Source organism: Lagenorhynchus albirostris, chromosome 13, assembly GCF_949774975.1.
Source record: "Lagenorhynchus albirostris chromosome 13, mLagAlb1.1, whole genome shotgun sequence".
Classification (NCBI taxonomy): domain Eukaryota; kingdom Metazoa; phylum Chordata; class Mammalia; order Artiodactyla; family Delphinidae; genus Lagenorhynchus; species Lagenorhynchus albirostris.
The window spans coordinates 64,752,400-64,860,629 of record NC_083107.1 but is presented as its reverse complement, the minus strand read 5'-3'; the positions used below and the strand labels follow the sequence as shown (position 1 = coordinate 64,860,629).

The 108,230-nt window shown below is 48.8% G+C and overlaps 2 protein-coding genes across 2 annotated transcripts; one reads left to right on the top strand and one right to left on the bottom strand.

Annotated features, from left to right (window-relative positions):
* Positions 1-22,716: 22,716 nt before the first annotated feature.
* CAPN14 (calpain 14) lies at positions 22,717-48,325 on the bottom strand. Its single transcript, XM_060168964.1, is given in 17 exon segments — positions 22,717-23,074; positions 24,615-24,670; positions 25,021-25,137; positions 25,781-25,859; positions 26,520-26,588; positions 28,237-28,301; positions 30,837-30,894; positions 32,433-32,464; positions 32,467-32,488; positions 32,990-33,026; positions 34,552-34,755; positions 34,989-34,995; positions 37,195-37,344; positions 38,395-38,558; positions 39,600-39,674; positions 43,096-43,181; positions 48,287-48,325. Coding segments are annotated over 17 exon segments (1,287 nt in total). The 3' UTR covers positions 22,717-23,047.
* A 6,743-nt stretch (positions 48,326-55,068) lies between these two features.
* EHD3 (EH domain containing 3) lies at positions 55,069-84,967 on the top strand. Its single transcript, XM_060169418.1, has 6 exons — positions 55,069-55,798; positions 65,719-65,895; positions 69,892-69,989; positions 78,318-78,730; positions 79,326-79,490; positions 83,975-84,967. Exons 1-6 carry the CDS (start codon positions 55,572-55,574, stop codon positions 84,500-84,502), a joined length of 1,608 nt encoding a protein of 535 aa, XP_060025401.1. The 5' UTR covers positions 55,069-55,571; the 3' UTR covers positions 84,503-84,967.
* Positions 84,968-108,230: the final 23,263 nt, after the last annotated feature.

The window sequence follows — 108,230 nt, the reverse complement described above, 5'->3', positions numbered from 1 at the left end:
CTAAACAGAAAGGATAGGTTCAACTAGAGACCACCCCTGTTTCATTAACAAGTGACCCCATCTTCCCTACCCTTCCCTGTATAACGAAGGCTCCAGTTGCCTTAAACCCCTGCCCGGTTCACCCACATCCCCCAGAACTGTTCCACGCAGACCTATGGTCTGACAGGTAAGGACCAGAACTATTTAAAATTCGTCACTTGGAGGAGACTTTAATTTTAATATGGATTGTGTGAATTTTTTACAACCAGACATATTCATGCATTGCTTATGTAATTAAAAATAAATAATTAAAATCTTTGACAGCTGATGGGTTTTTCTCTTTGGTCTCTCAAAGACAAAGCAATCCCCAGGGTGCAGCAAAAGGCTCTGAGGTTTTCACGGGTGTGAGTGTGTGTGTGTGTGCGTGTGTGTGTGTGTGAGAGTTGAAGTGGGATGAGATGGTATGGGCTCATATTTACAGGAACTGAATAGAAATGGTCCGGTGGTGCTCAGACAACAACAGTGATAATGTCTAAGCACTTACATACAGAGCATGGGCACATTAAAGAACAAGATGAAAGCTAAGGCTGCGTAACCGTGGCGAAAGCTGGACCAGTGGTGGGAGGCGGGAGAGAAAGATGTAAAGAACCAGTTCCTCTAATTCTGTCTCTTTCCCTCAGCCTCTCATGACCTCTCTCGGAGTATCCTCTGCTCTTTACCCTCAGTGCTGCCAGACCCGTCCAGTTGGGAGGCGTGTCCTCATAATGTCACTCACATCATCCCCCACCAAGGGTCTGCGCATGCTCCTCCTTCAAAAGTCCGTTTTCCTCATTAGGGAGTTAATCACCACCAGCAGCCCGTCCCAGGGCCCCTCACCTCTGAAGACGCCCTGTCCGCCATGGGAGTCTGATCTGGTGCTACCCCGTCTCAAGCATTCTGTCCACCAACCCTGGATATTGAATTGCCATTTGTTTGCTATGACTTCAATATTTAAGCTTCACCATTTGTGTGTACATGTTAACAGTTTGCTTTAATGCAGCAATTCTTTGCTTTTAAAAAAGCAGCTGGTCCTTGTCCTTTAGGGAAGGAACTCATCCCAGCAGTCAGGCTGACTGCCCTGAAGTCATAGAAGCCATCAGCCTCACAGAGGAGAGTTAAAATCAAGAGCTTCTCTCAAGAAGGAGTCACACACTCTAGGAATGAGCCCTCCTCGTGGAAAGTCAGACAGGGAAGTGACCTGCACGCTCAGCTGGCCGATGCCCTGGTCCTCAGAGGGTCTCTGGGTGATCTGGTTTTAGTGACACAACCCTACCTCCTGGAATCACCTGAGGTGGACAGCATCCCTCAAAACCATGGGACTAGAAAGGACAAGTTTTAAAACCTCAAGACTGGATAAAAGGCATTCAGAACAATGAAGGCAAAGAGGGTCAGGTCAGCCTACACCTGGTGTGACGTGAGCACAGCTGCTGTCAAGCCAGCTTGGCTCAGCAGCTAAGCACACAGACACTGCAGTCAGAGGCCGCGGTTCTAAGCCTACCTTTGCCATCAGCTGCAGACTTTTGTCAAGCCACTGAATCCCTCTGTCCCCCAATGGTCGCCAGCTTGGAGTTGGTCACACAGACCTCTGGTTGTAGTCTGGGATCTGCTGCTTCTTAATTGTGTCATGTGGGCACGTTATATAGCCTTTCTGAGCACCAGTGTTACCATCTGGAAAAAAGTGACATTACGAATATCTCCTTGCAGGGTTGTTGTCAGGATTTAGAAACAACAGATACAAAGCGCCTGGTACAGAAGGTAATCAATATACTAGTCATCCATCACTGCCACCCATGATCATGTGATGATGGCTCGATAAGCTATCACCTTGAGGGCAAGGACTGTGTCTTTTGACCTTGGCGCCCCTCCTCCACCACTTTGTGACATGATGAAAATACTCAACACTGTATTTGTTTGATGAATTTTTTTAAAGCAAGCATCTCCTTCCATTTGATGGACAGAAAGAAGGACTGTGAAGTAGTGGGCTCTGGAAAGAGACGCCAACCCCAGCCCTCACTGGTCATGTCATATTGGCAACTCTGGAGGGCATGTGACGGTGTTTGGCTGCCCCCATCTGAACCCCTTTCCATTGGGGGGGAATTCCCTCCCTGATAAGGGGTGGAAGCAGCCTTTCAGAGGAGTTGAAAGGAGCACTTCCTTTCCTAGCCTCCCTTGCCGCTGCAGCCCACATTTATGCTCTCCTGGTCAGACCACTTGGCCAAATTTTTACATGGAAGCTGACGAGACAAGAAAGAAGGGACAGAGGGCAGTGGGAGTCATGACAGCTGAAAAGCTGAATTTCTGGCACAAAAGAGGAATGGGGCTTGCAAAAATAGCAGAAGCAGTCTAGCCGAGTACCTGCACAAAAATGGCAGTGGTGCGTGTCCTGGCATCTAGTCCTCTGGAAGAGTGGCCGTGGTCTGCTCATCAGACCAGTTCTGCAGTGCAACTGTAGGCATACCTCTGGAAGCTTGGCCCTGGTTCTCTGTGAGCTTCCCCAAATCCTTTTAGTATCCTGTTTCTGCTTTACCAGCCAGAGCAATTTTCTGGAGTTTGCAACCCAGAATCTGACTGATCCAGCAAGGTGCTTACTCTCTGCAGTTGTTTCCCCATCTTTACAACAGGGTTAATTCCTTAGGGATAGAAGAAGATACTATACGTTCAGTGTCTGGCATCAGAGTACTCAGCAAATACTATTTCCTTAAACACAAGTCCAAGAGCAGTCAGAGCCTCAAGCTACAGTGTTACTTATATTCCTTTTTTTTTTTTTTTTTGCGTTACACGGGCCTCTCACTGTTGTGGCCTCTCCCGCTGCGGAGCACAGGCTCCGGACGCGCAGGCTCAGCGGCCATGGCTCACGGGCCCAGCCGCTCCGCGGCATGTGGGATCTTCCCGGACCGGGACACGATCCCGCGTCCCCTGCATTGGCAGGCGGACTCTCAACCACTGCGCCACCAGGGAAGCCCCTATATTCCTTTTTGACATTTGATTACATGTGCATCTTGGGGATCCACACAGTTCTAGAGGGATCCCAGCTTACTGGTTGGTTCTCCAGCTAGAGTGAAAGCAAAAGGCCAGGAATAAACTGTGCCCCAGGTTCACATGCAGAATCATTCAGAGCCATCGAGAGTGATCTGTGTGACCTGTGACTCCAAGATGGGACCAGCTCTTGCCCTCAGTTCAAAGAAATCACAACTAATATCTCCAAGTTTCCCGGAATCCTACAAATGAAATGGGATCATCTTGACATGAATAAATACGCTTTTAATGTTTTCAAGAATATAATTTCTTCCATTTTTAAAATTTGCTAAAACTGGGGATAAGAAACAGTTACATTTATTATCTCTTGTCATCCATTGTGCTCACAGACTGGTTTTCGCTCCTTTGTTAAGGCTCCTGCACCTTCAGAATATTGGCACCAGGTGGAGATAAAGCGCCACGTGCTCTGACTAGGGAGCCTTGACAGAAATTCTAGGTAGCTTGTAACTGCTTTAGACTCACCTTGTGGATTTGCAGATGATTTTGAAATCTGTTAACTACAAGAAAACGAAAGGCACTCAAACTGGCTTAAGCAAAAAGGGGTAATTCATTAGATGTATAGCAGGGTATCTCACAGAACCCAAGGACAGTAAGGACAGCCAGATCTCTAAAGAATCCTTCTCTGCATTTCTCTATGACCACATGAAGCCTTGTCCCTAATCCTCTCAGCCACCCCCCTCATTCTTTCCTCCTAGATAGCTACAGGGATTGTTCGCTTGTTTCACCTTCCCTGTCCCTCTTATCTAAAGCAGCAGCCTCTCAACCCCATCAATCTCTATGGCCCCAGTGGCTTTCTTTTCCTTCATAGCACTTATTACTGCCTGAGCGCATAGCGTGTGTTTAATTATTTTACGTCTCTCCTTTGCCTCACTAGAAAATAGACTCTATGAGGAAAGGGGCTGTGTTTTAGTCACTGTTGTATCACTTGTGTCCAGAAGAGGGTATGGTGCATGGCAGGTGCTCAGTGAATACCTTTGAATGAGGAAAGAAAGAGAGAAGGAAGGAAGGAAGGAAGGAAGGAAGGAAAGAAAGAAAGAAAGAAAGAAAGAAAGAAAGAAAGAAAGAAAGAAAGAAAGAAAGAAAGAAAGAAAGAAAGAAAGAAAGAAAGAAGGAAGGAAGGAAGGAAGGAAGGAAGGAAGGAAGAAAGAGAAAGAGAAAGAAAGAAAGGATGGAAGAAAGAAAGAAAAGCAAGAAAGAAAGAAAGAAAGAAAGAAGGAAAGAAAGAAAGAAGGAAGGAAGGAAGGAAGAGAAAGAGATAGAGAAAGAAAGAAAGGATGGAAGAAAGAAAGAAAAGCAAGAAAGAAATCAAGAAAGAAAGAAAGAAAGAAGGAAAGAAAGAGAGAGAAAGAAAGAAAGAGAAAGGAAGGAAGGAAGAAAGAAAAGCAAGAAAGCAAGAGAAAGAAAGAAAGAAGGAAGGAAGGAAGGAAGAAAGAAAGAGAAAGAGATAGAGAAAGAAAGAAAGGATGGAAGAAAGAAAGAAAAGCAAGAAAGAAATCAAGAAAGAAAGAAAGAGAAAGAAAGGAAGGAAGGAAGGAAGAAAAGCAAGAAAGCGAAAGAAAGAAAGAAAGAATCCTCCTTGCCCCCACCAGTGTTGTTCTCTGCATCTGAGTGCTCATGGAAGACATGGCTACCTAGCACAGATCTCTGTGACCACGCCCTCCTCACTTAAGCTCCTAGTTATCAACTAATTTAGTTTCTTAGTGAGATTCTTGAAGATAAAAAGAATCTAATTGGCTCTGTCCAACCTACAAATGAGTTCCTTTGGAGTCCACCCTAATTCCAAAGACCTTTGCTTGCAGAATGGGGTTCAAAGCACCGAAAGGCAGCCAGGACTGTGGCCAGGAAGGATTTGCATCCCTATGTCAAAAACCATCATGGGCAGAGCCTTGGACAACCAGTCATTGGTTTTCATGATTACATATACGCACGCAAAATTAAATAAAACTCACATGGATGTGTCCTTCTTCATGAATTCCCAACTGTTTCTGCAAAAGCCCTCCTAAGTGAATCTTCTCAGGTGCCCTGATCGGAAGGCTAAACTTTACATGAAACCTGAACCCCAACTCAGCAAGTAAGCTTCTCCCTTGATAAATCTTTCATGCTGTGGTTTCCATCTCTCCTAAGAAACCTTTCAACCATTTTTCTGCTGGTCATCCACGTGGTTATGGGCTGAGCTCTTTTCATCCATAACTCTCCCCCATACCAGTTCTCTCCCCATCTTGTCCCAGTTAGCTTTAAAATGGGACAAAACCTGTACTGTGAAACTCCTTGTTTCTTTCTCACCTACCCCTCACAGAGAAGAAAAGCATCTCAACCAGCTTCCTCTTCACTTTATCTAGAGTGGAGTACGATCACTGCAGTATCGATTAATTAACAGATTCCTGGTCTGGTTGCCCTGGCAATGCTCGCCAAAGCGTCAGAACCCTTCCGGAGCAGCACGTCCAGCAGGAAATTAACTATTTTCTTCACACACGTAAGTCAAGTGCACAGAGCACCTGGTGCAGAGATGGGCACCGAGGGGACACACTGTAAGCACTTGCTGACTAGCTGACAGCACCTCGGCCAACGAAGACGGTGCTGGGTCTGCTGCCTTGAACATCTGAAGGTGTTTAGAGCTGGTGGCTGAGACACCATCTAAGGGGAGTAGCAGCCAGTGTGATTGTACAAGAGCATCAGCGTGGTGCTAACACCTTAGAAATAATCTAGAAGAGCACAGAAAAGGCTATCAGCCCTTTGCCAGGCTAGGCTGCCACTGGACCGGAAGCAGGGGGGGCTAGATTGATTTCTTCTGTACCTGTCGTTTTCACTACCGTCTCTCGAGGCAGCAGAGAAGACTTTCCACGTTGAACCTCAGTCTTGGCAGTTCCCCCAGAGCAGGCCATGAGCCCAACTCATGCTAGGTCAGATGTCCAATCAGGAAAGTCTCCCTCACCCAAGTGTGAGTAACAGAGAACGCTAACTGTATAAATAAACACAAGTACCAGCTTTCAGCTTAGTTATAGACAAGCCTGATACCCCCAGTTTGTTTCTTCTGAAGCTATGTTTATGGCTCCAGTCTTTAGGAAAGGTGAGTCCGCCGAGGTTCATCTCAAATTCAGGTTTAAACTGTTTGCTCCATTACATGCCCAATCACTGACTGCTTCTCACATTTCTTTTGAAGATAAAGAACAGAGAGCTTGAGGTTCACTCAAGCTAGCCTACCTGAAGGAGAGTTTATCGAAAAGATACAGAACTCACAGTCACCTGACCCAGTCAAAGAAGAAGCTAATGTCATAAATACAAGCAAGATGATGGAGCTGGGACTGGGCCAGCTGTGGCCCAAATGGCAGTAGGAGACGGATTTGAGAGACATTATGGGGAAAACCACCAAGAGCATGTAATTTGCTGAGAGAGCCAATGCACATACTTAACCTGTATGAGTTAATCTATTTTACATGACAGAGAGAAACTGGTTGAAGAGGAAGGTAATGTTAACTCTAACCAGGAAAGACGTCATAGGGAATGTGGCTCTGAACTGGGGCTTATTGAAAGATGGGTACATTTGGACATGCAGGAATGGAGGAGAATGGGGACTCCAGATGTCCCCTAGGAATATGTTTCAGGGTTCAGAGGATGGGTCGTCACACTAGTGTACTTTATACATAGCCTTCTAATTACCCAGTGAGGAGTAAAGCCGGAAAAAATAAATCAGGTAATATGGAAAGTGCACAGAGGTATTCATTTAACATTGGCCAATGTGTATCGGGTGTCTCCTCTGTGACAGGCACTGTGATTATACACAAATTGACGTCACACAGGCGCTGCCCTGAAGATGCTTTTGGCCCAAGCTCACCATATTCACAGCCCATGGAACAGTCTCTAAAAGCAGAGTCTGAAGATCACCCGTATCAATGTCACCTGGGCAGCTTGCGCCAAGTGCACATTCCCAGACTTCTCCCAAGACTGACTGAATCTGACTTTCTGAACTAAGACCCCAGAATCTTCCTTTAAAGCAGATTCACCAGGGAGTGTGTATGCATCTCAAGCATGAGAATGGAGTCGGGGGCAGAGGACAGAATAAGTATTTTCCAAGTGACCGTGCCCCATATGTGACAAGCATTTTACATAGTAGTTCATTTAATCCTCCCAACAACACTACCGTGTTTATATTATTATCTCCATTTTACAAAGAAACCAAAACGCAGAGAAGTTAAAGGTTTTACCTAATGATACAACTCATATGTTTTAAAAAATAGAGGTTCCACGGGTGAAATCTCCTCTTTCACAATAGAAATTTTTTTAAGTTCACTATAACAGTCAAAAAATTGAGGCAGACCACCACCTTTCAGCTCACCAACAGAATGACATTAGTCCATTTGATGAAAATGTCCAATGAAGATCTACTGTGATTCTCCCAACAGAGACAAGCAGGTATCGTTCCCATGGGCATCTCCAGGACAGGGGGAGCAGTCAGGGAGAGAAGGAACAGAAGGAATGGGGGGAATCAGAAAAGAAGAAAATAGACTTACAAATTGAAAAACTGAGTCAGGTGGGACCGAAAATCACCAGAAGGGCCACTTGAGGACTCCCATGCTATCACTTGGCAAAGTCATTGATTTGCAGATAAAACTGCTTCCCCTTAGCACTGAGATTCAGTGGGAACTCAGTGGTCCAGAAGTATAGACCGTGCAGAGCCACTTCGAACAGGGAGAAACAGCAAGCAAAAATATCAACACTCTTTCTTCCCCCTCTACCGCCATTTCAGTATAACCTCCTGGGTCAGGCACTCCCTGATCCTTCCCAGATTGCAGACCATACTCAGCAAAGTAGACACAAACCCAGAGAACCAAATCTACAATGACACCACTGGGAGTTAAGAGGAGAGAACTGCCAGCTAGAATAAGTAGGACTGAGCCTGCAGCAGACAACAATGGACGTTTAATTTCATCATGCAGGAGAAGATTGGCAAGCATGTCCCAACTGGAGCGGATTATTGCAGTGGAGGTGAAATATTTCATAGGATATTTTCAGAGGGAGATGCATGCAGAGGAAACTGTTCCAAATATATATAGTTTAAAATATCTTTGCAGTAACAAGCTAGGTAGGAGCATGTGGGTAATTGATACATACGCATGAGAGCATAATTAAGAACTATAAGACCTGGAAGATTTTCAAGCTCTATGGCAATTATAAATGATGAAAAAGTACGCTTTCTTGGGGTGTAGGGCTATTATTCAAGCATCTCGCCTCATTATAAGAGCTGGAACTTACATAGCACTGCACAGAAATGGAATAAACAAGGGGTGACTTGTCATAAACTAATAATGACTCCCGGCTTTGTGTTTCTCCAAGAGTCATCCCACACAAGATCTTATTGGATCCCTACATGTATTAGTTTTCTATGGATGCTGTAACAAAATTACTACACGTTTAGAGGCTTAAAATGACATTTTTTTCTCTTACAGCTCTGAAAGTCAGAAGTTCAAAATGAGTCTTGCCGGGCTAAATCAAGGTGTCAGTGTGGGGAGGGGGGTGTCCCTTGTGAAGGCTCAGGGAAGAATCTGTTTCTTCCCTCTTCCAGCTTGCAGTCCTTGGTCTGTGGCCCCTTCCTGCACCTTCAAGGTCAACCACATAACATCTTCAGGTCTCTCTCTGCTTTTATTACCACATCGCCTTCTGTCCCTCTGATCTCCTGCCTCCCTCTTATAAGGACCCCTGTAATTACATCAGATCCATCTGGATAATCCAAGATAATCTCCCCATCTCAAGATCCTTAATTTGATCACATCTGCAAAGTCCCTTTTGCCGTATAAGGTCACATAGTCACAGGTGCCAAGGATTAGGATGTGAAAATCTCTGGGGGACATTGCTCAGGTAATCACACTCCAAAAATCCTGTGAAGCAGGCACAAAAATCCCATTTTTCAGAGGAAGAAACTGAGATCCAGAGGCTGCTTGACTTGCCTTTGTTGGGTAGTTTCATTCGTGTGTCCCACCAGTATTTACTGAGTGTCTTCTGTGTGGCAGACACTACTGTATCCACAGTGAAGGAAAAGGAGCTTACATGGAACGATAAACAGTTATTTAAAGATCCACATAGATACAAATATGTTTGTGTTGTAAAGGAATGGGGCGGTAGGAAAGGAAAATAACAGAGGAATCATCAGAAAAATAACAGAGGAATCATCATGTAGATTTGTGGGGAGTGAGGTCAGGGGAAGCCTCCCTGAGAAAGTGGTATTTATGCCAAGACCTGAAGATGTATGGGGGGAGATAGTCAAAAGGAGACGGAACAACATTCAATCCTGAGGGAGCAGAGCGTGAAACTACTTGGAGTGGGGAGGAATCTGCAACTGCAGGAAAGACCAGCATGGCTGGAGCATAGTGGGAAGATGTCACCTCTGCCTGGAAGCTTTTCCTGATCCTGGACTATGGACCCACCTTGGACTTACGTGAACCCTTACACTTACCCCTCATTAGAACACCATGCTGAATTTAATCCTCCTTAACTAGACTGGGAATTATGGATAACTAGACTGGGTCTATTCATCTCTGAATACCCAGCCTTGCACAGTTTTTGGCATGATGTAGGTGCTCAATAAACACTCATGGAATAAATGTACAAATGAGTAACATACGGTATTTGGATCCTTTTCTGTCCCAGGACCTGCCAACTCAGACCACAGGCCCATAAAGACAGAGTCCTCCAGCCCTTCCAGACACGAGGGCTCCTGCAGCAGTTGGAGGCCTCTCTCAAATGGAGAAGGTGGTAAGAAAGCTGATTTGCCCATAAGTAAAGAGCTGTTGTAATTATGGAACATTCTTCTCAACAGACCAGCAGACGGAAGACAATTTGCATAACAGACGTGCTTATTCATGGAAATGTTTGTGATTTATCTACCAAAGCAGATGAAGACCCTAAAATTAAAATGTGGATGCCAGCACCAGGAAGCCAAATGCTCGCTTCATCCTCTTCTCAGCAAGGTACACACTCTGCCAACAGGTCAGATTCAGCATCTTCAGATCCCTTTACGTGGGGAGCTCTGGAGAAAGTGCAGATCTGAGAGAGCGGCACAGAAGGAAGGATGAAGAAATGTACAAACAGCCCAGCATTTTCCTCTATGCCGAGAGGTCGGTGCTGCCAATGCTGGTGGGTACCTGGCATGAGTCGGGTATGAACTGGAAGCCTATCTCCAGAGCCCGTCTTGGAGAGGCATGGAACAAATGAAACCTGGCAAAGCGAAGTTAGTAGGTTCTGAAACACATCAGATCTTTGCATATGTCAGAATCATTTCAGTGATTTTTTTCTGAAAATGCGGGTTTTGTGAAAACCTGGATTTTCATGTCTTGGCCGCAGAATTTCAGATTTAAGTGGTGAATGAAGGTGCCGCCCTGCACACCCAGAGAAGCCGCCACTCTACAGTTCAACCAACAGAAAATCATCTGTGAGCTGGGAGAACGTGTCATGCCCTGAAAGTGCCGTATGTTCAGATGAAGAGGGTGACCTATGGGCCCCTGGAAGCTGTGTGATTAAAACTCTCCAGGAGATCTGACGTGAGGTCCCACTGGTAAGACACACTGAGGAGGTTAACCAGGTCCTCTACAGCATGTCAATTACCCAAACCCCAGAGTACACTCTTTTAAACCAAGTAAACAATCAAGAAACTCAGTTTTGAAGCAAAACTGAACTCCTTTAAAGACAACTTCCCTTATGAATGGGCTTTAATAGTGAGAGCTCTTACAAACCATTTGGAGACCGAGTTGTGGGGAACAGATACTCCCCAAATGAAACTTCATAAATGTGGGGTTCTGAGGGAGAAATTCACACTTGAAGTTAAAGACATGGGGTTTATCTTTAAGGTGTTGTTTCTTCTAAAAAATTAACTTCGAAATGCATATTAACAACATCTAATTGTTTACTTGCCTTTAAATAAAAAAAACTCTTTGTGAGGGGTGGAAAAGCTTTCCATTTCAAAATCCCAAACTCTTAACTCAAAGGTTGGTCTTGCTTAAGGCCCCTGCACACTTTCTATTGTTTTTGGCTTAAAGGATATTAATCTAAGCTCCCGCAGGCTGCCAGCAACATTAAAGGCAGCATCTATTAGTGAAATAAACCAACACAGGTGGCTCTTTAAGGGCAGGGCAACTCACAGAGGATCTCTTTGATCAGACCTAATGGGAATCCACACTCCTGATGCAGATCAAGTGTCGAAAAGGAAATCTTCCCCGGAGTAAATCGGGCTGTGGGAGCAACTGGGAGGGCGCACACTGGTGAATTACTGGCCCTCTTCGGACACCCAGAGAAGCAGCCACTCAAAAACGCAATCAACAGAAAATGATCTGTAAACTTAGCTCGGCCTGCTACAAACGCTAAATGTGTTCAGATGAAGATGATGTCACACAAGCTCAAGCAGATGGATGGAAGTAACTGACAGCTGATCAGGGCGCAGCCGGAAGGCAGAGCTGTCCGCCATTGCGGAGCGCCGACTAGGGGGAAAACGGGAGCGCGCATCTGGCAGCGCAAATATTGAATCACTAGAAAGGCCTGTGCTGCAGCGGCCCAGACTCATCTCACTTGCTGGGCTTTAAGTCTATTTAGCCATCTAATGATTTGTTTGCTTTTCCAGGTTCCCAGATGTAGTGCCTCTTGGAGGATGGACACAAGCATCTGGTCACCCTAAAGGGGCCTCCTTCAGATGGATGAGTTCCCAGGATACATTACAAGCACATGAGAATGGTGGTGGGGACCCAGTTGCCCAGATCACTTCCGGGTGCCCTGACCCGGGTTATCTGACCAGCTGCGTCTTGAACTGCGAAAGTCCCACCACCATACAGACCCTCAGAGGCCCAGCCAGAAGCTGGTCTCTTCTCTTCCTCAACCTCACTGCCTCTTAATAAGGGGACTTCCAACATGCTTTATTTGTCTGAAAGAGCATCTGATTACGTTTGATCTAGGATACAGAAAGTTACAAAGGCATTAAGGAGGGGTGCTGAACATATCTGAGAAATGACAAGAAACCTTGAGAATTGGCTACTCAGAGACTGCCTTTGGCTGGTAGGATACAGACATGGGGTGGAGGGAAAACTTCTCGAATGTGGAATGTGAGGGTCGGAAGCATCTGAAACTCCTGTTCTAAGGCTGGGTTTCTTCCCTGTCTTATGAAGGCCGAAGACTCCTCTGTCTTAGGAGTAACTGACCATGTTCAGCTCAGCCCTGCCCTCTACCTCCCCCGGGGCGAGGGGCTGCAGACCACCTGTGCTCGGCTCTGTCTCTCTGGGCAATGCTCCCCACGCCTTACACACACACACACACACACACACACACACACACACACACACACACACACACACACACACACACACACACACACACACACACACACACACACACACACACACACACACACACACACACACACACGGTCTATTTCCAGGCCAGTGCTGTGTGGCTGATTGGGTTTGGTATTATCAAGCCCACTTGGTTGACGGACCTGATGCTACAGCCTTCAACCTGGTCTCTATTGGTAATAAAAGATGACATTTGGACCCTAGTTTTATTTTATTTTTCCACTTATTAAGAATCTGGACAAAGAAGAGGTGGGCTGTTTACTGGGAACCCCGGCAGTTTTGGTGGAAATGGCACAGGGTTTGAGGCCAGGAGCCCAATATTTAAATTCTACCCCTATGTCCTAGTCTAGGGGCTTGGCCAAGCCAGCAACTCAGCAGTTCTCCAAGGGTAGTCGGTGGACCCCCGTGGTTTCAGGGTCCTTTCAGGGGCCCTGCAGGGCCAAAACTATTTGAATAATAGTACGAACCTGTTCTTGTCCTTTCCTGTGCTGGCATTCACAGCGGTGATGCAGAAGCAGTGGCAGGTAAACAGCTGACGCCTTAGGTTCAGCCCGCTCCTCCCCAACCGTACCTGCCATCGTGTTCTACACCACCACACATTTGCAGGAGAACAGGGGGTAACAGCCAATTTCATTTAAGAATGTCTCTGATAAAGCAGTAAAAATGATTAATTTGATTAAATCTCGGTCCTTGATCTCATACCTTTTCAGTATTTTGCGTGAGGGAAGTACACATGAAAAGTGCCCCTGGTGAGACACCGTCCCATGAACAGCTTTCCTTAGCACGCTGGAGGGCAGATTTCCAGCAGGTTCTGGAGGGCGAACTTGAGCACGTTCCAGAGCTGAGCTCTGCAGCAAGTCTGCCACTTTGCCTGCACCCCAGTGGCTTCTCGGCCGTGCAGGGACACAGCGTGCCCTCCCCACCAAGGCCTGGATCAGCTCTGGGTGGGGGAAGGGAGTTACTTCTTATCTCAGGCCTAGGGGTAGCAGATGCCCTTCTATCTGCTTTTGTGGCATTATTTAGCCCTCTCGTTACTTTTCACTACCCCGTCTCTCGTTACTCCAATCCCCCGTTATAGTTAAAAAGTCTTTATGTAAAAGACCCCTGTTCACCTTACTGTGTGGTTTCTCCCTCCTGATATGACCCAGATTGATACCCGTACAATAAGATGGTTTCCTCCACATCCCCTAGAAAGGAAGTCCCCGGTCCAACAGCCCCCTGAATGTTCAGTAAGTTTCCATGGTAATAAAAAGGGGTTTTTAAAACCACTGCCCAGAGGGCTCGTCTTGCATAGTGTGAGTCAGAGGGGTGGGAGTTAGGAGGGGACCTTGCCTTGTTCAGTGATGCCCCGTCTGCTTCTGAAACAAAATGCCTTCTCGTGGAGAGGGCTGAGGCAACACTGAGGAGTGAGCAGCAGCTCTGAAGTCACCCGTGAAGCCTCCTCTTCCTTCCCTCTCTTCCTTTACCTCCTGCAGGACCCTCCCAAGGAAGGGCGGCTGGGGCAGCCTGAGGCTCTGGGGAAGCTGCCTCTACACACCTGCCTGTCCCCGTCACACGCTCAGCCTGGCCTTTGTCTGGGTCTCTGATGACGTGAGGTTGCACGGGGCAGCCTCCTCCCTCCCCTCCCCTCCAGAGTGGCTTGATCTGCAGCCACCAGGGTGTGGGTTGACAGCAACTTGGAGGAAGAGGCACCTATCAGGCCCTTCCGGGATTCTAAGAAACCTGAGCGGGAGGTCCGGAAAGAGTTGAGTCATGAGGACCTACCACTTCCTGTGGACCTCGGGTAGGTCATTTACAATCTCTGAACTCCTTCCCATTTCTACTGCTGCCAATCTGTCCACTGCTAAGCTGTTGGAACAATCTCTCTCCAAATCACCCTCCATCCTGCTGCAACCACTTGTCATTATAGCACTCACCCGTCTCCTGATGAATCCACGTTTCAATACTCTGTCCTTTCCCACGCCCTTCCTTCTACCGAGCTCACCCTTCTGTCCCTGGATCCGTCTCTGAGCATTCAAACTAAGTAGCACGTCCTCCAGGAACTCTTCCGAGACTCCCCAAGTCAGTCTGAGCTCCCCAGGTGTGCTTTTGCTCCCTACACTGGGCTACTTTCTTGTATTTTCCTCCAAGCAGACTGCAACCTCCTGAAGAACTGGAGCTGAATTTTCATCTCCATGTGTTAGGATCTAGGCCAGCACCTATATGTCTATTTAAAAAAAAAATCTAAATAATAAAATAAAACCAAATAGAGTAAGTAAAGTAAAATAAAATAAAGAACTACCTAATAAAATAAAACCAAATAGAGTAAGTAAAGTAAAATAAAATAAAGAACTACCTGCCTTCTCTGTGCTTGGGGTTACTGAACAGACATCAGCTGTTACAAGTGCCTGGTCAGGCATCATTTTACAAATGAAGAAACCGAGACCCAGAGTTTAGGTGACTCGATTACATGCCACAGCTAGTACGTGACAGAGGCGGGACTCTGACCCAGGTTTCTTTGCGCTCAGACACGTAGTGTCTCGTGGATGACTTTCAGAAGAGGCTATGGGAAGGTGATGGTGAGAAAGTTGGAACACCGGTCAGGCCAGTGAGGAGAGCATGAGATTCTGTCAGGTGGTTGCTGAAATCACTTGACTTTCTGTCCTTTTAGGACAAGGGGAGAGAGCGGCAGGGTCGCTGGGAACCTCTCCACAATGTGTGGTCTTAGGCATTGCTCAGCCCTCTGCATGGGAGCTGACCCACCTGACGAGGGCTGCTGGGGAGGGGTGTACTGAGGGGCCCGCTCCACCCACCATGCGTGTAGACACGGCACCCGTACCTCAGCAGCCAAGCTACAGAGCTGGAAGCATGCAGTCGTCCTGCCCCCAGCCCCAAGCTCCCCGTTCTGGTCCCAGGTGTCATGGGGGAAATTACCTTGCTGCACGGGTGTCTTCCGACTCCTCTACCAGCAAGTCACCGAACAGAAGGGCTTGCGGACCAAAAAGCAGGAGCCTCAGCTCACATGGTTGATTGGATCGATTGAAAACAGGGAAAAGCAAGGCAGGGAGAGACGGGGTCGTGAACACACTTAGGATATTATGGAAGGTCCACACCACTGCATCCTGGGCTACAGAATGCTCGGGTGTCCTGTCCCTCTGCCACATCAGCCCTTCCTGCTGACGGTGTGCTCACTAGCACCAGAGTTGAGGCTTTGAGCAAAAGACTGAAGGCTCTGGGCCCAACCACACAGGTGCTCTATCAGTGAGCCTCCGGCAGGGACGGCAGGGTACAGCTGCAGCCCGCCAGTTAGCCGAAAGCCATGGTGCTTATCTGCATTTCTAGGGGTTAGAATGGGACCAGGTGGGCGTCACTAATGGGCGGCTGATTGACGATTGAGTGCCTCGTGGGTCTCGTGTATGTTCCACGTATCCTGAATATTTGATGCTTCAGGTGCCTCATGTATATTTAGTGCAAAGCATGAATATTCAGAGCCTGCTCAGCTCCTCCAGCCCTTCCTAAATGCACGCGGTGATCCGCTCTCTTTATCTATGTCTGACTTGCCTCTCAAGCCATGGGCTTCTACACTTAGTTTTATCTATCCTCCTTATTTGTTGGTTTCTCGTATTTTCTAGAGCAGAATCAAATATTCTCAAATAATCTGGCAAATGCATACGACTCCAGGTCTATCCACTAGAATAGTAACCCCCAACTATGAACCCTCCTTTACGATTTGCAAAGCTCTCTCGTGCTCACAATCTTATTTAATCTTTGCCACCAGCCTGGGAGGCAGGAGTCACCATCCCAAATCGGAACATGACTACACTGATACTCAGAGAGGTTAAGTGAAATTCCTAAGGCCACACAGCCTCACATCCAGTTGGTGGAAGAGGGGACGTAAGCTCATGTCATCTGGCTCCTGGTCGAATGTGTTGCCCATTTCACCAGCCCACCCCTGGATCATTCTCACTCCGTTAAGGACCCCAACTTTCACAGTATGACTTGCAGAATTCAGACCTCTCCTCTCAGCTCCTGAGCCTCCTGGCATAGCCTGGCATAGCCGGATCTGAAGATACCATCAGTTCTGGGAGCCTGGGTGTCGGACACACATGCACTCGGGCAGCAATGAGCAGCCCTGAGCAGCAATCTCCCAGGCCCCTTTCCAGGCAGTGCCTGCAAACCGTACTGCACCTTCACAGCCACCAGAGTCCCCAGGAGACCTCCCAGCAGCTCCCCCCCTCCAGAAGCTCCTCCCCCACCCAGAGGCAGGGGCAGTTTTAGGGGAAGAGTGCCTGCCTCCTGAGAACTCCACAGCCCTTCCATCATTAAACCATGGCCAAGGCACTCTAATAATCTCAGATTCCTCCCTTCTCAAGGAAGCCAAAGACCAGGAAAAGAATGTTCTGTGTGAGTCAGCCATCCGACCTGCACCCAGGGAACCCCAGACCGAGCAAAATGGGAGAGAGGGTGAGCACACAGCCCAGCCTGAACTGGCCTCCTTCTCTAAGTGTGTGCAATACCGAGGGTGAGAGAGCAGAGGCGCCAGCCTGGGGCCCCGCAACCTGTCCACCGGCTCTGTCTGAGTAAGGCCCCTGCTGCCGCTGTGCAGCCTTAGCTGGGCTGCGTCTGTCATTACTGCTGATGAGCAAATCAGGCCACCAGCTGGGTGAGTGGAATGTCAAGCTCGGTGACATTCCCTCTTGGGGGAGACTTGATGTGAGGCCAATGGAAAGTCAAAACAAAGACAAAGATCATTTTGATCCTTTCATTCGGCCAAAAGGAAAATGAACCTGGCAAGCAAACCCTCTGTACGAAAGCCCCGAAATTGATGTTTTCCAAGCAGAACTGAAGCTTGGGTTTCAGGCATCAGAGCCTTATGGCCTCTGGTTTGCCCTGGTTCGGAAACCACTTAGCTTCTCCCCTGGGGGGGCCACTGTAGAGTGGAGTCAGCCCCTCCTGTGGGTCCACAGTAAACCGTAGCAGAGGCCTGGCTCAGTGCTAAGCAGCTTACCTACGTGATCACACGTGATCCCCACCATCCTCTGGACCACAGACACATTGGCAACTGGCCACAGGTAACTTACACTAGTAAAGGGTGGAGCTGGACTCCAGCAGGCGTCTCTTTTCAAGCCCAGCCTGTACTCTCGGCAAATTTATCTCCAGCCAGAGGCAGATTTAGAAGTTATACAGTCCAACCTCCTCCAAGTGCACACATAGCTTTTGTAAACAGTTGAATTGAGAAGTTAGAGAACTCATCTAAGGCCCCATGGATTGCTCTTCAGGAGAACAGAAAACACCCAGACTCCCTGCTGAGGTGAGGCCTGCTCCTTTCACCACCCCACCCTGCCTGTTCTGGCCTCATTTCCTTCTGCAAGCCGGAGAAGCTGTCGAGGCTTAGGATGGAGATGAGGACTTAACAACCGGCCGCCTCCCACTACTCACAGAGCTGCCACTGCCACCCTGAAAGCAAAAGTCTCTGGAACTTTCCTCCACTGGTTAATCCCTCTGGAAGGACGAATTCTGAATGTGTGAGAGAAAATGATGCCCAAGTCCCCGGAATGTCAAGATATGAAGAATGTCTTCAGAGAAAGCCTGATGAGCTTCTCAAAGGTGGTTTGAAAAGCCACAGTGCTCAGCATCAGTGTGAAACTATACCTTATGCAACATCAGAGGGACCCTTTTAGAGGAAAGTCGTTTGTCCCCAAGCAAACATTATGTACGAAATATTTTCCCCTAGAAACTCAATTAGATGCTGACTTTTTAAATGACAAGATTCACCTATTACTTCAAAAAGCATTCATTCATTCAATTAATACCAGACGTGGGTTCGGCACTAAGCCAGGCGCTGGGTTCTAAGGGTGAGTGGACTGAGTGCATCATCAAAGAGATGCATTTGAAACAAGGGCTTAAAAGCATAGTTTGCTCTTTTTCAGAAATGAATGAGCTGTGTAAAATGAAGTACAGTACATCAATTAAAACCTGAGCAGAAAAAGGAGGCAAGAAAAGGGGAGTGAGTCCATGTGGGGCTGAAGGGGGCCTTTTGCTCTGAGTCAGGCTGTCAGGACTCTAAATCAGCTGGGGTTTCCCAGGTCGGGGGCTGAAGTTGTCATCTGCAGTCCAGCACCCAGGAAGGAGCCCTTGAGTGGGGACAGGGCGCCATCTAGTGTCTGCTCATCCGCAGCACATGCCACAGATGTGGGAAGGAAGGTGCTCCGCCCCCAACCTGAAAGATCAGGCTGAGCTCACACTTTCTGAAGTGCGTTGCCCAATGCCAGACACGCTCACATCTTGTCTCATGAAACTCACCCTGTGAGGTTAGCATGTTTCTCGCCGTCTTATCGACGAGGCTGTAGAGATTCAAAAAGGCGAAGTTCCGAAGTAACCCGTGAGCTAAGCAGTGATTTGAACTCAGTTCTTAGCACTCTGAGGTCCTTGCCTGCACCCTGCTGACAGTGGTGGAGAGGAAGGGCTTGAACGTCTCATGACCAAGCTTGAAGGCCATGGCTGCTGCCTCAGTCCCTCAGGAGAGGGTCCCGATGCCATGACAGAACTTGCTGGGCCCCTGCCTGCCTGTGAGAACTCGCTCACCGGCTCCCTCACGACAGAGCTAAGCCCCGCCCCTCGGAACCATGGCTGTTTCCCAAACACACCGTTCCCTTCCCTGCTTCTGTGTACTTTTCCTCCACGCGCAGGACCGTCTATCTGGAACCTCACCGTTCTCCCTTTACTGTCTTATCTAGTGCCTCTATCCTATAAGACGGCCACGCATCACCCCCCAGGAAGCTTCCCGCCGACTCTCTCAGGTTGGCCTGGGCACCTGTCTTCTGTGTTTCCCCAGCGCTCTGTGCATCCCCAACACAGCGCGCCTCAGACCATCTGTCCGTCAGCTGTCACTCCAGTAAACTATGACTCTGTGTCCCCAGTGCCTAGCACGGTGCCCAACCCATTATAGGAGGTTGACACATGTCTTCTGATGGATGGGTGAATGTTTGAACGGCTGGCTGGCTGGACAGGTGGAGGGGATGCAGTCCCACTGCCCAGCTGGCCTCACCATGCCAGGGCCTCATCAGCACCACGTGCAAACCAGCTGAGCCAATCAGCACGGAGCACCACTGTGAGGACATGGGTCTCACAGAGAGTAACCGCTTCCTTGCCATGGCTGTGCACTGGTCAGGCCTTCTCACTCCTAGCGTCAGGTCAGCTCTAGGTCACATCTAAATTATCCAACAGAGCTTCTGGAAGAACTGCTGGTCAGTATGGTCTCCAGAGTTGCTTGGTCTGTGGTCCAGAAAAGCCGTCACTGACAACCTGGGCCTCTGACGAGTAAACCTTCTCCTGCTTCTGAAGTTCAAGGTGAGTGGAGGGCAGAGCCTGTGTCTGTGTGACGTGAGAGGAGCTTTAATAACAAGATGGCCCCTTTTGCAGGTGCCTGGCATTGGAGACGAGGGGTGCCCTCCAGAGGCCACACTTCAAGGAAGCAGTGATAGGTTCAGAGAGGGGAAGTAGAGGAAGAAGAGGAAAGTAGAAATGGGGTATGAAACCTTGGGCGTTTCAGAGGAGTGGTCGTTGTGAGTGACTGTGTTTTAAAAACAAAACTAAATAATAATGGTTGTAAAGAAAGACTTGTCCTGCCTAAGGAAAACAAGAGCAGCTGCATTTACTGAGTGCCTACAGCATACCAGCATTATTTAATCTTCATAATGACCCAGTAACGTAGACATTTTGGGCTCTATTTTACAAATGAGTAACCTGAGGTCCAATGTCATACAGCTAGAATGTTCCTGCCCAACCTCTCCTCACTTTCATTCCTGTTGGATTTTGTACGCCTTCAGTCTTCGGGACTCTGGGAGAGCGTTGGTAACTCGGGTCCTGGGGCCAGTGACCCCAGAGGGCTGTCTTTGCAGAGCTCCCCAAGAGCTGGACACACAGCTTACTCCTCCACAAAGCCAGGCAGAGCTGGCCCCCTTTTACCTACCTAGGGCCCACAAAACTAATTTTTTCCTTTTTGTCCATTATAAATATTTTAAAACATATATTTCATTGGGAAAACATCAGCTTGGAAATCCTGGAGGCTAAAATCATTTCTCTAACCCGGCGGGACAACAGAAGGAAAGCAGTGCTCTGTACAGTAAGCTGCTGACTGCCCTGCCCTGGGCCTTAACTGGTATCTAGAAGGTTCTCTCTGGTGACTAAGTTTTTGTACAAAACATGAGAGAAAGGAAAAAAGAAAAGCAAGGATAAATAAAGGGCAGGTATTTTAGTCCCCTCTTGCACTGTCCTTTTAGCAATTAGAGTCCTTTTTTTCTGAGAGTTGAAGGCTTAGGACGGGACCCCCAGGCGTGCTCTGCCTGCTTGGGCTGGACTTCTAGACAGCCCTAGCTTCTGGACTCCCTGACTCACCTGTCTTGGCACCTGAGGACTGACTGCTTGCTCCTCCGTTGCTGGGCTTCTGGAATGCAGACTTTCCACCTGTCTTGGTCATGATAATCACCTGGCTTTTAACTTCTGGAAATCACTGGTGTCCACCACTCACACCTTCAGCATAACTTCATCCGGACCCTTGAACGGTCTACCCTGTCCTAGAGCCTTACTTGCCCCCCATGCCCTGGGGTGACAGAAGATGGGGAGGGGATATGTGGGTGGGGACATGGCTTTGCCCCTCATCTCCAGTACTCAGCTTTGGGGGGGCGCAGAGGGAATCTGTGGGGGTGAAGGTTGGCAAGGCACAGGGTATCTGTGAGTTGCCACAGTGATACCTAAACTCGGGGGGTGAGGGTAACACACGAGGGACAGGAGGGCAGCTCAGACCACCACCAAGAAGCCAAACGGGGCGCTTTATCAGAATTAAGTGATCTGAATGCAGATCTCATCTGCACCAAGCAAAACCATCACACAAGTGTGATGAATGGAATAATGTGCAAGTGTCATGAACGGAATAATGGTACGACCTTCCCATCACCCCAAAACTCTGCAAGATGGCCTTCATGGTGCAAAGCAATAATAATTTAACTAAACCAAATATTTAAAATGGCAGGGTCTAAAGGTAGAAATAATGATAAGTAAATAGACATAAAAATCTTTAAAAGACTATATATGATGACTGTTTACAAAATCAGTAACGCCTCATGTATTAGAGCACATGGCACTTATGGTAAACCACTTCACATTTTATCATTTGGAATAAATAAAGGTTTTTATGCTTTGAAAGTGCCCCTTTCAAGCGCTCCTTCCTCCCGCACTGCCCCTCTACCAGGCTGTCAAACTTCCTTTAGTTCTGCCAATGGACACCCTTTTATCCCCTATTCAACCTCCTCCTTTAGTCTCCTATGGACCTGGAAACCAGGTAGTCATGTTTGTTAGAACAGTTTGTAAATTAATAATAAATAGAATTTTAGGGTTTCCCTGGTGGCGCAGTAGTTAAGAATCCACCTGCCAATGCTGGCAGCACGGGTTCGAGCCCTGGTCCGGGAAGATCCCACATGCCGCGGAGCAGCTAAGCCTGTTCGCCACAACTACTGAGCCTGCGCTCTAGAGCCCGCGAGCCACAAATACTGAGCCTGTGTGCCACAACTACCGAAGCCCGCGCACATAGAGCCCGTGCTCCACAACGAGAGAAGCCACCGCAATGAGAAGCCCACGCAGCGCAACGAAGAGTAGCCCCCGCTCGCTGCAACTAGAGAAAGCCCGGGCAGAGCAACGAAGACCCAATGCAGCCAAAAATAAATAAATAAATAAAAATAATAACAATAATAAATAGAATTTTAATGAATGGCTCTGGGTCGCTAACTTATGAGTAAAATGCATGGACCTTGGGAAATGGCCACTGTTCTGATTTTCTGCCTGGGTTCTGGGTTGGTAGGGACGCCAGGAAAGTGAGGGATCACTGTAGCACAAAACATCGTATATACCGACCGTCCGCTGATTAACTCTACAATGCAGCATGGATTTGTTGTTCTTCTTTGAAGTAGATCTGATAGCCCATAGGTCAGGTAAACAGACTGACACCCATCACATGCAGAAGCCCTTTAAGAAGTTTAAGGTGTTTTAAATTCACTGGCACCCCCCAAATCCAACCATCGGGAGATACTGTCAGCAGAAGATCACGCAGTGACCTCAGATACCAGATCCAGCCCATCCCACCTGGACCCTGACAGCTCTGTTATGTTCTGTGCTCTTAAAAGTTCAATGTACCCCCGCCCCACCCCCAGACAGTTAAAAGTTAGCCGATCCCTCTACCAGTTTATAGATGCCGGTACAGATGCCTACAAACATATCATTCCCTCTTCAGGTCTTGAAACCTAGACTATTACCCCAAATGTGAGAATGCGGCATGTCTAAGGTCATTTAAGTTGGACACCTGTGGAGTCAGTATCGTATAAAGGAAAGAACACCAAGCCTGGAATCAGATTGCTTAGATGACGTTTCTGCTTGTGACAAGGTCGTGGTCACAGGGAAAGAGCTGGTCTTGACAAGTCCAAGGCAATCTTTCTGCCTCGCTGCTTCCCTCTTTGTATGCTGCCCGTCCAAAGGGGAGATCTGCAGAAAAGAAATCTTACCAGACGAGAAGGTGATGGCTGGAGACACAGTCCTGAAGAGCTGTGGGTGGGTTGAGCATGGGTTGGTCTCAGCCAAAGGCCACCCTTGGGCCATATGCAGAGTCCTCGGTGAGGGCCAACGAGCGTCCAGGCTTCTCAGGAGCACAGAGTCATCATCGGCCACTGGAATGATGAGGAAGAAAATTATGATCTATTCAGACCCATCTCTGACATTCAGTTGAGGATGCTTCATTTCTCAGTCACCAGGTCCTAGAGCCTGAGGCAGGACTTGGGGCCTCCTCCCCCATCACTCCTGGGAAGCCATACAGGACATTAATGGAGAGCTTAGCCAGAAGGACCACACCATCCCATAGTAAGTATAAATCAACCTGAAATACAATCAACCTTGACTTCCCTTGGCGCCTGTGAATGATGATAGCCAAGATGCAGGCTGATTCTATATTCAATTCTCAATGCAAGTTTCCCCCATGAATTCATTTTGGCGTGCTTGTGACAGCAGTGTGCAGGTGTGCGGGCCGACTGGGTAGCAGAGATCCAACAGAGCACAGTCTACATGTTTACATTTATGGGCCCATTGTCTGACAGCTTTATGTGGGTGTGATGAACGGTCCCTCTAACTCACATAGGGGGGAACCTCTGGGGAAACCACTCCCCAGGCCAGTTACATAAAAATGGTGATGCTGGTGATGATGAAGATGAGAATGGTGAAGTTACCAGTGGGGTCAGAGAAAAGCCCAGAGTGAAATTCCAGCAAGTTGGCTGCCACTCCCTGTAGGCCTCCTCGATGGCCTTGAGGATCTCCTCAAGGAACCAGAGGTGGTCAGAGCTGGAGAGAACGTTAGACATCATCCAGCCAGCTCATCTCGCACACAAGGAAGCTGAGGCCCAGAGATGCAACGCGATGTGCTGACAGTCCCACAGGTGGTTACGAGGGGTGCTGTGGCTTCACCTTGGGTCTCAGTCCAGCTCTCTTGCCATGATAGCACGTTGCTTTCTAGGAGCCTCTGCTCGAGCTGTGAGCTGCCCTGCGTCAGGAGCCACTCTGATGGCTGTCCTGCTCTCTCAGTGCGGAGTATGTCGCTATGGAAGGATCGCTAGGGATCACGTGTCCTTGGGGATCTGTGATTGGGTACGGGCTCAGAAGTTCTAACCATTGCCCCTCCACCTGCATCCCACCTTCACACTCAAATATGGGAGTGATTGAGGGTAGATACACATTGAGGGTCCCTATATCTTAGAAGCTTATTCCATAAACTGAACATCCGAGGTCAAGGAAGAAACCCCAGCTTTTACGAGTCTCTTTCTAAGCAGCCCAAACGGAGGATGTGTTTTCGACAGAAAGGGCAGATGATTCAACTCCAGACTCCAGTGTCTCCACATCTGGCCCATGGCAGGTGCTCAGTAAATCTGTGCAGCTTGAACGGAAGGGGAAGAGAGCCAGTGTCAGACACAGAGCTGTTTTCTCCTCAGCGTATCACCGCATTCATTCAACAAACACTTGTACCTTCACATATGCCTGGCACACAGTGGGTGCCCAGTCATATTTGATGCACAAATGAATAAGCGCAATGAATACAGTGCTCCATCGTGCACTCAGCAGAACGAAGGGCACTCAGAACCCTTCTCCTTCACAAGCCCCTGAACCGGCAACGGCCACTGCTCCCTAAGATGACATGAATCGACCCCGTGGAGAAGGTCTTACTTCTGGCTTCTGGAGGTATATCCCTTTGCCATCTTGGGTCAAGTTTTGGAAGACGTCTGTGAAAATGCAGTAGAAAAGAACACAGCTAATGCGTGTGTATGTGTTGGAAACAAGAGGGACTAGCTCCTCCCATACGTCCCCTCACCCAGGAAGCCAGTTTCGGCCTCTGTGCAATCACACGCGCCACACTTGTTCTAAGCGAGCCGCTTCACACCTTGGCCCTGGAGCAGACAGGGCATAAGTTAGTTCGGGTAGACGCAGCTGGGTTTCACAGGCACAGAGCCAGCGTTCCCCAGAGCTCCCTGCACTGGCAGCAGTCCTCTCTCGTGCTTGAACTGGGGACAGGTGGGCAATCCACGAGGAGAGCAGAGGAAGCCCGGGCCCTCCCTCCTTCCCCCCAGCTCACCCTGCATGTTCTCCACATGCAGCATCAAGCGGACAGAGCTGACGAAGGCCATCTGGAGGTCAGGGCTACCGTAGCGGATGAGCATCAGCTGGCAGACGTCATCACTGAGCGCGATTCCTGCATTGAGCAAGGGTTCCCACCGTGGGTGCCGGAAACCTCATACCCAGCTCCCCTCCCACCTGAGGCCCCTTAAATTGTCCCTCCACTTCCGGGACCTGAGTCCTAATAGCCTAAGATCTTCTTTTACGCGGCTCTTTGTGAATTTTTCAATTATTTAGCCTATTAATTTTATTGTCTCTCCATTCTCCATCCCTGTCCCCTAGGCAACCAGCATGAGGATCTTTTTATCACGTGGGTTACTGGCCTTGAAGGCAGGAGGCAGTCTGCTTAGTGGTCAAGAGCATCTATCTGCCTTGGAGTCTGGGAGTCCTGGATTTAAGCCCCAGGCAAGTTAACTTCTCTGAGCTTCAATTTCTTCCTCTGTGAAGTGGGGATTAGAACAGGGTGTTGGCAAAGATTAAATGCGAGTATACATGTGCCAACCCTCAGTAAATGTTAGCTGTGATCATAGTGATAATAATCAATGGTTTAGTTATTCACAGATCCTGGTCTTTGGGCCTCTGAACTCGGGGAGTAACCCTACTCATTAGAAGATTGCAGGACGCCACACACCCTGCCCAGCACCACTCTCCCCCGCCGCCCCACCCCCTGCCTGGTGTGCGCCCTGCAGCATCACCTCCCCACCCGCCTCCAGGCCTACCTGTGTCCCTCATGGCAGCCCGCAGCTGGGCCCAGTTTAGGCATCCTGAGCAGTTAGCGTCTTGCTTGTGGAAAACCTCCTGCGAAGAGCCCACACCAAAGGCTAAGGAAGCCAGGCGTTTCCAAGCCCCACGTGAGAGCCCTCACACCCCAGTGTCAAGGCTGCAGGACAGCTGAGTGTGAGGCTCCACCAGTAGGCCCGGCTGCCTAGACAAGAATAGGGCAGGGGGTCCCTGTCAGGATCCCACCTCCTCTCCCAGTTCTCCTTAAGGCGTGTGAGAGTGGGCGGTCTTTCTGTTACGGGGGATGGAGAATCTTGGTATAGGTAAACGTGCCTAATCTGAGCACGCCATCCAAATTTTGAAGGGCTTCCAACCTTATGACTCAGGAGACGGGAGGAGAGTTGTGAGTAATGATTGGAAAAGTAGGAGGGAGCCAATTTATGAAGGACTCTAAATGCCATGCTAAGGAGTGTGAACTCGACTGACGGCCATGGGGAGTCTCAAAAAATTTTTAGTAAGGAAGCGATGTGATCAGATGTCGCTTTAAAAATTCAGAAGACTATTGCAACAGGCTCTCTGAGTTTGGGAGAGAAAGGAGGAAACACTAAAAGGATATTAGGGAAGATTAGGTGAGTGGTTGGGTAGAAAGGGCTGAAAGGGAGAGGGGTACCTTATAGTTTTGCAGAATTGCCATTTCTGCACTGTCCCGTGGGAGGCGTGGTGAACACTTGTTCTTACCTGATAGAGCATCAGCTGCTTCCACGGGTCCCTGAATTCCTGGATACTCACGGTGCTGGACGCATTAAGCTGATAGCAGGGTTAAGGTCAAAGCCGCCAGGGGAGTTTTGTCCACACCTCTGGAGGCAGTAATGGGCCCTCCACACAGCAATGGGCAATTTGGGACACCCCATTCAATGTTAGCTCTCCCTAGCTGGCCTCCCTTGACTGCTCAGTGCAGCCCAGGGCTCCCTGGCCCTTACTAGGAAAGGACAGAATGAGCTGGAACACAGCAGCACTGAGAGGAGAGGATGGTCTGATGATGGTGATGATGACAGTTACCACTTAGTGAAGCAGGGTATTTTGACATGGCCAATCTGATGCGATTTAAATAAAAAATAGTAACTCTTTTTTTCACTGTTGTCAAAACCAACTCATGGAAGGAGTCAGGCACAGGGTGGCTAAGGATGTCTCTTATATTTAGTCATTTTAGGAACGGTTAAACGCTGACGCTTAGCCCTGTAGACCACGTCCAAGTACCCCCGCATCAGAGAGACTGGCTCAAAAACACCATGACACACCACCTCTCTTTGAGCCCTGATGGAGGACCTAGCACTGAGCTATACACTTGACCTATGGAACTTCATTTTCACCTAGTAGGTGGGGTAGGTACTAACTCCTCCCTCTTATGGATGAGGAAATGAGGGCTCAGAGAGCATGATCTTGTCCAAGTTCACACAGCTGCTGACAAGGCTGGGACCTGCCCCAGTGCCTGCATACCTGACCACCATCCCACACTGCCCGCAGCCTCTGCAAAGTTTCTGCCAACATTCTTTATATTTGCAACCCCTCTCACAGTATCCATTCTATGTGCCTCTCTGTGGCGTGGGTAATTAAACTCCGAACAACTTAAGGCAAAGGGTTTGCTAGAAAAATGACAGTGTTGAGAACGAGGAAAGCTGATTTCGTGGCATGTCATGGAACTCCCCAAGCTCTGGTTTCCTGATCTGTAAACGGGGACAGCTGCTGCCCCATCACCAAATGGAAAACTCAGGACCCTGAGGCTCTTGTAAAAGCTTCTTGTAACCTGGAGAATTGTTACTAACCGCCACCCTGCAGCTGCCTCATCCTCGCTGTCAGGAAGTAAGCTTATTGTTATTAATAACAATATTGATCACTTTTCAATGACAGTCCTGTCCTAAGCACTGTACGTGGGTTATCTCATTTGTATTCATATACAAATCTTACAGAATAGGTTTCATTTTGGGTTTTTTTTTTGTATTTTGGCTGCTATTTTTTGGGTCTTCGTTGCTGCTCATGGGCTTTCTCTAGTTGCAGTGAGCGGGGGCTACTCTTCATTGCAGTGCACGGGCTTCTCATTGCAGTGGCTTCTCTTGCTGCGGAGCACGGGCTTTAGGTGCACGGGCTTCAGTAGTTGTGGCGCATGGGCTTAGTTGCTCCGTGGCATGCGGGATCTTCCCAGACCAGGGATCGAACCTGTGTCCCCTGCATTGGCAGGCGGATTCTTAACCACTGTGCCACCAGGGAAGCCCCAGAATAAGTTTTAATACCATCTCTGTGCTGCACATGAGGACCTGGGGCACAGTGAGGCTAAGTGACTAGTCGGAGATCACAGACCTAGTAAGTGCTAGGATTGGGATTCAACCCCAGGCCGCCTGGCTCCAGGGCAAAGCTCTCTAACAGCAGAATGCATCCTCCCACAAACCCAAAAAGATACATCCAGTAGGGCCAGGATCCCCTGGCAGGCCTCGAGGCTGAAGAGAGGCTGTTCGCTCCTTAGACCTGTGAAGGAACAGAAAGAGTCTGCATGGGCGTGGCCCCAGGACTGCATGGCCCTTTTCTGAACAGGAAGGGGCAGTGCTGCCTAGGCCGGCCATAGGACCCAACGACCACCATTTACGTTGGGGCAGGAAGAATGAGAACAGTGGAGACAGAGAGAGAAGGCTTAGAGGGGATTCCTACATCCCAGTAACACAGTAAAACCCTGCAGAGAACATTCTGGTTTTGCTTCACAGTAGGTCAGATGAACATGGCCCTGTGTATCAGAGGGCTGGGATGGGGGCAGACAGGATGATAGAGTCACAGGCTCCCCAGTCTGAAAGGGCACCTTTTTCAAGCTCCCACCCAAACTGGGAGACAATCTCAGATGTCCTGACAGATGGCCTATCGGTCCTGGGAGCTCACTTTTTCACATGAATCCATAGCTCCAAGTCAGGAGAAATTTCTCCTGTTAATTCCAAAGGAAGCTCCTGTAAAGCTCACTCACCAGTCCTAGTTCTACCTCCAGAAAAGCATAAACAGGTATTTGTCCCCTCTTCGACTCCTCCCCTCCATTCGAAACATCTAAACATTTCTCCATCGGTTCCCCAGATGATATGGTTTCTAAATCCTCACCTCCCTCTTCTACGCACTTTGCTTTGCGAGCATCTCCCTAAAATGTGGTACCAAGACTGGAACGCACTCCTGCAGATGCAGGTGGATTAAGCGGAGTACAGTGGGTCTATCACTTCCAAAATTTTCAGTCCACATTTCCCAAATGAGGTTCCCAGGGAGACGTTTTGCAGAGAAAGGGTTTTGAGTTCAAATCCATTTGAAATATTCTGTATCTATGACCCTTGTCTGCATCACCACGTACCTTAGCACGTGATCCGTGTACAGGAGCCAATGTTGAAATTTTGTGTAATGCAGAATTTCCTAAGCACAGTTGACCGTAGAATCGAACCCATTTTACTTCATGGAACACTTACTAAAACCTCTCGGTTTCTAACCTTTCTCGGAACACAATTTCAAAAACACACACTAAATGCTTCCATTAAATACCGCCTGAATTTGGGTTCGCTTATTTAGCAGCAACTTGAAACTATTAGCACATGTTAAGCTCAAGGTCAACTAAATTAACCAGATAGCTTTCAAATTAACTGCCACAAAGGTGAGGTCTCTTCTCTTAGGAACTTGTGCAACTGATTTTTTAAATATTATAAAATGGCAGATTTTAATTATCACCCTGACTACATTTCATCTTTTGGGCTTGGGCACAGCTTGTGGTGAACATTCTGAATTTTAATTCTGTTGGCTATTATATTAATTATTCCTCCCAGTTCTGTGCCCTCTGCAGATCTGATAAGCCTGCATGCCATGTCTTCTTCCAAGCCATTGATAAAAGTTGAGGAAGTGTAAGGGGACCAAGGGCAGAATACAGAGACTCTCAACTAAATACTTAAAACGTATAGGCTCTGACCCATAACATAGAATTATCTCTCTGGGTTCATATTTATATAACTCTTGGGATGATGATAAAACTTGTGAATCATATTGCAACTTTCCAACCCACAGTTCATCATTTATTATGGGAGACTTTACCAACTATTTTGCCAAAAGCTATAGCAGCTCTCTGATCTATCAACCAGAAACCCTCTCACAGGAATAAATGAAAGCAATGTGTCCATCCATTCTTTCCAAAGTCATTTTGCATACTTGTGATTAATGCCTTAAAAATTTAAATGTGCAGAAGCCATCTCTTTTACATTTTTTTTTTTTTTGTTTTTTGAGGAGGTGTAGGGAGGGGCTGCATCTCACATTGTATAATTTCTAGAGTCTCCCTTTCTGGCTCTTTTATGATACCCGAGTTTGGCTTTGAGAAACCATCTGGAAATTATACAGTTTCTGAGTGTGTTTGGGTTTGAAATCTTGGCTTCATGTAAAGGAGAGGCAATCACATATTTCAGGTAGCAAATACCCTTTAATTGTTTGGTTTACTTTTTTTCAAAATCATGTTTTTCTCACTCAAAATACTTTTATATGGGCTTTAAGCTTTCCTGATGATTTATCCCAAGCTTCATACAAAGGCATCCACACCGCCCATCTGCAGTTCTCCTTTGTGATGTGCTCCTATCAGGTTTCTGTGGGTTAATCAATTTAACTATGAGCTCATCAGAGAGCTCTCTGGTAAGCTAGTCGATACTTAATATTTATTTGCCGGGTTGAGAAAATGAATGCCATTCTTCCACATGGACTTTATATGCCAAGAAAGAAATATTCAGCTATTCTTCTCAAATTAGCAAACTAGCAGAAATCTTCATTTTCACTGCCATCTATCTTTACACACTCAACTAAGCCAAAAAAAAAAAAGAACAATTTTCTAAGCTGCATAAATTCCTCTACCTCTTTGTCAGACCACACGACCCACCCTGGTATAAGACACAGCTCCGGGGGGGACCAGTGGGCATTCACATGTCCCACCAGGAGAAAGAGAAATAGACCCAGAGTTCAGAAAGGTTGTGACCCCTGAGTCCTACAGGATGACTCTGAAATACTCACCTGCCCAGGGCATGTGGTTCAGGATCTTCTGCAGTTGGACTGCATTTATTTCTGGATGCTGGAGCAGAAGCAGAGTGGTAGAAGAGAATCATCACTGCTGAAGGCTCGTTAGATGCAGAGGGCCCACAGCTAAAGGGGGTTGGGAAAGGCCTCTCCCACATCTGCTCAGGGTGGCACATATGCCATTTCTGGGCAGAATAACTGATGCCATTTTCCTGCACATAAGGAACATGACTAGACGTATAATTAAATCTGGAATTTCATAAGAACTTCTACAACAGTTTAACTGGGTGCCAAGTTCAGAGCACCCCAGCAGGGCAGGACTCTTTTTTTTTTTTTTTTTTTGCGTTACGCGGGCCTCTCACTGTTGTGGCCTCTCCCGTTGCAGAGCACAGGCTCCGGACGCACAGGCCCAGCGGCCATGGCTCACGGGCCCAGCCGCTCCGCGGCATGTGGGATCTTCCCAGACCGGGGCACGAACCCACGTCCCTTGCATCGGCAGGCGGACTCTCAACCACAGCGCCACCAGGGAAGCCCGGGCAGGACTCTTAAGAGGTAGACTAATAGCGGTGATTCTCAAACTGGGTTCTATAGAGATGCTTTGAAAGTTCAGCAGTTGGGTTTCAGTTTTATTACTAATAAACTATCCTTAGCCAAGAGTCCAGATTTCCATTTTAGAGTTCAGAAAAGCAACGCTTTACATGAACATTTAACTTTAGGACATATTAATGCAATATAAGTACCATAAATTTGAGCTTATATAATGGCTGTAAGTTATCTGTTCATATTTATCTGTTTTATATATGTTAGGTTTCTCTGTGAGATTCCATTTGATAAAGAGGACTGACGCAGAAGATGTTTGGAAACCCCTGGTATGGAGGAAAACTTTTATAAACAACACACATAAGATTCTGATGTATCCTCTTTGATGACATTAAGCAAAATGCCAGTGGTGAAGATGAGAGAAGACGGGAGGGCTGTTACTAACACAGGCAGTTCATGTTCTTCCAGTTGTAATGACATCACTCAGATGTCAGGCCCAGATTTCTTGCCCTGTTTCTAAATGTATTTCGCATCCTTCAGGTTAGGGACGGGGTGGCCTCTTGCTGGTGCTCAAACCTGGGTCAGCCCAAGGAAAGAACTGGAAGGGACCAGGAGGGTAGGCTTCCTCCTCCCCAATGCCTCTTACCGGTTCCACCCCCACCAACCCACCCACGGGGTCTTCTCCCTGGGCGTCCCTCCCCCAGACCCCCCAGGGCTCATCATTGCCAGGCTCCACCCACACCTCCCAACACTGAGTCTCACCTCTGCCATATTCCATTGTCACAGGGATTAAAAATTAAAGTTGTTTTTCCTACAACGAATCAAGGTAGCTTCCAAGAACGGATATGCATTTTACAGGAGCCTTCTGGAAACAACAGCTCTACTCATTTGTCTAAAACCTTGAGGGCTTTCATAGAAAGTGGCAGTTTGGGGACTAGGAAGCCTTAAATCACAATTTACACACAGGGTCAGGCAGATGCAAACCCACCCGCCATGGGATTATAGGCTCCACAGCGTGCCCTGCTCCTTGCTACCCCCCTTGGTTCAACTTACCTTTTCAAAGAGTTGGGTGAAGAATTCATCCTGCCCTCCATTTGGTCTACAGTCTCCTATAGGAACAGACACACAGAAGGACTTGGTCATTCCCCTGGACGAATGGACTCTCGTGCACACACTAATGTGCTCACGGCTCCCAGGCCTCTGAAATCTGTGAGTCTGACCCTGAGTGCTGGTTTAAATGTTTTACCATAGCACTCACCCACATCCCTGTTTCTCCAGTCGTCACTGGCTTTGGGGAAGTAGCAAACCGTGAAAGGGGCAGAAGAAACACCGGGTAGAGAGAAACAGAAGGATATGGAGGTGTGACTCCTGCATCTGGGGCTCCGGGCCTTCAACGCCAAGGACCTGACCAGAGGGCAGTTATTTTGGTGCAAAAACAGCAGAACCTGCATACTTCTAGGGCACAATAGATAACATACTATGTGCGCCATAGAGTAGGGCCTGCAGGATCTGCAGACCTCTTCCCCGGACCCCTGAATGTGAGGGGAGAAGCCCCCCTTCCCAGCTCTGTAAACAGTCCCCATCATGTGGAATTCCACCTGACAACTCACCTTAGGGAAGATGACACTTGAATTGCGGCCAATTTCACTGAGGGGGGAGAAAAGACCGAATTACTTCTTGGGGATCATTTTGGGAACGTTTTGACCCATATTCTCCCACCCCTGGGAACTCACCTTCCCAGTTCCTTAGCTGACGCCCCACTTGCCCTTGAAGTGTGCAGTCTGGCACAGGGCTTGGCACACGGCTGTACCTCCCCACGTGCCCTGTGTTCTCACCCCACGGCCTTTGCTCAAGCAGAACCCTCCTCCCGTGTGCCCTTTCCTTCCCCCGCCCTCATCTAACTACTCCCACTCATACGTTCAGACTCAGTGGTCTCACAAGGCAGTGAGGCCTGGGACCAAGATAAACTATCTATGCCCGAAATATGATGGAAAAAGAACTGGGTTCTAAGCACTGAAGGGCTGTCATGTCAGAACAATCATAGGCAAAATACAGGCTTACCTCATTTCACTGTGCTCCGCGTTAGTGCATTTTTTTACAGATTGAAGGTTTCTGGCAACCCTGCATAGAGCAAGTCTATGGGCGCCATTTTTCCAACAGCACTGGCTCACTGCCTGTCTCTCTGTCACATTTTGGTAATTCTCACAATATTTCAAGCGTTTTCATTATTATATTTGTTACTGTGATCTTTGATCAGTGATGTTACTATGGCAAAAAGATTCTAACTCACTGAAGGCTCAGACAATGGTTAGCATTTTTTAGCAGTCAAGTTTGTTTTTTTTTTTTTTGGCCGCACAACTCGGCATGCAGGATCTTAGTTCCCTGACCAGGGATCCAACCTGTGCCCCCTGCAGTGGAAGCGCAGAGTCCTAACCACTGGACAGCCAGGGAATTCCCGAGTATTTTTTAATTAAGGTATGAGCATTGTTTTTTTAAGACATAATGCTATTGCACACTTAACAGACTACAGTACAGTGTAAACATAATTTTTATATGCCCTGGAAAACCAAAAATATCCTGTGACTCTCTTTAACACAGTATTTGCTTTATTGCAGTGGTCTGGAACTAAACCTGCCATATCGCCGAGATAGGCCTGTAATAAGTTTGGCTGGGATGAGTGTATATTGATTCGTCTGAGCCTGATGGTTGATGACAGCCCCCCTCAACTGAACAAACCCTGTGCATCTCTTAGGAATCACCACGTCCTTAAGGCCACCCCTGCTTCCCCCAGGACCATGGAAGGGTGGCTCAGATGCTTCTCCTTGGTGCTCTCCAAACACCCTGGACAGATAAACGCTTACCCCAGACACAGCATAACATAAATAACTGTTCATACGTCCATGTCCTTTCCAGCCTTTGAGCCCCTGGAGGGCAGGGGCCAGACCTGTTCTAGCTTTTTCTTTCTACGTCCAGCAGAGTGTTCATTTGTTAGAAGGAGAGTGGGGAGGAAGAAGTGAGAGATGTCTCTGCGCAGACAGCTGCCCTGCTCTCCTGCTCACCCTGTCCCCTGTGCTGGTCACAGAGACCCCCGTCCTCCGCCATTTTCGTCTCACCCTGCCCCCCTCCCCTGGCCCGAGTGGACCCCAACCTCCGGGAGAGGCCTAGACCTTACTAAAAGACGCGCTTCCTGGAGAAGACTCTGAGGACAAACTCAGACTCCTGGCGGGACTCAGATGTGCAGGGCACAATGACGTATGTCCCAGGCTCCAGCCACAGCTCCCAACTCACTTCCTTCTCTCTGAGAAACATCTCAGGCCAATTCAGGGGAGAATTTTCCCAGAAGAACTTGGGAGGCAGTCTCCTCTGGTCATCATAGCTCTGTGGGTAGAGGACGGGCACCTTTGCTGGAACCCTACATGAGGTTGAATAAATATGTCGACTGATTTGACTTTGTGTTAAAAACAATATCATATACAAGATGAGGTGAGGAATGTCACTGTGTCTGCACTTTCCACTTTACATTTGAGGGTCTGAAGTTCAGACAAGTTAGGTCATCTGCACAAAGTCACCTAGCGGGTAAGAGTCTCAGCCAGGATTGGAATTCAGGACAGCTGAGCTCCAATGTCCACATTCTTGATACTTCCTGAAGCTGCCTCCATGTATGTGCTACCATTTCAAGGTTGATCATGACATGATTATGCTCATAGGTACAGACGGACCACCAGCCATCTCCCATACAGATCAACTGGATACTCCGTGTCATCTCAGTGAAAGCAGCCTCTGAAAGAGGAAAGAGTACTGGCCAAAGCTCAGAAGACCCAGATCAGAGGTCTGGTTTGTGTTTTGTTTTATCTCTTATTTTTATTCTCTCTTTTTCTCTCCCTCTCTCTTTTATATCCCCCTTTGGCCCTATTTTTCTCTCTTGCTTCCTCTTCCCTTGGCTCTCATGCGGGGCTATGGAGGGAGGGGAGATCCATAGGGGGGATGCACACAGTTGCTGCTGAAGACACTATCCACCACATAAAGACATTTCCCAGATTCCACTTAGGGCTGGGGAAACAAAATGTATCTCTTGGTGACACATGCTTTCTTTATTGAGACAATGAGAACTAGAAAATCAGCCCTTTGCTGTCTTTGCCCTGGCTGCCAGGAATCTCAGAACTAAATTTTATAATCAGCTGCAGTAGCTGTTCTAGGTTTAGTGCTCCTGGTAGAATTAACTGCTTCCCTATCTCTCATCTATTTATAACTTTTTTCTTCCCTTTTGAATTCTGTAACTGGTTCATAGTTTTGTTCTGTTTATACTTTTTATTGTAGGTTGACCCAATTCTATTTAGGAATAGGCTTGATATAAATAGCTTTTTTTATATGAAATAGTAGAATTTAATAGGAATTCATGGCCTTTTAGATTTGTCTAGATTTACCAATGTCTATTTTGAGATCTGGCATCATTTATACTATTTCCTAGACTTTTTTTTTTGAATTTTATTTTATTTTTTTATAGAGCGGCTTCTTATTAGTTATCTATTTTATACATGTTAGTGTATATGTGTCAATCCCAATCTCCCAATTCATCCCACCACCACTCCTCGACGAAATAACTTTTTCTTTTAAAATTAATCGGCACCTTTGGGAGCGCTCAGTATTCCCTCGGGAGGAAAACAAAAAACCCAAACAAAGCCAAGACACCTAACGCAAAACGGTTTCTTTACAAAAACCCTTTCACTCGATTCAGTCCAATCTGAGAAAATTAAGTCTTTCACTCCTGTTTTCTTTGGGAAACAAAGAATATCCGCCACCCTTCAGAGGCTGGGATAGCTCAGGCCTTCTTAACTGATCCCTCTAGGCTGCCACCGCAGCTGAAACACGGAGCTGTTGCTGTCCTCTGCCTGTGTTTCTGTTTTGTTTTCCCAGCCTTTGTCCCTCGTCCCCTAGTAGGTGGGCTGCATGGGCTCCTGATGTCCCATCTGTTATAGATCTATTTTATTATGGGCTTCATAACTCAGGCGAGATTGTGATTTTTCCTTCTTCCTACGTTGTGACAGTCTTCAATATTAGCCCTAAGTATTTATGTAGGGATTTAATCGATTCTAAAATGTATTGGTTCTACATCAGGCTCAGACCTGTCTATGGAGGTATAAGGACTTTGGGGGGCCCTTGGATAAAAAAGAACAGCAGATGCTCTTTACTTGCACACACAGAGGCAGTTGGCATTATTGCCAGACCTTCCCGTGGCTCCTTACATAAGGCTGCTGCAGTCTCAGTGAACCCGGGACATCACTCCCTACCAGGGCCAGCCTGGCAAGTGTGCAACTCACCTTGCTCTTCTGAAAAACAAAAAAGAGAGGCCTCATTAGGCAGTGAATCCATCTCTTTCACAAGCATGAATTCTAATGGAGGCTGGTATACAAGAAGACTCTACCCAGAGGCCACTTCCCCTCCCATAAGACTTGCTGTTCCAGTCAGTGACATTTTAATCCATCATCAGAAATCCTGGATAAAGGTGAGGCAAGGTAAGCTTGGCTTTTGGGGAGGGGCAAAGGGAACTAGAATTAATTGTACCAACTGTGTGCCAGGCACAATGATAAGCACTGCTACACGATCTTCTTTTACTCCACCTTTTGCATAAATATCATTGTCTCCATTTTACAGATGTAGAAACTGATGTTCAAATGCAAGAAGGTGGCTTGTTCTAGATCACATATTCCCAAGGATTTGCACCCATGGTAGACAGAGAAGGATGTAGGTAGACAGAGATGGATGGTAAAGAGGACAGGAAACAGGAAGAAAGGATAGGACTCCACGAGAGGCCCACCTACCCTGAAGAGGTAGAAGCCAATGGCAAGGTGAGGCTTCTTGTTGTGGTGCCTGTGCCTGGGCTTCCGGAGCAGGGACACCAGCACACTACAAGGCATCTGGAACCTCCAGACCGACAGCAGGAACTTAGGGTTCTTCCAAAATGTGTCTGGGGCAGAACATAGCCAAGGTGAGACAGGCTCCCCTAGCATCCTGCTTGCCAAACCACAGAGAGGAGCACAGACCCAGGGTGCTGCCCCGGGATTCCCACCCAAGGTCCACCCGGACAGAGCTGGGGTCCACCCGGACAGAGCTGCACATAAACTAAGCCTTGGTCCCCGTTAAAATGCTGCTCCCCTGGGACCACAGGCACATCCTCTTCAGTTAGTTAACAGTCACTGACCCAGGCAGTGAACATCTCCAGGACACAAAGTCTGTGCCAGGCAGTGTGCTGGGCAAAAGCTACAGTGGAGAGTAACTCTCAGGTCTGTGTGTCCGTAGAAGAACCCGAGGTGGAGGAGGTGGGAGGGAAGGGGACAGAGCTGTGGGGACCAAGCCTTAGCTTATGTGCACATTCAGCCTTCGGGGGGACACTGTGGGGGAGATGAAGGCAGAGCCAGGGCCACCCGGGCCCCGCTGATATCTTACCCCCTTCACATCTTTCCTACCCAAGAGACGGCCCATTGTGGAGAAAGGGACACAGTCCCCAAACCTCTCCACTTGGAGAACGTATACACTTTCATCTCCTATACCTGATGACCTGGGAATCCTTGATTTTGTTTCTCTACCAAACTCTAGGTAAGGAGGGCCTGATACATACGATATAAATACTATTTCAATCCTGCCTGTTATGGGGTGGTTACTTCAGCATATCAGTGACGTTATCCTAAAACCACAGAAAGATGTGACCCAACCTTCTACTATGCCTGTGCGCCTGTGGCCGCCTGGTGCCGATTAGGAAAGGGAACCCTCTGGAAAGATACACCCCCAAGAGGTAGGCAGCCTGACTGAGAATTCTACGCCCTGGTGCAAATTAGGACAAAGGTGCCCCATCTTCCTCGTTCACATAGCCCGGGGCCAGCGCACGCAGCTTGGCCAGCAAAGCCCCCTCACCTTCAGCCAGGGGCCCTGGGCAGCGGCTCTGTCTGCAGCCCCACCTTTGCCTGGAGAAGCTGCCCCTTTAGACCCAAGAGCCCCTGTCTCCTGTGCACAGGCTCACCTCGGGGTGACTTTGTCGGGCCACCAGCCGTGGTCCCTTTCTCCCATCTCCCCTCCAGCATGGTGTACGACCACTTCTGGACCACCTCCTGACTCAGCAGGCCTGGGCTCAGTTTACAGATGACCAGAAGCATGAAATGTGCTTTAAAGTCCTGCAGTGTCATCCTGTGTAGAGGACGAAGGAGATGACATCCAGTCATGAGGACCAGAAGGGAGGCTGCAACTAAGTAACGGGCATCCCAGACCTCTGCTGGACCCAGGGCCCCAGCCTCCACACCCCCATGCAGAGCTGAGCTGGCTTTGGACCCATGAGACTGGGGCTGGATGGACCAGTGTGATGGTCCATCTCGGGCAGGTGGTGCTACCAAGAAACCCCACCCTGTGGCTGGAAGAAGCCTCCAACAATGGCTACCTGAGGGCGATGTTCTTGGGCCACTAATGGTGGTGATAAAGTGGAATTGGGGCATTCACAGCTAGTCAATTGATTTATACATGTTCAATAAGAATTGCACAAATCAGTTCCTCATCATCAATTGATAAAAATCTTCGCCCCAATTGGCTAACGTTGTGCCCCAAGGCGTGTTGTCTGAACCAGCTCAGTTTACTCTCTGTAAACAGAAATAATAGTATTTGCAGGACTCTTGAGTTCAATGACCACTTACTTCAAGAGCGAAAGGGGCACAGCAGTCTGAAAAGGATGGGTACAGGGAGAGGAGGGACAGCGTGGGAGTTAATAGTAAGGGTGAAAAGTGGAAGGAACGGGGAACAGGTGGGTCTCATGTCAGACACCCAGAAGCAGCATCAGCTCAGGGTGTCTGGTGGCCTTTCATAAAAAGGGGTGAGAGGCTTCGGGGTGGGTGGGGGTAGTATTGCTTTGCTCTGGAGGGCACAGGTGCGGTGGTTTATAGTTGGCAAGAAACAGAAGTCGGAGAGGAGGCAGTGGCCACACCCACCCTCTGCTTTGAGCACCCGCTGAGTTCCATGCCAGGGGTCTCTGCTCTCATCACAGAGACTGTGCCTGTTTGATTGCCCTGCTAGGCCATGAGCCCCTAAAGGGTCTTCTTGATCTCTGTATAAGAGATCTTGTCTCTTGATCTCTCTTGATCTCATGTATGCCTGGCATACATGAGGCACCCTGTAAACGTTTGCTGGATGGATGTCCTCATGTAAGCCAGGGCATGTGCCCCAAGTCTCTGAGTCAAATACCAGAATTCCCCATCATCATCTTTCCTCAGCAGCAGAATCTTCTCCTTGAGGCTCAGTAGCTCCCACATACTTGAGCTGAAAACAGAAAAGAAATGTTTTCATGGGGAAGGAAAGGATGGAGAGGGACATGCAAGAAATTCTTCAGTAAATGCTCTATAGTGTTGCTATTTATTCTCATCTTCATACTGCTTGCAGACAATTACATCTCACATCCTCTATTATGAAAGCAACGTGTGACATTCATTCATCACTTACTCTGAGCCAAGTTCTGGGCTAGGCTCTTGACATATTTTATTTCATTTAAGGCTAACAGCAACTTTACAAAGTAGGGATTTTTATTGCCATTTCAAAGATTAGGAAACTGAGGTTAAAAGAGATTAGGTCACTTGCTTGAAGTCACAAAGTTATTAAATGTCAGAACTAGCATTGGAACCTATGTTACTATTGGGTTTTTTTCCACAGCACATCATTTTGGACTTCTGTTTCTGGCTACAAAGGAGTAAGGCTTTCATGTAACACTTCCCCACTATAAACAACTAAAAATGGGACAAAATACAAGAAACAACTGTTCTTGGACATTAGACAGCAGGCAGCACAGAATTATGACCCCAAGAGGAGGGAGACAAATAAAGTGAGCCTAACATTGCCTAGACTCCTGCCTGAAACTACTTCCCTGGACAGTGACGCAGGGAAGTGGACCCACAAAGAGCCCAGCAGTCTTGCTGAGTGGAAGAGACAGAGTCTGAAGTTCAGGGAGACAAGACAGCTAGAATTTGCTGGGGAAAGTGCCCAAGAGGAGGGGGCTACTTAAACAAGGACCTCCAGAGAACTTAACAGGTGTTCCCTTGAGTCTTTGGCTAAAATAAAATCTGTCCATACATAAAATGAAATCCCACAAGACTGGACTATACACAGAACAATTTCCAGAGCTGACACCAGGCTGGAAATCATTTGAATTCCTACCAGCCAGAGTCAAAAGACCTTACAGTATACATGGGGTCTTTAGTAGAGAACCCAAAGGGTCTACACCTTAGTAGTGGGGTCAAGTGAGGCCCCAACTAAAAGTTTTCCTAGAACTGTCCTAAAAGAAAACTTCAAAGTATCAAAATAATCCCTAAGCAACTAAATCTACAATGTCCAGTATCGAATAAAAAATCACTATGTATATGGGCTTCCCTGGTGGCGCAGTGGTTGAGAGTCTGCCTGCTGATGCAGGGGACACGGGTTCGTGACCCGGTCCGGGAAGATCCCACATGCTGCGGAGCAGCTGGGCCCGTGAGCCATGGCCGCTGGGCCTGCGCGTCCGGAGCCTGTGCTCCGCAATGGGAGAGGCCACAACAGTGAGAGGCCTGTGTACCACAAAAAAAAAAAAAAAAAAAAAAAAAAAAAATCGCTATGTATATGAAGAAGCAGAAAATGTGATCCACTATCAAATCAATATCAAAAAAACAAACAACCCAATCCAAAAATGGGCAGAAGACCTAAACAGACATTTCTCCAAAGAAGATATACAGATTACCAACAAACACATGAAAGGATGTTCAGCATCACTAATCATTAGAGAAATGCAAATCAAAACTACAATGAGGTATCACCTCACACCAGTCAGAATGGCCATCATCAAAAAATCTACAAATAAGAAATGCTGGAGAGGGTGTGGAGGAAGAAAGCGAACCCTCCTGCACTGTTGGTAGGAATGTAAATTGATACAGCCACTATGGAGAACAGTATGGAGGTTCCTTAAAAAAGTAAAAATAGAACTACCATATGACCCAGCAATCCCACTACTGGGCATATACCCTGAGAAAACCATAAATCAATAAGAGTCATGTACCACAACGTTCATTGCAGCACTATTTACAATTGCCAGGACATGGAAGCAACCTAAGTGTCCATCAACAGATGAGTGGATAAAGAAGATGTGGCCCATATATACAATGGAATATTACTCAGCCATAAAAAGAAACGAAATTGAGTTATTTGTAGTTCGGTGGATGGACCTAGAGTCTGTCATACAGAGTGAAGTAAGTCAGAAAGAGAAAAACAAATACCGTATGCTAACACATATATATGGAATCTAAAAAAAAAAAAATGGTTCTGAAGAACTTAGGGGCAGGACAGGAATAAAGACACAGATGTAGAGAATGGACTTGAGGTTATGGGGAGGGGGAAGGGTAAGCTGGGACAAAGTGAGAGAGTGGCATTGACATATATACACTACCAAACGTAAGGTAGATAGCTAGTGGGAAGCAGCCCCATAGCACAGGGAGATCAGCTTGGTGCTTTGTGACCACCTAGAGAGGTGGGATAGCGAGGGTGGGAGGGAGATGCAAGAGGGAGGAGATATGGGGATATATGTATAGGTATAGCTGATTCACTTTGTTATAAAGTAGAAACTAACACACCATTGTAAAGCAATTATACTCCAACAAAGATGTTTAAAAAAAAAAAAGAAAGAAAATGCGATCTATGACCACACATAAAAACAGACCTAGAAATAAGAGAGATATGATGGAATTAGCAGATAAGGACATTAAAACACCCATTATAAATGCGCTTCATGTTCTCAAGGATGTAAAGGGAACTATGGACATGATGAAGAGAAAAGTGAAAGATATTCTCAAATGGTATCTCTAGTATTAAAAAATACAATATGTAAAATGAAAACTACTCTGGATGAGACTAACAGCAGGTTAGACACTATGGAATAAAGCCCATCATTTTATTTAATCCTCATCACACATCTGGCTCAAAGAAATTAAAAAGTTTGCCTAAGATCACACAGCTACCAAAATTAATTTAACCCGTCATTTTTCTCAAAGACAAGCACTTGTTTTCCTAAACAAACCACTACCAACAACGTTATGATGCTATATTTCTACAACACTTTAAAATTTATATAAATCAGGCTTCCCTGGTGGCGCAGTGGTTAAGAATCCGCCTGCCAATGCAGGGGACGCGGGTTCGAGCCCTGGTCCGGGAAGATCCCACATGCCCAATTAAGCCAGTGCGCCACTGAGTCTGCACTCTAGAGCCCACATGCCACAACTACGGAAGCCTGCACGCCTAGAGCCTGTGCTTCGCAACAAGAGAATCCACCGCAACGAGAAGCCCAAGCACTGCAACGGAGAGTAGCCTCCACTCGCTGCAACTAGAGAAAGCCCAAGCGCAGCAACGAAGACCCAACGTAGCCAAAAAAAAAAAAAAAAAAAAAAATTTATATAAATCTTTGGATGCCATTTTTCCACATAGACCCAGTCCCTCCGACAATTCTCTTTATTAATGTATAATAAATACAGTGTAGTACATTCTATCAGGAGTAATATTCCACTTATTTTTCTGAGCCTTCATTTTTTCATCTGTAAAAATGATTAAGTGATAATGCGTATGTGAAAATGTCAAAAGCACGCATTTGAATTTGTGTGCCAAAGGCAGCCTCCTTTGCAGCCTTTACCTACCCCGTCCTCACCCCTCCCAGCCAGTCTCAGAAGTTCACCTGTCACTCCAGTCTCCTTTCCATTCCACTCTTCCCCAGGGGTTCCGCAGCTTGACTAGGTACGCAGGTCCATGTTTGGAGGTCACCTGTATAAAATGAGAACCAGTCCAGGTGGCTGGGCTGAGTGCCAATAGCAAATGTTGCAGATATCTGGGTGAGATTCATGCCTGCAGATGAGACCTTGAAATGAACGATCTAAGGCCCTGGGAGTTGGTAAGAGGAGAAAATGGCTCTGCTGCTCACTAGCTGTGAGACCTAAGGGAAGTTACTTAACCTCTCTGTGTCCTTTTCCTGATCTGTAAAATGAAGCCAATAGTCACATCTACTGCAATGAGTTGAATGGGTACCCTCCTCCAAAGATACGTTTACCTAGAATCTGTCAATGTGATCCTATTTGTAAAAAGGGTCTTTGCAGGTGTAATTAAGTTAAGGATCTTGGGATAAAATCCCTCTGGATTAGGGCGGGTCCTAAATCCAATGACAAGTGTCCTTACAAAAGAATAGAAGGGGAAAGACACAGAGGAGAAGGGTGTGTGAAGATGTAGGCAAAGACCGGAGCTATGCATTCCGAGCTGAGGAATGCTGGGAGCCACGCTAAGCCGAAATAGGCAGGAAGGATCCTCCCCTACAGCCATTGGAGGGAGTACGGTATTAAGGACACATTGATTTCAGACTTCTGCCTTTAAGAAACACTGTGAAAAATTAATTTCTCTTGCGGCAATTTGTTATGGCGGCCCTAGGACACCAATACACCTACTCATAGGACTGTTGTGAGGATTGAGCTAACATTAGTAAAGCAGTTAGGACAGTATTTATCACATATTAAGTGCTAAATTTTGTTAAATGCATTTGTTAAATAAATATAAAATCATAAACATAAATATTTTTAAATATAAATTTTGTTATCTCAATATGAAAATAAAAGTTCTTGACGCACACAAACATGACTGATGGTGATCTAAGAGAAAGAAGAAATCAGGTGCGAATGGAGTTGAAAAAGTCTGAAACAGAGTTAAAGGGAATTGGAGGACTTTGGGGAAGTCACACTTACACTTACAGCCAAATAAACCTGGGGTCTGAACCCAACTCTAACCATTTACTGACTCAGTTTTATCATTTCAGTTTTATCATCTACAAAATAGGGATAATATATACTTTGTAAGATTAGTGGGAAAATTCAACTATTCATTTCGTAATGAATACAAAACATTTAGTCCAGTGGCTGGTCCATAATAAGCACTCAGTAAATTGTGTTAAAATAGTAATTAAAATTATTCCGTAATGATTGAATTTAGTGCTTACCAAGAGGTCTTTGGGAAACTCTCAACCCTGAGACTGAATGTGAGCTGCCTGTCTACAGGATACCCAGGGGAAGCTCAGACTGGAGATATGAATTTTAGGATTATTGGCATACAGATGACAACCGAAATCTTGCAAGTGGGTAATAGCACAGTAGTAGATTGGTTGTTTTTGCCCTCGCAGGGAACAGTCCTCCAAATATAATTTTTAAAATTTCAGTTCCTTAAGTTAACCATAATACAACACAGTGACTGGCTCCCTGACTGTTAACCATACCATATCAGACCACATCTGGGTTTATCAATCAGTTCACCTACACTTCGTAAAAACTGTGGCACGTGCCCTGCTCTGCCTCGTTCTAGGTACTAAGCTTCTGTTCCGCTCTCTGGGAGAATCATGACACTTCGAACTGTCATGCAAACAAAGTAAGTCATGTGTGTGAGAGCAGCTAGCATAGCGCCAGCCACGTAACAGGCTTCCAGGCAGCAGTGATTATCCTCATCTCCTACACTTGGGCGCATGCGGCTCAAACCTTATAATTATTTTTGGCACCTACATCTTAGTGTTGACTCACATGGAGTTTGCTGTCAATTCAATCTCATGTCTCACATGTTAAAACATGTGAGTTCTGTCCCATCCTGCAAAAGGAAACCCTTTGAGAAGATCCTGGTCTGAGCTTCAGTATCCTTGTGGCTATCAGTAGATATCATTTTCCAAACCTACTGTTCCTCCTGTGGTCTCAGTTTCTATTCACAGCGTCACCATCTACCCAGGCTTCTCAGAAACACTCAGAGCACGTAACACAAATATGTAATTATGTATGTAGGATTCTATATACACACAAATACATGTATCTGTCAAATCTAAGAGGATGCTATATGCCAGATGCTAAGAATACTTTTTTATCTGACCCCCCCCCAAAAAAATAGCATTGAAAAAGATCACAACTCCCAAGCCAAGGAGGTGAAAGAAAGAAGAATCCAGATAGGTATCAGAATAGCACTGACATGGGGAACAAAAAAAGAAGGCTCCTTTTTAAAATTTCAACATTGTTTTGAAAATTCTGGCAAAATATGAAATACAATTATAAACCTAAATAGTATTAATAAAGAAGAAAAACACTAGTTGATCCTCATTTAACTGGAAAACTAAGAATGAACTAAAAAGTACTGTATGAATGAGTATTAAGTAAAAAAACTATACATTAGATAAATACTTTTTAAAGTAATGGTATTCCTATATATAGCAATAAGCAGTTAGAAATTATCATAATAGAAATATCTTTCATAGTAACAATAAAAATATAAAATAACTGAGAATAATCTTAAAGGAAAATTTTTTACCTATTTGTAAACTACAGAAAGTTTACACGGATGTAAAAGAATAAGTGGAAAGCTGTATCATTTCCTTGGATTGAAAATTTAAATATTAAGAAGATGTTAATTCTCCAAAAATTAGTTTATAATTTTACTGAGATTCTGATAAAAAAATATCCCAATGATCTTGTTTTGTGGGGGAGGGGAGAGACGAGGAGAAGGTAATTGACAAAACATCTTCAAAATTGATCTGGATGAGTAAACACAGAGACATAAGATTAATGTCCTTATTGTAAAAACAAGGAAACTTTTTCAAAACAATGAGAAAAACACAAAATGTTTTTAGAAAAATGAAGGATAAACAAAAATAGAGAGTCACAGAAGAAATATAAATGGCTAATAAACAAATGAAAAATTTCAAACTTTTTTGTAATAATATATACACTCATTTTAAAAAATGAGATATTTTCCAGTTCCCAAATTGGTGAATTTATTTAAATAATAACATACAGTGTTGGGGGAAAAAAAAAAACCCTAGGAAATCTAACGTCCCTGCAATAGGATATAAACTGTTGTACCTCTTTTGAAAAGCAATTTGGTGGTAAGTATCAAAAGAATTAATAATGTTGCCAATGGTTCCATTTATAAATACATATTAAGTAAATAAAACCATGGATGAAGAATTATGTACAAAGGTGTTCATCTTTCAGTGAAACAGAATAGATAACTCTGAAATAAAGCTTTTATTATTGTTGGCAATAATTCTGCCAATGACTTACATGTTCGTTATTTAGTATGGCTAATTAAATTAAGGAATTTCCATAGAGTTGGATATTAGCATTCATTCCAATTAATTATTTGAATAGTTTTCCAGGATATGTGAAATACACATGGTATAATGTTGACTGGGGAAAAGGCAGAGGATAAATAAATACATATTGACAGAAATAAGACAGAAACTAAATTACCCGCAAATTTCATAATTACTTTTCAATTAGAAGGAACAGAAGATTTTGAGAAAGAGAGAGAGAGAGAGAGAGAGGAGGAGGGGGAAGACAACAAGGACAAGAAGAAAGTGAGACTAAGAGATTGTTAAAACATGTTAGTAAGGGAGAGTGAATATTCATACCAGATATTAAGATGTATCATAAGATTACGGTAATTTCAATGGCATGTTACTAAGAATAGACACATCTCGCTGAAACAGGATAACTCTGAAAGAGGGTTATCCTATTTCAATAATTTATAATAATGTGTCTTTAAGAAGACTTGACAAATCAAAAGAGAATGGAAGACTATTCAACAGAGAACTGGTAAAGAATCTGGAAATAACTTTGAATACATCACCACTCCACAACTTTATACCAAAAAAAAAAAAAAGCTAATGATGAATTTTAAAGTTACATATAAAAGTTTCAAACTAGAGAACAATTTCAAGAAAATAAAAACTCAAATTCTTGAGCAGGAGAACTCTTTCTAAGTTTAATGTAGTAATGGGAGAAATCATAAAGAATAAAACCAATAGCTTTGGGCTTCCCTGGTGGCGCAGTGGTTAAGAATCCGCCTGCCAATGCAGGGGACACGGGTTCAAGCCCTGGTCCGGGAAGATCCCACATGCCGCGGAGCAAATAAGCCCGTGCACCACAACTATTGAGCCTGCACTCTAGAGCCTGCGAGCCACAGCTGCTGAGCCCGTGTGCCTAGAGCCCGTGCTCCACAAGAGAAGCCACTGCAATGAGATGCCCACGCACCGCAACCAAGAGTAGCCTCCACTCACCATAATTAGAGTATGCCCGTGTGCAGCAACGAAGACCCAAAGCAACCAAAAGTAAAAATAGATAAAATTAAAAGAAAAAAACCCAATAACTTTTCCTATAAAACAATTTTAAACTCAGTAAGCAAAAAAAAATTTTATAATCAAAATTGAGAAGCAAAATACAAACTACATAAAATAAAAATAAATACAGTTTTTAAATAGAGAATAATTGAGACATAGCTGCTGAGTAGCAGACTTTTAAAGACAGGAGCAGGCTCTGCTTCTTCAACTTCCACTGTTGTCTGCTTTTGTATTTTTAAATAATGCCTGCTCCAATCTTCTGCCTTTATCAGTTTCCTTCTGCTGGTACACATTGTGTGATGGTCATAGCCTTATTGTTTTACAATCATTAGCCAACTGCAGGCAATTCACATTCCCAGTCTCTCTGCCCATCAAGAGCCACTTCCCTAATGAGTCAAGTTTGGGGCCTGCTTCAGCCCTGAGCTAGATTTCAAGAGAAATGACAGCTCAGCCTTCCTCATCAAGAAGCTTCGTCTACCTCCCCTAGTGGGGAGACAGGCAAGATTTACCATCTAGGAAAGATGCTCAAGACTTGTCCTTGCTCCAGGGTCCCTCTGGATTCCTGTGCTTTTGTCGTTTCACTGCTTTGTTACCTTTATTATCCAAGGGGGTTGTTTAGTGGGATGGTGCTATCAAGGTACTGCCTACAGGGACAGATTGATATGTCTGGGCTTGGGACCAAGAACTTGCTTCTGGTTTTGCTTTCATCAGGAAGCTCGGAGCCACACAAGCTGCTCACTTCTAAGGAGCACTGGGTGAGCTCACCTCCCCCCGACATGATCGCTGCTGCACCAGCCACCTGCCCCTTCTCCTCCCATCTACTGCCTCAAGGGTTAAATTATTTTTCAGAATTCAGGAGATTTTGGAAAGCTGCCTCACACCTTTTTTGGATTGATGGGAAAGGAGGTAGGATGATAGATAGCTCCACAGAGGATGCCTGTGGGGCCAAAGCTTTCGACCTCTCTGTGTGAGTGTTCCTCTCGAGGAAGCATTGGTATCTTCACTTTCAGCACTGCTGTGAGGACCAGATGCTACAAGGGCAATGCCCACCCTCTAGGAACACAAGTGCTATGAAAGCAGAGACTGATAATGAAGGTGATGATGGAAGGTTTTCTAATTATAGCTCACATGTTGTAAGTTACAAATGTCTTGCCTTTGGGAGATGAGGTTCTCAGAGAGGAAACTGAGCTGTAGGGGCTCAAGAAGCAGACACTTTAATAAAACCAGACATCCACCACTGCCTCCCATAGTGTGGGCTTTCTTCCCTGTGATATTGGACTTTTCCGGTGAGCTCACCCCTGGTAACCTAGGGATGAGATTCTCTTTCTGCCCACAAGGGCTGCTGTGTATGACAGGTGCACGTCCCAGTAATTAAGTATCAATAGGTGTGGCAGTAATGGTATGAACAGGGCAGGCTGTTCAGGGACAGCTGGACAGCTGGACTCAGCCTGTTACTTCATCTCCTTTTCTGTTTATAAATTTCCCGAGTACAATCTCCTAATCTCCTTATTTTTATTCCAGACTTGCCTTTCTTTGTATGTATTCAGTTTTCATTCATTCAAGGGGAAAGTACAGTAGTTCAAGTAGAAAGAACAGTAGTTCACTTTCCCCTTGAATGAATGAAAACTGAATGAACAAAAGTGAACTTACATGCCATATGTATGTGTGTATATATATATATATATATATACACACACACACACACACACATATATATACATATATGTAATCATGTCTATAGATAGATAGATATTGTATAGAGATTATAAAATGGTATTAGGTCCTTAACCTACACTGTGTCAATTTATCCCCACGACAGCATTGTGCAGTGTCATTCTTAGACCGGGTTTCACATGTGAGAATATTGCCATAAGAAGAGGTTAAATAGCTTAGTCTAATTCTCAACAAGAGGAATTGGCTGAGCTGATGCATTTTCCCCTTCAGCGGAGCTCAACAAAAAGAGTAAACTATGGTGTACTCATCTGGGAGGGGCCCGGCTGGGAGGGGCCCAAGCTCTAGGGTTGTGGACACCTGGGCCACCACTTGAACCGTCCTCCTGACTCCTCTCACCTCCCCAGTTAGGGCCAGGGCTCAAGCTTTTTTCTATTCCAAGTTGCCACTGCAGTTTTCGCCTTCTTCTCCCTCTACTTTTGGCCAGACTTTGGTGGTCTTAGTGAGAAAGGGAAGAAAAAGAAGGAAAAAGCCCAATTTCATAGCGTCACCCTCAAGGGCCTATAGCGAAGGCCACACATTCCACTACTAGCAGTTGTGCTTCTTGGAGCCGATGAGCCACCCTCAGTTAAGATACAAATGAACTGAAAAAAGTTACTCACTGACCAATGATATGCTAGCTTATTAAATACGTCCAGAACACAGGGCAGTGCCCACACAGTGACTAACAATAACAGTGATTATTATACTAAGAGCTAACAGTGTATACTGAGCACTGTCAACTGACCAGGCAGTCACTGAGAAATCAACATGCATTGTCTCCGTTCATTCTCAAAAAACTCTCACTCACAATGGAGCTGAGGCTGGGAGAGTGAAGCCACTTTCCTGAGGTCACGAAGGATGTGCGGGCCCAGGGACTCTATCTACTGCAGGTTGTCTGCCTGGGAACCTCAGGGTAACAGATTATAGGAGCCACGTGGTGGGCATAGGAGAAGCACCTGGTAGGAGAGAGGCCGCTAGGAGCCAGCGGGAACTGAAAGCGAATGCCGCTGACAGAATGTTGAGTAGGAAAAAAATTAAGTTCCAGGGGACTACTTGTAGCAGGATATGCTTTTTACAAAGTTCCAGAGCACGAAACCTCAACAATATGCTATTATTAATGATAACATCAATTTAAAAACCAAGGGAATAAATTCCAGGTAGTGGCTAGCTCTGGGGCTGGCGGGGCACAGGATAAGGGAGGGACACATAGATACAGGCAAATTATTGCTAATTTTTCCAGTTCTCGGATTGGCTGATAGGTTCACCAGGGGTTCCTTGTATTATTTAAAAGTGTGTTCAATAAAAAAAGAAAAAAATGTAACAAAAAAGCCAGGTATAAGGAGTTTGTCTTGAACCACGATTATGAAAAAAAATCTACTTTTGTGTATCTAAGGACCAGATATTTTTTATAAAGGATGGGGGAATAATAAATAAATAGCCAAGTACTCATATTCAAGGTTAAGAAATAAAGCACTGCGAATATATAGTTGAAACCACCTGTGTCCCCATCCCCAATTTCACTTCTGTCCTTAGTCCCCAGAGGACATTGTTTTCCAGATTGTTTTCTATTCCCTTACTTTTTAAAAACTTCTGAGCATCATGAAAAACAGGGAGTGTTTTTTGCATAATTTAAAACTTTAGAGAAGTGGTATTTATTATGCTTTGTATCACAGCCTACCTCGGGCTTTATTTACCCAGCACTGTGTTTTGGCATCAGATCCAGCGTCCTCATTTTCACGTTGGTATAGTACTATATTATTATATGAAATTAATTTTGTTATATGAACATGGCACAATTTATCCACTTTCTTGGTGAAGAAAATTTCATTGTTTATAATATTTTGCTGTTACAAACAATGTTGCCCTCGACATACTTATCTCCCCATGCACCTGCACGTGGGCAAGAGTCTCTCTAGATAACAAGTAGGCATGGGATTGCAAGGTAGATGGAGGACACGCACACCTTGAGCTTTGCCAGGTAATGCCAAATTGTTTCCTAAGGCGTTTATGACAATCTACATGTCCACCAGTGACGAGTGAGAGTTCCCATTGCACCACATTCTCACCACCACTTGTTATCAACCAATGTTTTTCTTTTTGGCCATTTTGGTGGGTGTGAAGTTCCATCTAATTGTGGTTTGGCATTTCTCTAACTACTGATGAGGTTCAACATTTTTTCTTGTGTTTATAGGGTAGAAGTCACGTAGCCTCTTTTGGAAAAGGAATCTGCCTTCTGCTAATATATTTTTTTCTGTTGGAATGTTTGTCTTTTTCTTACAGATGTGCAGGTATTAATTATATATTTTGGATGCTCTTTGGTTGGTTTTATGTATTGCAAATATCTTTTCACTATCTTTTGTATCTTCAGTTGAATAACAGTGACTTAGGTTTACTATTGCCAAATGTATTTCATTTGCCATTTGTTCTTTTGGTGTCTTATTGAAGGAATTCTTCCGACCTTGTTGTAATATATATATGCATTCTCTGTTACAACCTCTGTATATATCAGGTTTCCACATGTCCTGACTATTTTACTGGGTCACTGTTCTCTTGATCTATCTCTATGCTAAACCTCACCACCTTAACCACTGCAACTTGATAATGACTTCTACTATGGCAAGTTCCCTTCACCTAGTTGTTGCTCTTGCTGTTGATATTGTCTTCTTTTATTCTCCTCCTTCTCCCTTCCTCCTCCTTCTTTTTTTTTTTTTTTTTTATTTTGTGGTACATGGGCCTCTCACTGTTGTGGCCTCTCCCGTTGCAGAGCACAGGCTCCGGACGCGCAGGCTCAGTGGCCATGGCTCACGGGCCTAGCCTCTCCGCGGCATGTGGGATCTTCCCGGACCGGGGCACGAACCCGTGTCCCCTGCATCGGCAGGCGGACTCTCAACCACTGCGCCACCAGGGAAGCCCTCCTCCTCCTTCTAATCCTCCTGTGCCTTCCTCTCTTTTTCTTTCTTCTTCTGGGATACCTTAGCTACTCTTGGACTATTTATTGTTCTACGTACATTTTAGAATCACCATGTTTATTTCCATGGAAAACCCCGTTCAGATTTTAATTTAGATTCTATCTATTATTGAATCTGGCAATTACGCTATAAAGAATTCACATCTTTGTGACAAGAAATCTTTCCATAACTGAACATGGTATGTCTCTCCCACTTATTTAGAACTTCTTTAATGTCTTTCCATTTAGTTGTGTTACTTTTCATCTAAAGGTCTGTACATCTTTTGTCAGATTTATCCCTATGTTTCTATTTTTTGTAAATGATTTATTTTTTTCTAATTCTCTCTTGTAACTCGTTATTGTTAGTATATAGACATGCTACATCATTACTTGGTTCCTTTATTTAAAAGATAGATTTCCCAACTCTTCACGACTGCGAGCTAGAGTTAGATGTGTCAACATGCACTCAATAAGTTAAATATTCAGGGCTGACATTTAGTTGTACACAATACCATGGCTGTACTAATTACTAAAATATTGAAATATTTCCACAAAGGAACCCCTGACTTCCCCACCAGCACCCTGGTGATCCTGACCTCTCCCCCTCAACAGACCCAGACCTTCCCAACTTCCAGACACTACTAATGAGGTTTAACATCTTTTCTTATATTTTTAGGACATGCTTGTAGCCTCTTTTATAAAAGGAATTTTTGGGTCTTTTGCTAATTTTTTTCTATTGGAATTTTTTTCTTATTAATATACAGGCATTAATTATATATTTTGGATGCTCTTTTGTGGGTTTTATTATTGTAATATCCTTCTCTGTCTTTTGTATCTCTACAAAAAAGGGCCTTAGGTCTTGCTTCACTGAGAAGACAGACGTCTGTTCTGATTGCTCCATTCCCATGCCATGTGAGTTGTTAAATATTTTGAAAGTTGCCTCTTATGCTCATATGCCAGTGCTAACTTAACACCAAGGGTGAAGTATTAACCTGAGTGGTTTCTCAACGAAGGGTGCAGAGAGCACAGAAAGAGGTGATCGGCTCTGGGGTTCAAGTAGGGAGTCAGGAGATTTGAGCTGTAGCCAAGGAGATCGGAGCCAGCACCCACCTCTGACAATCCCCACTTGAAACCCTGCAGCTCACCACGCTCCTCCCCTCGGAGTTCCCATGGGCACCTCGACCACATGTTTCAGACTTTAAATGCTAAGTCTGCTCTCTTCCCGACTCCGCTAATTGTTGGAACAGTGTCTCCAACCATCTTGTCCCCTACAGTAGAAAATTCAGAATTATCCTAGACTCCATCTTACCCTTATTATTGCTTACCAAGATCTGTCAATTCTATGTCACTAAAAAAGAAAAAAATCTCTTGAATATGACTTTTTCCCAGCCCGATTACCCCAACTCCTACATTTTTGAAGTTTCCTAATCAGTCTCTTGGCCTCCAGCCTCTTTTGCTTCTCCAGCCCCTCCCCTGCACCGCTACCAGCATTAGTAGTCCCACCTGGCCCATTAGCCTACTCTGTTTCCTCGTCTGTGGAGGGGAGTATATGGGAGCCATCTGCCTTGGCAGGAGAGAGTATTTTGTCACTGATGCTGATGAGAATGGTGAGAATATAAAGCAGATTGACTTTGAGTTGGTTTTATTGTTGTGTTTAAATTCCCTATAGGCAAATACACCCCTTTTTGCCTACACCTGGCCAGCTGTCATCCCCTTCTCCTTGGCATGACACTGGAGACATGATCTGCCTCACAGAGCTGCTGCGAAGGTTAAATGAAACAATACTCGCTGGGAACGTACCCCAGGCCCCTGCCCATGGTGAGTGCTCAGTCAATGTTAACAGTTATCTGCAGTAACATTATTATTGGTTCCTTATCTCCTCCATGATTCCTGTTTCTGCAAAGCCTTCTGTGCCTGGCCTCAGTCACTCCCTTCCACCCTCCTGAACCCAGTACTCTAGGTAGCAAACTGTTCTCTCTGCCTTCACCACACCAAGTTTTTCCATGTTCCCCAGCCTTTGCAAGTGCCCTTTACTCAGCTTGGAATGTCCTCCTTCTTCTCTGTAGATTCGTCATTGAAGGTCCAGCTCACAGTCTGCCTTCTGTGACATCTTCCTCATAGTATCCAGGCAAAAAGAATGCCTCCTCCCGCTGTGCACCCAGGGCCCTCTGCTCCTATCTCCTCTTTAAGGCCGGCCTGGGCTGGAGCTCCTGGAAGGGAGAGACTGTATGTGCTCATCTTGGTGATCAAGTTTGTAACCACAGTCACCAAAATTGTGCCATAATACCGGTTCACTACTTGTGGAGGTTCTGCTTGTTTTGTTTGGTTTTACCGGACGGAATGAACAAATGAATGAATGAATGAAAATGGTTTTGACTTCTTCCTAGACCTAGCAGAAAGTTTGGGTAGTGACAGTTTTGGTCATTTGGGGCAAGCTGATATTGGGCTCTTCTTTCCATGCCCCAAGAAAAATATTCCCAAGTAATAGAGAACCTGTCATCCTAAGGAACTGAACTCAGCAACTAAAGGAAAGACTACATCTAAGAGAAGGGAGAACGTGAAGCAGGTCAACTCTGTCTTCGCAGCTGTCCCTGAGAGGGCGCTGTTCCCAAATCAAACCTCCAGTGGCCGGGAATGAAATACCAGACCGTTCCCACCGAGCTCAGCATCCCTCCCTTTCCAGGCAGCAAGCGGTCGCGGGTCCCTAGTGGGGCGACTGCCCATAAACATGGCGGCGCCCTGCTCAGCTTCTCCCCGCCGGGGCCGCAGGGCCACGCCAGCCTTGCCAGTACTCGGGGACTTCCTCCGCGAGCCGGCTTCCTGCACGGCTGGCATTAAAACAGGCGCCTGGGGCTGCGGGCTGCGGCTGCAGATGCTGAGCTGTCCGCTGGCTGGGCAGCGCCCCCTCCTCCCCTGAGCCTCCCAGGCGGGCGGGAGAAGAGCCAAACCATCCCTAAACTGCACCCGAGCCAAAGCGGGAGAGAGCTGGGGGAGACCGGGGACCCCGGCATCTGACATTTTAATTGCAGGTTTGACTTTTTTCCCAAGATCGCAGCCCTCCCGCCCAGCCCAGATATTTTATCTCCCTCCGGCCTTGGTTGCTGGATGAAGCCGGGCTTGGGCTTGGTCCCAGGAGCAGGGGAAGAGCGCGTTCGCGGCCCCGCGCAGTCGCCCCAGGGACCCCCGAGCCCTGCGCCCCGGCCATGGTGTGGCTGAGCCCCGCGCTCCGGTGAGGCGGCGGCGCAGCTGGGAGCCCGACGGACCCGCCCTGCAGGACGCCTTCCCCAAGGAACGGGGGTCGCCGGACTCCGCGCCCTCCTGCTGGGACTGCGCACCGGGCCCGAGAAGGCGAGCGGTGGCCGCGATGTTCAGCTGGCTGCGTTCCGATGACCGCCGCAGGAAGGACCCCGAGGTCTTCCAGACGGTGAGCGAGGGTCTCAAGAAACTCTACAGGACCAAGCTGCTGCCCCTGGAAGAGCACTACCGCTTCCACGAGTTTCACTCCCCCGCCCTGGAGGATGCTGATTTCGACAACAAGCCCATGGTCCTGCTGGTGGGCCAGTACTCCACCGGGAAGACCACCTTCATCAGGTGAGCCGGCCAGGGCCCCCGCAGCCCACCCAGCCGCCCAGCGCTTAGGCCCTGCGCTCACTCCCGATGTCCCCTCCTGCGTGGAGACAAGTGGGAAGTCTTCATTAGAAGGCTCTGACAAAATCCTTATGTGCGGGTATCCAAAGCTTACTCCACAATTGCATCGGATGGTCCCCTGCTCTATCCTACCTAGTGCCTCTCCACTGCACTTAGCCCTTGGCTTTGGTGGTCAGTTTGAAGTGTTAAAATTCAGAGCCATCCCTATTCTTCCCATTTTATGGACGGTAAAACTGAAACCCAGGAAGCCCAAGTGAGAAAGCTCCTGGTCGCAAGAGTACCTTAGGCTGGTGGGGTTGTCTTACCCCCTGTCCTTGTAGGGACATACCCTTGATGGGCAGGACCACTTCCCTTGCCTTCTAAAGGCTTCAGCCACTCATATGAGGTCTTTACAGTTGCAGCTGAGGAGGTGGGCTTGGGAGCCTGTGGCCCTCTGTCTGGTAGTTCCACGTGTCCTTCTTTTATCCGTTTCCTTCACTGAGCAGAGCTCCTACAGATATCTCTTGGAGACTGGCGACAAACAGTGTCCAGAAGCAGGATGCATTTTTCTTTTCCGTTGATCTTAATGGCTCAGTAATCATATTAAAGTCTTTTGGAGGTGGAAGGGATATTGGCCATGGTCTCATCCGGCCCCTTGACTTGGCAGGGGAGGTAACTGAAGCACAGAGAAGTTAAATACATTGCTCAAAGCCATGTAACAGGGTGGGAGACTGACCTGGGATGCAGGTCCTGGATGCATGGGAGGAGATGGTTGGCTAAATGCCTGTAACTCTGAGCGTGAGTCATCCATCCCCTTGAATTACAGAATCCCTGGGCTGGAGTCAGGAAGTCAGCTTGTCCACCCTGCGTTCAGAGAGGTCCATATATTGTCCACCAGAGCGACAGGACCTTTCCTATCTTTAGAAGACAGGCTTCTCTCCAGTCCACAGCCTTCAAGGCCAGGCCATCTTCCTTGGCCTCGTTCACAGCCCTGCAAGCTGCTGAGGGTGCTCGCGGCCCTCTGTGTAGAGAGTCAGGCGCGTACACAGTGGTGATGTGTTCTGTGTCCACCGCCCCCAGAGTCAGTGGTGCTCATCTCCTGTGGAAGGTGTCAAAGTAGGGGTGCTCTTGTTTCCATTCATTGACCAGAGCACCTGCAACATGCAAAACACTGTGCTTTGTTTGGCGAGGAAAGCAGAAGAGTTCACGGTCTGGTCCCTGATTTTCTAGATTCAAATTTGCTCCAGCTCAAAGCTTTTAACACAAGCCTTTTGGAAGCAGGGCATGTAGCATACTAACATGTCATGTATGGAACACCAGATGAGTTTTTCCCTGTGGGGTGGACAGCCTTGGACTCAGCAGCTTTGAGAGGCTGAGTGATTTCTGAAGTTGGGTACCCAGGGGGAATGTTGGCTTTTGGATATCTTATATTGTTAGAACTACAAGGGCCCTTAATGATGAATCTAATTCTTTGCTTCTTAACTTTTCAAAAGGTCAGTACCTCCTTTGAAAATCTGATGAAATATGTGGACCCATCTTTAGAAAAATGCACATACATCCCATATTTACATATAATTTGGGGGGTTCAGGGGCTGCCTTGGCCCTTAGGGCAAGAACCCCTGATCTAATCCATCTCCCTTATTTCGTTAAACACCCATTGCTGCCAAAGGCACTTCAGAGCTACCTGGGTTCTGTTCACGGCTTCCTTTGTACCACGCATCCTCCACCTGGTCCGGTTTATGCCCCACGGGAAGCACAGGCCTTTTACAGGTCGCTCCTGCCCTTGCACAGCCTCCTGCAGCCCTCTGGACACACCTTGGTTATAATTCTTAGTACGTTATTTAGAGCTTCTCCTTCCTGTAGCCCAGCACTTACTACTGTGCCTTAGCTCCCTGGGGCCTTGCCTGGGGTCTCAGCTACAGGAGCTCCCGGTAGAGGTTTGCAGAATGGGAGGGGAGATGGGGAGAAGCTAGCGTCCCTGAGGGCAGGATCCTGGAGCAGCAGACATGCCTCTTGTCTGAGACACTGTCCTGGCTTTGCCTGAGTCATGCTCGCTGTTAACTGGGTCTAAGAAAGTGGCAGAGCCAACTTGCCATAGATTACTCCTTATCTGAGGGGGCCAGGAAGGCCAGGAGAGGCAGATCCCTCCTCTCTCTTATCCTCCGAGTACAAGAGTCCTCCCTCCCCACTCATGGCAGTAACTGAATTTAGCCCATGCATCAAAGGCTGTCTCCCTTTGAGGGAGAGACTACCAGCAGGGGAGGAGGGGCTGCAGCACAGGGAAGCCCTCCAAAAGCAAATTACATATTTTCCTTTCTTCTCATTAAATCCACTGAACAGCTATTTTTTAAAATTGGAAAATGCAGACAAGAATAAATTTGAGGAAGAAGAAAAAAAATGCCCCATCATCCCATGACTCGGGAAACCATTTTAAATATTATATATATAGGGCTTCCCTGGTGGCGCAGTGGTTGAGAGTCCGCCTGCCGATGCAGGGGATGCGGGTTCGTGCCCCGGTCCGGGAAGATCCCACGTGCCGCGGAGCGGCTGGGCCCGTGAGCCGTGGCCGCTGAGCCTGCGCGTCCGGAGCCTGTGCTCCGCAACGGGAGAGGCCGCAACAGTGAGAGGCCCGCGTACCGCAAAAGAATATATATATATCTTTCCACCAGTATTTTTAGCTATTTTATACACAGTTGAGATCATGCCATAATGTAATTTTGTATGTGGATTTATTTCACTCATAGCATGAGCATTTCCCGGGTAAATTAAAAATCTTTGTAAGCATTATTTTTAAGAGCCACATATTTCACTGCATGTATATGCAGTTATTCATTTAACCAATCTACTTCTTTTGAATGTTTGAAGTTGTTTCTAATTTTATTTTTTGCTATTGTAGAATCGCTCTGAATATCTCTGTGCATAATATTTTTCCACATATTAGACTGTTTTCTCAGAGATTCCCAGAAGTGAAATCACTAGGCCAAAGGTTGTACAGAGTTCTGGGGTTGTTTTTTTGTTTTGTTTTGTTTTGTTTTAACATTTTCTTACTTTTTAATCTTGGTATTAAGAGTCATATTTTTGAGTTGCTTCCCAAGAGGGTAGGCTGGTACAACACCCCTCCCCCAAAGCAAAGAAAGTTCCCCTTGGGGTAGCTAAGTGCGCCTGGGTGCAGAGTACAGCCTGCCTTCGCAGCTACGCCCTCTCCCATCCCTGCTTCTTGCCTTGAACACAGCGATTCAGGTCTGTGTTCCGGCCTGAACCTGTGAGGGACCTTCCCCTCGGAAGCAGACTTGCCTTCTTCACTCCGCGGCTCTGAGTGTCCATCCACTTTCAGTTATATGTACTTGCTTAAGGGTCTACTTCTTGTCTCAGGAAGAACATACAGAAAAGGACATTCTTCTAACAACTAATTAATGTGCTATGACCTCTGCCTGAAATAACTTCCCTGGCCTAAGGCCCGGCAACCCAGGGTAATAAACAATAAATTGGCTGGTGGATGCTTCCTTCAACACAGGCTGCCTCTTCCAAGTACAGTAGCTCTGTGTCCTTCTGGCCTGACAGCCTTCCCTCCCTCCTCTGCTGTTTTTCTCCCTTCACTCTTCCTCCTTCTGGCGTGAAGCCTCAGGTCCCTCCTCTCTCTCACCGTTTGGCCCCCTGGTCATGGAGGTGAATAACTGGCTGCCCCAGGGACTGGAAGGCCCAGTGTCCCCAGCGTCTCAGGGGCCGCAGGGAGGCCTCGCTGGGCTGCGGCGGCACTGGGTATGGGGCCCGGGGCTGCTGGAGCTAAGCTGCCTGGCTGTCCACAGGGAGATCTGAGCTGATCTTGAGGGTCACCTGTGGCTCTTCTATAGCGTGACCCGGACTCTAAACCATGAATGAGCACATGGTGGGGTGGGCCAGTCGGGGGGGCTGCTCAGCCAGCCCTTTCGACCTCCCCCACTTTTTCAGGGGGCTCTCTGCATCCTCCCCCCAAGGTGACGCAGCATTTGCCTGTGGTTGTACCCTCTCCCATCATCTCCCTGGCATCTCTAATGCCCAGGCCTCATGGCAGCATCACCACCCAGGAAAGATGATTCTCTGGAAAGCTGAAGGGCTGGAGAAGGGGCCATCCTTCCATTCCAGGTAGGCCCACTGACCTCTGCCAGGCCCATCCTGCCAGCCACAGCCCCTGCAAGTCCTCACTCCTGTCCCCACTCCGAGGTCCATGGATGTCCTTTTCCTGCCAGGGCTCTGATCTGCTGGTCCTTGAGTGGGACTAGCTGGAAATCCACCTGCCTCTTACAAGGCTTGAGTGTTACTCAAGGGAGCAGAGGGCCTAGGGCAGAGGCACTGGGTCCACCTGCCTGAGGTCCGGCTTAAGATCTGCCTTGAGAGTCAGGTGTGGAGGCCATTGGGAGAAGGACCTCTGGGGAAGGGCTCCATCCCACTCCCACTGACAGCAGAACGCAGCCACGGAAAGAACACGGGTGGCTCGGCAGAACCCAGGCTCCACCAGTTCCCAGCCAAGAGACCATGTTTGGAAGGGCTAACCTTTCTGGACCTCAGTGTCCTTGTCTCTAACATACGAATAGTGACAACTCATAGGGTCACTCAGGCCAGCCTGTCGCAGGGGTGGGCAGACAAGGCAAGGCTAGTGGGAGGCTTGACAGTCTCGCCACTGGTCTCCTTTGTGCTGGGGTCACTTTGATCCCTGGTGGAGGCTGCTGCGCCCCAGGGGCAGCGGCGACTGCTCCGTGGAGCACAGAGCTGACTCCGACCTCAACTCAGCCGTTGAGTCCCCCATCTCCTACCTCACTTTGTGTCCATGGAGTGACTTACGGTATCCCCGGAACCCCGAGAGGCTGACAGGACAAGCATTATTGTCTTGACCCCATTTTAAAGCTCAAGTACACAAGGCTTAGAGAGATCAAAGATACAGATATATATGGGAATTCCCTGGTGGTCCAGCGGTTAGGACCCCTCGCTTCCACTGCAGCGGGCATGGGTTCGATCGCTGATCAGGGAACTAAGATCCCACACGCCACATGGTGCGGCCAAAAACAAAACCAGAAACAAAACAAACCAAGATACAGATATATAACACGAGTACCTGTAACACAGGCAGAAAGTGATACATGCCTTCTGCGTCTACCTGAAGATATGCAAATTAAGAGCTATGTGGATTTTCACAGAGGCGGCGAGGGCCCTGGATTTGCAGTCCAGGTAGAAATGCGCTGAGTTCTTACAGGCAGTGATGAGACGTTTGTTTTCTCTAATTATTGTCTCTGCCAATGTGGGTGCATGTCTGGTGTAGCCTTTGCTTTTCCCAAACTCATGTATGTCATCTCAAAACCTTCACTCTAACCCTCTGAGCTAGTTAGAAACCCAGGATTAGCCCCGCTCTATAAACTGGGGAAACTGAGGCAGTGGGCTCTTGAGGGACTTGTCCAAGGCCATATCTGTGATGAAGCAGACGCCCACCAAGGCGCATTCCCTAACTGAGCCGAGGCAGAGGGTCCAGCCAGCCCAGGCCTCTGGTGGTACTTCCTGTGGCCCCGGCCCTCTGTTCCTCGCCCTGGATGCTGCCCCAGCAGAGGGGAGGTTTGGTCCCGCTATTGCAGAGATGGGTACCCTGGAGACTGGGTTAAGATTCTTGGCTCCACGCCTTACCCTGGGTGCTTAGGTCACCAGTAATGCAAGCCACGTGCTTAGATTGCCAGCCAAGCAGGACACCAAAAGATGACGGAAATGTGAGGAAAGAGTTTGCTTAAGAAAAATACGGACAAAAGTAGGCCTCATGGGTAAAATCTGAATTGCGTAGGACTTCCCTATGCCCATTTTATGGTTTAGTATGTATTTTACATGGGATAGCAAGGAAGGGGGACCCAAAACTTTTCAGCTCTTTGGGCCTCTAAATGTTTGCATTTGGCCCTGAACTCGGGCAGCCTCCAACTCAACTTGCTCACCTGCGAAACTGAAACAATTCAGCCATCCCACAGCGCTTCTAGGACCGAATAAGTGGGATAATTCAGGGAAAGGTCGCAGAGCAGCACCTGCCTCACAGCAGGTGCTCAGCCTATCAGCCCCTCCTTATGCTCTTGCTTCCCCATCTCAGCTGCTCTCCCCCAGGCTTGAATTAACTTGTCTTTTTTTACACTGCCTTGGGAATGTTTTTGCCTGGCAACAGAGGCCATCTGTATCGCTCCCCATAGAGAAGCAGCCATGATATTCCTCAATAGGTTTTCCTTTCTGGACACAGTGGTGGCTTTGTTAAGGGGGCACTTGGGGCTGCAGGCCGTACCCAAATGTCCCTGAGAATTTACCCAGCCCTGGGTTCTCTGCTTGGCCTGACTGCATCCCTGGCCTTGCTCTTGGCTTCACTGAACTCTGTATTTCTCCAGACTCATGTGTGGTCGGCAAACCTGGGGTCATGTGGGTTTAGCCGAGGAGGCAGGACAGCAGTTCCAGCCACCAGGCCCTGGCTGGGCCGCCTGAGGCTGCAGCTGCAGGACATCCTGGGAAGTGGCCCCCGCTATGCAGGGGTGCATCACCCTTTGCCTGCCAGCACAGTGCATCTCAGGGATGAAATCTGAGACGCCTGGGTCAGGAAGGTACTTCCCCACTGCTGCTTGGCCCTGTTCAGGCTGGGCATTTTCAAGGGTGCCTCAGACTGTTTGCTTCCACCCCTGTCTATTTCAGCTGTCCCTGAAGCCTTTGATGATATCCACCACCCTCCTTCTGCCTCAGAATTCGCCCGTGCCGCACCCCCTGCCTGGGGCTTCTCACCCAAGCACCCACTGGGACAGGTGCTCCCTGCACATGGGCAAGCGTGGATGGGGTTTCCAGATCACGGTGTTGATTCTCATGAAACTGCTTCAAGTCCCAAGAATATCCTTTTAGATCCAGTGGGCCTGGCGCCTGCTTGGGCCACCTGATAGCGATAGCTTTGCTGCCACGTCCCACCCACTGAGGCCGAAGTGTGAACCCCAAGGGCAGCTGTTTATGGAGATGAGCAGTTCCTGGGTTTGTGGGCCCTGAAGCCTAACCTTTCCCGCAAGGCCTGGCCCCGGCCGGCCTCCTGCCAAACCAGATTCTTCTGTGGCCTTCTTGTCCCACTGCTCCTTCTAGTCCCAAGGGGGTGCTCAGCCCATTTGCATTTCCTGGTCGAGGAGATACCTCAGGCAGGAAGGGAGACAGCGAATGCAGTGGTTAGGAGCGTGAGTGTTAGATTCAAATCCTAGCTCTGCTATTTACTGACTGCGTAACCTGCAGCAAATAGTTTAACCTTTATCTTCTCTTCTGTAAAATGGGATGATGATCTAGGTTCTAGGTACTGGTTTATGTGCTTAAGGTCTGTAACTTATTAACCCTCAGAACACCCGATGAGGTGGGTTTACCCATGAGGCCCATTTGACCATAAGGGTCACCGTGCTCACATCAGCAGCAACGTGACATGAAACGAGACAATTCATGGAAAGTCTAGAACAGTACCTGGCACATCACAGATGCTTAATAAATCACAGCAATGGTCTCCCATGTTACAGAGGAAAGTGCTGAGGTTTGCAGAGGTCGAGAACCTTCTGAAGGTTAGAGAAACCAGGTCTGCTGGCCCCAGGCCCTGAGGTTCCCTGTCTCTCGCCCGAAACCCTGAAGCAGAAGGGTCTGAGAAAACCTGAAGCGTCGTCCAAGTGCAGCTGTGGTGATCTATCCTCACCCCAATCCAGCTTTCAGAATGGTCCTCTGATGGGAGGAAATCCTGTCTTCACACCCAGAATGTGGGGCTGGGATCCTGCAGGGAGATGGGAGGCTTCCCAAGGCAACCTAAACCCCCCGGTGCAGGCGGGGTGGCCCTGGGCAGCGGCCCCTCCGCAGCAGCTCCCCTGCCAGCTCCTCGGGGAGGGAGCCCGTGGCAACCTGACTTGAACTGCCCTGCAAGCACGGAGTAAACTAACAGCTCAGGACACACAGGGATGTCGATGAGCCGGAAGAAACCCCAGCCAGTGCCCCCGGCTGCCACTCGCTGGGCAGAGCAGACCCACCTTGGGGTGGCACAGGGTGGGCAGAGAGCGTTTCCTCGGGGTAGAAGACAGTTGAAGAGCAAAGGGTTGAGTGTTAGATTGATAGGGTTTGGATTCCAGCTCCGTCACGTTCAAGAGTTAACAGTGGGCGAATAGGACGGCTGTACTGAGGGAACCCTTCAAAGCCTGGGTTTCCTCAGTACAGCCGTCCCTTGGTAGTTTCCGCAGACCTTGGTTCGAGGACCCCACCTCCCACGCAGATGCTCAAGCCCCTATGTAAAATGGCACAGTACGGCCGGCCCTCCGGATCCGCGGGTTCCACATTCTGGGATTCAACCACGGGTCCTCCGCGGTTGGTTGTATCCTCAGATGTGGAACCCGCGGATACGCAGAGCCCGACTGTACCTACCTATAGGGGTGCGGTGAAGCCAGAAAGAGATACGTTCTCAAAGTGATGAGTGCGCTGTACGGCATGGACATGCTATTGAGTGTCAGTGGTGTCATCAGGATAATGACAGGGTCTAGAGCAGGTTGTCAACCCCAGCTGCACATCAGAATCAACTGGGGAGTTCCTGAAAAGGACCGGTCGCCAGGACCCTGCCCTGAGCCGGCGGGTCACAACCTCTGGGCTGGGCCCCGGCACCGGCAGCTGGAGCTGCACTGTTGCTCCACGGGCAGCCAGCTGAGGACGCTGGTCCTGGAGGTCTCAGGCTCTCTCCCCAGCCAGCAGCCTCTGACTTGCCATCTCTCCTCCTGAGGGCTCCTTGACGTTTCCCCCTGAGCGTGAACACTGGCCCGCAAGGTTTAGGGGGAGGGTCTTGGCACACGGTGAGGGCTCACCCAAGGGTCTGCGTTTGTTGGGCAACACACCCCTTAGCTCTTGTCCATCATGGCCCCTGGGACTCTTCTCTGGCCAGTCCCAACCCAGGGCAGTTCTGGACTCCACCACCCGCATTCCAACCTTAAGCTTTGTGGGCTCGAAGCTGTTCTGAGCTCCTTCCAAAGGGCCTGGTTGACTTTCCAGCCTGTTCTCTTCATTCTGTGGCTCACCATGTGCTCTAAAGGGAGCTGTGGAGAAGGGCAGTGGCCTTGGGCTCTCACTGCCCAGGCCTGGAGCAAAGAGAGGTACCTGTCCCCTGGGGCCACAGCCTGGTACCTGTGCTAGAGGGTGGGACCAAAAGTCTAGGGTGGGATGGACATGCACTTGTCATAGTGTTCCTGTCACACAGTTTGTATTATGTACGAGTTACTTCTACGTTAAATGACTGACTAAGCAGATAAATAGATAAGGACCTATGGGTGGCCAGCAGAGCCTGTGGGTGGCCAGCAGAGCCTATAGGTGGCCAGCAGAGCCTATGGGTGGCCAGCAGAGCCTATTGATGGCCAGCAGGGCCTATGGGTGGCCAGCAGAGCCTGTGGGTGGCCAGCAGAGCCTGTGGGTGGCCAGCAGAGCCTATGGGTGGCCAGCAGAGCCTATGGGTGCTCTAATTCTAACCAAGCCTGTGTGCAGGGACTTTGACAGACTCCCTATAGCTGTGAAGTCTACAATATTCTGTGTGGGAATCAGTTTCAAGCCAGCCACGCTTTATTTCTGAGCCCAAACCTTGCTCTTCCCCGCGCCCCCTGCCCCACACCCCGGCACTGCTTCATGGAGGGAAAAAGATACGGACCGAGAAGGACAGATTTGTTATTTTAAGTTCAACTGAAATCCCACCTCCTCCCAAAGGTCTTTGGGTTCCCCGTCAGTGAATATCTCTCCCTGCTGTGAAATCTCCTTGCTCTGGATCTGCCCCTCTGCCATGACTCACACCGTCTGCCTTGTGGTAGGCACGCGGTGTTGATCTGTGAATAGAATCCCTGCATCATGACTGTGTTCCCTTCTGCCAGGTACCTGCTGGAACAGGATTTCCCAGGCATGAGGATTGGGCCCGAGCCGACCACGGACTCTTTCATTGCGGTGATGCAGGGAGAGATGGAGGGCATTATCCCCGGGAATGCCCTGGTGGTGGATCCTAAGAAACCTTTCAGGAAACTGAACGCCTTTGGCAATGCCTTCTTGAACAGGTGAGTGCAGAGGGAACACACACAGGCCTTGGGAGCTCTCTTTTCTTGGAGTATGAGAGGTGAAAGGGCGGGGCAGGGTCTTGGGAAACTCTGTACCTTTTCCAGACCTGGAATCTCTCTCGATTGTCCCCTTCTTGCTGGGAATGAAACCACCATTGATTAGGGATGCACGAGCTGCAAACACTGAGCTGATTTCTCCCGATCGAGTTGGGGGAAGGGTTCAACTAGTTAAATCACATTTCTCTAATGTGTACCTCCCTCCGGTAAAAGCAGAGAGGGCTACTCTGTGTAGTTCCCAGCTTTTGCCTAAACTACGGAAGGGCTTTGCATCCAACTGACAGGAGGCAAAGGAAGGTTCCTCTCTGTTCCTAGATATTGTTTTTACTTGGTGGCAGGAACACTGGACGTAAGGTAGAAGCCCTGGCTTTGAGCACTGACCCTCCTACTAAACTCACTCTGTGACCTTGGACAAGTCACCTCCCCTGGGACAAGTCAGCCTGCAGACACCAGGGCCATTGGGTCAGTTTGAGTGGAGGAAGCTCTAGAGACTGCTTGGCAAGCTGGCCCAGGCCTTCCCACTATTCTGTTTAACTGGAATGCAGGCTGATCCCCTGATACGCTTGTTACGTAGATCCACACCACAACTTTGCATCTGCATCGCATTTAAAAATGTTTAAACTACTTTCTCTAACTGAGGCATTTAGAGTAAAGGTAAAGACTATGGGCTTTGGCTTCAGACCGACTTGGGTTCACATCCTACCAAATAGCACCGCGATCTTAGACGGGTTACCTGACTGGTCTGTGTCTCACTTTTCTCATCTGTAAAATAGGATAATAGTCATGTCCTCCTCCAAGGCAAGAGGACTTTGCGGAAAAGTTGGCATTTGAACCGGATGTTCAATCATGAGTGAAATCACACTAAAAGGGTTAAAAAAAAAAAAAAAAAAAGGATATTCCAGGCAGAGAAAACTGAAAATATATATATACACACAAACACATACACACAGCGGACTGAAAGAATGTGGCTTAATGCAGAAGCACTACAACATACATAGATGGCACTGCGTACGTAGACAGCACCGTAAGGGTCGCGCTTCTCTACAGGAGCGCGCCACAGCTGGGTGACAGATGTGTAGATTAACTGTTGGCTGGGGATCTGTCAGGCACATCCATTGGAGGGATAACAGGATTGGGGCGGGGCTGGGGTGGGAGAGGGCCCTCCATGTGCCACCAGCCTCACTGCAACTGCACACACACAGGGAGGCTACACCCCGGACGCCTGCTGCCCCGTGATCCCATTTCGCGGCCCTTGACATCTCCCCTCCCCTTCTCTGTGGGTGTTCCACGCCTTCTCCAGACACCTCAGGCCCCCCTCTCGGCAGGTGACCTTGCTTCCTATTCTAGAGAAGATGGAAGCCCGTATCCATGGATTCCCTGTAGTTGGTTTGTTTTAAACTGTCCGTAAAGGGAGTTCGTTTGCATCAGTCCCATCCCGCCCACCCCGCCCCTGCCGTCCACGCAGCCTGCAGAGAGCTGAGTCCTCTCTTTTCCCCTCAGGTCTGCGCCTCTGCACCCCCGACCCGTGCATCAGGCCATCTGCCCAGGGACGGCTCTGTCAGTTACTCTTTCTGACAGCTCCCCACCTCCCGTGGCTCCTTCCCCGCCTGGAACTATCTATCTCCTCTTGCAAGCCCTGCAGCAGGCCGTACTACCCCTTACCCCCTTGCTTTGCTGTCGCAGCCAAGTTTCAGGGCTTCACCTCCTCACTTCTTCCTGTCCCCCAACCTGTGGAACATGGCTTCGCCCCGTCACAGCTGCCCGTGTGAAGGTCATCTGCGACCTCTCAGTGACAAGCGGTGAGCACTTTCCATCCTCACCTTACCCCATCTCTCTTGGGTATTGGTTTCTCTCAACCACCAGCCCCTCTCAGCTCCTTGGCCCTCCTCCTGCCTCCCTAGCAGACCCTGGTCCCCTTGGTCTCTGGCTCCTCTGACCTGGTGTCATCCTCAGCCCCCTGCCCTTCTCACTCCATGCACCCAGCCTGGGTGATACCTCAACCGCAGCCCTGGCCCCAAACACCAGCCCCATGTACACGACCTTCTGGTCACCAAGTGACAGCAGCCCTGCTCAAGGTGGCTTCAGCAAAACGTGGAATGTATTGAGGAATCCTGGGGTGTGCCTTAGAACCCAAGGACCAGAATGCGGCTGGGCCCCAGGCACGATGAAGACCATGGGCTTCGGTAGGGCGGGGGCTGTACCGTGGACTTTCCTGCCCCCGCTATCTAGCGCAGTGCCAGAAACACAGCACGTGCTTCGTAAATATTTGTTGAACTGAACTGGACATGCTGACAACCATCACATCAGACTGTGTCACTCTTGTGCTTAAAATGTTCCAATGGATTTTTCCCGCCCTCAGTATAAAGTCCACGTCTCTTAACGTGGCCTTCAAGGCCCTTGTGATCCAGGCCCTGCCTCCCTGTCTTGGCCACATCTCTAGGGGCTCCAGCCGAGTGATGAGCGCTCTCCTGGAATGGTGCATGCACACACGCACACACACTCCCGCACCCCCTCTTTTTCTCTCCCCGCCCCTCATTTCTGGGCTGCATTTACACCTGCTTCTATTAGTTTCCTAGGGCTGCCAGAATAAATGACCGCGAACTGAGTGGCTTTAAAATAACTACTGACTCGGGCTTCCCTGGTGGCGCAGTGGTTGGGAGTCCGCCTGCCGATGCAGGGGACACGGGTTCGTGCCCCGGTCCGGGAAGATCCCACGTGCCACGGAGCGGCTGGGCCCGTAAGCCATGGCCGCTGGGCCTGCATGTCCGGAGCCTGTGCTCCACAGCGGGAGAGGCCACAACAGTGAGAGGCCCGTGTACCGCAAAAAAACCCCAAAAAACTACTGACTCATAGTTTGGATGCCAGAAGTTCAAAATCAAGGTGCTGGCAGGGCCCTGCTCCCTCCAAAGCCTGTAGGGGAGGACCTTTCCGTGCTTCCTCCAGCTTCTGGTTACTCCAGCCATTTTGCTTGTGGCAGCATAATTCCAATCTCCCCTCTGTGCACGTCTGTATCTTCACATAGCTACACGCACACACGCATGTACACTGGCTTCCTGCCCACACCCCCGTCCACCTGGCAAATGCTGGCCATCTCTTGAGGTCTCAGTTCCGGTTCTGCGTCCTCTGAGAAGCTTCCCGGACCCTCCTTCCCGTGCATCCCTAGCCTCATCCACTATCCTGCATCTCTGCCACCACCTCACTGGGTAGCAGAGGCTCCCTTCCCTGTCTGTTCTTGGAGACTATGGGACCGTGAACTGTACCTGTGATGGTCAGACACCTTGCTGGCTTCCACCAAAAATGGCATTTAAGAGAGAAGGCCTGAAGTCAGAAGGATCTAGCTTAGGTTTACCAATTTGTATTTGGAGACGTTGGGATGTGATACTGGGAATATTTCCTTGAATAAGGCTTGACTGTTATCCTACTAGCAATGTTTGGTATTTGCACAGCCTTTTAGAAGCCCAGATAAACGTTCCTGGGTGGTGTGCCCCACTCTTCGAGGCCAGCTGCAGTGCCGCCTCCTCCAGGAAGGCTTCCTTCCACCTTGGATCTCCCGAGCCCTTCTCTTGACCTCCCTTGGGGGCGCTGCTCCCATCGCACCCATATCGTGGTTGTCCTTATGCATGCCTCTGCTCTTCCACCAGACTGTGCTCCTGGGGGCAGGGATCGAGGGCTGCACATCCTGGTGCCCCCGACAGCAGGGGCTCACAAACGTAGGCCCACAGCTGCCTTAGGACCACCCCGGGAGCTTCCTCGAAGTACAGATCCTAGGCCCACTACTGGGGCTGAGTCTAGCTTGGGACTGGGAGTCTGCACTGGAAGGCGGCCGGGCTTCAGAACCTCTGCCCAGGGCAGGAGAGGTTGGCGTGGGGCTGAAGCGAGGGTGCCTGAGAGGCAAGGACAGGACGGCGGCTCACCACGGCTCTCCTCCCACCCCTGCAGGTTCGTGTGCGCTCAGCTGCCCAACCCCGTGCTGGAGAGCATCAGCGTCATCGACACGCCGGGCATCCTCTCCGGGGAGAAGCAGAGGATCAGCCGAGGTAAGCGAGGCAGCTGGTAGGGTTGGCTCTGGCTCTGTGCTGTGTCCTTTCTGGTACGTTCTCTGGCTTCCATACCAGGAGAGAGGCTCCCGGGGCCTTGCTGTCTCTTGATGAGCCGCTGCTGCCTCGTGTGCTGTGTGGGGTCATCCTAGGCAAGGGTCAGCAGATGGGTTTGGCTCCACTGCAGCTCAGGAGGCAGCTAGCCTCGGTCTTCTCATCTGTGAAGTGGAGACATCAGTGTCTGCATTATGCACCTCACTGGGTTTCTTCATGGGCCAGACCCTGGCTCGCTTCTGAAGTTCCTGCTGTCCCTGCCCCAGGAGCTTGCAGCTCTGCAGGGGAGACAAGTGCCTGCAGAGGACTCCAGCCAACAGCGTGAGGATGGCAGTGTGCTCTGGGGCGTGAGAGTCGGGAGCTGGGTACGTGAAAGCCCTTGAAAACTGCTCATTCCAGACAGATGTGGGGAGTTGTTCGCTGAGGGAGGCTGCCGGCATGCGGGTCGGGAGATGGAACTCAGGAGCCAGGCCACCAGCGTCCTGGGCCTGCCTCTGACGCTTCCTGGCAGGGTGACCTGGCGGCTTGCTTTCCTCCAGCTGGCTCATCTGTAGAGTAGGGGACATAACTCCATCTTCTAGGGTTGTTTGAGGATTGAAAGAAATAATACAGGTAAAAAGCCTCCTACCTGGCACATAGCAAGTCCCCAGTAAACATGAGGTGCTATAGATCATCATCATCATCACTGGTTTTTTCCTAGCTCTAAAATACTAGATGGATACTGTAAAAATCTTGAAACTACAGCTCCCAGCTCCCCTCCCCCAGCCTCTCCTGCCACACCATGCTGTGTGCCCCAGATAGCCCCCAACCCTTTCTGTGCCGCATGCCGTATTGCTGGGAAGAAAAGCTGACGAAGCCACAGCCACCCCAGTCCTGGAGCTGGGAGCTGGGCAGGAGCCAGCTCGGCACTCAGAGGGCAGCTTCCGGGAAGGGAAGGCTTTGGACTGGCAAGAGCGCTTCCGCAGCAGCCAGGACTCTGCCCTGAACTGACCTCAGGTGCCTGTCTACTTCCTCCTGCACGTGCCTGGGGCGAGGTGCATGGGGGGGTGCAAGGGCGAGGGGGGTGTAGAACCCACGGCCCTGTGGGGAGGAGCATCTCCTTCTGGCCCACCTGCCCGTTGTAAGCACCCTGGCACCCTGTTCAGGGCCCCGTGGTCGGGGGGGAGGGTGCAGCGTGGATGGCTCTCTGTCTTGTTTCTATTTGTTTCCCTAGATACTCCCTCTCTCCTGACCAGTCTCTACCCTCATGCCGTACGTCTTCCTCCAAGTTCATCCTGAGTTTAGGCCTAAAGGGCATTTACTGTTTCACACAGACAGCCTATATCTCCTCGAGGAAGGCTTGGAGAGCAGCCCAAATTCTCCACCTGAACTACCCAGGGGGTGGGTGGCTACACAAGGCTAGTGCAGCCTGACAGGTGGGTCCAGAGAGGATTCCAGCCTTCGGGGATTCCAAGGGCACTGGACTGGGAGTTTAGAGCATTGGGTTTTAGAACCTGTGGGTCTCCAGGTCACATTTTTCCCCTGAGCCTTAATGTCCCCGTGCATAACAAGGGGTAATGATACCCATCGCGTGACCTCGTGAGATCCACAGATGGTAATGGAAACACAGACATCAGCTCTGGGTCTGGATCACAGTGAGCTCCCTTCTTTCCTCTTTATCTGCCATCCAGGGTCACCCTGTTAAACAACCCCAGGGTAATCTACATGAATGGCCTTCCTTGCAGTTGTGCAGTGCACAGCCTATGCAGCTGTATGTGGCAGCCCTGCTCCTAGGGAGTCCTGCCTTCCTCAGCTTCTGTTCCATTCCATTCTTTTCCTATCCCTCTGCCTTTTCTCCTGACTTTATCTTTGGACCTCAGTGGCTGCTCTACTGCAAACTGGGGGCTTGTTCTTCTTGCCCACCCTTCCTATTGCCTCCCACCCCATACCGACTACCACCAGGTCTCACCCCACCTCTGGGAGAAGTGATAGCCCTGTGTGTATCTAGGCAGACCAGTTTGTTCTCTGCCCTCCTGATTCTAGACTATAAATGCAGTTGCTGGCAAAAGTAGCCTGTGATAAAAACAAGAGCTGAGAGCTGGGCCGCCAGTCCTGCATCGTCTGCCTGGGGCAGTGCTGACCCCAGCACTCCACAGAGACCAGGAAAGTTGGGTGGGGGGCAGGGATCAGACACCCTCAGATATCAGGGGAACCCCAAATGAGAAAAGTTTCCAGTATGAAGACCCCCTCCTCATCTTTCACAATCAGCCGTAGAACTCAGCAGTTCAGTTTATACCTATACACATATGCACCCCCCCATCTACACACATCACACCTCCCTCCACACCCCGCTCCCCACACATGCACACAAGTGTGTGCACAGAGCCAAACGCGCTTCGCGTGGCTTCTCGCCCGGGGTTCTCAGGACTCTGGGTTTGGCCGCAGCACAGATTTGGTGCTTCTGGCTTTCCTCCAGCCCAGGGCCGGGCAGGGCCCTGTGGACAGTCCATGGACAGCCCTGCAGGAGGGCACCCGACTGAGGGGTGTATTAAGCCTGAAATCCAGCCCACGTTCCACTCACTGAGCCTGATGCCAGGGCATCGTTGTCAAATCCACACAGAGCCACCTCTGGGCCGAGGCCTGATGTGCCACATTCTGGAAAGCCAGCTGCTCCCAGGGGGCTCCCCGGGCCTCAGGCTTCACGGGAAGGAGCAGTCAGGCCCCAGGCCACAGCTGGACAAAGTGTGGCCCCTCTGCCCGGACCTGGGGGGCTGTGTGTGTCTTGGGGGCAGGGCAGAAGCAAGGGACGTCCAGGAACCTGAGCCCGGGAAGTCCCAGGCCCACACTTGTCTCTGGATGTAGATGCATTGGAGTGGGTGGGAGAGGGGCAGGGAGGCAGTTCCTGGAAGTGACAGGATGCAGCCCAGGACTCATTACTGGGAAGAAGCAAGGATGCGGCAGAGGTGGGAGGGCTCCGGAAGCATGAGTGTCCTCACACTTGGCAACCACATTTCCTGTCTGTTTCTCAGCTAGAAATCCCCACAGGCCCCACCCTAGAAAAGCAACCCCATGGCACGTTGCACACATCGCTCCCAGTGGACCCCCTCCTGTGCAGGTGAACTCAGGAGGGCCAGAGCAGGAAAACACTTGCCCAGGTCACAAAACTGGACTGGGAATTCTGGTCTCCTGCTTCCCCGTCCGGTGGCTTTTCAGCACGTTATCATGGCCTGCCTGCCCAGGAAGAACTCAAAGAAGAGGAATGAGGGCAAACTCTCATGTACAGCTTTCCCCTGGGGGACCCCGGAGGGTCTGGGCTGGTCCTCACAGCCTCCCATCCCTGGCATCCTCACTTAGGGGCCTCTGGGGGCATCACACGCGGGGACAGAGCGGCAGAGTCCCGACTTCCTTTAAAAGGGTGCGCTGGCAACTTGTGGCCATCTGGGAGACCTGGGATGAGTCTGGTGGGCTACTTTTCAAGGTGACTTCTGGGAGGCAGGTAGTGTGGCCTTTGTCATCTGAACTTTCCCCACATTTTGCAAACTGATGCCTTCTAATTTCTCTTTTGCTGAAATGTCTTTATACCTTGAAAGCTTTTGGGGGCAGGATGGGACCTTTTAAGTACCCACCACAAGTAAGTGCCTGGTTGGAGGGCTCAGGCCCCTGAGCTACAGCCTTGCGGGGCTCTGAGCCGAGAAGGGAATGCAGATGGAAGTAAGGATCTGGGTCCTAGGCCCGAGTTTGCCACCACCTGGCTGTGTGAGCTTGGGTGAGCCCCTTAACCTCTCTGTTCCCTCTCCCTTCCCTGTGTGTGCCTGTTTACCTCCTGGCACATGGAGCACTGTGAGGATCAAATGAGATCGTGTGGCTGAAAATACAAAGAAACGTGCTGCCTCGTCAGCACCCTTGCATTGCCTTTCTTTGTTTTTTTTTTTGGCTGTGTTGGATCTTTGTTGCTGCCTGCGGGCTTTCTCTAGTTGCAGCGAGTGGGAGCTACTCTTTGTTGCCGTGCGCTGGGTTCTCTTGTTGCAGAGCACAGGCTCTAGGTGCACGGGCTGCAGTAGTTGTGGCATGCGGGCTCAGTAGTTGTGGCTCGCGGGCTCAGAGCACAGGCTCAGTAGTTGTGGCGCACGGGCTTAGTTGCTCCGCGACATGTGGGATCTTCCCGGACCAGGGCTTGAACCCATGTCCCCTGCTTTGGCAGGTGGATTCTTAACCACTGCGCCACCAGAGAAGCCCCTGCACTGCCTTTCAGGCTGTGAAGGAAGCTGGTTGATGACTAAGGAGTTGCCGCACTTATTGTGTTTGTCTCACTGATATCCTCTTGCCTGGCATTACTTAGAAGTGCTTTCCTTCCATTCCACTGGAGCCTGGGATCAGTGGGGAGAGCCCTAGCTCCCTGCAGGCTGCCCAGTCTCTGCTCCAGGTGCCTGCACACCAGATCTTCCAGAGGCGGCAGACTTGCTACCCGCAATTCCAGGACAGCCAGCTTCGCCGTCTGTCTCCTGGAGCCTGAATCTCCCACCACCCACTAGTCCATACCTTATGAGCCCTTGGGCTGCTGCAGGTGCTCAAGAGCTCCTATTCTGGGGCTCAGAGCCGTTCCCAGGACCAGCGAGGGAAAGGGGGCCTATCACCCTAGACGTCAGGGCAGAGACTCCAGACTGAGTCTGGGCCCTTCCTCCACTATCTTGTTGCCATGGTTCTACCGTTGACCCCTCATCAGTCAGTCGTTTTTATTCCCATTTTCAGCTGAAAAAACTGAGGTTCAGACTTGCCTAAGGCCACACAGAGAATAAATGGGAGAGCCAACCTGTTCCCTTTTCCTTAATAGGTCCCGTCTGTGCCTTTCAGATGCTCCCATTCTTGGATACCCATAAGCCCAGTCTACAGAAATAATTAAATACCCAGCCTGGAGCCTGCTAGGCTCTGAATAGCCAGGATCAGGGAGGCTGAGCTTCAGAGGAAGCCCACGGAGTCATTGCTTGGTTCTCATTTCCTCACAGCCACACCTGGGAGAAAGCTTCCAGCATTACCCAGTTGGTAATTGGATAGCCAGCCTTGCCAGAGATACAAAATTTGCAAAAGTGGGAGGGTGAATAGGAGGCCTCTGTGCTTCTGAAATCCTAGAAAGGTTCGCAGAAGCCATCTGCCTGTTCTCAGGAAGGAGCAGGCTTCACATAGGCAGCCCAGGGCATTAAAGACAGCAGTCCCCAGCCTTCCTTCCCCTTGTCCTGCAAGAGCTTCCTTGTTTCTAATCTCCATCCATCCTGCTGTACTCCCCACCCTCATACCTTCAGTCTTAGAAGCAGGGAATTGTGAACTGAGAAAGGAAACTCAGAGATCTTCCAGTCCAACTCTGTGGATTGACAGGCAAAGAGACCAAGGACCAGAGAAGGGAGGCTACTTGCCCAAGGACACACAGCAAATTAATAGCTGAGCAGAAACTAGAGGTGGGCTTGCCCGGGCCAGTGCTCCTCGGGTGACCCCTTCAGAGCACACCCAAGTCATGGAAACTGGTGCCTGGAAGGAGCTCTTTATAAAGGGGCAGAGCCATAGGAACAGCCAGGGTCACAGGCAAGCAGTCTCACCTGCATCCTCTTTGATTGGATCCTCACAGCCGCCCTCTGGCAGGGTCTGGTGGGTTCCAATTCAGAGACCAGAAAACTGAGGCCCAGAGATGACCTGTTCACTGTCCCTGGGATGCAAAAGGCAGAACAGGGCTCACATTTCAGGTCTGTTCAGCAAATGCTGATAGAGCACCTACTGTGTGTGGGGCACCGTGCTGGGCACAGAGGAAGCTGGGCAGGATGAGCAGCCCCTGCCCCGCCCAGCTCCCTGTGCGGTGGGGGGAGGATAAATTCCTGGGTGAGCAGAGAGGCAAGGGCCTGCCTGAGGGGCACCTGAGCCAGCCGTGAGGACAGGAACGGACATGGGCAGGCCTATTCCGGCAGCCCTGACCTGCTGCTGTCACTCTCCCGCCCCACCCCAAGCGGGGGCTGGTCAGCTTGCTGGGATCTGCCCCACCCCCGTCCAAGCTTTTGCAGCTGAGGCTCCTCTTGCATGGCTGCTGCCATCTGGGGTTGGTGAGAGCTCAGGGGCCGGAAGCCTCTTCTCTGCAGCTTCTCTGGCCCCTTCGCTTCCCGCAGCCCGTGGAGGGCTGGCTGGAGTGCTGGGCTTAGGACAGGAAGACCTGTGTTCTGGTCCTGGCCCTCCCTCTGCTCGGTCCTGGGCGCATCTCACCCACTTGCTTTGAGCCCCGTCAGTAAGTGCCCAGGGCTAGCTGCTGTGACTGCACAGCCGGCTGTGAGCTGCTGCCGCCAGCTGCCTGTGACCAGTGAGCCGGTGCGCTGAGCAGTGAGGGCTGAAATCTGCTGTACGGGAGGGAGGGAGGGAAGGAGGGAGGGAGGGCGCATCGCAGCTGCCCTCCCCGTGGTCTGCACCACCACGGCCAAAACCTTGTCAGGCTAGATTTGGAAACAGGTCTCAGCAGAAGGCCAGAGGCCTCTGAGCCCCCTGCCCTCCCCAGCTACAACTGAGGGCACGCCTGCAGGTTCCAGGCGCCAAGGCAGCCAGGCCGTGACCTGTTTTCCCGGTTGGGGTGGATGGGGCCCGGGAGTGAGTTTGCCCTGATTTTCTGAGCCCTCTGCCCGCCCTGCTGCCCACGGCTCTGACGGACTGCCTTCAGAAGGTGAGAGCTGCCCTCCACCTGGCTGTGCTGAGGGAGACTAAAAATAGCCTGGAGCCAGCCCTGGAAAGGGAGGAGACGGGAGGGGAGCGGGAGGCGGGGCGGGTAGGGGCACAGGTGCAGGACCGCTGCCAGCACGGCCTGTGCAGGGCCCCCAGGGCCCCGTGGCGGGGTCCAACCCTGACCCCCACAACATGCCAGCAATTTGGCTCTCCCCTCATCGCTGAACCTCAGGTTTCTCCTCTGGAAAGTGGGACTGTGCCTGCCTCAGAGGGTGGTGCGAAGGGGAAATGAGGTCATGATGTGAACTGAACCAGAAGCTCTGGGGTAGGCCCAGCCATCTGGGTTGTAACAGGCCTCTGGGGGATTCCGCTGTGCGCTCAAGTTGAGGACCACCGTTCCAGGCGAGCAGAGCTGCTTGTATCTAACTCAGTTGCAAAGCAGCTGCCTGATGACCTGCCCCGGTCTCTGATCCTCCTCTGTGAGGCAGGGCAGGAACTGCTGGCTTCTTCCTGTTGGCTGGGTCTCCCACTCAGTGGGGGCAATGAGCTTTGGGGCCCCAGGGTCTATGCCCCTGAAAGCCTGTGATGTTGGGACCCGGGGTCGTCGATCCCACCAGAACCTAAGGAAGGGCTCCTACCTTCCTGCCAGAGGTGTGGCACTGGGGAGCAGCAGAAGGCCCAACACCTCCACCCTCATCCCAGTGCTGCTGTGTCTGGGCTGTGCGCCCTGGAGCAAGTCACTTTCCCTCTCTGAGCCTCACTTCCCCATGTACTGTCCTCTGTTTCATGGAAGAGGAGACTGAGGCACAGAGAGGTGAAGCTGCTTCCAGCTGTTAAGGGTCAGTGAACATGAGGCTGAAGGTGCAGACTGTTGGCATGACCTCCCCCTCCAGGCCCTCCCAGATCCACTGCTACTTGGGGTTGAGCAGAGCAGGTGCTGTGGGGGTCCTGGAACCAGCCTGACCTGAAGCAGCTCAGTGCCAGATAACCAATGTGTGGCAGCCAGAGGTCTGTCCCATGCTAGGGAAGAAACCCCTTGTGGTTTTAAGAGTTGGGGATTTGGGGGCTGCAGCTGATGAATAAGGAATGAAGCGAGCTTATGAGCAGGCATGAGAAGACGTTGTGTGTCAGAGCCTCAGATTTCTTCCAGACCAGTGACGGGCATGGTCTGAACCATGGGACCTTGTTAAGAATTTCTGGGTCTTTATTCAAAATATATGTCCAGAGTTTCTTTTCCAGCAGGGCCCCTGGCTCCTAAATACAGTAAGCAAGGATAGGGGAGCTGGATGGTGGCTGTGTTTTATGGGGATAAGGATGTTAATAATAATAACTAGCATCTACTGAGCAGCTGCTAGGTGCTGGGCTGTGAGCATCTTTAGTGTTTAAAATTCTATGAACTAGATAGTATGCCCATTTATAGATGGAAAAACACTGACTCAGAGACATTTGGTAACTGGCTGAAGGCCAAATTGTGAAAATGTGGAGGAGCCGGATTTGAATCCAGATCTGCCTCCCAAGTCCATGTTATTTCTACTGCACCGGCTGCCTCCCCCCAAAACCCTACCCTCCGCCCCAAAGGCCCCGCCCCCTGACTCTGCTGTGTCTCAGGGTACGACTTTGCGGCAGTCCTCGAGTGGTTCGCCGAGCGGGTCGATCGCATCATCCTGCTCTTCGACGCCCACAAGCTGGACATCTCTGATGAGTTCTCAGAAGTCATCAAGGCCCTCAAGAACCACGAGGACAAGATGCGGGTGGTGCTGAACAAGGCGGACCAGATTGAGACGCAGCAGCTGATGCGGGTGTACGGGGCCCTCATGTGGTCCCTGGGGAAGATCGTGAACACCCCGGAGGTGATCCGGGTCTACATCGGCTCCTTCTGGTCCCGCCCCCTTCTCATCCCAGACAACCGGAAGCTCTTTGAGGCCGAGGAGCAGGACCTATTCAGAGACATCCAGAGTCTGCCGCGAAACGCTGCCCTGCGCAAGCTGAACGACCTCATCAAGAGGGCCAGGCTGGCCAAGGTGAGGCTACCTGGGGGGGTGGGGGGGATGGGCAGCATGGGCGGGGCCAATGGTTTGGGGTGGGGGGGTAGCTGCAAGAGCTGCGGGGGGAAGGGGGGCAGAGCAGGAGAATGTGGTGTCGATGATCACAAGCCCTGGCGTCAGATGGCCAGATTGGACTCAACTCCACAGTTTACTGTGCATCCCGACCCCAGCAAGGCCCTTAGTTGTGCTGTGCCTGTTTCCACATAAGTAAAATGAAAGGGTTAGAAGAGTAAAGAACGGAAAAGCCCTCATCACAGTGCCTGGCATCCTCAGAAGTGCTTTGTACACGTCAGCTGTTGTTACTGTCTTCCTCATCAACGTCATCACCAGAATTTCCATCCCTGTTATGCCTTGACCTTACCCTCCCCACAATCTCACCTTTCCCTGGGATTCAGCAAAACAACATGCGTTGCAAGCAGCGGGAGAGAAAGAGGATGGAGACAGAAATAATTTCGGAAGTAGGAGCAGGAGTGGGGGGATTGATGGGAAGAGATGGGGTGAGAGCCGCCCTAGAGGAAAGGAAAGAACTGAGGTCTCCATCTGAACGTTTCTCTCCGCCCCTGTTATTCAGGTTCATGCCTACATCATCAGCTCTCTGAAGAAGGAGATGCCCTCGATGTTCGGAAAGGACAACAAGAAGAAGGAGCTGGTGAACAACCTGGCCGAGATTTATGGCCAGATCGAGCGGGAGCACCAGATCTCACCTGGGGACTTTCCCAACCTGAAGAGGATGCAGGTAACCAGGGTCTGGGGCCCCAGGAAAGGAGCAAGCCGGCTAAGCAGCCTGAGCTTGGAGGAGGCCACCCTTGGATTCCCTGCGTGGAAACTCAACCCAGAATCAGTAGGCAGGCCGGCAGATGGCCCTGGGTCTGCCCTTCCTGCTGGGCTGGCACTGGCCCAACAGGGGCCGTATCTGGGCCCAGGGAGAAACATGGAGCCCCAGCGCTCCCAGTGGGCAGCAGTGTTAGAGGATGTTCGGGGGTCTGATACCTCAAGTTCATGACCTTCCCCAGTCCTGGCCACCACAGGTTTGGAATCCCCACCACATCATGTGAAACAGGACAAGTCACCTGACATTCTCCTGACCCTTTATTGCTTAAGTTTACCACTGAGCTCCTCCTTGGGAGCAATTTGGGACATAAGCCACAGAGAAGCAGAAATCTGCCCAGGAGCTCACCATCTTTGGAGCATACCATGGGCCCCTCTCTTGGGCCAGGGTCAGTCACACATAGTTTCTTATGTGTGAAAAGTCGTCTGAGGGAGTTATTTCATCCTCCTCTTAGGATGAAACAGTCCTCTGAGGTAGGCATTTCATCCTCCTTTTACAGATGAGCAAACTGAGGTTTACAAAGGTAATTAACCTGCCTACGGTTTTAGTAATGTTTACACAGCCTGCAAGTAGAAACCCCAGGAGTGTCCAAGGTCTAAGGAAAAAACTACCACACCATACTAACTGGATCCTCTCTGACCCTCTCTCTTTTCATCTACATACTGAGGCTACAAAAATACCACCTTAAATGGATACTGTGGGTGTATATCAGATAATATCGTGGGCGTATATCAGATAATATTTGCAAGGCACTTAGCATGGCCTGGCACCAACTATGCTCTTAAAATGCAGTAGCAAGTTAGGTGAGATGTCACCAGTAGAGGAAGCTGCCTGATGAGCGCAAGGAACCTAGCTCTCTGCACAATTTTTGCAACTTCTCATGATTAATTCTCATGTAATTATTTTAAAATGAAGGGCTTCCCTGGTAGTGCAGTGGTTAAGAATCCGCCTGCCAATGCAGGGGACACGGGTTCAAGCCCCGGCCTGGGAAGATCCCACATGCCGCGGAGCAACTAAGCCAGTGCGCCACAACTACTGAGCCTGCTCTCTAGAGGCCGTGAGCCACAACTACTGAAGCCCACGCGCCTAGAGCCCGCGCACCGCAACAGAGAGTAGCCCGCACTCCCCACAAACAGAGAAAGCCTGCACGCAGCAACGAAGACCCAAAGCAGCCAAAAATAAACAATAAAATACATAAATGTATTAAAAAATAAAATATAAAAATGAAAAGTTTTTAAGAATTAGGAAATTAGGAAAAACTAGCAGCAGATGTAGTAGTAATATTGTTTTTGCTCTTGTTGCTTTTAGGGTTTCAGAATATCAGTATAGTCCCAAATACGCATTTTTAATTTCCTATCTAGTAAAATAAAAAGAAAGAAAGAATAGACATCCAAAGCATGCATTTGTTCATGTATGCATTCATTCCTATAACCACCTACCGGGAGCCAGTCACTAATTTCAGAATTGTTTCAACTTTCAGTTTCTCTTTGTATTAAGAATTTAATGATCTGTAAGCAAACATTTGGGGAAGATGACATTTGAAAGGGACCATATGACTTTTTAATGTGAGGAATTCTTTTGCAACATAAATGGTTTCACCTTCTCGCTTGTTTGCCTGTCTGACGTCAGCTTCTGTTAGGGATGCTGGATCAGTATGTAAATGGCTGTCCGGTGGGGGCATATGTGTGGGCTGATGGGAGCAACCCTCACATCCTCTGGAAGATACTGGGACCCCCTAGTTGGGAGCCCACCAAACACGCTTAGATGTGGACAGGCTGGGAGAGACAGGGACCTTAGGAGGTTGTGCTGAGGGCAGGAGAAAGGCTTGTCAGCTCCACCGTCCCCCGCCCAGCCCCCCCAGCCTCCCTGGTCCAGCCCTGCCCTAGAAGGGAGGTGAGAATGCCCAGGCTCACACTTGTCTTGAAATGTAGCCGTGGGTGTTTTCTGAATTTTTCTGCAGTGAACTCCGTGTGCTTGTCCTGAGACTGTCCCCTGTGCACTGGCCTCATCCCAGTGTCCTGAGATTGCTGTGGCCAGAGCCAGGGTGGGAGCGGGAAACTCTTGTCTTATCATTATAGAGGCAAAGGAGAAGCTGGATGCTTGAAACTCAGGACCTTTCAAAATGGCAAAGACATGCAAAGCGGAACATATTTCTTTTACTGTGTGCTGTGGGGGTCATGGGAAGTCAAGGAGGGGAGCTGTTGCCCGTGCCTACTGAGTCAGAACCCTCAGGGAGAAGCCAATAGTCACCTTATCTTTGATAAAGGAGGCAGGAATGTACAGTGGAGAAAGGACAGCCTCTTCAATAAGTGGTGCTGGGAAAACTGGACAGGTACATGTAGAAGTATGAGATTAGATCACTTCTTAACACCATACACAAAAATAAGCTCAAAATGGATTAAAGACCTAAATGTAAGGCCAGAAACTAGCAAACTCTTAGAGGAAAACATAGGCAGAACACTCTATGACATAAATCACAGCAAGATCCTTTTTGACCCACCTTCTAGAGAAATGGAAATAAAAACAAAAATAAACAAATGGGATCTAATGAAAGTTCAAAGCTTTTGCACAGCAAAGGAAACCATAAACAAGACCAAAAGACACCCCTCAGAATGGGAGAAAATATTTGCAAATGAAGCAACCGACAAAGGATTAATTTCCAAAATTTACAAGCAGCTCATGCAGCTCAATAACAAAAAAACAAACAACCCAATCCAAAAATGGGCAGAAGACCTAAATAGACACTTCTCCAAAGAAGATATATAGATTGCCAACAAACACATGAAAAGATGCTCAACATCACTAATCATTAGAGAAGTGCAAATCAAAACTACAATGAGGTATCACCTCACACCAGTCAGAATGGCCATCATCAAAAAATCTAGAAACAATAAATGCTGGAGAGGGTGTGGAGAAAAGGGAACACTCTTGCACTGCTGGTGGGAATGTGAATTGGTTCAGCCACTATGGAGAACAGTATGGAGGTTCCTTAAAAAACTACAAATAGAACTACCATATGACCCAGCAATCCCACTACAGGGCATATACCCAGAGAAAACCAAAATTCAAAAAGAGTCATGTACCAAAATGTTCACTGCAGCTCTATTTACAATAGCCCGGAGATGGAAACAACCTAAGTGCCCATCATCGGATGAATGGATAAAGAAGATGTGGCACATATATACAATGGAATATTACTCAGCCATAAAAAGAAACGAAATTGAGCTATTTGTAATGAGGTGGATAGACCTAGAGTCTGTCACACAGAGTGAAGTAAGTCAGAAAGAGAAAGACAAATACCGTAGGCTAACACATATATATGGAATTTAAGGGAAAAAAATGTCATGAAGAACCTAGGGGTAAGACAGGAATAAAGACACAGACCTACTGGAGAACGGACTTGAGGATATGGGGAGAGGGAAGGGTGAGCTGTGACAAAGCGAGAGAGAGGCATGGACATATATACACTACCAAACGTAAAATAGATAGCTAGTGGGAAGCAGCCGCATAGCACAGGGATATAAGCTCCGTGCTTGGTGACCGCCTGGAGGGGTGGGATAGGGAGGGTGGGAGGGAGGGAGACGCAAGAGGGAAGAGATATGGGAACATATGTATATGTATAACTGATTCACTTTGTTATAAAGCAGAAACTAACACACAATCGTAAAGCAATTATATCCCAATAAAGATGTTAAAAAAAAAAGAAAACTCTCTCCAGATAATCCCGAGAGCATCCTGATTAAGAGCTACTGGCTTAGGAATGACCTGTGGCTTCTACCGTGATTTGTTTTTAGTTGCCCTAGGCCTCCATTTTTCCTTCCCTAAATAGTGATAGCATGTGATTTCCCACTTGCAGAAGGTCACGGGGGAGTGAATGAGATAATTAACGTAGTGAAAGCACTTCCAGCGTTCTTGAGTATAACCCTTATTGAAGTAGACACCCGCATGACTCAGTCTCAGAGGGGTACAGCATTCAAGATCCACTCACTGTTCAATAGCCAGAACTAACTTAAAGAGCAATTTAATTATAGTCATCCCTCGGTAGCCACAGGGGATCGGTTCCAGGACCCTCCACAGATACCGAAACCATGGATGCTCGAGTTCCTTATATAAAATGGTGAGGTACAGCTGGCCCTCTTGTATCCACAGATGCAGAACCCTCGGATACAGAGAGCTGACTGTATTTGCTTTCTAGAACGCTGGAGGAAATCCAAATGAATCAGACCAGTAATGGTTAAATTTCCCTTCCTTCTCCAGCCCCTGCAACGATTTTCTCTCTTGAAAAATCCACCAAGAGCCAACGTGCCTTTTTTCTCCTCCTCTCATATCTTTTGTGGATCTCCTTCCATTGTCTTCTGTCCTCACCTTCTTTCTTCTCTCTCTTTCTGCAGGACCAGCTGCAGGCCCAGGACTTCAGCAAATTCCAGCCACTGAAAAGCAAGCTGCTGGAGGTGGTGGACGACATGCTGGCCCATGACATTGCCCAGCTCATGGTGCTGGTGCGCCAGGAGGAGACACAGCGGCCCGCCCAGATAGTGAAGGGCGGAGCATTTGAGGGCACTCTGCACGGCCCCTTCGGGCACGGCTATGGGGAGGGGGCTGGGGAGGGCATCGATGATGCTGAGTGGGTGGTGGCCAGGGACAAACCCATGTACGATGAGATCTTCTACACCCTGTCCCCGGTGGATGGCAAGATCACGGGCGCCAATGCCAAGAAGGAGATGGTGCGCTCCAAGCTGCCCAACAGCGTGCTGGGTAAGATCTGGAAGCTGGCCGACATCGACAAGGATGGCATGTTGGATGACGAGGAGTTCGCACTGGCCAACCACCTCATCAAGGTGAAGCTGGAGGGCCATGAGCTGCCCAACGAGCTGCCCGCCCACCTCATACCCCCGTCCAAGAGGAAAGCCACCGAGTGATGGGGGGCGGGGAGGTCCAGAGCAGGCAGGAGTTAGAGGAGATGGGAGAGGCGATCACACACACACACACACACACACACACACACACACACACACACGTTGGGAACAGCACTGCGGATAAGGGGACAGTGATCCCTAGGTCTCCAGGTGGATCTTCGTGTGGACACATCTCCAAGTTCTCGGCGTTGCCTGAGGCACCGGAGCGCTCCCAGGGTCCCGGGTATCAAGCCTAGGTCTCCATCCCTCTTTCCCTCCCCTATTCCACTGCCCAGAGACCCGCCTTCTCCCACAGAGGGGGCAGTTCACTCACCCACAGATGGCCCACCTACCTCCAGATTCCCCGGACTCAGAGCATATGGAAAAGGCTTCTCACTTAATAGACAATCCACTTTTTTTCTGTGCTTTCTCCCCCCTCTTTGGCTTCCTCATATGAAGTCTGCTCTGGGGCCAGGAGATGCGAGGGGAGGGGAGCTGCGGCGGGGAGGGGAGGGGAGGAGGGAAGCGTCCTCAGCGAACCAAGCCCCAGACTTGAAGACACGTGGCCCCGAGCCCTGTTCTCTCCCAGGCTTAGGCTCTGACTGCCTTGGCAGGCCTGGCTTTGAAACCTGCTTGCGCTTCACTTCAAAGAATCCCAGAACCAGAGAGAGAAGGGAAAAACTCGGCGGGAAAGAAAGCAAAGAAACTGTTCTGTCATCCTCTGCTCTCATAGCCAGTCAAGGTGGGTTTTATTCCACAGATTCTGGGACATTCATATTTTTTCCCACCTGGCCTCTATGTATCGATGCTTGTACTCGCCTCACATTTATCCAGCCTCTTCTGAGTGCCAGGAGCTGTGTTAGGCACTTTATATACATTATCCCATGTGGTCCTCACCACGCTCCGAGGAAGTATGTGTTAGTCCCTCCAATTTGCAGAGAGGAGCCTGAGACTCGAGTTCAGGTGACCCTCCCAGGGTCACAGAACTCACATGTGATAGGGCGAGGGCCACAGACGCTGCCCTCTGCTGGGATGATGCGCGGGATCCCAGCGTTTCTGGCTGATGATAGACCGCGGCAGATAAGCTGAGCACACAGCCCCCTCGTGGCCTCCCGGAGCGGGCTGGCGAGGGAGAAGGGCCAGCCAGCATCTGGTGGGCCATCAGTCTGGCCATCTGTCACAGCACAGAAGCAAACCGTGCCTTCCGGCGACGCTCCCCATGTTCCTAAAATCGCAGAAGCCCGACAGCACCAGCGGGAGAGTGGGCTGGCCTGTTGGGTGCTGTTTGCCTCTGTCTCTGCTCTGCCTCCCACCCAGTAGCCTGAATCATCCCAGCTCAAATGCAGCCACCAACTCTTATCCAGTGGGACCTCCTGCTGATTCTCTGAAGGCCAGTTTGGGAGGTCTAAGGTCGTGTTCCCTGCAGGACCCCCGGGAGTCCGCGGTGTCCTCGGCAAATCCCCACCGTTCTCGGTGCCCTACTGTCTTCCTCATGGTCTCTCCCTTGGCTTGCTTCGCAGCCACTGACTCAGTCACTTTGTATGCCATGCTCCTACTGTGATGGAAAACGAAAACAAGTATAACTTATTTTGTATCTATGTTGAGACTATATAGAGAATATTCTGTGTATCTACGATGTGCTTACTACTGCAGTGCATTTGTCCTCAGTGTTCATGTTAATATAGCACATTTATCCTTTGGTACACGCTTGGCCGCAGAGCATCATTCCGTGGGAGGCTGAGGAGAGGAGCTGGACTCTTACTCGGGCATCTTGGGCAGAGGATCGGGGCCGCCCATAGCCAGCATCCACAAGTAGCGTCCCATTGGCCTGGTGCCTCTCCAGGCCCGTTGCCCTGGTGGAACCACACTGACACTCTGGACGGAAGATGGTCCCCAACTCCTGGGGTTCCTTCTGCATCCGTACATTTCTCTTTCTCATGAAATGAACACCAAAGGAAAACCAAGGCAGAGAGGTCTGACCTCCTCTAACTCAAGGGCCAAGCCCAGCAAAGGGACCATTTCTCACCTCTTCGCCTTTACTTGAGCCGAAGGAGAAATGGGAAGGAGACAGCAGAGGGAGGGGAGGTTTCTGTCATTATTTTAGATAAAAGGGGGTGTCTGTCCCCTCACCCCAACGCCTCGTGGACACATGTGCCACCTTCCTGCCTGTCTCCCCTCCCTTCCTCAGGACTCCACCCCGGAGAGATCTGGGAGGCATGTGGGAGTTCGTGTTGCCATCTGCTGAGAAAGAGGAGATGGGGCTTGAGGCCCCTCCCCACGGGTGAGGGGACAGATGAGGGACACTTCCTCTGGGGCTGTCCCTCTGCCCCTGCTGCCTCGACCTACTGACCTCTTGTGGGCTCTGGGGGCCTGCAGAGATCCCCTGCCTCAGCCTCGAAAACATGTAATGTGGACAGCAGAGCCACGTCACAGCAGTCTCACCGGCAAGAACCCCCAGAGGCTCCGCTGGCCTGTCGCTCCTTCCCCCAAACTCAGCCTGGGCCACAGAAATGCCCAGACAGGAAGGGCCACGCCCTCTGCCCCTGTGTCCAGAAAGCCTGCCCCTGGCACCTGAGGACTAAGCCATGACCAAAGCCCAGTCACGCACAGGGGACGCTGCTGGCCCAGCAGGGCCTGGCCTCCGTTTTCAGGGTGGGAAGAGGTTTCCCTGAGTCACCCGACTCCCATTTGTCCCTTCTGTTCCAAGAATCTACATTTATGTGTTGGCTGGTCAGAATTAGCACAGCCATGTGGGGGGAATAGGCTTATTTCCCCTATGAGATGTTAACTAGCCTCTATACATATTCAATCTTTTATTCTTTAATTTGTCCATCCATCCATTTATCCATCAAGTCATCGTTTCATTCAGAAGACACTGAGAATCTCCTGCAGAAAAGGCCCTAAGATGAGGTTCATACATCCACTGAGCCATTCAAAAATACTTGATAAATGCCGCTTGCGCAGGGGGAAAGTCCTCGACGGAGCCAATCAGAGTCCAGCTCTCGAAGAGCTCACAGCCTAATTGGGGAAGTGAGACATTTACACAAACATCGATAATACAATGAGGGACCATGACAGGTCCTGGGATGGGGGAGTGCCGGAAAAGTGGAGGCTCACGAGAGTCAGAAATGGCCTCCAACCGGAGAGAAGGTGGTCAGAGAAAGCCTGGGGCAAGGGTGGGGCACTTGAGCTGAACCCGAAACATTCTGGAGTCTGCCTCTTGTGCCCACCTCTCTTCTCTAATCCAAGGAAGACAGGATTTTTATACAAAAGTAAACACACCGCATTCCCAGCCCACAAAATCATGACTGACTCGGAACCGCTGATGTATTTGAGGAAAAGCATGATGAGAATTTTGTCCCTGGGGACTGTGCTGGTTTTTTTTCACAGGCCATTTCAAGTAAAAATTTTATCAGTATCTTTCAAGTTGAAATTTTCAGTGCTTGGAGAAAAAGAAAAATGGTAACAGGGATGGTAAGTTATCCCAGCTGGAGCCATGAGGGAAATGGAGGTTGTAAGGGACATGGCTCTCCGCTCGACCTCCCCCTGGAGGTCATTAATGCTGTTCGCCACAGTGTGGTTCTCAGGTCCTCCTGGCACAGGGAGGACCGAACTTTCTACCCCTTTAAAGTTAAGGAAAACATAAATAAGACGGAAAGACAACCCTCAGAATGGGAGAAAATATTTGCAGATGAAGCAACCGACAAAGGATTAATCTCCAAAATTTCCAAGCAGCTCATGCAGCTCAATATCAGAAAAACAAACAACCCAATCCAGAAATGGGCAGAAGACCTAAATAGACACTTCTCCAAAGAACATATACAGACTGCCAACAAACACATGAAAGAATGCTCAACGTCACTAATCGTTAGAGAAATGCAAATCAAAAGTACAATGAGGTATCACCTCACACTGGTCAGAATGGCCATCATCAAAAAATCTACACATAATAAATGCTGGAGAGGGTGTGGAGGAAAGGGAACCCTCTTGCACTGGTGGTGGGAATGTAAATTGATACAGCCGCTATGGAGAACAGCATGGAGGTTCCTTAAAAAGCTAAAAATAGAACTATCATACAACCCCACAAGCCCACTACTGGGCATGTACCATGAGAAACCATAATTCAAAGAGAGTCATGTACCACAATGTTCACTGCAGCTTTATTTACAGTAGCCATGGCATCAACCTAAGTGTCCATTAACAGATGAATGGATAAAGAAGATGTGGCCCATATATACAATGGAATATTCCTCAGCCATAAAAAGAAACAAAATTGAGTTATTTGTAATGAGGTGGATGGACCTAGAGTCTGTCATACAGAGTGAAGTAAGTCAGAAAGAGGAAAACAAATACCGTATGCTAACACATATATATGGAATCTAAAAAAAAAAAAGAAGGTTCTGAAGAACCTAGGGGCAGGACAGGAATAAACTTGAGGACCCAGGGAGGGGCAAGGGTAAGCTAGGACGAAGTGAGAGAGTGGCATGTACATATATACACTATCAAATGTAAAATAGATAGCTGGTGGGAAGCAGCCGCATAGCACAGGGAGATCAGCTCGGTGCTCTGTGACCACCTAGAGGGGTGGGATAGGGAGGGTGGGAGGGAGACGCAACGGTGAGGAGATATGGGGATACATGTATATGTATAGCTAATTCACTTTGTTATAAAGCAGAAAGTAACACACCATTGTAAGGCAATTAGACTCCAGTAAAAATATTAAAAAAAAAAAAAAAAAGGTGAGCTGCGTGACTTGCTTTGGCTCGCGAGTTATGGTGGTCGGCGACATGTCCCCTCCTGGAACAAGCATGCGGTTTGCCACATTCTGCTTCTCTTGCCTGGCCAGGAATGCACGTGGGAGCCTTAGTGAGCCCAAGTTCCTGGGTCACTCTGAAATCCCTTACCAGTCTGCACTGGACAGGTGGCACGAGCAAGATGTGAACTCTAGTGATTTTAATTTTAAGCCGCTGACAGTCATGGGCTATTTATCACCCAGCATCACCAAGACTATCACAGCCAAAATACCTGCTAAGTTCTTCCCAAAGTTTAGTCCATTGAGTAAGTGTAAAGGAAAGTCTTCTAGGAGGTTGAGTTTCTGCTTTCTCCAGAACCAAGTTCACCTGAAGCTCAAGGCTTAGGTGATTTACACAACGTCTTTTAGTGTCTGAGCCATATTCTGCAATGTCCCAGCCCCAGCCCTTCCATATCGCTTTTTAAGCCGGAGCACTTTGCACTAATGGAGGCAAATGCTGATAGGCCCTGTCTTCTTTCTGTGATAATATAGATGCTGGGGATTGAATGGGCATTTGTCTGCCTAGAGCTAAACAGAGAGTGCACGGGTTGGAGAGAGAAGAACTACAATCCCCAGACTCCCTTGCAGCCAGGCTCAGGATGTGGTTTAGGTCCGCCAACCAGATGTACTCGTGGGAGAGTTTACTGAAGCAGATCATGCCAGAGGTGGACCCAGCAGCTAACACAGAAGCTTCCTGACTTCACAGCTTCCTTTTCATGCTCAAGAAGCTAGAGGCCTTGCTTGTGAGGTCAGATGAAGCAGTGGCCTGCACTAGTGACAGCACAGCAAATGATCGTATGCCACCTAACCAGAGGGCCTGAGCACTGCTGAGACGTGCAGACGGGACCCAGGCTGCAACAGGGCAGGCTTCCTGGAGGGGTGTGTGGGGGTGTGTGTGTATGTGTGTGCTGGGAGGATACCCTGAAGTGGTTCTTGCAGGATAAGTGAGGAAGGGAGGGAATCACTCTCCAGAGAGAGTGATGACTGGGGAATTTTCAAAGTAATAATCCCTTTCTAAGAATCCAGGGGGTACGAACGTGTGTACTTCGAATACTTGAGACTATAAAATAAGGAAATGGTAAAAAAAATAGCAGTTCTATCTCCTCCCTTAGAATTTCATGGGGAGAGTTTCCCCCAACCCCTTCCCAGGAAACGTGATTAAAGCATAATAGCGACAACCATGGCATGAGGGCTGGTCAGCATGTACACACCTCATTACCCAGAGAAGACGTGGGAAGTGCAAGGACTGGGGCTCAGGCTACCCGAGCTCCAGCATCAGGATAAGCCATGCGGCCTCTCTGTGCCTCTGTTTATTTTTCCCCTAAGTAGGGATCATTTCAATTTTGGGGAGGTACTGTGAAAATACAAAGAGACAACAGGTGGGAAAGCTCACAGTAACATAAATGCTGCACACGTGAGTTTTGCTGGCATGTGCTGGAAGAGGCACGATTCAGGGAAGAGGCACGATTCAGGGAAGAGGCAAGAATCCTACGTACGGTACGGGAGGGAGGGAAGGAAAGCAGCCACGCCCCAAAAAGGCACAGAGAGAAAGAAGAACGGAAGAGGTGTGGAGGATCTGGGAAGCGCAGACTTGCAGTGCCTGAATTCTTGAACTGTGCCCGGCGGCTGGAGACTACCTGCGGGTACCTGCAGGCCCTAGACCGCCAGGGCCCCGGCCACCTGGGTAAATGCACAGCCCTGCCTCTCCGCTTGGCATCCCTGCCTGGCCTCCCAGCCACCGCGCTCTGGTGCTGGCAGAGGGCTGTGAACAATCAAGGTGCACTCGCCAGGTGGGCTGGAGGGGCAGCGTGACAGCCTGGCTCCAACACAGGCCACCTACGGATGTCACAGGTCATAGCAGATCCTCCAGGATATTGAATACACAACCCAAATATCAAAGGTTTATCTTCATTTACAAAGTTCCAGAATCACACTCTTATGTGAGGTGAAGTCTCCTTTTCTACCAGCCTGTGTTTTGTTTGTTTTGAAATAGCATTTCTTAACCCTTGTTTGAGACAAGGAGCTAAGAGAGTAGCAAATGCCAGATCAGGGTAGAAAGGAGATGACCCTCATTGCATCCCAGCCCCACTGTGGGATGGGACTGGGATCTGGTTCACCTTCGAGAGAATCTCACTTCCTGGTGTAACGGTGATGCTAGTGAAATGTGACTTCAGTCCACGTCTCCCTTCTCACAGCCCGCTTCCTCTCTTTTCTCGTTCTCCTGCTCTTCTTCCCACCCCCATCCAGGGTGCAAGAGGACCACTTCTCCCCAGCTGAGCATTCTGCCCTTTCCAGACCAGTGATATACACACACACACCCCACTCGCAGTAGCCGTGTCTGTTCCCTCCCATGGAGCTGAGTCCTGCCATGGGACCACTGGCTGATCTGAGGAACTGAGTCTGCATGTGTGACCATGGGGTCAGATGCTGTGGCCGTGACTCTGGTCACAGGTATGAGTCTAGCAGGATGGCCCAGTGGGAAAGGTCCCAGTCAATCCATCAAAGAAGAAGGCTTGAGATTCAGTGTCAGGCGGGTGTTGGGACACACCACCATGCAAGCACCTGCTCCTATGCAGGCTTCCCCTCTGGATCTTATCCACTTCCTAAATACCTCCACAGCTTTCTCGGCAGTACACAGCAATTCCCCAATTCCAGAAAATTCTACTCCTCAGGAATAGGCCACGCATGAAAAGATATAACTGCAAGGAAGTCAGCTGGTGCTTCTTGCCCTGAGCAGAGTAACCGTCCAGAGCAGCCTGGAGCAGGTTCAGCTTGTCCTCTTGATCCTCTGGCATGTCCAGGGACCACAGGAAGCGAGGCCTGAGATAACAGCAGCCCTGAACTCTGCAGTGACATTTCCTGGAACTTCTTGAGAAGAAGAGAAAACAAGCAAACTGACTCTGAGCTGCAGTGCCCGGCCAGATGTCACTCCTCAGTCCTGGGGACTGACTTAATGTCTGCTTTGGAATCCAGGTCTAGTGGTCTGTGTACAAGAAGGGCCACTTCATGCACCAAGGATTGCAGCTGGGCTGCCTCGACTGGATAATGACAAAAGTCCACAAGCTGGGATTTTCCAAGACCTAATTCAAATGGATCAATGGCATTGGCATACGTGTTGAATTTCACCACCCAGATAATGAAGTCCTTCAGGGCGCGGAACACGCGTAGCCCAGTGCAGGGGTGCCTCGCTGTGTCACCTGGATGGTCCTCGAGTGCTCATTTCCCGAGCTGCAGGTCGCGCTGCCAGCTGCCCGCCCTCAGCTTCAAGCAGTCTCCAGAAATTACCCTCAGCGGCCTCCCCCCGGTGCCACGCCCTCTCCCCAGGAACAGCTGCACCCAGTGTGGGGTCAGTGAGAGGCTACAAAGGCCTGGCCCCTTGCCCCACCTGGAACGGTTCTGAAGCGCCCTCTCAGTTTAGAATTCCACACGGGCTCAGCCCAGCCCGCCAGACTGCATTGCAGCCCAACACCTCCCTCCGCCCCCTCCTGCGTCTTTCTCTTCCCCTTTCCAAGAGCACCCCCCGATACACTTGCTGCATGCTAAACTCCATCCCAGGGTCTGCTTCCCAGAGATCCCTCCCTGCAATAAAAGAGAGGGTGTGGCAGATAGAAGCTGCTCAGTAGACACTGGTTGGCACAGTTGGACAGTCAGTTAGTTGCTCAGTGATAAATCCAGTCAGAGGTTGGCCTCATGGGGACTACTTAGTTGACCATGCAAATAGGAGAGGCGGCCTTGCCAGAAGGTAAGTACCACGTGGCACCAAACCTACTTGGCAGGTCACTTTGAATCACTGGGAGAAGCTGGCACTACGGAAGGCAGGGAAAAAGGCAAAATTGTTCGAGGTACACCTCAGGCAGCTCCAGCCAAGGGTTGTTTATTAGTAAATGAGGGGAAGGACCATAGGACTCTTCTTCTTTGCAGAATGAGACCATTGTTTCAAATCACTCTCAATCTGCAATTTCTTCTTTTCTTACTGACGGCCAGTCTCTCCTGTTCGTGGACGTGCTGCAGCTCAGAGAGAGACAGAGGTCCATCGATGTCGGAGAGAACATCCTTTCAAAACGTAAGCATTAGAGGGAAGGACACTTCCTTAGGAGCAGAATTGGTGAAGGTGCCGTCCTTAAGCAGAAATCTAGAACCACTGCATTGGGAGACTTTTCTGCATTTGCCGTAAAAGCCTTGGTGATAAGGATGAGATTTTTTTTTTTAATTGCAGACTTGTAGGATATAATAGAAGATCGGTGGATGAAAAAGAGCTGGGGCAACGAAAGAAGATCTGATGGGGATCAGGGTACTCACGGCTGGTTTCCACACCCCAGCAGCCATGGACGAGTAGCAGCTGCTGGGAACACTGATGGGAGGACTCAGGGTGCCTTCCTGACCAGTCAGCTACGGCTTTGCTGGTCCAGAAATGGGGAACGGTGGCACATCCCTCCTAGACTAAAATGTCACCAGTTCCTCAGTGAAGAGGAATCAATTTAATACCAGAGCCATACTGTACACCATATATAGTTTATTATATAATTTTATGCTAGATGTAGTTAATAGGTTAATGAACCGTACCAATCTTACTTCATAGTCTCAATCATTTTATCATCTTTGAAAAGTCTTGAGAAAAAGGATCCTCTTCTGATACTTTTAAGCAAATAGAAGCCTGGACACAGTGAACCCCAGTGAATCATTGTGGTAAATCCCCTGTTGGCCAGCGTGGGCAGGATGGGTAACAGCACCCTTCATAGAACATGCCATAAGGCCACTTCCTGATTGTGTCTGGTCTACGTCATAGAAACACAGGTCTAGGAGTTGAACGGGACCTTGGAAATCATCATGTCCACCCAGCCTCAGACACCCACCAATGGAGCTCTGTATCCTTATGACTGTCCCTGGCCACCCACGTGTCCAGACCAATTTCTTCTGGATGCGGTATCTTTCAGCAGTCACTATCTCATTATCAAAACACTGTGCCTTATCGACAGGCACATGGAACTGCATCTGAAAAGAATGTAGGGCCAAAATACACTTGTCAAACCCATGGAATGCACGACACTGAGAGTGAGCTCTAACGTAAACTACGGGCTTTCAGTGATGGGATGCGTCACAGTGTAGCTTCATCCGTTGTAACGAGTGTACCATTCTGGCGGGGGATACTGAGAGTTAGGGAGGCTGTGCATGTGTGGGAACTCTCTGTACTTTCTGCTCAGTTTTCCATGAACCTAAAACTGCTCGAAAAATAAAGCCTATTAGTGAAAAAGAAAGAAAGAAATCAGGGCCCTGTCTGCACACGTGGAGCTCGGTAGCTGTATGTCACAGTGAAGGACGTGCTGCCTGGCATGAACTCTGGGGTCAACGGGGTTGGGTCCTCCGGCTCCTATCCCGTCCCGCTGAGACAAAATAAAGTCAATGACTGCTGGGTGTTGTGACGGGTTGAGCTTTGAGTTGGGGGAACTGGGGTCTAGAAAAGAAAGAAGATTTAAATAGGTGATCATTTAATTAACTCTCTGCAATATTCTCATCTTTGCAGCTGTAGCTTATCTCAGGAGCACTTGGTTCCCCTTGTCCTCGTGCTCCTTTTCAGCTCCCCATTTCAGTTCTACTATTGAGGGCCTGCCTTCCACCGTGGCCAAGCTTTGAGACCATCATGTCCCATCATTTCCCTCCGTTGTTGGTCTCATGTGATCCAGGCACAGAAAAAATAACCCAAGATGAGTTATTGCTGAGAGAAAAGGAGATAAGTCACGAGAAGGGAAAGAATTTTTTTTTTCTTTGCTGCTCAGGAAATGCAACTCGCTAGATAAGTTTTTTAAAAAAATGAACTCTAATTTTCTTCCAATGCAAAAATAAAATTTCCCTTGAAAACCAAATGTATCATTTATGTGTCTCAAACCAGAATCATTTTTTTGTTCAATAAAAAAGGCAGATTGGGGGTGTGGGGAATATGATCAATTTCAGCACACGCCCTTTCTCTGTGAGAATTAATCAAATAAGGATGAAAAGTAAGGTAATCCTTCCAGTGCCCTTCCCCTGACTCTTCCCACTGCCCAAAAAGATTTCATACAAAGCTATTTCAGTTACTGTAGCGTTTGGCCCTAATTCAACAATTTTGCCAAAGTATGTGTTAGGAGTAGTGCAGTGTCTACAGGGCTTCAACATTCGTGTGTGTGTGAGAGAGAGACAGAGAAAGTGTCTGTGAGCATTTATGTGTGCCTTGTGTGTGGGTATTCGTGTGTGTGGCTGCGTGTGTGTGTTTACTATTTTTGTCCTGTTTCTCTAGTGATACAACAGTTTTGGAGAGTACCTGAGAACAACTTTGCAAAACACCTTACCAGAACGTTCCTATCCTGTTTCTCTTAAGCAATTCCAGCTTTGGAAAGACAACATTGAAAAGTGTTTCCAGCTGAGCAATTTGTAGACTCAGGACAATGTTGACCTATTATGAACCAGTCAGGTCTCCAGGCCACCAAGCCCATTACCAGGTCCTCTGCAGCCCGTCATCTGGGCAGGTAGTTGAACCCTTCTTTGAACCACATCTGTAAAAGGTAAGGGCTCTGCACCCTTTCCTCCCGGTGCTGCCTGCCAACACCTTTCCACAGAAGGCAGCTCGGGAATATGCCCTCTCTCCTTTCCCCTCTTTTCAGCCCTGGTCATAAGCCCACAGTGGCCTCTCCCTTTCCTGAACTGGACGCACTCACACACTCAGCACCTCATAATGTAAGATGAGCTGTTTATTAAGGGTCTCAAGTGTCTTTATTCTGTCTGTTGACCAGACTCCAAGCTTCCACAGGCAGGCTTGAGTTTCCTGTTCCTGTTGCTTCCACCCAAACTGCCTGGACGAGCCAGGGGCAATCCGCTGGTATTTGGTGCTGGACAGATTGTCACAGGCCCAGTGAATGGAGTCCCTTGAGGGCTGCAGTCAGTGAAGCCTCCAGCCTTGCACGGACTCAGATGAGACTTGATTGTTAACTTGCCCCAGCTTGACATCCATGAAGTGGCAGGACTGGATTAGCAACGGGAAGCCTTTCCAAGGATTTATGTATATTTCGTCTTCCCCTCTCTAACTGGAGACTTTTCAAGGAGAGAGATACACCTCCTTCTACTTTTTATATCCAACTATATTGCCTTAAAAAATGCTGAATAAAGGAATGAAGGAATTGTTTTTAAAAAAGGAGCAAAGGGCACAAACTCTTTAGGGAAATAATAAGAATCAGAATATAGAAAATCTGAGATTATTTACATACAGCCCCACTAGGGACCAGAAGAATAGACAAATTATTCTTCAAAGTCCTTTCTAGACTTGTGACATTGGATACTGAAATAGCTTAAGTGGTCAAGCTGTTGACCTTGTTCACGTCTGAAATGTCTTGTGATCTATCTGATCCTTAGTTGCTGACCATCGTGCACTCGTGATATTGCCATATTCTATCTCTTAATTGCAATGGAAAGAATAATAAGTCTCTGATGAGTGAACAGACTTTCATCAGATAGGAGCATTTTTTCCACGTTAACAGTGCTCCCAGGACTTGACAAGCTGGCCCTCATTTCTCTCCATCAAGGTCCTGACTGTTGTGTGAGAGCCTTGTGACTAAGAACCTGATAACCTGCTTGGGAGGAGGAAAGGCGGGAAGTCAGGTGAGCAGAGAGCCTTCTCACCCCAACGCAAGGACAAGAACTCTTCTCCCAAGTCAAGGATAGGATATTTCCCCAAACTCTGAATTCTTGCCTAAGGTATATCCAGATTTGTTTCCATGCTTTTGGGTGGAAATGTCCCATTCCCAGGTTGGATCAAATTGACTTCATATAACAGCTGAACTCCAAAAACACTCAAACCAAGGGTGGCCAGCTCTTTTGAAAACCTACTAAAGAGAAGAGCTCTCTAGATGGGGCACAGACTCTCCGCTTCACGCCATCCCTACTCAGTCTGCCTAACAGATTGCATCACCCACCTACACCTTTAGGCATTTTGTAGATCAGCGAGAGCACAGGACCAAGACCTGAGCCTTGAGGGGCGGCCCAAACAGGCAGAGAGAGCAGAGGGCGCAGTCACTCCTTAGACCTGAGACAGGGCAGCAGCCACTTCAGAGCTGGAAGCAGAAAATGGGATCTCAGAACCCAGTGGTACGAAATGCAATGGAAAAGCTACCAAGAACAAAGGCTGGTGAAGTTTGATAGGGGAGGTTCAGGAGTCATCCAGAAGGGGGCAGGGACATAGTGAGTTGATGGCCTACATGTGGCAGAGGTTTAGCAACCCATAGATGACAAAGAATGGAATAGGAGCTCAAAAGGAAGTGGAATTTTTTAACAAAGAGGAGTCATGAGCATATGTTAGGTTAGGAAGGAGTCAGTTGGAGAAAAGATCTTTAGGGTAACCTACACTCCCGGCTTGCCTGTAACTGAGCAATTTCCTGGGATATGAAGCTTTTAGCATCAAAACTGGTAAAGTCCCAAGTAAACTGGAATGAGTTGGTCATCCTACAAAATGCAAAGGGGACAGAGTGGGGATGGAGAGAGGGAATTACAGGATCCTGGGAAAGGTAGAAAGGCTGACCTGGAAAGGGAGGCTTTCTATACACCAATTATTTTGCCACTGGGAAGTCTCTTGGTACACAAGGAACATTTGGGTTTACGGATTATAGAAACACGTTTGCAGTTGCTCAGTTAGCTTGGTGCAGGGCTGAAGTCTCCTGCTACGCCCCGTTCAAGCTCTTGGTTAACTTGTTTCAACTATCTAGAACCTTCTGGTCACTGACATTCTAGCTCTCTGCCCTCTAAATCAAGGTCAAGCTTTCACTGTTAGTCCTCAGCCCCTGACAAACAAAGCTCCTTGCGCCAAGGTCCCAGGCCGCGCCTCTGCTTTGGATCAGAACATTCTTCCAAGGGCTTCATGGACAGGAAGTGCTCAGCCCTGCAGCGTACGGGTGGACGTGCTAGAACGTCCCCCGACCTTCTCCTGCTGCCGTCTGGCCACATCCCTGCAGAGCTCACATCCTCAAACCCCTCTTTGACACTTCATCTCCCCCAGCCCGGGTCCACTTCTTTTAACAGTGCTTTCTCAGGAGCAGGGTTTAGGTACACAATTCCTTATCAGTGTATCTTTTCTTAGAATTTAGGAAACTCTCCAAGCTGACAAACCTCTCCCCTTCATATCTGTCAGGGGTTAGTATCCTGAAAATATAGAACCAGAGTAGCTGCTGGCTCTGCTGCTATTAGCCACGTGACTCGGGGTGAGTAAGCTCTCCAAGCCTCCACTCTCTCATCTGTAAAATGGGTCTATAAATGCCTACCTCCCAGTGTCAGCCTAATTCATCTGGAAGGGATAAACAAAAACAGTTTGCCAATTCTTAGCCACACTATAAATAAGCTAGCAGCACCAGAGGTAATGATGAGCTGAAAAGACATCCTGGAAAGCCAGCAATAAATACCTGTTGAATGAATGAATAAATGAATGAGCGAATATACGATTGCTGACATGATCAGACCTGGGGAGAACCCCAAAACAGTGCTAACCTAGGTATGAAACAAGGAAGGGGCAGTCCCAAGTTCACGGAGGTGGAATTGGAAGTAAGTCGGCAGTATGAAGACAGAAAAGCTGGCAGGACACCAGGTGCAAACGTGAGCCACAGAGGAGGCCTCGCAGCGGAGGGAAGCAGCCTTGCCGTGAGAAGCCTCCTTAGTTCGGGGCCACGCACAAGCTCAGCCACGTGCTCAACTGTCCTGGCATCACATACACAGAGGCTGCCGGAGCCAGAAGAGGTTCCAACCCAAATGTAAGCGAGTAAAGCGGACAGGTACACGACAGCGGGGTGCTGGGCGGTGGTGAACCGGAGAACGCACGCCCTTTTCAACGGAGGCCTTTAAAATCAACGGAGGCCTTTAAAAATCGGTTAAAAACAAAATCTTTGCCAGCCTCACAAATACAGATGAAGAAACCGGCTCAGAGGGTGGAAGAGCCTGTCCACTTGTGGCAGCCTGATGACTGCAATCTCTATCTTCCAACCGCAAGCGTTACATCGTCAATACCCCGGGGGAGAGAAGAGGGTCTGTGGACGTGGCAGGTTCAAACACAGGTCTTCTGCCCCTGACCCTCAGCCTAAGCTGAGCTTCAGACTGCTTTCAACACTGGCCTTGCCCTGATGCAGGTTCCGAGATAAAAGTGCAATAAGGAATATGCCAGAAGCCAACATAAGGACGTGATTCCCGCTGGTAATGAGACACAGAGGGAGGCTGGCTGTATTAGTCTGCTTGGGCTGCCATGATAAAGTGCCACAGACTGGGTGGTCTGACCAACAGAAATGTATCTCCTCACGGTCCTGGAGGCTACAAGTCCCAGATCAAGGGCACGTTCATTTCTTCTGAGGCCGCTCTCCTTGGCTTGTCTTCTCCATGTATCTTTACATGGTCTTTCCTGTGTGTGTGTCTGTGTCCCGATTGCCTCTTTTTGTAAGAACATTGGTCATATTGAATTAGGGCCCGTCCTAATGACCTCATTTAACCTTAATCACCTCCTTAAAATCGTATCTCCAAACCACGGTCACATTCTGAGGTACTGGAGGTTAGGACTTCATATGAATTTGAGGGGGACACAATTCAGCCCATATCACTGGCTTTTGGTAGAAATCAACAATCCTTCAACATTTTAATGACATCTGTCCTCTCTGACACTGTGTATACTAGAAATAATCAAAATCACGGGAACAGAACAAGGGGTCCTCGTCACATAACACTGCAGCAAAGCTCTGAAAATCAGCCTCCCCATTTCCTAGACACTTTAATTCTTTCATTTGAGAACTTTTTTGGGGGGTAGGGTGGTTAAACATACTGTATTCCAGGCACTCTGCCAGGTACTGGGGACACATTTGGTGAGCAAAGCTGACCTGGCCTGGGCCCTCAGGTAACTTCAGAGTCTATTGAAAACATTTCTTCTGGTTCTACCCTTTACTACTTATATGTCTTAGACCAGGTTGCTTAACCTCAGTGAGCCTCAGTTTTTACATCTGTGAGATGAAGAAAATAATACCCATAATTAGAGAAGATAACATGACACATAGAGAAGGTCTATCACAACATGTGGAACTCACGTGTCCTTAATCAACGTAAACCTTCTCCCCTAAGTCCTATTACTTAGGATTCCACATAAAATAATACATACTGAGGAATTAAACTTTTCAAACTTGAAAAGGAATATCTTTAATTTGCCTAAATTTGGTACTTCCCATCCCAGGGCAAGACGAAAACAGGACCATAACTTATTAGTGGAGACAATGAACATGTTATCAACAGAAAGGCACATTCCGAGAGAATGCAGGTCCCGCTTCCCATGGTCCGGATCATCCCTCCCTCTTCCAACGCGGGGGGTTGAGGAGGGACTGGCGCCATCTTGGACCATAAATCATTTCCAAATGGTTCCTGGAGGGCACAAACCCCCGGAGCAGTACCTTCCACGCAGCTAAAGAATTTCCTGCCAAAATGGATAAGAATTTCCTGTTTTGCTTTTCATTATTACTTGAAATAATCATATTCCGAGTCTTGGCAGATCGTAAACAGCAGGGCCTGAGGGTGCATCAGCGCTTTTCTGGATTAACTCCGGACGATTGCAGCCACTTTAGAAATGTCAAGTTGAGACCGGGACAAAATGCACAAAACGGCCAGTTGGAATGAGAGAGAAGGACAGCCGATGCGTGGGGTCCCCTTTGTTTGGTGCTGGACTTTACCCATGACTTTGCCCATGACGCCAGACCAGGCAGGAGTGTCCACACTGTCGCTCAGCCTGATTTTCCCCTTAGAGTTCAGGAGGGAGCTCCCACAAGCCCTCAGGGTTATCCCCTCTCCCTCCTGAGAAGGTCCCAGGTGCCCTTAGAAGCATGAACCTCTCGGGGCAGCTCCAGGTAACTCCCAGACTAATTATACTTGCCCCTGTGTGGGCATCCAAACATGCTCAGAGAACACAGGCTGTACAGCCAAGGTCTAGGCGGCCAAGACCTGTACTAGGTCACTTGCATTTGTCCCATTTCCCCTGCTGCACCCAGCCTAGAATAAAGCCTCAGGACCTCAGGGTCTCATCACCTCCAGCCCCAAGGACAGCAGTGGCCTCTTACCTGGTCTCCCCCTACCCTGTGCTATTCTTATCCCTACTTCTCTAGAGCTGCTGGTACCATCCACACACCACTCAATATGTTCACAAACCTGCTCAGAAATCAGAGCCTAGCAAACAAGGCACGCACCCCTCCTCCCAGCACTCAAAGCCCCGCACGATCTGCTCTCAGATTTCTCTCCTATTATTCCTCCCCTCGTGCACCTACACTTCGGCCAAACGAGGTAGTTCCCCATTAAGTTCACATTTCTTGTCCTTTGCCACACTCCTGCTTCTGCCCCCGCCAATCCTTCTAGATCCTGTGCTCTCCAATCCCTGCCTCTCAGAGTGCAGCCTTCTCCATGAAGTCTCCCCATCCAGGCTGCTCAGGGCCAGCGCTCCCATCCCCACCGCCCCACACAGCTCTCCGTATTGTTTTGTCACAATGTAGGGACGATATGGCCGGTAGGACTGTTGCCAAATATTCCCAGTCTCTTCTGCTGGGCATTTGGTGGACGACCTCGTGACTTGCTTTGGCCAACAAATGTAAATGAAAGTGATCCGCGTCATTTTTGGCCGGAAGCTTGAAAAGCCAGTGTATACTTTGCCACTTTTTCTTCCCCATGAAACATGTGTCAAGGTGAGGCTTCCATCAGCCTGAGACCTTGCTGACCTGCTATGATCATACAGTGGGAGTGAGAAATGTCTTTGCATCATAAGCCACTGAGATTTGGGGGTTGTTTGTTATCACAACAAAATCTGGCTTATCCTGAAAGCTACGATATGAAATCTAAGAGAACAACTAGCCCATCTCCTGCTTTACAGGCGAGGAAACTAAGGCTTAGAGGAAGTGGAATGACTTGCCCAAGGTCACATCATTAGTAGTGACTCAAGTCTAGGGCCAAGTTCCCCTAACATCCAGTCCAATGCTGCTTCCATGGCACCATCCTGTAGGATCCTTGAGACCAAGGACCTAACAGCAGGAGTCTGGGATCTCAGCACCGGCCCTCCACTACTTAGCTGTGTGATCCTGGGTGAGTCACTCCTACTCACAGACCTGTTTCCCCACTTCTAGAATGAGAATACGGGACAAAAACCCTTCTAGGCTGTCTTGTCCTGTACCCCTCTGTGTTCATGTTGGTGCCCTGTATTTGTGGAGGACCAACCAGCTATCTCAAGGGCTTATCTCATCTCTCCCTGGGAGTAACCAGGACTTCTCCAGGCGGGGCAAAGGTCAGACTACATGCACTGACTCACTCTTGAATCACCCCTCCCGTCTCCTAGTTCCTCATCCAGCTGCCCACAGCTGTGAGTTTATGCTTGACTCTCATCTACCAGGCCCTGCCTTTAACTGGTATTTATTCAAATAACATGTACGGTCCTTAACCAACTCCACACAAGCACCTGGCCTTTGACAATAGAGTCCATAAGGTATGAGCTTGTTTTTTCGTGTGTGTTTGTTTCTTTTGTTTTTTCTTATCACACCTCAGTTCTTGAGTATTCTAAGTGCTGTCAGCCTTTTAATCAGGTCATCAGGTTTCTGTCCGGGACATGCTCTTAATTCCTTGTCTTTGTCTTTTGATCTCCTTTCCTTAAGCTGCCTCGACAGGAAAAGAACCAGTTCTTTGGGAGTTAAGACAGGAAGTTCTTAAAACATGGCAGACCATCATGTATTCCTGGACATGGTGTCAAAAGTCAAGGCGGCCCTTCAGCCATCAGCCACATGCCTGACATTCTTAAGGAGTTGGTCAACCCAGAGCAGGAAGGATCTCAGAGCATGGGTGACCTCTTCCTCATACTGGTGGCAGAGAGGACAGGCCATGCCCTGGAGCAGCTCCTTTCAAAGCAAATACTTTGCCACAGAAGTATGTTGTTCACAAGGACACTGGCAGTCTTGGGTTTCCCCTTTCCGCTTTGGCCAACTCTGTGAGGGACATTAGAGCAAATGACCCAGGAGCTACCAGAGGCAGTGTCCTTGCAGCCACCTCGAGTCTTCCATTAAGCCCCCTTTTCACCTAACCCCAGGCTAGTTAACCAACCAGACCAAAAATGGAAAGGAACCCAGAAAGTCTAGTCCAACCTGGCCATGAGAAATATAACTACAAATCACATCTATATTTTAAATATTCTAATAGCCACATTAGTAAAAAAAAACAACAGGTAGGTGAAATTAATCGTAATGATACCTTTTTATTTACCCCAATATATCCAAAAATTGTCAGTTCAATGTGTAATCAATATAATTATTATTACTGAGAAAGTTTACATTCTTTCTTTGAAACTGTTTTCAAAATCCAGTGTGTATTTTAGGCTTACAACACACCCCATTGGACCAGTCACAGTTCAAGTGTTCACTAGCCGTTTGTGACTAGTGGCCTCTGTATTGAGAGCACAGGTCTAATGAAGCCTCTTACCATTAGAGAGGAGGAAACTGAGGCTCTGAGATGAGAAATGAATGACATCAAGATCCCCACTTCAGAGGCAGGTTAAAGGCTAGGTGTCTGCGTTACCCTTTTAGTTGTACCACTAAAACACCCCAAACCAGAACAAAACAAAAATACCACTCAGCAGCAGATAAGGTGTTGGTTTATACGAACCCCAGACGAAATGCTAAAGGTACTTTAGCAGAGTACAAGAAGTCATGTGACTTTCAAGTTCAAGCAAGCTGGGCATTGAGGGAATTTCTTCTGCTCTCCGAGTGGGGTAGTTATTTGTGCTCCAGTTAAAACCAAGCAAAAGCAGCTGCGCCGCTAAACAGATGCTCCTTCCAGGAGAAAGGAGTCCTGGAGGGATGCCACCCATCCAGCTGGCTGTGCCCACACTAGTGGCCACTGGATCCATTAGCCTAGCTTCTGACCTGCAGCAAGACATTGAACGAAATATTGCTGGTAAAGAGAAAAGAGCATGAGTTCGGGAATCAAGTTGACCCGAATTCCAATCCCTGACCACCTCCGTGAGCTTCTGTGTTCTCCTCTGTAAGTTGGGGAAGATGCTGATGATACTTTCCACTGATGGCTGCTGGGGACACTGAATGGCCTGGTGCCGCTAGCAGGTCCCTGGCACACAGTCAGGCCCTAGTAAACTTCGGCTTTCCTTCCCTGATGTTCCTGAGGCTGGTTTCTCATAGCAAATCAATGCCATTCTCCTAACTGCTTTAGGGAAAGGGGTTCTCTGGCTTAAGGGCCACTCTTAGCCAGGACCACTTAGTCAGCTGCGAAGTGCTGCTAACTGGACCTGTCTCATGTCTTCATGGATGTCTCTGGAGCACCTTTCTAGGCCCAAGCATGACGTGCACGGAGCATCGCCCTCCTAGAGTCAAGGTGGTCCTCCTGGCAACACTGCTACCTGGGGTTAGGAAGAAAACCAAGCTGGGATGTCACAGCTCTCTGTCCATCAGTGCTATCTGGGGCCAGTCTCAGAGGGAGTAAACCCTGGGAGCGAACCCCTGACCAAAGTTTGGGAGGGGAACTCCTCAGTGGGGGGGTGATAAACTTAGTGCCCAGCTTGGATATGGGAGTGCCTCTCTCTCCCTGTGGTATTTCTAATTCTAACATCAAGTAAAAATAGAATTTCCTGTTGATCTGATAAGAAATTCCTGTTTTTCCAGGGAGCAGGGGAGACCGTATTGGGGGGCACGGACAGCAGGGTTTACCAACTACTTCCGAGATGGACGATTACAGAAAGGAGGGGCTGGTGGGCCCTGGTTCACATTTACTTACTCTTAAAGTGTAAAGACAGCTCATGCCAAGAAGAATCACAGGGTGTGATGAATAATTTCCTACATACATTGAAGACCTTGGCTAGCTTTGGAAAGTTCTTTCTGCTAGTTCCCTGGGGCCTGGATATTTTTAGTTGCCAGATGCAGTTTGGTCCCGATTCTCAGGCTGAGATGTTGAGCCTCACACATGGAACATGGCATATCAGGGCGGCACCTTGCAGGGGGTGTGCAGGTGCCAGGCCTCAGCCTTCACCACAAATCCCTGGTCACCCCAACTTGTGCTCTGCTTCTAGGGTAGCTCAGAGCCTTTGGCTCAGCAGTCCCCGCTGTGCTTGCTTCTGCGTAAACAGTTCAAAGAGTTTGTCTCTAGTGGACATTTGAGGCTTTGGGGTCTCCCAGCATCCAGCTCCCATTCCTTCTGTTAATGGCTCCCACATTTCCGCTTGGAGAATCACCTCTTCCACCCAAGGTGCCAGCCTGACGGAGCTGTCAGTCAAGCATTCTTGCCCTCCCCTGGTCAAGTGGCCCATCAATCAGACCCTGTCCTGGGATCTGGAACCTTGAGTGGAGTGATGTAAAGACAGAAAAATGACCATCACCCATTCACCCCAGCAGTCAGCCTCTGACCCCAGGACCCCGGACCTTGTCTGGCCCCTGCCCTTTTGAGTCTGATTATTCATTTCTCCAATTCTGTGGGCTACCCAGGTGCCTTCTAGAGATCTCCATTTTCTAATACTTATAAATAGAGCACCGTGATAAACGCAACAGTGCACTGACGGTGAGGCAGAGGTGTCACCTGTGTGTCTTCTAACAGGAAAGTAATAGTCTTAGCACAAATGTGTGATCCTGGACTGGCTGAGAAGCACACCGACACCAGACAGCTCCTCGGCCTTTTAACAGCCCCGCGAGGAAGGCAAGCAGCAATCACAGCACCTTTTGAGAAGTGAGGAGGCTGAGGTTCAGAGGCCTGCCAGCTGCTACACAGCCTGGGCATGGAGAACCATCATGTAAACATCTGTCTGTCTCCTGACCCCAACCTAGGATGTTCTCTACCAGACCTCCTGAGCTGAACTGGAGCTGTGTCCCAGGATGGGGGTTAGTTGATCTTTAGCCTCTTCTGCCTATTGATGCCCATGTCCTGGCTCACCAGTAACTAAAATTGGGAAACTAGCCTCTGAGATATATTTCACAAAGTCTGACTTGCATCCAAGCAGAGAAGCCATAAAAACACTTTTATTATTATTTTTTTTTTTTTTGCGGTACGTGGGCCTCTCACTGTTGTGGCCTCTCCCATTGCGGAGAATAGGCTCCGGACGCACAGGCTCAGCGGCCATGGCTCACGGGCGCAGCCATTCCGCAGCACGTGGGATCCTCCCGGACCGGGGCACGAACCTGCATCCCCTGCATCAGCAGGCGGACTCTCAACCACTGTGCCACCAGGGAAGCCCCATAAAAACACATTTTAAAGTCACCTTTAAAATGTCATCGGGATTGTACGTGTGTGTTTCTGTTGACACTTCACAATAGCCAAAACGTGGAACAGTCCAAATGTCCATTAATGGATGAATGGATACACAAATTTTGGTATATCCATACCATGGAACATTATTTGGCCGTTAAAAAGAATAAAGTGTATACTAGTGTATGCTACAGTGTGGGTGAACCGTGAAAATATACTAAGTGAAAGAAACCAGGCACGAAAGGTCACATATCATATGATTCCACATATATGTAATACTCAGAAGAGATAAATCCATAGAGACAGAAGACAGCTGGTGGTTACCGGGGGCTGGAGGAGAGGGGAATGGGGAGAAACTGCTTAATGGGTACAGCGTTTTACGTTGAATGACAGAAAAGTTTTGGAACTAGATAAAGGTGGTGGTTGCACAATATTATGAATGTTCTAAATGCCACTGGATTATTCACTCTAAAATGGTTAATTTTATGTTATGTGAATTTTATCTCAATAAATGGTATAAATACTTTTGTTGATAAGATAACAATAAAACTAATTTGAACAAAACAATAATATCATTGGGACTCATCCTTTCGTTTTAATTCCTATTAGTCTCCCTGGCTCCTTTCTCTTCCTCCGTCAAACATTCACAGTCACCTGTCACCTCAGGGCTTCCTCACACCATTTTCACTCATGACATTTGGTGTCTCAGCAATGCCCAGTGACATCCCAGTGTCTAGAGACGAAGTTTCAACTGGGTGTTCAGAGTCCTCCAATCTCTACATCTCAACTGCCAGCATGCCCTCTGCTCTAGCCAGACTGTCCTCCCCCCATCACTGGTCACTGAGCTCTTCCTGAGCCCAGCCCTTCTAAGAGACGTGATCTTCATGAACCTTCACCCTCTATACAGGTGGGTGATGATGATGATGATGATGATATTACCAAACCACTGCTGCTACTATTAATAATAGCTTCCATTCATCCAAAACCTCATATGCCCCAGCTCTCCTAGGTGTTTATAGTGGGGTAAGAATGCTTCCCATCAAATTGAGACGGTTTTCCTAAGCTCCCGGTTTGTGGGGTAGGCTCTGGTGTTAAGTGTTCTGGTGACTCCTTCTTCTGTATTAGATAGGGTGCAGCTTTCTCTCGTTCTACATTTCTACCATGATAACATCTACTCCCTTTCGTTTTGCATTTCCCCTTAACCTCTCCCTCGGTTGATATGTAGAATTTGCTATTTGTATGACCTATGGAGACTGACGATGGCATTGGAGCCAAGATACCGGGACAACTGCCATCTATCAAGAACCTTCCCATGGGGTGGTGCTGTGTGTTAACAGGCCAAGAGGTCCTAAGAAGAAGAAGATAAAATGAGATCTTTGAGAACAAACATCTTTGACTTGTGGGCAAAGTTCCGTGGATGGGCTGGTTTCCCCTCTCCAGTGCTAGCTTAATTAGAGCTCGGGAGGGGCTGAATGGAGCCCCGTTGTCAAATGTTGCCATGGGGGCACGGGAGGGGCTGAATGGAGCCCCGTTGTCAAATACTGCCATGGGGGTACGGGTTATTTGTTTGAGGTTTTAGCTGGTTGAATGGCTGTTTGTGTTTTTTTCCTCCTGATTTATATGCCTTTGAAACACACACCTTTGAGCAAGGCTGTGAGCTGCCCAGCCCAGGGTCAACAGGCATCTTGGAGTCAAGGAGTGCTAAGATTCTGAGAGCCG

What these genes read in the sequence shown, in the direction of transcription:
- EHD3 (XM_060169418.1), top strand. Translation starts at nt 55,572, where the DNA reads ATGTTCAGCTGGCTGCGTTCCGATGACCGCCGCAGGAAGGACCCCGAG. An exon ending in GGGAAGACCACCTTCATCAG is followed by an intron (nt 55,799 to 65,718) that starts GTGAGCCGGCCA and finishes CCCTTCTGCCAG; the next exon opens with GTACCTGCTGGAACAGGATT. An exon ending in CCAACCTGAAGAGGATGCAG is followed by an intron (nt 79,491 to 83,974) that starts GTAACCAGGGTC and finishes CTCTTTCTGCAG; the next exon opens with GACCAGCTGCAGGCCCAGGA.